The following is a 138,873-nucleotide window of genomic DNA, read 5'->3' on the forward strand; positions in this document are numbered from 1 at the left end:
TGGATCCTTATCCAAATGGGCCCAGAACTTTATTCCAAAGGTCTATTTATAACAATGCCAAAGGGTGGAGCGAAAGACCTCCCCCTTACTAGCTACAGTCAAGTGTAGACCCTTCCAAACACCTGGCATTCAGACCCGTGGTCCAATCAACCTCTCCATGCAGACCTGCTGGGTACAGCCACTAGGAAACCTAGTGGGCTATAACAATTAGGTGTTCTTGTAAAAAAAAATGTTAAAATAAAACTTCTGATATTGAAGCACCTCTAAAATAAAAGGGCTTATTGAGCTGCTTGATACTAGCTACCAAAAGAACCAGCTCCTGGGACAAATTTTTACAACTCACTGTAGTCAGAATAGATAGATATTGGGAAAGGTCTATGGAGATAGGAATGGTGGAGCAACTTGTCCAAAAAAAAGGGGGTGGGGAGAGAAATTTCCTTTACTTCTACTTTACACTAAGTACAAAACTTCAGGGGCTATATGTAGCTCCATTGGCAGAGTGCTTGCCTAGCTTGCAGAAAGCCCTGGGTTCCATCCACAGTATTGCAGAACAGGTATCGTGGTGGAGGCCAGAGGACCAGGCCTCCTGTAACTGTATCCTCAGTTTGATGCCAGCCTGATATACATGGGACCCCCGTTTCAAAAATATTTTATTTATTTATTTATTTATTTATTTGTTTGTTTGTTTGTTTATTTATTTGGTTTTTCAAGACAGGGTTTCTCTGTGTAGTTTTGGTGCCTGTCCTGGATCTCACTCTGTAGACCAGGCTGGCCTCGAACTCACAGAGATCTGCCTGGCTCTGCCTTCCGAGTACTGGGATTAAAGGCATGGACCACTACCGGCTGGCTTTATTTTATTTTTTTTTTTAAGATTTATTTATTTTATGTATATGTGAGCACTCTACATGCATGTACATTTCTACACCAGAAAAGGGCATCGGATCCCATTATAGATGGTTGTGAGCCACCATGTGGTTGCTGGGAATTGAACTCAAGACCTCTGGAAGAACAGCCAGTGCTCTTAACCTCTGAGCTATCTCTCCAGCCCCCTCAAAAATATTTTTAAGTAAATTTTAGAAAACAGTGGCGAACTAGACACAAAGGCACCTGAACGTTAGCCTGGAACTCCCTGGATATCCCAGCAGGCCTTATGTAACTCTCTCATCCCCTTGCCTCCGCCTCCTGAATGCCGGAGTGATAGGCATAGGCTAGCCTGGACTACAGAATGAATTCCAGGCCAATCTGGGATACCTAGTAAGTCTATGCCCATGATCCCCAAAGAAACAAAGGAAATATGAAGGGGGTTGGGAATAAAGAGGAAGAAAGAAAAATGGGCAAAAGGTATTTAGAAGCACCCAAGAGAGAATATTCAAATCAGCAATAAATATGGAAAAGGTGATCAGCTTCATTAATCAGGGATATGCAAATTAAAACCAAAATTAACTCTGCCCAAGAAACCAGATGCAGGAGAGGACACGTTGTCTGATTCCATTTATAGAAACTTCTAGTGACAGAAAGCAAATCAGTGGCCGTCTGGGGGTGGAGATGAGTGAGACTGGCAGAGGATTGGGAGCGCCTTCTGGGGTGATACAAATGCTCAATATCTTAGGGTAAGGATTTTATAATTTGTCAATAGTCCTTACCAGGTACAATGAAAGTGAGTGTATTCATGGGTATGTATTCTATATTTTAATAAATAAACTTAATTTTGGGACAGATTCAGTCCTTATCTAGGGACTGAGGCAGGAAGATTCCTAGAGCCCCAGAGTCTATGGCAGTCTGGGTGCTATAGTGAGATTCTGTCACCAAAATTAGAAGAAAAGAGGAGTTGGGGTGGAGCTCAGGTGGTAGAGTGTTTGCTCATCATGCTCAAGCCTTAGGTTTGATCCACAAAGGTCTCCAGAACTGCAGAGTACATGCTTGTGTCTACTCAAGAGGTAGGTAGAAGCAGAGAAGTTTAAGGTAATCCTTGGCTAAGAGGAAGCTTAAGGCCATCCTGGGCTACATGAGACTCTGTGGAATAGAAGAAGGGAGGGAAGGGGGAAAGTTTTTAAAGACTAATAAGATATCACTACATTTTCATCAGAATTGCTAAAAGTAGGGCTGGTGAGATGGAATATATATATATATATCCAAAAATATACCTAACATATGTATGTTTTTACCAAAAATATCTACAAAATAACTCATAGCAACAGATTTTTTTTTTGAGACAGTCTTACACTGTAGCTCAGCTGGCCTTGAACTTCCACTGTCCTTTTGCCTCAGCTTTCTGAAGGCTGCAATCACAGATGTATGCCATTGTGACCAGCAAGACGAATCTTAAAGACATTGTTCTAATTAGTTTTTCTATTGCTACGATAAAAAACATTCTGATCAAAAGCAACTTGAGAAGAATTTTATTAGGCTTACACTTCCATGTCACAGTTCATCGCTGAGGGATATTAGGACAGGAACTCAAGCAAGAACCTGGAGGCAGGAAGTGAAGCAGAGGCCATGGAGAAACACCGCTTACCAGCTTGCTCCACATGGCTTGCTCAGTCTGCTTTCTTACACAACTCAACAATACCTGCTCAAGGTTGGCACCTCCCAACAGTAGGCTAAGCCCTTCTCCATCAATCAGCAATCAATAAAATGCCCCACAGACGTGCCCATAGGCCAATTTGATGGAGGCAATTACCCAGCTGAGGGTCCCTTTCCCAAACTGGTAACCAAGAATAACCATCACAATTTAGAAGATGAGTGACTAAAAATTATACGTATTTTGATTCTATTTGACTAAGGTGCCAAAAAGTCAAAACTAATTACAGTATTAGAAGCCAGGATAGAGATTACCTAGTTGGGGGTGAGAGAGACTGACAATCAGCAGGGCTTGTGATTTGTATTTCTCTTAGATTTCTTACAAGTCTAAGAAAATGAGTATTTTAACTACGATACTATGTTAACTAAGTTACTATGTTTTGATAGCATTTCATTTTGAGCTTTTTCTTAGAGCATAAGCTATATCTTAACCAAGTGCCTAGCTGACAGTCACCTTTGACAACTCTGTAACTGATGGCCGAATGGGCAGTTCTACCTCAGACATATAATACTTGATGAGGTCTTAACCCTGTCTCTCCAAAAACTGATAACTGGAGATAGACAGTGCACAAATCTCCCGAGACTGACAATTCCAGAGATTTTTGGACTGACATCTGAGATACTCAGCACTGTGAAAGTGGAGGCAGATGAGTCAGGAGTTCAAGGCCAACCTTGGCTACACCACACTTTTTTTTTTTTTTTTTTTCCCCGAGACAGGGTTTCTCTGTGTAGCTTTGCGCCTTTCCTGGATCTCACTCTCTAGACCAGGCTGGCCTCGAACTCACAAAGATCTGCCTGCCTCTGCCTCCCGAGTGCTGGGATTAAAGGGGTGCGCCACCACCGCCCGGCATACACCACACTTTTTAAAGATTTTTTTTAATTATATGTATATGTGTGTTCTGCAAATGAGTATGTACATGGGCGAATGCAGGTATCATTGGAGTCCAGAAAAGTGCATTGGATCCCTTTGGAGCTAGAGTTACAGGATGTTATAAACCAAACTACATGGGTGCTGGGAACTGAACTCAGGTTCTTTGCAAGGACAGTATGCCCTCTTAACTGCTGAGCCATGACTCCAGCCTGGATACAAGCTTGAAGCCAGTCTGGGATACATAAGACCATGTCTCAAAAAACAAACAAAAAAAAAAGTTTGTTTTACACAAGAATTACAACTGTGAGACCGAGAAAGTGATATGCAAGCTGAGCATTAGGACCATGTTTAGGTGTTAGCTGAGTGATGGTGCATGCCTGTAAACCCTGCATTCAGGAGGCTGAAGCAGGAAGACAGAAAGTTGAAGGCTACCATCTGGGCCATATAGTGGGTTTCAAGCTAACCTAGACTATAGAGTGAGGATAGAGAGAAAAAAAATATACACACGCACAGAGAGATTGTTAGTGATATAAATAGCCTTGCGGTTATTTTCCTTAAAGAAAAAGAAAAATACTGATCTGTTAGAAACAAATAATTATGTACTCACAAATGAAATAATGGCTGATATTTGCTTTAAAATAATTCCGTAGAACAAACAAAATGAACAATAGCAACAAAACGTAAGTAAAATAATTCCCCGGACAGGGGAGAACTGAGCAGGAGACTGGCATATGTTGATTAATGATGGAAGCAGGCAATAGAACATTGAAGGGAGATTATTCTAATTATCTACATTTTTGCAAACATTTGAAATGTCTTTTTTTTTTTTTTAAGGGTGTAGTCCAGGCTGGTCTCAAACTCGTGGTCCTCCTGCCTTATCCTCTGTCGTTTGCCTACTGGCAAGAGCTGGAAAATCCTTTTAAAGAAAAAAAGAATAAGGTAGTTTTCAAACACTTTCCTCAATAAAATAGGATGATGATAGACCGCGCTATATTCGCCGGGACGTCTAGAGGCGCAGTGGAAGACAAGTGCCCTGGAAACGCTGTTTGAATACTTGCAGCTTTTGCCATTCAGGCAGCCAGCACCAAGTGGGGCCTCGGTTGGTTCTTTTCTCTCTCCCCTGCTTCTTTTCAGAGTGGTTCCCGCCGCCCCCCCTCTGGTAGCCGCAATGGTTTAGCCCGGCTTCCCCCGGGGAAACCCCTTGGGCGGAGCGCGGCCCCCGCCATGAGACCACTTGGATCCCTCCGCGTCAGGGGTGGGCCGGGGAACCTGTGGGCCGGGCACAAACCTGGGCTCTGATTGGCCGTGGCCGGAGTAAACATCCGGAGAGGTGGGGCGGGGCCGGAAGTGGAAGAAGAAGGCGGCGGCTGAGGCGGTTCAGGAGGTTTTTAGAGCCGGAGTCCGATCCTCAGGTGCCATGGGCCCGGTGAAGGAGCCCTGAGGGGACGCGAGGTTGGGCATGGCGGGCGCTCGGGCCGCCGCCGCCGCTTCGGCGGGGTCCACCTCCTCTTCGGGCAACCCGCCGCCTCAGGAGCCGGGGCTTGGGGAGCTGCTGGAGGAATTCTCCCGGACTCAGTACCGGGCCAAGGACGGCGGCGGGACGAGCGGCTCTAAGGTGAGCCCCAGAGGTGCAGCGACCTGGAACTGGTCCCGGGCCCGAGTTACTGAGGGGAGACTGCGGTCAGGGATGGGAGGAGAGCGGGAAGGGGACCTCCCTGGGGGGAGGTACAGGGGAGAGACTCATCCAGGATGTGGACTCGGAGAGTAAGGGTCCGGCCTAACACCTAAGAGGAGGACCAGGGCTCTTTTTTTTTGGGGGGGGGGTTTTGCTTTAGACAAGGGGTTTGGAGGTCAAGGGTCGGACCTGCGGGCCAGGTGCAAAGGTTAGACAGTATGAAATACTGCTACCCTTCATGAGCCTAGGAGGGGTTGCCAACAGTTAAAAACAAAAAAACCTCTAAAATCAAAGGAAAAATGGGGAAGAGATTCCTCTAGACCAGAGATCAGAGTAGGAGCCTGGAGTAGTGGGGCATTATGGAGCCCGGAGAGCAGCTGAGTGCGTCGCCTCCTTATAAGGTGCCAGCATGATTTAGGCCCTTCTCTTTCCTTTCCTGTAGAGCAAGAAAACAACCCACACTCCCTTTCTGTTCCTTTTATCAGAAAGAAGTCTCTGTCGTCCCCCCATCCCCGGAATTTCCCTTTGTTCTAATTACCAGGTGTTGAAAGCTTCTGGTCTGACTGAGGCATACTCACCTCAGCACACTGGTAGACCCTACCCCTTCTCATTCCATTGTGCCCGCTTTAGCATTTCCTTTACTCATTGGGGTTTGTCTATCCTGGACCATAAACTGGTTTGGCTCCAGAGGTTCTCTAGGGGCTGGGACATGCTGTAGGTGGCATCTTCTATTAGTCTCGGAGGTAACCTAGGAAAGACCAGTAATGATGGGGTATTATCACTCCAGATAACCAAGTACCTTTCAGATTATAATTGGCATCATTTGGGGTACGACTTAAGCACAAAGATTTCTTGGTCCTAGATTCTCTTAAATCACCACTTCTGGGGGTTAGATACTAGAATTTGTAATGTGTGTTTGTTCAGATAGGTCTTAAGTTTGTTATGTATCCAAAACCAAGTTGTGCACTCCTGATCCTCCTGTCTCCACTTCCTGAGTGTTGGGTTACAGGTGTGCACCTTTTTGTTTGGTTTATGTGATGCTGGAGATTGAACACAGGTTTTTATGCATGGCAGACAAGCACTCTACCAGCTGAGATACATCACTAATCTTGTCTGTTTTGAGACATGGTTTTTCTCTGTGGCCCTGGCTTGGCCTCAAACCATTATGTATCCCAGGATGGCTTGTAACTAATGATCCTCCTGCCTTGGCCTCCCAAGTACTGCTTACAGGTGTGAGCCATCACACCTGACTTCAAGGAGACGCTTTTGAGTGGTTTCAAGAGGTACATAATTTTGACGGATCCCACCTCCCTCTTAACGTCTCTGAAGATTAGAGTTTTACAAGTTAAACCTTAAGTTTCACACAGCTGGTCCTAATAGTGCTTCAGACCTCATGGTGTCTTGCAAAGTTGTTGTGTTACAGGTTGTAAGCTTTTCTTCTAGTGGGCTTTTCTCTGAACTGTGAACAAAAGGAGTAATTTTAGAGGGAGCCTTGCCTTCAGTTTTATAAGCAGATGGTATGGAAGGAGGCAGCTGTCTGCAGCTTTTATTTTGCTGACTAGAGCTGCTTTATTTTTGTAGGAGTTGTTGAGACATGGTCTTGATATATATATATATATATATATATATATATATATATATATATATATATATATATAAAATCATAGACTGGCTTTGAATTCAGCATCCTCCTGCCTCAGCATCCCATGTACTAGGATTACAAGTGTGCCCCACCATGCCTGGCTGACAAGAGCTTGCAATATTAGCTTGGGGCTGTAGAACAGGAAAGCGAAAGCATCTAGTGTCAAACAGATTCTCTTAATGTTATTATAGTAACCTAAAGCAAGAGTTATTGTTGCTTTGTTTTTTGAGACAAAGTCTCACTATGTAGCCCAGCTTGGCCTTGAATTCTTAACCCTCCTGCTTCAGCCTTCCAAGTGCTGGTATAACAGGCATGTGCCACTACATCTAAAAAGAATTCTTACATCTTATGAATGGTAGACTCTCTCCAGTGTTGACTACACACTGTGTGTGTGTGTGTGTGTGTGTGTGTGTGTGTGTGTGTGTGTGCCTACCCGTGTATGTTTTGTTGCTATTTAAGACAGGGTTTCTTTGTGTAGCTTTGGCTGTCTTGGGACTCGTTGTGTAGACCAGGCTGGCCTTGAACTCAGAGATCCGTCTGCCTCTACGTCCCAAGTGCTGGGGTTAAAGGCGTGTGCCACCACCGCCAGGCTGACTACACACAGTCTTACATGCTCTGTGGATTAATGTGGATGATGGGTTTAGGTACCTTTCTGAAGCATACAACATGAGTTAATATAGTAGGGTCTATGGCCCAGCATCATGTTTCTTCCCAACTTGTCACTTCCAGTGGCCTCTTTGTATCATGGGCCATTTAATTCTCATGACCTCAGAACCCAAGAATCTTCTTTATGCTCAAGTCTCCTTCTCTGTGCAGGTTGAACGCATTGAGAAGAGGTGTTTGGAGCTATTTGGCCGAGACTACTGTTTCAGCGTGATTCCAAATGTGAATGGTGATATCTGCGGCCACTACCCCCGCCACATCGTATTCCTGGAGTATGAGAGTTCTGAGAAAGAGAAAGACACGTGAGCATCCTGAGACCATAGTGTGCATGTCTGTTAGACCAGGGTCAGGAAACTGGGCAGGGCTTGCTCGCTTTCCCAGGTGGTATTGAGTTACTGGCATCTTTATTTACTTACGAGTTTGAGTTTTATTGGCAGGGTAGTGCAGCATAGCATGAGAAGTGAAGAGTCAAAGCCCTGGATTTCTTTTACTCCTGTTTGACTTTATGACCTGAGACAACTGACATAATACTTCACTTCTCTGAAACAACCTCAGTGCCATCTTTGTCTTTAGTAGGTATGGTTAGAAGGAATGATGACATATCAAGGTAGACTATTTTATTGATAAAGGGTATCACGTAGCCTGAATTGGCCATGAGCTTATTGTGTAGCCAAAGAAATAATCTTTAACTTCTGATCCTCCACCACCTAACTGCTGGCATTATAGGCTTATGCCACCATGCCCAGCTTTCAAAAACGGCTTACGAGTGTTTGCCATGTGTCTCTCTTAACAACCTAAGGTCTAAGTCACACTGCTTGAGTTAACATCCTGATTGTCCATTTTCTGACTGTGTAACTAACCCTAGGCAAGTTATTCATCCTTTGTCCTTAGTTTTTCATTGGTAATTCTCAGCTTCATCATAATTAAGGCTTGCAAGGACTAATTAAAATCCTAGAAAAGTGGCTAGTGCAGTCCCTGATGATAAATGGTGCTAATACAAACCTGATGTGTTTGTTGTAAGAGTTAAAAATGAAAAGGTCTTACACAGATTTGAATGCTTTACGTAGAGTAACAGTTCACAGCAGAGGAGACTTGAAGCACCTGATAACAGGACTCTCTCATTAGGTAATCAATAAAGGGTAGTGGTTCTGTGGCACAGTAGTGAGACTCCATGCTTGCTTCTAGTTTTCCACCTCAGTTCCCTGCTTGCTGTTTATCTTAAGGAAGTTCCAAGAGCTGCTATGTCATCTTGGCCCTTTGATGTGTAGGCTCCTGTTGCTCAAAGCAAAGCCATTTGTCTAAGACCTTGGGAGAAGCATGGACTGTAGGGATCCAGAGCCAGTGGGTCAAAAAATCACAACATACCAAGATGCCTAAGTAATTTGTGTGTGTGGTAAGTGTTCAGAAGTGCTACTGTAGGCAAGCTGGGGGGTGGTTAATCCTCCCTGCTGTGTGTTTGAGAGGACTTCATGATGGAGAGCCTGTGCAGCAGGGTTTGGGAGGATGAGTTGTGTTTCCCCAAAGTTCTTAAGGACAACTTCTGAATAGGCCTTTCCTTTCTTTCCCTGCATTTTCCTTCCTCTTTCCTTGCCCTTCCTTCCCTTCACCCCTTTCTCCCTTCCTTCTCTCGCCTTTCCTGTTTTGTTTGCTTTGAGACAGGTTTCACGTTGTAGTCCTAGCTGCTCTTTATCTCAGCCCTCTGCCTCAGCCTCCCAAGTGTTGGGATTACAGGTGTGAGCCTCCATGCTTCACTCGTTGTAGCATCTTGATCGTCACCAAGGAGAGGGGACTTTTGGGACATGCGAGGATGTTAGTGCTTTTCATCAATAACACCTGCACACAAATGAAGAGTACAGATTCTAGGATCCCCTCTTGGGCCTTCTAGATCAGTTTCCACATTCTGCATTCTCAGAGCTCCCTAGATGCCTTATTATTCTGTAGCCAGGATGTGGGGAGAGATGGTTTACAAGCAGAGGAGTTTTACAATGAAGCCTTTGGCTGGGCGGTGGTGGCGCACGCGTTTAATCCCAGCAGAGGCAGGCAGATCTCTGTGAGTTTGAGGCCAGCCTGTTCTACAGAGCGAGATCCAGGACAGGCTCCAAAGCTACATAGAGAAACCTGGTGGTGGTGGTGGTGGTGGGGGGGCTTTGTTTTCCTCCCATGGGAAGGGGTGTCTAGGAGTTCCCATCTCTTGATGCCCTTGAAAAATTACTCTCATATGAAGACCCCAGAACTGGTATCTCATTCTCCCTGGGCATCTCTAGGTCTGAAGAGCTGTGCTTTTTTACAGTGCCTTTCATAGTTCTTTCCTTCCTAACTTCTAAGGGTCGGGAAACTTAGCCTCTTATAGTCCTTTAAGCTGGTCAGTAAGTCTGCATCTGTCTCTCACATGCCCTCTCTGTCTCTTTACTATCAACATTGTCATCTATATAACCAAGACTGGCCTGGAACTCACAAACCTTCCATCGCCCTAATAGTAGAGTAGAAGTACCCACCACCATGCCTTGCCCGAATTTCTGTTGTGAACAGCTCTCTCTTTCTCTTCTGCCCTTTCCTACTCCTGTCAGTGCTGTCTGGCACTTCACCTCTGTCCTCTCGTAGCATTCAGATGTTAAGCTTAGCTCAACACTTCAGCTTTGTGAGTGAGCCACCAAGGAATCTTTTTACTGCAGGATCTGATTCACTATCTCAGAGGTGGGACAGGATTCAGCATTCTCTAATAAGCTCTCAGGTATGGTTGGTTGGTTGTTCTGAAAGAGACATGTTCAGTGCTTATTTGTTCTAGCATTAAAGAGAAGAATCTCCAGGGGCTGATAGGGGTGAATTGTTAGTACTTGTTTTTAGCATAGATGAAGCCCCATGAGTTCAATCCCTAGCACTATGTAAACTGGCCATTGTGGTGCATGCTTGTAATCCCGGGGCTTTGGAGGTGGAGGCAAGGGTAATCAGAAGTTTAAGGTCAAGGGTCAGGACTGGTGAGACGGTTCACTGGGTAAAGGGTCTTGCTGCTAAGCCTGAGGACCTGAGTCTTATTCCCAGAACCTACATGGTAGCAGGAGAGAACTGACTCCATCGTTCTTGGCTACAAGGTAAGTCTGAAAGAAGCCTTGACTATATGAGATCCTGTCTTGAGGGGGTAAGAGGGATGATATTTCTTGATTGCCTACTGATTGTAATGTGTTAGGATTTCACACACCGGCTTATTTAAGTCCTGGAATCATCTATGAAAAATACAGTATCCCATTCTACAGAGGAAAAAGTTGAAGCACAGAGAGGTGATTTCCCTTTACCCAAGAGCCACTCAGTAAGCAGAATGATTCCCCTCTGTCCACCTGTCTACTCTTTCTTTACTGCCACCTTGTCAATGAGGTCTCACTTTCCAGGAAAAAAACACCTAGAAGTGTTACTGGTATTTGGTTTTGGTACTGTGTGTGTTTGGGGGGGGGGGGGGGCCTAAGATCAAACCCAGGGCCTTGAACAATTTTTTAAATTGTGTTCGTGGGAATATGCACGGACATGCAGGTGCCAGTGAAGGCCAGAGACATTCAGGCCCTGCCAGAGCTGGAGTTTCCATGTGGTTGGGAATTAGGATGGATGTTGGGAACTGAACTTAGGTCCTCTGGAAGGGCAGTACATGCTTAGTCATGGATCCATCTTTGCAGCCCCCTTTTTTCTTTTTGAGATGGGATCTTGGCTAAGCTGTTCAGGCTGATCTTGATCTCAGAATCCTGTTACATAGTTGGAATTACAAGCATACGTTCAAGTGCCTGTTTTAGAGTTTGTCGTTACTTTTCATTTCTTGCATGGGCAGTACATTATATTGAAGTGACTTTCCGTTGACAGTGACTATTTGTTGAAGGGAAGAGTTGGAATATAATTGGATAGCAAGAAATATGACTATATGCTTCTTAAGTACTAATGTGACACTAAAGAGACTGAGTTAAGCGTGGTATAACTAGATTCAGGAAGTGGCTTGGTCTAGTTAATGAACTGTGGGGCGTTTACCCAACCACCCCCACAGTTCCCCAGAGTTTTCTTGAGTGGGAGCAGCAGGAAATATTAGATAGAAGGATTTATTGCGGAGAATATCGCGGAGATAAACAGATAGAAAATAAAGGATAGCCTCGAGAGGGCCTGGAACCTATTCCAACGGGCCCCGACTGTCTCTGCCCCAGGGTATTTATAGAGATGACAAGGGGTGGAGCAAAAGACCTCCTCCCCCAGCACAGCCAAGTGCAGACCATCCCAGACACCTGCACTCAGGCCCGTGGTCTAATCATCCTCTATGAGGACCTGCTGGGTAAAGCCACGAAAGCCACGAGGAACTCGAGAACGGGCTCCCACAATGAACCTCCCCAATTTTGCTCACCCTTTGTCCAGGAAGGCCAGAGGGTTTTTTCTGAATGTCTGCTGAGCTGCCTCTGTATGGTGGACCCCAAGAATCCAGTAGGTGAAGTCCCATTTGTGAAATCCTCATCCTCCAGCTTGGTGGGTGTTTTAAGCAATGGCAGTCTACAAAGAGCCTGAGTTCTTCAGGGAAAGTATAGGTGAGGTAGCAGGGAGTAGTGGGTAAAACTGGACTCCAGCTGGGATTACTGGTTCACTGTGGAGGCTGAGACAGGACTGCTTTGAGTTCCAGACCAGCTTGGGGCAGTGTGAGATGGCTGAGCAGATAAAAGAGCACTTCTTGTACAGTCCTGACAACCTGAATTCAATCCTTTGAACCCATGTCCAAAAGCCGGATGTGGGGACTTAATGTCTGTAATCCTAGAGCTCCTACAGCAAGATAGGAAGTGAAGACAGTTGACCCAAACTCCGTTCTGTAGCATAGCAGCAGAGATAACAAGACCCTTCCTTAAGAACAAGGGTTAGGCCGGGCGGTGGTGGCGCACGCCTTTAATCCCAGCACTCGGGAGGCAGAGCCAGGCGGATCTCTGTGAGTTCGAGGCCAGCCTGGGCTACCAAGTGAGTTCCAGGAAAGGCGCAAAACTACACAGAGAAACCCTGCCTCGAAAAACCGGAAAAAAAAAAAAAAGAACAAGGGTTAGGAAAGAACCACCTCCTCCAAATTATCCTCTGACCTCCACGCACCATGTGTGCCTGCATGTTCATACTCATTCTTCCTCTTCCTCCTCCTTTCCTCCCTCTAGCCCCCACAAATAAACAGTCCTTTACAAGGATTAAACACACACAACAGCAATTTAAAAAAAACAAAAAACAAAACAAAACAAAACAGAAAATACCGTTACCACATCAGTTCTGACAAGAAGTGTTCCTAACCCTGTACAGCATTCCTAAACTAGGCTGGTGTTCTCCCATAAACCCAGTCTTCCTGCCTCAGCCTCGAGTAATAACGATTGTGGTCATGTATTACCACATCATGCTTTGAAAATAGTTTTGTGAACAAATGATATTCATGAAGACTAAAAACCAGTTAAATAAACACCAATTAAATAATACCAAAGGAAGGGGCTAGAGATTTAGCTCAGAGATAGGCCCTGGGTTCAATCTCCAACAGCAAATAAATAGCAAAGGAAATTTCATCACGTGATTGTAGACCTAAGTGTGTAAGCATACAGTGTTCATTCAGGTATGGTCATATGCCAGACACTTAATTCACTGGCACGTGATAGTGAGATAGAAACAGGAACTAGTGAGAAAGCAGAAACGGAACTGGTTCTTTGACTAGCAGCCAGGCAGCTAGCCATGATTTAGCCTAATAGGAAATAAATGTCCTTATACTTAGAACTCAGAATCCAGGCATAATCCCAGTCCTTGGTAGCTTGAGGCCAGCCTGGGGTACATAGTGAGACTCTGTCTTGCTAGCAGCAACAAAGCAATCAGCTCAGAGCCCTGAGTTCAGCGGTAAATGCTAGTGCTGTCTCTGTGGTGGTGTGTGTGTGTGTGTGTGTGTGTTGGAGGGGTGTTTTTATGAGACCGAGTCTCAAACTATTTAGCACAGGCTGGCCTAGAACTCTTCCTTCAGCCTTCTGTGTTGGCCTCTGGGATAATTTGCTGAATGCAAGAACTTAACCTGAGAGAATCAGATGGAAGGTTTTTGTATATTTGGATTTTGAGACAGAATGTTACATAGCCCAGGTTGGCCTTGAATTGTATATAGAGTCAAGATGACCTTGAATTCCTGACCTTCCTTCCTCTACCTCCTAAGTACTAGGGTTACAAGTGTATACTACCAAATCCAGTTCTGATTTTCTGACCAAAAAAAAAAAAGTGTGAGTGTAGTATATGGGTGTGGTGTAGGTACAAGTGGGGGTGGTGGGGCGCATGTACCTGTGCCCAAGCATGAAGGCCAGAGAACACTGTGTGTTTTCTATCGCATTCTGCCTTATTCCTTTGAAGAAAGGTCTCTCCCTGAAGGAAAGTTCTCATTTTCCAGCTAGGCTGGTAGCCAGCAAGCCCTATCAATCCCCCTGCCCTGCCCCCAATAATACTGGTGTTACAGTGGCACATAAGATCATGCCCAGCTTGTTAGGGTGTGAGAATCCAAGCTTAAGCCCTCAAAGCTGTGCTGTAAGTGCTTTTAACCACTAGACAGTCTCTCCACCAATCTGCTTTTCTGTTTGTTTTTTGAGATAGGGTCTGATAATTTATCCCAGGCTGGCTGTAAACTCAGTGTGGATAAGGCTGACTTTGAACTCCTGGTTCACCTGCCTCTGTTTCCCTTATTCTGGGATTAGGTCCAGAGGGGCCTGCTGGGATCTAGCTGAGAGGTCCGTGCAGCAGCGAGTGCTAACAAGGCTGAGAGAAGGGTGTGGTGACCAGGTAGGTGGGAGGCCGGGCACTGCAGCCGAGCTGTGTGCTCTCCTTGATAGTCCTAGAATTTTGTGATGCACTTGTCTTGGACTAAGTGCCTTTACATATCATAGAGAAACTGAGTCAGGGAGAGCAGCAGCACCCAGCTTCTCAGCTGCAGGATTTGCTGGTGAGTCGGTGCCATCCTGTCTGTGGGTACTTGGTTGAAAAAGGCACCCTAGCTGCATTAACAAAATTTGTATCCTAAATCTGACGTCCCAGAAAGATATACCATGGGGGTGTTAGTCTTCTTAAACCTCTTTGGTTCTTTCGTTTTTCCACAGAGCAAATGTTGATTAAATGGAAGTGAGAAGACCAGTAAGAGGGAGAGGGGCTCCATAGGTGTGCTGCACTCCACCCCGTCGGTTTGTTTCTCACGATCACTAAACTAGCTTTTGTTGGAAGACACATTTCTCCTCCCCCACCTTTAGGTTCTGGGAATTGAAGCTAGGGCCTCACACATGGTGGGCAAATGCCATACCACAAAGCTGTATTTTTACATTTTATTAACTGCTGTGTGTGTGTGTGATGTGGGAGGTGGAGCATTCATGTACAGGTCACAGGCAAGCTTTTAGGGGCCAGTTCTCTCCTCCCTGTGTATATGGGGTCTTTGGATTGGACTCAGGTAGTCAGGCTCACGTGGCAAGAACTTTTACCTGCAGAACCATCTCACTAGCCCCTGTCATTTGAAGACTGACTGTTACTAAATTTTGGAGGCTGACCTTGACCTCACTGAAGCTCAGAACTTGGATTTGTGATCAATCCCCCAGCTTTGCCCACCCCTCCCCCGAAACTCCCCATGAAGTAACTGAAATCTCAAGTGTGTGCTTCTAGGCCTGGCATATGACTTTGTAAGATATATTTTAATATATTCTTAGAAATTTTCATAGATGTATACAATGTATTTTAATTGCCCTGCTTCTCCCCATCTCCAACTCTTCCAGACCATGTCCCTATCCCACCTCCCAACCTCATTGCCTTTTGAAAATTGTTTTGACTTTGGGCTGGAGAGATGGCTCAGAGGTTAAGAGCACTGGCTGCTCTTCCAGAGGTCCTGATTTCAATTCCCAGCAACCATATGGTGGTTCACAACCATCTATAATGAGGTCTGGTGCCCTCTTCTGGCGTACAGGCAAACATGCAGACAGAACGCTGTAAAATAAATGTTAAGAAAAAATAAACAACTTCCTGTAAAATAAATAAATAAATAAATAAATAAATAAAGGAACAGAGTTGATTATGTGTGTATATATATATAAAAAATTGTCTTGGGGGCTGGAGAGATGGCTTAGCGGTTAAGAGCACTGGCTGCTTTTCCACAGGTCCTGAGTTCAATTCCCAGCAACCACATGGTGGCTCACAACCATCTGTAATGAGATCTGGCACCCTCTTCTGGCCTGTAGGTACACATGCAGACAGAAAACTGTATACCTAATAAATAAATAAATCTTTAAAAAAAATGGTTTTGACTTCAATTTCCGATGCTTCCACTGGATAGTAATTACAGTCTCGAGCCATGGTTTAGGGGCAGGAGCCTTTATACATTTTCCTACAAATTGAGTAGTAGGAGAGCCAGGCATAGCGTTGCATACCTTTAACTCCTGCACTTGGGAAGTGGAGGTGGGAGGAGGCTCAGGAGTTGGAGGCCAGCCTGGACTATGAGACCCTGTCTCCCATGGAAGTCAGCTAGGTGGTGTTTTGTTTTGTTTTTCGGTTTTTGTTTTGTTTTGTTTGTGTGCATGTGTTTTGTGCTTTCTTTTTTGTTGTTTGTTTTGAAATAGCCTCCCTACATAGGTCATGTAGGTCCCTATATTGGCCTCTTAACTTGCTGTGTGGTCCAGCCTGGCCTCAAGCTTACAATCTTCCTGCTTCCTCCTGAGAGCTAGAAATATAGTTAAGTGCCACCATAGCCCAGTTTGTTTTCAAAACAGCTATGCTTGATTTTTTGGTGTTACTTTTTTTTTTTTTTTTTTTTTCCTGTTTGGGGAGGAGTTGAGACAGGGTTTCTGTATTACCCTGGCTGCCCTGTAACTCCCCCTGTAGACCAAGCTAGCCTCAAACTCAGAGCTCCACCTGCCTCTGCCTCCCAAGTGCTGAGATTAAAGGCATGTGCCACCACCCGGCAGGCTTGTTTTATTTGTTTGTTTGTTTAAAAGACAGGGGCTTTGTTGACCTTGAACTCAAACTATGTAGATCAGGCTGTCTTTGAACTTGTGGCCATCTTCTTGCCCTTGCCTCCTGAATGCTGAGATGTATATGACCAGCCTCAGACTATACTTGTATTATCTGCATTCCTATTAGAGTTACTTAAAAAGGAACCACAGGACTGGAGAGATGGCTCAGTGGTTAAGAGTACTGGCTGCTTGTCCAGAGGTCCTGAGTTCAATTCCTAGCAACCACATTGGTTGCTCACAACCATCTGTAATGAGATCTGGTGCCCTCTTCTGGCCTGCAGGCATACTTGCAGGCAGAATACTATATGCATAATATATAAATCTAAAGAAAATCTTCAAAAAAAAAAAAAAAAGGAACCACAGATCCATGAGTGTCACTAATCTACCCTTCTTGAAACACTGTTCAAGTCCATGTGCTCTGAGGAGCTGTGTAGTAACAGGAGGATCATCTGAAGGATCAGCATGTGGAGGGGACTGAGCTTTCTGTAAGGCTGGCCCAAAAGCCCAAAGAAGGAAGACCTTTGCCTTCCTTCCAAGTGGTCACTCTATAGCTCTGTCCCGCCTCTTGTTTCTCTTGGTGTGTGATGTATGTATGTGAATGTTTGTATGTGCATGGAAGTGTCTGTGGAGGCAAAGGTCTTTCCATTTCACATACCACCTTATATTTTGAGGCAGGGTCTCTCACTAAGCCTGACACTTACCAGGTAGCCTGGTTGGCTAGTGAGCTCCTGTGCACTCACTCAGACACCAGTGCTGTTTCTTTTTTTAGGAGCTGTTGTAGCTTACTGGAGCTCATTTCTTTTTGTTGTGGGTTTTTCTTATTAATTTATTTTTATTTATGTGTATTGGTGTTTTGCCTGCATATGTCTGTATGAGGGTGTCAAGTCCCTTGGAATTGAAGTTACAGTTGTGAGCTGCCATGTGGGTGCTGGGAATTAAACCCAAGTCCTCTGGAAGAGCAATCAGTGTTTTTAACTGCTAGCCATCTCCAGCCCCCATTTGTTTGGTTTTGATTGGAGGCTTTTTGTGTGTGCTTTTGCTGGGGAAGGAAGGGGTTTGTGTTTTGAGGCAATATCTTTTGTGGCTCAGACTGGCCTGAACTCTCTACGTAGCCCTGGCTAGCTTTTGAACTTAAAGCAGTTCTCCTGCCTCAGCCCTGTGCATGACTTTATTGTTTCATTGAAAAGACTCTCTGAAATCAGGGTGACTTGGGTTTTTTTTTTTTTTTTTTTTTTTAAGATTTATTTATTTATTACGTATACAGCATGTTTGCCTGCAGGCCAGAAGAGGGCATCATTACAGATGGTTGTGAGCCACCATGTGGTTGCTGGGAATTGAACTCAGGACCTCTGGAAGAGCAGTCAGTGCTCTTAACCTCTGAGCCATCTCTCCAGCCCATGACTTGGATTTTAATACTTATAATTAACAGATATTTTTTCCCTGAAAAACTCAATATATCAGCGATATGAAATTTAGAAATAATAAATCATTTGCTAAATTTTCAATGACTAAAACTTGGCATGGTGAGGCATGTCTATGATCACAGCACTTGGGAGGCTGAGCTAAGAGGCTTGCTACAAATTCAAGGCTAGCTTAGGCTACATAGTTTAAGGCTAGCCTGGGCTACAGTGAATTAAAGGTCTGCCTCAGCTATGTAGTAAGAACTTGTCTCAAAAACAGAATTCCAGAGTCTTAGACATGTGTAGGTGTCCTTTGCATCTTAGTGAACAGACACCTGTGTGAGCGCCCATCCAGAAGCCCAGCTAACCCGCCTCTTCTGCCTGTGTGTTAGGTTCCAGAGCACTGTGCAGGTGAGCAAGCTGCAAGACCTCATCCACCGCAGCAAGATGGCCAGGTGCAGAGGACGGTTTGTCTGCCCAGTGATCCTGTTCAAAGGCAAGGTAAGGCCCACCCACAGCCTCAGTTGCTGTCTCCTGTCCTTGGGGCACTGACTTCATGTAAAATGAGAGCCTTTTTATTCTCTAACAGCCAAAGGCAGGAGAGTTGGTTGTTGGACACTTGGCACTGTGGAAAACAGGCCAGAGAAATAGACCACGTCTGACTGAAAGAGGATTTTCAGATAGGGAAGGGATGTAGCACCAGAGCCTCTCTACTCCATGCTATAGAGCTAGACTGTCAGGTCAGATCCAGGCACTTACTGCCTGCATGTGACTTCAGTATTCTACAAGCCTACATCATTGGTTTACAGAGTACATTAAATCAGATAATACTCTACTGTTTGTTCCTTCTTTCAGTCATGTGATTAGCCATCCTGTAAAGCAGACAAAAGTCCCGATCCTTGCAGTTGATATGCTCAGCAGGACTATTAGGGTAGTTTCATAATGTGATCTCATTTTACCTGTCTTACTGTCTTTTGGTTCAGAGTGGCTAAGTACTTGATCAGGTTTACACAGCAAGAGAACTAGGATTTGAAGCAGGCATGGCGGTGCACACTTGTAATCCCAATACTTGGAAGGGAGAGGCAGGAGAATGAAGGAGTTCAGGGTCAGCCTGGGCTCCATAAGCCCTGTGTCTTACACAGAAGAATTAGAAGTACATTCATCCTGCCCTCTGATGTGGACTTAAGAATGCATCAGTGTGGGGGCGTTGACATAATTTCAGCTCTGAGCTGAAGCAAAGACCTGGTTGGAGCTTTGTCATTTGGGAAATACCAAGCAACTCCTGATGCTCTCGTTCTTTTTTTTTTTTTTTTGGTTTTTTTTTTGTTTTGTTTTGTTTTTTCGAGACAGGGTTTCTCTGTGTAGCTTTGCGCCTTTCCTGGAACTCACTTGGTAGCCCAGGCTGGCCTCGAACTCACAGAGATCCGCCTGCCTCTGCCTCCCGAGTGCTGGGATTAAAGGCGTGCACCACCACCGCCCGGCTTCTCTCTCGTTCTTAAAGACCGGGTTTTGCTCAGTAGCCCAGGCTCTCCTTAAACTGGTAGCATTCCTTCTGCCTCACCCTCCCTGATTTCTGGGGTACTCTTTAAGCTTCCATCAGAGCTCATCCCCTGCCTCCTCCCCAGGACCATTTTTAGCTTCATGACTAATGAATGTGGCAGGTTGAAATTTAACAGGTAAGACTTTTCAGACCTATCAATGGATTGTGAAACACTAACAAGTAAATTCCCTCTACTTGTCAGGTCTATGAAGCAAGGAGGAAGAAAACTAAAAGCAATCCTCTACCTCAGCCTCCTAAGTGTTGAGACTACAGGCCTGAGCCACCAAGTTTGGCATTTATTTAATGTCTATGAATGTGTGGCCTCTGTGTGCACACAAGTGCTTGGAAGCTAGAGGTCACCATTCTCTCGATCCCTTTTCACCTGCTTTTTTGAGTCGATCTCTCTCATAAACTGGAGTCCCCGTTCATGGTGCTTCCTAGCCAGTCAGCTCTAGCCATGTGCTATCTTCACCTCCTAGCTCTAGGATGTACGCTGCCACACCTGGCTTTTTCTGTGAGTGCTGGGGATCCCCACTCGAGTTCTCACAGTTGCACAACAAGCGCTTTCCCAGCTGCTTTTACTTTGAGACAAGATCTCACTTTGTAGCCCAGACTGGCCTTAACCCCCATCCTCCAGTATCCAACTCCAAAGATGGAGATTCCCAAAGATTTCAAGTGTATGCTACCATACCCAACAGCTGACAGTTTAATCTGATTTTTGGATGTTGTTAAACCCAGAAAGTGTTAGGTAGCCCCCATCATAGTTCATTCTGCTTAGATCAGCAGGAAATTCAGCCCTAGCCCTTATCCATGGGCTTCTGGGACAGAGTCTACAAGCAAGGACTGACATAAAGATGCTACCCTGAAGCAGTAGTGGTCCACTGGCAGGGTCCTGGGAGACTGTAAGGTATTGCTTGGAGCTCAGACACAGGGGAAAGCAGATAATGCAAACAGGCCACATCTCCAGGAACGCACCCAGCTTGTCTCCAGGTGATAACCCAGCTGCTTATGTTTTGCATGCTCTCTCCCCCAGCAAGAGCCAGACAGTTGACCTAGTGGTTCCCATCTGCACCCATTTCATGCAGCAGCCAACTATTTACTTCTGTTACCTTATAGGAAGATGAGGACCCTACAGTAGACAGTATTTTGTAATCTTTCAGAAACCCACTTTATCCTGCCAGATTGTGTCACACATTCAGAAAGTAACTTTAATTGCTCTGTCATCTTACATCTTCCCTTTTCTCTTAATGCAGTGGGGCAGTTCTCCCAGCCTTCAGTCAGACTAGATTGGCTTGCTTCCATGTCACTAAACATCTCCCATCCCCACAAAACACTACTGGATTTCAACACACTATTTAAAGCAGTCTTAAAATTAAATAATGAAGGTCATAGGCCAGCAGGATGGCTCAGTGGGTAAAGGTGCCCGCTGTAGAAGCCTGGCAGCAACCTGAGTTTGGTCTTCGAACTCTCACCAAGGTGGGTGGAGAGAACTAACTGAACAAAGTTGTCCTCTGATACACACTGTGCGTGAGTGCCCACAAACACACACATCCTGCAGATGTGCACATACAGTCTTGTTAAAGAAAGGTACTGTTGCTTGGGCTTTAAAATTCCAGTTCTAAAGTGATCCCTTTTGTGATGAAGAAAGTACAAGAATATTTAAGCAAGGGGGTGGGGATTTAGTTTAGTGGCAGAGCACTATCCTAGCATATTCAAGGTCCTGGCTTCATCTCTCATAGCCCTTTTAATAGCTATTATATTTTCTTGATAATTTGGAGGTTTGTTTGGTTTTTTGAGACTGGGTCTCTATGTAGTCCCACCTGTCTTCGAACTTGCTATGTAGACCAGGCTGACTTTGAACTCAGATCCGCCTGCCTGGGTCTCTATGTAGTCCCACCTGTCTTCAAACTTGCTATGTAGACCAGGCTGACTTTGAACTCAGATCCGCCTGCCTGTACCTCCTAAGTGTTGGGATTAAAGGCGTGCACCACCTCACTGAACATTTTTTTTTTTTAAATTGAGATAGTCTCATGAACCCCAGGCAGGCCTCAGACCCACTATGTGCTGGCCTTGAATTTCTGATGCCTCTGCTCTTAAGTGCTGAGATTATAGCCACATATCATCAAAACGGTTTCAATGATTTCTTCTTAAAAATTAAGATCACAAGTATTTCTCTTCTAATTTCTTCCCTCAGTATAAAAGTTGCCCTCTGATAAAAAGTTCCAAATTAATAAGTAATAGGCTGTTGGAGGTATGTGAGCTTGGGCCAATTCCTAATCTGACCCTTACTGTATGGCTGTTCACATCCCTTAACCTCCCTGGGCCAGTTTTCTTTCTTCATCCATGAAATAGAGTGGTCATCCCTGCTGCCTGCCATGCTTGCCTTATGGCCTTATGAGAGTTCAGTGAGAAGATGGTGTCACTTGTCAGTACTATGCCCAGTACCTGATATTTATGTACATCCACTAAGTCTTACTCATCATTGAAAGTAACACTGGTACCTGGAGTTTAGGAGAGAGACAGACTCCTTTGGTAGAGTCTGTAGGCTAATAAGCTCTAGGCATCCTTCAGACTGACTGTGGTGATCTGAAGACCACTAGGCATTCCTTAAGCTCTGCATGCTTCAGAAACCATCTGACCCAAAAATGCTATTTGTCTCCCAGCACATTTGCAGGTCGGCCACACTGGCTGGATGGGGAGAGCTGTATGGACGCTCTGGATACAACTATTTTTTCTCAGGTGACTATTGAACAGCCTTTTGTGGGTCTAAGAGTGGAAACCTAGTGGGAGGGACTAGTCCTGCTACAGCCACAGTGGTGTGAGGAGGTGTGATGAAGCAGGGCAGAGATAAGGGCACTCCACTCAGCAGAAACCAGGGATTCACTTCAGAGATAGAGCAGACTGCTGCTACACAGATGGGCATGTGATTCTGATGGAGACATGAGGGCTGAACCTGGGGTAGGGGCAGGTTGGTGCTACCTGCACTTGGCCCTGCAAGGAAGGAAGCTGATGAGAACACCTCTGGGTAGAGCCCATGCTACCAGCCTCAGTGCTGACAGACTGGTTTCTCTGGCAGGGGGAACAGATGATACCTGGGCAGATGTGGATGATGTCACGGAGGAGGACTGTGTTCTTCGGTTAGTGCGGTCACTATGGGTAGGAGTTTGGGTTGGGATGGGTGTTTGGTTGGTGGCAGCTATGCTTTTCTGGCAGTGGGTACTCATCTCTGGTCTGGATAAGTGGATTGGCTCTTTGCCCCTGTCTTCCAACGATATATCCTCAAAATAGCACTGTTGAAGTCCACCCAGTAGCTTCAGCAAAACACTGTTGGATACCTGAGCAGTTGACAGCCAGGATCACAACACATGATGACCTCAGGGTTCTTGTGCTGCAAGTCTAAAGTCAGCCCTACGTGTCTCTTTGTTTAGAGCCCTCTACGGTGGCAGTATGCAGCTGGTCTGCTAAGTATGAACCTTCCAGGTGTGCTGTGTGACAGGGTTGGGATAAAGTCCTCATGTAGCCACTGTATCCCACAATTGCATTGAGTCACACACACTCTTCTTTTTTCCTTCTTTGGTGGGTGTGTTTGGGGGTGGGGGCAGCATTTGAGATGGTTTCATAAAATCACAATGGCTGGCTTTGTTTTTTGGCGTTTTGAGACAAGGTCTTGTGTAGTCCAACATGGCTTTGAACGTCTGTGTAGCCAAGGATGACCTTGAATTCTTGGTCCTGTCACCATTTCCCAAGCTCTAGGATTATAGACATGCAGCACTGAACTGAATTCCTTTAAAAGGAAAAAATGGGCTGGTTCACACTCTACCCCTTTCAAATGGTTTTTAATGAACAAGCCTACAAATCTCCTTTGTGTGGTTGCTACCACATGGAAAGTCTTTAGCTGGTATCCAGCATCTCTGGAATGCACATGAGCCCTCTAGTAAGATCAGCAGCTCAAATTGTGGCTCAGGTACTTTGCTATGCCCAAGTCCTGCAATTGGCATGGAAAGCACTAGCTCTGGCTTATGCTCAAAAATGTTTGGCTTCCCTTGAGGTCAGGTGACTTCTGCCTTGGCCAGGTCATCTACAGCATACAGTTCTCAGGGAGGCAACTGACTGCTGGCAGTGACCAAGAAGCAGGCATTAAAAACACATTGCAGTGACTGTTTACTCTTTCTGCTGGGCCATATCTGCATGGCTGAACAGAAAGTAGCCTCAGAATTTTAAGGCTTTGTTTGTTTGTTTGTAATATTCCTCCTTGCTTTAAAGGCCTAATAAGTAGAAGGAATTTACTTTCCTAGTATTTTACAATAAGTTGGTCAAATAACCCTAAAAAGTCTTTATCTGTTGAAGAATTTCAGTCTGTTATATTTGTAAGGCATATGGCTAAAAATGGTCCTAAATGGAAGGAAAAGAGAGAGGTTGAGATGAACTCTTAATGGAAGCTTAAAGAGCCTGAGCCACCAGCCCGATGCCTTTTAGAACTGAGATTATCTTGAGTCTTCTGGCTTAATGTCAAGCAGTGCAGAAAGCCCTTTCCCACTCTGGCTGCAAATTGCTCTTCTTTGAAACATGTCCCAAGATAGGGATAATCTCTTAGAAAGTCACCTTCCCTACCCCTCCCTCTGACTTCTGGAGAATCGAACACAGGTTTTCATCCATACTTCCTAAAATAGCTCCCTACCCCATATGCTCTGAGTCAACATGGATCTCAACCCCTTTCTCTGACTATTTATTTCAGAAGTGGTGACACACACCTTTTTGATAAGGTGAGAGGCTATGATATCAGGCTGCTTCGATACCTATCAGTCAAGTACATCTGTGACCTGATGGTGGAGAACAAGAAGGTGAAGTTTGGCATGAAGTGAGTACAGGACATCTGGCAGGAAGCAGGCTCAGGCTGAGTGTCCACAATGTGCAGGGCTGGCCCACAGTGCATGGCCGTTCTGGCATGGTGGGCTGGTGTGAGGGCTGTCTGTGTGCAGCCTCTCACTGCATTTTGAAACAGTCCTGATGTGCCTTCATACACACGTATGTGCTAGTGCTCATGGAGGCCAAAGATTTACATCAGATACGTTCCCCAGTCATTCTCCTGACTTTTCAAGACAGTCTTTCACTAAGCCTGAGGCTGACCAGTTCAGCTGGCCTTGTTGGCTAGAAAGCCAACGGATCTCCTATCTCTGCTTTCACAGCACTGTGATTACAGGTGTTTGCAGCCAGTTACAGCTTTTTCCATAGATGCTGGGGATCTGAACTCCAGTCCTCATGCAGGCGTAGCAAGTACTTTCCCAGCTAAGCCATCTTCCTGGCCTCGGTTATTTTTTGTATTTTTTTAGGGGGGGGTGTTATTTTGCTTTTTGTTTGTTATTTTACTTTATTTTGCTCTTTATATTTTTGAGATAGTGTCTTGAAATATGCCCCAAGCTGGCCTTGAACTCACTATGTAGCCTACACTGGCCCTAAATTTGTGAGGATCCTCCAGGCTCTGCCTCCCAAATCCTGGGATGACAAGTGTGCAACTACTCTGCTACATGTTCCCATGTTTAGGAGTGGCCTTTGGAGGTAGAGAAGTCCTTCCTACTGTCCGACTGTCCCACCCTCAGGACCAAGAGTGGATGTGCCTCATGCCTCCATGGAGCTGATGATATGGAAGTTATCCTCCAACCCTGGGTACTGGCTGAGGCCTGCTGCTTTGTTAGAGTGAAAAAGACCTCTTATTTGAGTTGTTGAAGTGGGCACAGGGAAGAGTTCTTCATTGGTTGCTGCTGAGGGTGTCATTCCTAAGTCTGAAGGACAGCTTTTTAGCAGAAAGTTCATTGTAAGAAATTGTAACACTCATTTGGGAAACTGTCTTTGTGTGTGTGTGTACTGGAGTGCCGTAACACAGTGTGTCCCTGTCTTGTAGTGTAACCTCCTCTGAGAAAGTGGACAAAGCCCAGCGCTATGCAGACTTCACTCTCCTCTCTGTCCCATATCCAGGTAGGAGGCCAGGGTCAAACCTTCTGTGCCTAGGTGTCCTGGGAGCTGTTTGGGAGGACTGTATCAGGCGTCATTGGACACTGGGGCCCCAGGTCACAGCAGTCATACTTGAGGATCAGGTAGGATCGTTTCTCCAGGGAGTGGTAGTCAGGGGTGGGACCTGGTCTTGGTATTCATAAGCCAAAACCTCAAGAAAGTTACTTCTGTGAGCTTCAGGTTCCCTCAGGTATCATTTAGGACTTGGAAAAGTTTGTCATAAAGGACTAGATCTTGCATATCCATATGGCCTATGCACGTAAGAGGAAATGACATGTTCATACACAGCCATCATTCATGCTGCTTTGGCCCATATGGTGTGTATCTTCTCGTGTGTGTCAAGAGCTATTTGTGGATATCACCCCAGACAATGCCATTAGTGGGGCAGAAAAGCAAAACGTGCTCTGTCATCAGTAATTGTATAGTGACCTCCCAATATTGCAGGACACTTTGGTATCCACAGAGCCACTTTGCATCTCTGCCACACAGTCATCTGTCTGTGGCCAGGCTGTGTTCTCACACTGGAAACTGGAGCTGTGTAGTACTCTAGTTCCCCACCATCCCTGCCTGGTCACTGAACATCAGTGCCAGGCTTTGTCAGTCACAGCAAGGAGTGTCCTCCCTCCTTGAAAACTCTCCCACCTCTCACTGACTTCTTTCAGTTTGGGCTTGGACTTGACTTCCTAGTCTAAGCACCACATAGCCAAGAGCAAGAGCAGGCTACAATAGCCTCTTGCCGGGCGGTGGTGGCGCATGCCTTTAATCCCAGCACTAGGGAGGCAGAGCCAGGCGGATCTCTGTGAGTTCAAGGCCAGCCTGGGCTACCAAGTGAGTTCCAGGAAAGGCGCAAAGCTACACAGAGAAACCCTGTCTCCAAAAAAAAAAAAAAATACAATAGCCTCTCATAGAACTGCAAGTTCAGCTAGCTCCTTATGAGAGATGTCTTCATCAGACAAGCTGATGATCCACTCTTGATCTGGCATCCTCCGTGTCCTCCATGCAGTCTCATGACACTCTCTTCTGCTAGCTTTGTGTTTGGTGCCCTGGAGGACTAGGAGCCCTGGAACCAGCCCCTCAACTTTTCTGAGCATCATTTTCATCCTTCATAACATAGGAATGAATAATGACACTTGTTTCAGAATAAAGTGAGAGACCCTGCCCTAATAGACTGTAAATTACAGTTCTAATGAGGAGTTGTGGGAAGAAAAGCTCTGGAAACCTTCTCTTAAAACCTTGCCTAAGCCGGGCGGTGGTGGCGCATGCCTTTAATCCCAACACTCGGGAGGCAGAGCCAGGCGGATCTCTGTGAGTTCGAGGCCAGCCTGGTCTACAAAGTGAGTTCTAGGAAAGGCACAAAACTACACAGAGAAACCCTGTCTCGAGAAAAAAAAAAACAAAAACCCTTGCCTAAGAGCAACTTTGGGCTAATGTAGGTTACAAAGATGCCACTGGGCTTGACAATGCTGTATCCACACACTGTGGCAAAGGTTTCTTGTTCTGGAAGCATCCATTCCTCACTTGATGCCCTTGTGTTCTGTGCTAGAGCCATCAGTGGCTCTGCAGATGCTTCAGACCTAGTATCCTCCTCCCAGGAGAGGCCACTAGGGAGCCACAGCCTCAGCTACTCCATGTGATATGATGTGCTCTTTGAGGAGCAGGCATCCATATGCTTGTTTATATCTGAGTTCCAAAAGGGCATAGCTAGGAAAAGTGGTCATGCTACAAGTGTTAGTACCATTGCTTCATTCCAATAGCAGTGGTGCAGGGTCTCTTTGTAGTTTGGCAACTTACCACAGATTCCTCAAATATTAACATCCTTGTTAACCTGTCATTGGGCCACAGTCCATGTGGCTTAGGGCTGAAGATACTTAGTGTGATGTCTCCCTGTAATAGCAAAATCAAGGGCATAGTCTCATTAACCAGAATAAGAATTAAGTAAATGATGGTACTTCCATCCATAGAGCAATATATTCCATAGTAGAATAGTGCTCAATACAGTGAGCAGGAGCACATGGTGCAAATAGCTATAATCCTAGCACTTGGGAGGCAGAGGCCGAGTCACTATATATTCAAGGTCAAGCCTGATCTATGTTGTCCCCTCCAGGCCAGCCAGAGCTACCTGGTAAGACCCCGTTTTAACAGAAGGTAAGGAGTAGGGTACAGAATTAATTTAGTTGACAATCCCAGTTGTGTTAAGGAAAAGGTACTTACCAAAACTGAGCAGGAAAGATGGCATAAAATGAGATTAGTCTGAAATTTTCCCCAAAATTTTTATGTACTTCATCTGATGATTTTATGAGTTGGGAGGAGGATGCAAATGACAATCTAAAATAAAGAGCCAGACACAGCCGTAAGGGGTAAGGGGACAGAAGCACTTTTTATTTTATTTATTTATTTTTATTATTATTATTTTTTTTTTTTTGGTTTTTCGAGACAGGGTTTCTCCATGTAGTTTTGCGCCTTTCCTGGATCTCGCTCTGTAGACCAGGCTGGCCTCGAACTCACAAAGATCTGCCTGGCTCTGCCTCCCGAGTGCTGGGATTAAAGGCATGCGCCACCACTGCCCGGCCCAGAAGCACTTTTTAACATGCTTGTATTCTTGAGTTTTTCTTCATGTGTATATCAGTTTACAAGTTGCTGTTATTGAAAGTCATACCTTTTATGGAAAAAGGCAGTGTTGGATCAGTGATGACCACTGATGTGATAGATGATTCATGAATCATGACTACAGTTCTTGGAGTCTGAGGTCCACACCAAGAAAAAGAAGTCATGACCTTTCAGGACAGTCACTTGAGTCCTGTGAGGACTTCAGGGCTCATACAGGGCCTAACGATAGTATCAGTTTAACTTGTCCTAGAGATGGGCAGTGCTCCCCACTCTTCTTCAGAGTGTGAGAATAGATGGGGCCGAACTCTACCTTTTCTACCCACACAAGACGACTGTTTCCTTTAGAGAGAAGTGTCACTGTGCCCTGCTTTTGTCCTTACTATGTTGCCTGCTAGAGGGTTCAGAAGTTTGTTGTAGTAATGACGTCAGGCACGGCCCTGGGTACCAAGTCTGTTTTAATTTTGTCAGTTCTCACAAAAACAGTATATGCGTCATAGACTTCTTCATAACTCAGCCTGGGGCGTTTGGAGTTGATCTAGCAAGTCAGGATTTGGGAAACCAGAACACTTCATTGGTTCCCTAAGAGATAATTGATGTCTCATCTTAGCCCAAACTCATAAGCTCAAGGCCCTGCCTGATAGTTACAGCTGTTTTTGTTGTTGTTGTTTTTGTTTTTTTTCCTTGGTGAGGCGCCCTAAAATAGGCTCAAGTATCATGGCTGAAGATTATCTCCTGACTTCTCAATCAGTGATGAGCCTTGGGGGATTAATATGAAATGAAAGCCAAGGTGGGCACATGGCATGGGTCCCCACTTTCCTCTCCACAAAGACCTCTTTTGCTCTGAGGCAAGCCTATAAAGGTTGTTGTAGAGTTCCCTGAGTATTCAGCCTCTGGTCTCACAGAGAATCAAGGGCCCTCACTGGACTTGGTGTACCAAAGCCATGTGCCTGCTAAAGTCTGCACGTGCATTCGCTGAGGAACTCAAAGAAGCTCTTCCCTCCCCGTGTGCTTTCCCTGCCCTGTGACTTGTTGCCACAGGAGCCCACTCAGCAAAGTGGGTGTGTTCACCCCACAAAGGCAGGCCATAGCCCAGGGGCAAGCCTCATCTCTGACCAAGGCAGCTGGCTGCTGCTGCAGAACAAGAGGATGACTAAGTCTGGCATGGTGGTGCACTTAGGAGGTAGAGGCAGGTATGGATCTCTGTGAATTCAAGGCCAGGATGGTCTGCATAGCCAGTTCCAGGACAGCTAGAGCTATATAGACCCTGCTCAAACAAAAACAAAAAGCATGTTGACTAAGTCAAGTTCCTGTCACAAGAGCAGTATGGTGTCAGATTTGTATTGCCATTTGAATGTCACAGGTACCTGAGCAGCTGTGCAACTGACCATACTGTTTCATATGTATCGCTTTGTATAAGCCTAAAACAGCCATCCCACAAGTAGGAAAACCAGGGCTTAATGACGTTCACCAACTTATTCCCAGTCCCAGGTGTAGGTAAAAACTGTACTTTGAGGGGTTGGAGATTTAGCTTCAGTGGTAGAGTGCTTGCCTAGCAAGCACAAGGCCCTGGGTTCGGTCCTCAGCTCTGGGGAAAAACAAAAAAAAACCCTGTACTTTGAAGTTGGGCCTGCTTCCAAAGCCTCTTCTCTGCACAGTTCCTCCCTCTGTTGCCGAGGCCTCATCTGTAGACTTTCTGAGGGAGTTTGAATGATGGAGAAAGTACTCTTTTCCTGCTGGGTTGGCAGTAGTGATGTTCACTGAGTACTTGTTAGCTTGTAGACGCTGTCTGTGTCTCTGGATAAGGATATGCAGTCCTCTCTGAAACCTGTAGTTGGGGATTACTACCCCTATTCTTAAAGAAGATGCCTCAACTTCTGTAAGAAAGTGGATTCCTGCTGTAAGCACGGCCTTGATCTGCTGGGATTGATACTAGAAACTTGTAAAGGGACTTGCAGTGAGGGAGGTGTAACTAGTGACCAGGGAGCATAGATAGTGGGAGAACAGTTAGGGCCTTGTATAGCTGAAAATAGAGTGATGCCAGGAGCTTGCTCTGGCTCTGGATCTCACCCTTTCAGTCAGCCTCAGCCTGCCCAGGGCCACCAATGTGGAAAGCTTGGTGAGCTTGTGGCTCCCACAGTCTCCCACACCTAGGGCCAAAGGTGGCTGGCCAGGGAGCTGGTGACCAGGACAGGAAATGCCATAATTTTGCCTCCTTTTCCAGGCTGTGAATTCTTCAAGGAATATAAGGACCGGGATTACATGGCTGAAGGGCTCATATTTAACTGGAAGCAGGTATGAGTACCAATATTCAACAATATTCAACCATGTTTCTTTGTAACAAGAGACCACAAAGAGCTTGTCATCTTTTCAGGGAAAATACACCCTTTTCTTTGTTCTTGCCTGGATTAGTCTCGCTATTTCTTTCTCTTCCTCTGCTGCTTGCATATGTGTGTTAATTTCTCACTGCACACCTTTTCATGGCAACCTTTCCATAAAGGAAAGTCTTCAAAGCCAGTTAGGGAAGGACCTTCCTTTCTTCTACTCCGTGTGAAGACTGGAAGTAGCGCCATTTCCTAAAGCAACAGATCATGCACAGGGAGCCTCCAGAGGCTGAGTTGTAGTTGTAATTTTCTTGGGTCTCTCCCAACTCCCCCGCCTCCAGTCCAGACAAATCTCTCACCCGTGGTCCCACAACCGCTCAGACCCAAGTAAACACACAGAGGCTTGTATTATTCATAAACTGTATGGCCTATGGCAGGCCTCTTGCTAGCTAGCTAGCTCTTATATCTTAAATTAACTCATTTCTATTAATCTATGTGTTCTCACATGTTCCATGGCTTATGGGTCTGCTAGCATGTTGCTCCTTGGGTGGCAGGCTGGCATCTCTGCAGACTCTGCCTTTCTCTTTCCTGTCTCTCTCCTTGCATTTTCCGCCTGCCTCTAAGCTGCCTTGCCATAGGCCAAAGCAGCTTATTTATTAACCAATGGGAACAACATATATTCACAGCATACAAAAAGATACCCCACAGCACTGAGTATTGCTTGCTCTTGCAGCTTCAAATACTTCAATGTTTGACAGATAAACTTCAGCTTTAGTGACCTGGTCACTTTGCTTTTTAAGCTATCAATTCCAGAGTACCCCAGGCATCTGGCCCAGAGAAGGCGAGTGCTGTGGAGGTCTGTCCTACCTGTGGTGGATACAGCTTCAGGGCTGGGACCTATTGTTGCCACAACTACATCTGCTGGCCAATTATGTCTGTGTCATTTTGTTCTCAGGACTACGTTGATGCCCCATTGAACATCCCTGACTTCCTGACTCACTCTCTGAACATTGACTGGAGCCAGTATCAGGTGAGAGCCTGATCATGCAGGCAGCATGAGGGGATGTGTGACCAAGGGACCATGTTGCCCATCCTTTGAGACCTTGGGCAAATGTTACAGTATTCTGACATCCCACAGCCCAGACAAAGAGGAACTGCTTGTCTATTGAACTCTCTCTCTCTCTTTTTTTTTTTTTTTTTTGTGTGTGTGTGTGTGTGTGTGTGTGTGTGTGTGTGTGTGTGTGTGTGTTTAAACAAGGTCTCACTGTATAGCCCAAGTTAACCTAGAACTCATTATGTAGACTATCAGACCAAGCTTAAATTCACAGAGATCCGAATGAGTGCTGGGATTAAAGGTGTACACCATCATGTACGGCTTTCCTTATTTACTCTAGACTGAGAGAGTCAAAGTCTTCCAAATGTAACTCAATGATTTGTGTCCACCAGGGGGATCTGTTTCCAGGGGACCTCACAAAGTCTGCTCTTCAACATCTGGGCTTAGCAGCTTTTCATTTTTCTTTTTATGGAAGTGCAGAGCTGCCTGACCTCGTTTGACTGCAGAAACCTTTAAGATAGAGCTGGCTCTCCACACTGTGTAACCCTCACAAGCTGACAGCTGCTGGGAGTCGCCCTTGCTGCTTGCCTCAGACAGGACAAGTAGCTCTTCTGCCACCTTCCCCATTTCCTGTTCTGTTTGCCTGCCTGCCCCCTTCTCAGCTCCCTCCTGTCTGGCTGACAGCTTGTCCTTCAGGATTTGGCTCTGTGTCCACTTCAGGAAGACGTTCCTAATTTGCCTCCTCTCCCCATCCCTGATGACTGGATGCCTGCATCTACCTTCCCATTAACCCCCTGGGTGTATCTATTGTGGAATTTTCCACTGAGCTGTAGTTAGTGGTTTAGAGATCTGCTTCTGTGAGCTCCATGAGAACAGAGGACCCACAGCTTGTGTATCTCCTCCACACTCCCCTGCACAGGAAGCCAGGTGTTGGGATACATGCCTGTCATCCCTTTCTCAGGAGGATCATTGCAAGTTTGAGGCCAGCCTAGGCTACTTAGCAGACCCTATTTCAAAACCCACCCATCCTATACCCTGAAAAAAAAAGAAAAAGAGAGATGGGAACAGCTAAGCCAGTGATTATGAAAAACATCCTGCCTCCCTACCATTTTCATTTGCGCCCTGGATTGAACAACTCCCACACAGCCTTAACGTTTCCTTTTCTCAGACCAGGCCTGCCTTGTAGGCAACTGGAGGCCCCACTCTCATATGTGATACCACGGAAGTTTGTGAAGACAAGGACTGGATTTGTCTTATGTCAATTCTCTTCTTGCTATGTGGATTCCAGGGAACTGAACTCAGGTCATCAGGCTTGATGGCCAATGCCTCTACCCACCATGCCATCTTGCCAGCATGGGTAATAGCCTTGATCACAGCTTAGATGCCCAGGCCACTGTCTGGGTACATGCAGGAGGGAAATGTCAGGTATTCCCCTACACAGGTGTTTCTAGAAGAGGATCATTAGAGAGGGAAAGCAGGCTGGTGCTCTTCACTGTGATCTGAAGAGTAGGTTTAGGGAGTCCTGTGTTCTGGCTGTGGTTTCACAGGTTAAATAATCAAGGGGAGCCTGCATGCTCCTCAGTTTGTGTACAGAACTCTCAGGCGGCCTCTACCCTACGCTGCCCTCCTGTTCTCTCTAGAGCCACTTGTTTTCCTTAGGCAGGTGGCAATTGGATCTGATGAAGTACTCACCTAATCAGGGCGACAAGAGGGGGCTGTGGTGCTGGTCCTGCTAAGGCTGTCTCCTCTGGGGAGGAAGGAAGAGCTCTGCTGAGTAGCTGGAGATGCTGCAGTTGGGCTCCTTGGCTTTGAGCAGACCTTCCCTTTCCTTGAAAGGGGTTGGCAGCCTATCTCAGGTCTAATTAGGATCCCCGAGTTGTAAGTGTTCTTGGAGAAGGCATACTGGAGTGCCTTGATGGCAGTGAGAAGCAGACTGCTAGTTAGCTGACTTCAGAGCACGGACACTGATGTGATTCCAGGCATGCTGGTGGCAGGGTGGGTGTGTCAAAGGAATGCTTCTTCACGTCGTCTTCGGCGCCAGGGGTGCACTTGGCCCTCTGTGTGTGTTAACTTTGGGGTCCTGGACTCCCTTATACTGTACCTCATTGGTGATCAACTGTTGTTCATTCCACTTTGCTCTGCTCCTAGAGGCTTTTTCATGGAGTGCATGGGATGAGCATCAGGGGTGGACCTAGGTTTTTAGCACACAGCCAGGCCCGCTCACATTCAGTAGTCTCACGTTTTTGTTTCTTACTCTCCTGTAAATCCTAAGAGTCTGGCGCCAGACCCACCCCTCAGCTCAGCTGTGTGGTTTTGGGCCTTCCTAGTGCAGCCCTCTCCATGGATAACTAGGCCCAACCCTGGGGACAAGCTGTCTCTTCCTGATCAAAGTCTCCTTTAGATCTGCAGTGCTTGGCGCTCTGCAGAGCTGCTATCTTCACTAGCAAGCCTGACCTGAGGCTTCCTGTTACATGGCTCCTGTCCTCACTGCAGAATCTCGGCTCAGGAAATCTCTTGGCAATAGTGTGTCTGACACATTGAGCCAGCTGTGTAGAGAGACCCTCATGCTCCTGTTGGTAATGGCTTTATTAGCACAATGCTGCAGCAGGTCTCTGGAGCTGCTGAAAGTGGGTCAGAACTCTCTGGGGGTATAGGAGGGTCAGGTAAATGAGTCTGCTTTAAATTCCTGGGAAAACCACTGCAATTACAGGTGCCGTGTTCCCCTCCCCCCGGGAAGTGCTCTCTCGTTGGCATGCGCCACCCTCCCTGCACAGCCCAGACGCTGATAGGCAGTTGTGTCCTAAGAGAGCAGAGGCTGTCCCTAGCCAGGGAAAAAGGCTCTACAGAACTGGGTCAGGCCCCTCCATGGAATTCAGATTGGGAGTGGGCTGCTCTAGAGTGCCTGGTCTAGTCCTCTCACCTGGCTAGAACAGATGCTAGAATAAATGGCAGCATTTATGTATTTCCTGACTCCCACCTAATGAACCTCTTATTTTTTAAAAAAAAGGTATCTGCTGAATACACTGTGTGTGTGTGTGTACGCACACACAATCTATCAAAAGACGGTATGAAGCCTGGAGGTGGTGGTACATATGTATAATCCCACCGCTTGGGAGCAGAAGCAGAAAGATAGTGAGTTTCAGCCCAACTTAGGCTAATAGAGGGAAACTAACACTAAGACGGAAAGGGGCAGCCCAGTGGTAAAGGTGGTTGCTGCCAAGCTTGACAACTCAAGTTTGATCCCCTGAATCCATGCAGACTGGCCCCTAAAGTTCTCCTCTGATCTTTCACACACGAGCCGTGGCAGGAGTGCAACTTGTTCTTGTTTTTAATGTGTATGGGTGTTTAGCTAGCATGCAGTGAGGAGCAGTAAAGGTGAATGAAACGATGATTAAGAAGGTTAGTGTTTGTGTTGGTTTCCGTCATGTGGTGGCAGATGAAAGAATGACTTGTAGATGGCTGTTAGGAAACAGTATCTACACTGGACCCTGGACCTAGAAGCCACTGGCAGGTGGCTTCTTGAGAGCACCTGCTGGAGACTTTTCTTCCTCGCTCTCCAGCACACTGAGTAAAGGAGGGTGGCTGATGGATGCAAGAGCTCTTGGAGCCGAGGAATGAATATCTCAGGTTATTTGGGGTTTGAGGCCTTTAGCTTAAGACCAAGAGCCTTGTATACTTGCTGCTCCAAAATCATGCTTTGGCTCCATTTGTTAGTTTGAGATAGGGTCTCATATACCAGGCTGGTATAGCTGAACTTGGCCTTGAATTCCTGATCCTCCTGCCTAGGCCTCCTAAGGGCTGGGATTACAAAGGGTATACTATCACACCTGGCAGCATTTTTGTTAGATTTTTGGTGCCAAGATGGAACCTGGCATTTCTTAAATGCAAAAGCATGTGCTCTACCACTGACCTACACCTCAGCTGGCATTTGTATTTGTTTTGGGATTTTTTGAGACTCAGTGTGTAGCCAAGACTGGCCTGAAACCATGTTTCTCTTGCCTCTAAGTCCTAGTTAATATTTATTTCTCCACCTCTTTCTCTGTTTTACCCAACAGAGTTGGGACCTGGTGCAACAAACACAAAACTACCTGAAACTGCTGCTTTTCATTGTTAATAGTGATGGTGAGTCCTAGGGTCCCAAGCCAGTGATGCCCTGGTCAGGAATGTGGAATTATTTCTCGGAGAATCCCTTGAACCAAAGAGACTTTTCAGGCTGGATTCCTTCCCAGGTGTATGCCGAGAACTTTAGTCAAGGCTAGTGAGATGTCTGTGTGGGGAAAAAGCCCTTGCTGCACGAGCTTGATAAATTGGGTGTGATGCCCAGAACCATGGTGGAAGAAGAGAACCAGTTTCCACAAGTTATCTGATCTTGACCTGTGCACACAAACACAGTTATAAGAAATAGATTAAAAACAGAACTAGAGATGTTAGAAACCAAGATAGGTGCTCCCACCCAGCCATACCTAGGATGAGATTGGGAATAACCTTGGACAGGTCCCTGGGGAGGAGGAACACTAAGCTGGCCTGGAAGCCTCATCTGCACCAGGCTGAAGGCCTTTTCATCAACCCCTGTCTGGTTCTCTCATTTGGTGTTCCTGTTCTGTAACAGATGACAGCGGGCTGCTGGTACACTGTATCTCAGGCTGGGATCGGACCCCTCTCTTCATCTCTCTTCTACGCCTTTCCTTATGGGCTGTGAGTATGAATGGCCTGGGGTCAGGGAATATGCAGAGACCATATTAGGTTCTGCCCTCTGGGGTCTTAATTATTGTCTCCAAGATGCAGAGAAGCTGTGGGGTGAGGACACACTCAGCAGGTGTCATGTTTAACCTTGTTCTTGGTCAGCGAGAGTGGTCACCCAGTCTATGATGTGGTTTGCTCTGGGCCAAGGTGGTCTGTACTAGGAAGGCAGCTTTCTGATCTTGCCACTCTTGGTCTCTCCCAGGATGGGCTAATCCACACCTCCCTGAAGCCTGCAGAGATCCTCTACCTGACTGTGGCCTATGACTGGTTCCTCTTTGGGTAAGTTTTCAAGGAACACCAGCCTTTGAGGTATATGTGCATGGTGTGGGCTTTTTTTTTTTTTTTTTTTTTTTTTTTTTTTTTTTTTTTAATTATTATATGTCCGGGAACAGAGATAAGAAAACAGTTGGCTCCCTTTGGAAAAGATCAAAGAAGTTGGCAGGCTTCACCTGCTGCATTAGAGCCAAAGACTTGGTCTGTCTCTGGAGCACAAGCCTCCCTCAGCCCTGGGTGGTTATACCCTTTGACTCCTCACTCTTCTTTTTCAGGCACATGTTGGTAGATCGACTCAGCAAAGGAGAGGAGGTAGGTCCCCTCATAGACCTCTACCACACCTTAAGACAGAGGACATTCATTCTGGTTGCCATGCTGGAGAGGCAGTTTCTTCTCCACCCAGGATACTTGGATGAGGTCACCATCTTCTTCCCTCAAGCGGGGGTGGGGGTGGGAGAGCAAGAGCACAGAGCCCCCTGTGTGAACCTCAGGCTCTCCTTTTCCACAGAAAAAGCTGTGGTCACAGCTGCTGTGATCTTTTCAGGCTAATTTTCTCCCTTTCTGCATTTGCTTTGGAACCATTGTACAAGGTGCTTTCCATGACACAGTGTTGCTGCCTTCGATCCTGCCGCACCCAGAATCCCTTCCTTTCTCCAAGGTGTTCTGTACACTCGAGGTCCTGCCCACTTCTGTTTGTAGGCTGCCTCTGGGTCCATTTTGTTCTTCCTCTTCAGTGTAGTCAAATTCCTCTGCCAGCTTTGCATTGCTTTCTCCATTCTCCCTGCCTCTCTACATCTTTGCCTGCTTGTCATGGTTTCCCCAGCCTCAGCTCTAAAGTTGGGCTTGAGTATGTCCCTACTTGTCCTGCTTATTGCCGAGGTGACCTTGAGCAGCATGCTTAACCTTGAGTCTCCTGGTGCCTCACTCAGAGATAGATGCCTATCACAACAGTGTTGGCTCTGTCTCCCCTCATTCCCTAACCTCCAGAAGCATCCTCCTTCTCTCCCTCCCGCTCCCGAGCTTGCTTCCTTCTTGGGCATCTTATCTCTAGCTTTCTTTTGTTGCTCCTGCCCAGCTGCTCATCCCCCTTCCAAATCTCTTCTGAGCACTTACGAGTCTGCAGGGCTGCAGAGCTCATAAGCCTATTCCTTGGAGGCCCTGTGAACTCTGCCAGAGGCAGAGCCTTTGGCATTGAAATCTGGGTGGAAGGCCTCTTTGTAGGCTCTTGTTTAGAGATTTTGCTGGTGCTTCAGGACATTCTGTCCTCCACTCCATCTCCCCTCCTCCCTGAGAGCAGGCCAGATGCTCCCTTCAGAGAATCAGGGCAAAGATGAAGCTGAGCTGCCTGGGCTGGGTCCCACCATTCAGTTACTCAGCGTATGCAAAGATCTTTGGGACTGGAGGGCTAGTTTTTACCTCCCCAGACTAGACACTTCTGTAAAACAAGCTAAAAACAGCTAGTGTGTGCCTCTTTACCCTGTCTTCTGTCTTTGAGGTTCCCAGCATATATTAGCACATTAAAGGCTGAAGAGTCTGATGGAACACCTGTGTCATTTTATATAATGCAGCATTTCATACTGACCAGATCTGAGCAACCCTCTGCCTTTTTTTGAGGGACTCTTACAGGGCCCTTTGGGAATGTATAGGTGTTTCCCTAAGTATCTCATGGGTTGCACCCTTGGGGATCTCTGGTGTGATGTATAGCCTGGTGTGTTGTATAGGCTAAATAGGCCAAAGCCTCTGGACTAGGGCACTGGCTGGGATTTACTCAGGGGGATGGGGCTGCTGCTAGTCAGAACCTCCTGCCTGTACCACCTCACGGCAAAGACCTGAGCCTCACAGTACCTGATGAGCACAGCAGGCTCTGAGCCAGACCATGGCTGCCCTACACAAGTTCTGATCTCCATGGAATGCCTTTCCTCTTCTGTCCTGCCTTAATCACTAATCCCCTTGCCCAAGATCCTCTCCCTCCCAGCTGTCCTTCCCGTTCAGTGGCTCTCCCTGGGCTCTTAGATGAAAGTGGGGAGCTGCTGTCCCCTCATCTTTAAAGATGAAGAACATCCGTATTGAGCTGAAGATGTGAAAGCTCTACATTGGACCTCTGTGTCCTCAAGAAAGAAGCACATTCCTTCCTTCCTTACCCCAGTGCAGCCCACAGGCACCTACCCAACCCTGCTGAGCCTCTTTCACCCACATCAGTCATAATCCGAGAAGATCCAGCAGGGTCCCCAAGGCGGTCACTCTCCAAAAGAGGAATTAACCAGAGCAGCCAGCATCCCACTTGTGAATGTTCTGCTGTCTCCATCTTTGTACTGGGGAAGGCTAGCTCCTCACTGTGTTCTGCTTTTTCTCACTCCTTTAGATTTTCTTCTTTTGCTTCAATTTTTTGAAGCATATCACCTCCGAAGAGTTCTGCCTAAAGACCCAGAGGTAAGTGGAGGCCAAAGGCACTCAAGGGGTACTCCTCCACAGTAAGGCATTTATCCCAGCCCTGTACACTAGAGCAAGTGTCCATGCTGAGGCCCTAAGTGACAAGGGAATGAATGGTTTGATGAAGAAGAGCTGGGATGCTGTAGGAAGAAACAAGCCTATGGACAGGATTTCCCACTCCTCACAGCCTTGAGCTGATGCTCATCGTCCTTGGGCGCTATAGAAGTTCAAATGTGGATGTGGCTCAGTAGTAGAGTGCCTGCCTACCATGCTCCAGACCCCACTTTCAATCTTTGGTACCATAAAAAAGAAAAACTCGCCGGGCAGTGGTGGCGCACGCCTTTAATCCCAGCACTCGGGAGGCAGAGGCAGGCGGATCTCTGTGAGTTCGAGGCCAGCCTGGGCTACCAAGTGAGTTCCAGGAAAGGCGCAAAGCTACACAGAGAAACCCTGTCTCGGGGGAAAAAAAAAAAACTCAGAATATGACCCCATAGAAACTGAATCATACTCTGCTGGGCATCATGGTGCACACCTTTACCCCCAGCATCTGGCAGGCAGATCCGAGTTCCAAGCTAGCCTGATCATCTGTACAGTGAAGCAGCAATCTGCTTCCAACCTGAGAAAGTCTTGTATGTCTGGCAGTTGCCCTAGGACTCCAGTGAGAACTTGGGTCCTAAGAGTTGACTTGTCTTCCTCCCCAAACTTGGCACTTGTTGGGCCATAATTGAGTCCCAAGTGGCCACGATGGTGAGGAAAAGCAGGCTGTGTTCACCTTAGTCTAGTGCATGTGACAGGCAAAGCCAAGCTGGTAGATCCTGGAAGTAGGCCTGGTACTTGGCAGGCTCTGTAGGTGGGACCTGTTCCATGAGGCGCCAGTAGTTGGAACTGTCCTGAAGGCTAGGCAAAGTCAAGAGGAGGTGACAGAAAAAACTCCAGCTACAGCTCAAATTTCCTGCTTGGGGTTGTCATTCTAGGAGGAAGAGTTTGCCAACTCGGGATGCAGGCTTCACTCTGGAAGATATCTGCATGTTGAGTGAGTGCTGGCCCCTAACAGGCTTTCCTGCTTCACCATAGCTGAGTATAGACCACATGGGGACCTGTTCTAGAAGCTTATTCATCCAGCCGTGTGGTGTGGAAAAGGCGGGAGACTGGTAGTGGGGAAGGTAACATGCTGACTTTCTGGCTGCTTCCAGGACGCAGAGACCGAGGCAGCACCACCAGCCTAGGCAGCGACTTCTCCCTGGTCTTGGAGAACTCACCAGGAGCCGTGGGGAGCTTCACCTATGAGGCTGTGGAACTTGTTCCGGCAGGAGCACCAACTCAGGCAGCTTGGTGAGGGGCCAGACTGAGACAGAGTAAACTCACAGCTGTGGCCCAAGGCCACCAGCCCTAGGGAGCCAGGCTGTAGCCCCAGGAACAAAGGGGGCTCTGACAGAAGGCTTGAGAGCATAGCTTCATCCCCTGCTGTCTGTACTGGGCCTCAGAGCCCAGCCATCTGGTTGGTGAGGGGCACTGCATGGTGGCCCAGGAGCACAAAGGGCTGGTGCTCCCAGTGGGACCAAGAAGCAGCAGTGAGATATGGGGGAGGGAAGAGTGCCCTGTACAGTGTGCCAGCAGGTGGGGGCCAGCTTCGAGAAAGGAGACAAAAGGTGGGGGGTACATACGATGGTCAGGAACCTGCTTTGAGGGTCCTCCCATTGAGAATGTGGCAGATCTGAGGCCTTAATGCCTTCCTCCCTAGACACATGGCAGTTTGTATAGCTCTTGGAAGGGAGGGAATGGTGGGGCAGTTAGTGCACATGAAGAACAATTTTCTAGCATCCTCTCTGAGACTAATGGACCAGTGCATTTAGAATGCCTTAGTGTCTCTGTTAAAGTCCCAGCCCTTGTTGCCTGTGGCCTTGAACCTGGAAGAGAACCAAGTGTTTGTGCCTCCTGTGTATGACATTTTCCCCATAGACAAAGTGGCTCCGAGGCCCAGCTGACAGCCTTGCTCTTCTGCCACAGGAGGAAGAGTCACTCATCCTCCCCACAGAGTATGCTCTGGAACCGGCCACAGCCCTCTGAGGACCGCCTACCTTCCCACCATGGGCTGGCTGAAGCCAAGTCTTCCAGCTCTTCATCCTCAAACCATTCTGACAACTTTTTCAGGATGGGCAGCAGTCCTCTTGAGGTCCCCAAACCCAGGTGAGGAACCCCAAGGTATAAGGAGCCTGCTGGGGAATGTGGCTGGCCTTCTTCCATTAGCAAGGTTAGAAGTGAGGGTCTAACATTTAAGCTTTCTGTATCTTTAGGCTGGGATTCCTTGGTATGTGCCTGATGGGTAGCTCCTTAGGAGCTGAAAGAAATGGATAGCTTAGCAGGCCCACTCTCTGAAGGATTGATTGCTGTTGGGGTACAGAGCCTTCACTGGTTTGTAAAAACTTTTGGAATTGTTTCCTGGAGCTCTGTGCAGTACATGGGTACACAGATGATGTAATGGTTGTTATGTGACTGACAGAGTCAGGACTGCCTCCATGAGTCACCTTTGGAAGATCCCAGCCCTATAGACCGCCCATTGTTATTCAAAATGGGTCTGGACACTCTGGGTTCATTATGTCTCTCACATTCCATGTCCACATTGATGGAGAAGCTAAAACAGATAAGGAGCTAGCCTAGACGTGTGGCTGTGGAAAACCACAGCCACAATCTACACCTGAAAAAGCATCAACTCAGCTAGGACAGATGTGCCCATGATGAGGCCAGCACTCTGCCTCCTGGGTAAAGTTAAAACTGAGTGTGCACCAGGGCTGATGAATGAGGGGTAGTCTGGCAATTGGGGAAAGCACTTCCCAGATGATGGTTCTACTTTTTCCATCTCACATTCCAAGAAAAGACTGTGTGCTTGATTGCTTTCCTGACTAAATCCTGGAGAACATGTAGCCCTTCTGAAGACAGCAGAGCAGTGTGGGGATTAGCAGAACGGGCTCTGGAGTCCCACTTAGACTTGAGCCCAGCTTTACCGTGTAATGTCCTTGTTACTCTGTGACTTGGTAGCAGGCCTGTTAAGAGGCAAACTTGCTAAAACTTCTGGTACCCTCCTTTACTCTCTGGACAAGAGGAGACAGTGGAGAAAGAGGAGCCAAAGCATCCTCCTCAGGGAGGCAGAGCAAATGAGTGGTGGGCAAGCATGTGGCCAGAGCACTCCCATGTGCACTACCTCCAGGAGAGTCCTTCACCTCAATGTCATCTGCAAGTGTGAGGGTCTGTTTAGCCCAGAGGAGACTTGGTGGGTGTGACTAAACAGAGCCGGGACCAGGCAGGCAGCCCACATTGCCTGTGCCTCTTCACATCCTGCATGTGGGGCTGGCATGGATGTCTGTGGCTGTGACCCCTCCTCTGCACTTGCCTGTCCTCAGGGCTACTCTGGTGGTGTTGTGGCACTGTGAGACTCTTGCTGTCTGGGCTGAGGTTCTTGTTCATGGCCTAACCTCCTTTTCTGTGTAGCACTGTTGGTTAACTGGGCAGGAAACCAGAAGGCTCTACTTACCACCTAGGCCTTGCCCCAACTGTAGACACTCCCATGCTGACTGTCACTTTTCCTCACAACCTTTTTTATTATCTCCTGCTGCTTCCCCGGCCAGTTGTCATAGTTTCCTTCAATCTTATGGATGGTTTCTGTTGTTACTGTTTTGGTTTTTAACCTTCTTTGAGTGACTCAGACTTCTTTAGTTGGTCCAAGATGGCCATAAAGGTCCTTTCTCTAGGAGATGAGTATTGGAGTATCCACAAAGCCCTACACCCTGAGGCCAGGCCCAGGCTAGCATGGACCCAAATGGGGATTGGGTAGACAGTGTGTGGGGTAACTGCTGTGAACAGTGTCTTCTGAGAGCACCTGCCCAGAGCCAAGCCCAGCTAGCCAGGCAACACAGTTCTGAATCAGATGTCTGCTGCCAGAGGTTTTGAAAGACTACACTATTCTGATTTGGAGCATTCTAATTATGTATTTCCATTAACATTAAAATTAATTTAGTCTCTTTTATCTTAAAGTGCCTGAGGGATCCTGTCATTAGCTGCTCTGCCTCTTAGGTAACAGTAGCCAATCAGGTCTTCGGTGCTCCAGGCAGATCTGTGTGGAAAGCAGCCCTTTAGGAAAGTTATCCATGACTGCCAAAGTCACTGCTGATGTGTTCTGGGTTTCATGTGCTCCACATTCTCTAACCCTGCCTCTCTTAAAGCAGGACCCCCGTGAGAGGAATCTCAGGCTTTGCTCTAAGTGGGGAGGAAAGCTCTGTGGAGTGTTGATTCTTACCAGGCTGTGATGCCACATTTCTCATCGGGAAGACCGTGACTTTTTGGCTTTTTTCACTGCCGCTGTATAATTAGCCACAGGACTCTTAAGTGTACATGGTCTACTTCAGCCTTACCTAGGAAGTCACCTATTCCACCTTGGCCTGGCCTTAATCTTTGCTCTCGTGTCCCATTAGGAGTGAGGGGTCGGGTTCTGGCACAGTGTTGTCTATGACTGAGGAGGATGGTGCCACCACTGAGCCCAGCTTGATGCCAGGCTGCCTGAAGAGCAGATGAACTTGGCTGAGAGACACCCAACAGTCTGGTTGAATAGCTAAGTAGCGACACAGGAACTAACCTCTGCTGCCCAGTTAGCTGCTCCCCCGGGCACTGCCACCTGCTCACTGTAAAGCTGTGAACTCTGTCCCAGACGGCCTTACACAGCAGAGAAGTCTGATTGCTCTCTGCTGTACCTAGATTACTGTCCTGCTCCAGAGCTGACGTGACTGCTGATATACCTAAGGCAGTCCCAGCTTGAGACCTGAAGGAAAAAACTTGGAGGCCCCAAGACTTCTCCTTGGGCTGATGTAGGAATGCAGGAGGCCTTGCTGGGCTGTCATGCACACATGTAAAAAGTCAAAGGCCAGGCTGCTGAGAGCCCCCTCCCAGATACTTGGGCAGAGGCCGTGGGGCCATCCTTGAGATGCATCCCTGGTTGCCTTAATGATTGGCGTCAAGGGAATAAGTCTGGATCCAGTGACACATAGTCTCCCTCAAAGTCTAAGACTTGGCTCAGATATTCCCTTCATGTCACTTGTCATCTGATGAATGGCTTTCCTTTTTCTAATCTGTAACCAGGAACTCCAGACAGGTAACTGTACTTTCAGACATTCTATGACAACATGGTTATTGAGATGCTTTCAAAATGCAAGGTAACAGGAAGTACATCAGGTAGCCTTCAGGTATAGTCTCACAGGGTCCCAAACCTATATCCCTGTGGTTCCTTTTCCGAGTTGCCTTGCTCCTCAGGCCATCTTTCTCCATCTTGCCGAAGTAGCTCTTGACAGCTCCTGAGACTCCCCTTTGCTCTTTCTTACACAGAAGGCTCTCATGAAGGCCTCTTCTTCCAATCACACTTCTAAGAGCTCTATGCTGTACTCTCATGGAAGTCATGTGCCCATTCATGAGCAAGCCCTTCCCACATTGAGAAGGAAAATCAGCCAGTGGTGGTGATACACACCTTTAATCCCAGCACTTGGGGAGCAGAGGCCGATAGAACTCTGTCTAAAATCAGCCTAGTGTATATAGTGAATTCCAGGCTAGCCAGGGCTACATGGTGAGCCCGTCTTTTGGATTTCCCCTCTCTTCCCCCAAGCGCCCCCCCCCCCCAATATTTTCTGTGTAACAGCCCTGGAACTCACTTTGTAGACCAGGCTGGACTCAAACTCGGAGATCCCGCCTGCCTCTGCCTCCCAAATGCTGGGATTTAAGGTGTACACCAGCATCACCTGGCATCTTTTGGTTTGTTTTTAAGGAAAATTGGCTAGAATGGACTTGGGCCAGACCTGATTTTATTCACAGCTTTGGCCTTCCCAGCTGTGCGACTTGGAGGTGGAATGGAGAGGGAAATCACTTCCCTCTCTCCGAGCTCAGTTTTCAGCCCATTCTTAAGTAGGACTAGTGATCCTGAGTCCTGAAAATAAGGGTGAAATGGTGTACTAAAGTAAGGTATCTGTCATACCTGGCGTGCCGGATATTTTTTCTTCCTACAAATGTTCAGAAAGCGCAGCTGTTTTTAGGAACTGTTCTTAGCAATCGTTTATCTGCCAGCCATGTCAGAGCACGGGGAAGCTACTAAAGGCCAAGCCTGGTACCCCTCTCAGACCTAGTCTTGCCTGGATTCAGCCAGCACTCCTTGTATCTGTTTTCTTGTGTCTCAGTACAGAAAGTAGTAGCTAGAAGCTCCCTGGCTATAACTGTCCTCAGCTAGGTGTCTGCCAGGAGATAGGGAGACTGGGAGCCACTGAGGAAGAGGGCCTGGGCTGGGGCTAGCTAAGGGAGTAGAGTATTACCAGAAGCCACCATCCTGTACAGAGGCTTAGGTCTTCCAGGCCCCAGGCCTAGGACAAAGCTCCACAGCTCCACTTTGAGGGCTGCTTGGCTATGTTCTTTCCGGTACTTGAGCAGGCAAGCAGAGGAGACAAAACTCAGACTTCTTTCTTCACAGCTTTGTTGACCCTTGTGTAGGAGCTTAGGGCACTGGGCTGCAGCCTTTCTAATGCTGGTGAGGGTAACCCAAATGCTGAGCTGACTAAGGCTCTCCTTCCTTCTCATAAGCAGGAATAGGTCCCTCCAGGAGGACACTTACCTTTTGTCTCTAGCTGTCCCTCTAGCCTACTCTAATCCAAGTATTTTTGAGTGTCTCTCAATGCAAGAGCTGAATGGTCATTTTACATAACCTATTATTTGACTTAAACGTCAGGTTAGGAAGATCTCATGTTTCATTCTTGAAAAATGTCAGTGTCTCTCAGGCGTGGCTGCTCAATGAAAGCTGTTTTCTGTTCATAGGAGGGGATGCCCTCTTGCTGGCCCTGCTGCCTCATTCACCTGACAGCTACTCTGGTCTGGTGTTGCCTCTGGGAAGCAAAGGGAACTGACTACCCCAGAGGACCAGAGTGCTTAAGGGGAACTAGGCAGAAACACGTCTACTGTCTGTGATTACCTGGGCTAACCTACTCCAGGGAATGGGTTTGGGGCTTGAGAAACTTCATGGCATAGAATGCCTATTTCCAACTTTTCTCTGCTGTTTCTCCATAAGCTGCTAAAAGTAGAAAAGAGTCTACTCTTCAGATGGGCTATGGAGACTGAGGAGCCAGGCTGTGCCTCTGGAGGATTTGTACTGACTGATGGCCCAGCACAGTCAGAAGAACACCCAGGGTGGGCTTCTCTTGAGAGGCTAGCTGTGATTGACAGGTCTGACGTTTATCTAGAAACCAAGATGCCTGGCCTCATACACCCTTGGGATTCTATCAGGTAGTAGACCACGTCCTGTTCTCATCCCTGAAGACCTCCCACTTTGCCTAGGGTCACCACAATGATGAATGTGGCGAGGCCCAGTGTTGGCAGGGCATTCTAGTTCACAGCAGCTTTTAATGTGGAAAGCCATCTGTTTTCCTTTCTCTCAAGGTGCTGGGCTTCTAGAAGTTCAGAACAAATCTGTAGTCAAACCTGAGTTTAAAAAACTTCTCATAGGGTTGATGAGATGGCTCACCCAGTAAAGGCACTTGGTGCCAAGCCTAATAATCTAAGTTCAGTCCCAAGGACCCACATGTCTTCTGACGTCCACAGTGGCATGCATGCATACACAAACACGCATAAATGTGATATAAAAATGAAACTCTTGTTTCTGGGTATGGGGGCTTATGACTGTCATCCTAGCACTTGGGAAGCTGAGGCAGGATTGCTATGAATTTAAAGCCAATTTGGACTACATAGTTGGTTGCAGGCCTGTTTGAAACAGATCACCAGAGCTGTGCATAGGTCACGGGTAATTGACAGTAAGATTGGCGAAACAAGTGTGTGTGTGGGGGGTGTGTGTGCTATCACTTCAGGATCCACTGATGCCAGCAGCCAAGTGGGTAGGGTAAGGTATTTTTCACCTGCTTCCTGACCCCACCACTTGTTCCTGCATCCTTGAGAGAGCCTTCCTGCTGTTCTTGAGTTAAATAATAAAGGTCAATCCTAGTACTTGGGAGGCTAAGGCAGGAGGACTGCTCAAGTTTAAGGGCAGCCTGGGCTATGTAGTAAGTTCCAGGCTTGATGCCAGAGACTGACTTGCAGGCTCTCAGCCGCCCACAGGTCCGCTGCTGTCCAGGACAGAGGAGAGAGCTTAGCTGTTGAGGAGGGAGGAGGTGGCAGCACAGCCTCCCTCCCCAGCTCCCAAATCTCCCTCTGTCAGAAGAGGTCTGATGAAGCTGTCAGTTTGCAGCCTGCTTTGATTCATCCCTCCCCTCTGGGCACAGCCATGAGTTTGCTCTGTGGTGCTCTTGAATACAAACTCTGGCTCCTGGAAGGAGCTGCAGAGGATAGGAGACCTCAGGGCTCTATCTGTTCACTCTTCATCTAGGTCACCACCGTCCAGTTTCCAAAAGGCTTGTTCTCCCCTCCCTCCCTCCCTCCCTCCCTCCCTCCCTCCCTTCTGATAAGATCTCGGTGGCCCTGGGTTCCATGCTGCACAGATGCATGTCACAAAGAGGGTGACTGCTCTTGGGGCCGGCTTCAACCTAATCTCCTGTCACTTAACTGCATCAGCCACCAGGAAAGGCACATGGGCCACAGGCTTTGGGTCTGGTTCATCTCTTGTTGCCCTGCTTTGCTCTTGGTCTTTGGCTTCAGTATCTACACAAAGCACTGTCCTCACAGCCCAGCACAGCTTATAGTCTTCTTTCTCAGTCACTCCTTACCCAGCTTTGTTTGCTCTTTTGGAGAAAGTAGTTGGCTTTCAGCTGCTCCATCAGAACCTGTGGCTGTGGCACAGGGCCATTGTGTTGCCCACCCTTCCCCAGAGCACCCCTGTCAGGCATGTGACTGACTGCATCATCTCCCCTCTCTCTCCTCTCTGCCCCAGATCAGTGGACCATTCCCTGCCCGGATCCTCTCTCTCCACAGACTTTGGCAGCTGGCAGATGGTAACGGGCTGTGGCAGTATTCAGGAACGGGCTGTCCTGCACACAGACTCCTCTCTCCCTTTCAGCTTCCCGGATGAGCTCCCTAACAGTTGTCTGTAAGTGTCTTGCTTGAGAAGGCAGGATACTCCCCTGCCCATGTCAAAAGCTGGAGAGCAATCAGGAGTGCTGGTCAGGAGTGAGGCAGAGGCTGACCAGAGGGAGCAGCTTGGGGTCTCGGCCCCTCCCCAGGATGTGAAGGATGCCTGTGGCAGCTCAGGAAGTGCAGTAGGCTTCATGTTCACTCTTCTTCGTTCCAAAAACCCATCCACAGATGTGTTGGGTGTACTCTGAGGGAAAGCTAGCTGGACTATAGCTATAGAGGATTCTATTTATGTATGAGGCTTTGTCCAACACGAGAACCCTTTGAAAACAGAACAGTCGGGTAGGAAGCTAGGTGTATGTTGAAGACCAGAGCAAAATGGCACTGGGTTAGCCTGGCTCTGAAATCCAAGCAGAGCCAAGAGTTACTTTCTACCCCCACGCTTGCACTTTTGCCTCAGGACAAAAATCAGGACTGGATGGCACTGCTAGATCACATGCCTCATCCTCTGGGGAGGCTACATGTCCCCGTGCCATCTTTGGTGGCTGGTAGATGGTCAGGCAAGAGAGAACCTCTAGTGCCCTGAGGAGTGAGGCCTGCTCCTCAGATGTAGCTACACAACAGGCCCTTCAGTAAGTCTTCCTTCTCACCACTACTGGTGACAGTTCACAACATCCACCCAGTTCACAACACCCAACCCTTTGCTGTCTGAATGGAGACAAGTTATTCTGGAAATAAGGAAAGAAGAGGGTCCATCTGAAGTCAGGCAGGGGCTAGACAGACACTGGGATACCTGGATAATACGCTCAGGTCCTAGCCCTGAAACTGGGAGGTCACCATAGGGTTTCCAAATCCATTGTTTAGTCCAGCCTCCCTGGCCGCCAGGCCCCAGTACACAAAGCTAGATCTTAGATTATTTAATATGTTTTTGAGGCAGGATGTCTGGCCCAGGTTGGCCTAGTATAGTAGTAGCCAAAGGTCACCTTGAACTTCTGATCATCCAGCTTTTATTTACCTCCTGAATGTTGAGATTACAAGCATGTGCCCCCCAAGCCTGGTTTATGTGGTGGTCCTAGGGATGGAACTCAGTTTCATCCATGCCATGCAAGCATTCTACCAAACAAGCTACATCCTGAGCCCGTTTTTGGAGGATAAAATAAGAATCCTTAGGTGTTTCTATAAAGAAGTCGTCTTCTGGGCTGGAGAGATGGCTCAATGGTTAAGAGCACTGGATGTTCTTCCAGAGGTCCTGAGTTCAATTCCCAGCAACCACATGGTGGCTCACAACCATCTATAATGAGTTCTGATGTCCTCTTCTGGTATGCAGGCAAAACACTGTATGCATAATAAATAAAATCTTTAAAAAAAAAAAGTCATCTTCTGCCAGACTGGTGAAAGAATCCTCTGGAGACAATGTGGACCACCCCCTGCCCTGCTTGTCAGCATCCTTCACCTCAGAAACAGGCTGTCCCAGCCCCAGATCATCCTGCCCAGAACCAACAAAGTTCATGCTGTCTCTGAGCTGCTAGCCAGACCCCTGATCTGGGAAGTTCTCGAAGGACAAAAGATTCTGTGATCTCAGAGCCTCCAAAATTGAGTTGGAGTCTCTCTATTCCTTGTGAAGACACCCTTGGACTTGGTTAGGAGGAAGCCGTCTAAATCCTAGTCGCTTTGTTCCCCGTCTGTGTCCTGCAGTCTCGGCCTTGACGTTCCCAAGCGTAGTGCTAGCCTGCTCTTGAGAGAGACTGTTCATTGCTGTACCAGCTCCATTGCCCATTTGTGTCCTGCAAACATCAGTAGCCTGTCTTAGCTGACTTTCTTGTCTCTAAACAGATTGGTCTTGTCCCTTTGCTGCCTGAAGGAGGGCAGCAAATATGTAGGCCCCCACATAATCCTTATTCCTTGTATTATATGGATACAGAGACATCCTTTTCTTCACTGAAGCCAAAAAGAAGCTGAGATATGCGCATGACCTCCCACCTGAGAAAAGCCTGATTAGAAAGGTTCAAGGACACGTCTCCCCACAGTGCCGGCAGAGACCTCAGGGTTGCTCCTGGTTTACAGGGATTGGCATCACCTCATTTTCCTTGTGCTGCTGTGGGATTGGTTTGACTTCGCTTTGTCCCCTGGTGCTTCTCTCTGCCTCTCACCAACAACTCCCACCAGCCTGTTTCCCTAGGGATTTGTCTGTCCTCCCCGTTGGCCTTAAGACTGTCCTCTGTTCTCAGACTTCGGACTCCCTAGGACCTGGCCTTACTAGGAAGGGGCACATTGCTGTCGCCTCTGACAGTCTTAGAAGAATTCTCCAAGGATGGCTTTCAGAGGGCACAGAGTGCGGACGAGTTAGTCCCTGCTAGTCTTCGTGCCATGGTGGATGGGCTGTGGAGACTCATCTAGGTCTGTGGCCTTTGAAGAGGCTCTCCAGCCAACCCTCTAGCCAAGTGTCTGCATATACCTGACCTTGAGTCCAGAGGATGGGTGCCAGATGATTGCCAAGCCTCTGCTGTTGCAGACCTAGGACGTCAGACAACCCCATGTGGAATCCACACATGGATAAACCTGAGTTGTGTGTGCTTATTTCCCCCTTTGACCTCTAATTCCAGACAGTGGAGTGAGGTTTTTGGTCTGCCATGATCAGTGCCCTAAAAGGAAGGAGAAAAGTCGGCACAACATCTTCCCAGCTGTTTACCTGGGAGGCTGCAGGACTGCGGTGCAGCTGGAGCCCAGGCTTTGCACTGGGAGATTCTGGTCTCTTCGGGGCAGCTGGGTTTCCTAGGGCCAAAGCTCTTTACAGCCATGGGTGTGTGGTCCTAGCCACAAGAAGGCTATAGCCTGCTAGCAGCTGAGCCCTACTGCTGTATCTTGGAAGTCTCCTTACAGGCAGGCACACGGCTTGTGCCACAGCTTGTTCTTAGAGGGAAAGAGAGCCAACGGGTGTTGAAGCAGATCTGCCACTGCTTAGCCCCTCCTTCCCCCCTTCCCCGTCATCACCAGGAGTGGTGTTTGCCCAGCAGAGAAGTTGTTCTGCACTGGAAGAACAGACTGAGAGCTGCAACTTAATTGCTGTGTAAGGGAATATGGAGTCTGTGCCACCAGCTAGATGCTGACTTTGTGCAGTTGGAAGTTTGAGGCTAGGCCATGTGGAGTGAGGGTATGGGATCCTGTCCTACAGTAATAAATTCATCTCTCTCTCTCCTTCCCTGCAGACTTACAGCCCTGAGTGACCGGGAGACGCGGCTGCAGGAGGTGCGCTCTACCTTCTTGGCTGCATACAGCAGCACAGTGGGGCTTCGGGCAGTAACCCCCAGCCCCTCTGGTGCCATCGGGGGCCTGCTAGAACAGTTCGCCCGTGGTGTTGGGCTCCGGGGCACAAGCACCAGCGCCTTGTGAAGTGGACAGCACAGCTGTTTCCTGCTCCTGTCTCAGTTGAGCCCTCAGTGGAATCAAGCCATGCCTGGCAAAGGGGCACTTGGAGAGCAGGGGGACGTCTCACACCCTCCTTCTCTAATCACGCACATGGCAGCCCCAAACCTGAGCAGGCCTGAGGATGGGATTTCTAGCTCCCAGCCTCCTGGCTGGTGACCACTCTGTCACTGCCTCCCACCAACCCTGGTCTTTGGATTCCTGTCCATTCCCAGAACTGCGTGGGGTTTTCCTAGGGCCTAGGGGAGGCCATAATGTTATAAAAGACCCCATTCTGCAGTTTTTGTTTGCTGGGAAGGAGAGTCACCCGCACTGAAAATGAGGCAGTCTCACACCAATCACAAAATAAAATCAAGGTCTTTTTGAATGGCTCTTCTCTGGCATCTCTTCTAGTTGTGACAGTCATAGAGCTGCTCAGAACCTTATGAAGGGTTTGAGACTTTGGGGAGTTGCGATTCAGAGAATGCTATACCTGGGTTTGCCTTTCTGTGCTAAGGAAAGAAACCAAGGCCTTGTGTATGATAGACCAAATTCCCAGCCCCCATCGGTCAATTCAAGCCATAAAGGGTGGCATGTGAATTTGTAAGACCGAGGTGGGAGTGGGGGTCAACAGGCCTAGGTGGGCTTGGTGACAGCTGCTATTCATCTGTGCAGGTTCTGGGGCTCCTCACTGGCTCAGGGTGTGGACTTGCATCTTTAGCAGGTTCTGAAGCAACAACGTCGTGGGATGGAAGATCTGAATTAATAGTAGAGGGACAGGCTTCTGGGCTGTGGAGGCAGCAGTGGCCATACATGGGAGGGAATCTGCTTTATGAGTGTCAAGTTTCAAAGGCATCAAGGGTTTCATAGAGTTCACCATTCTCTGATCCCCTCACACCTGTGCTGGGGCTAGAAACCAGGGCTTTGCATACAGTAGACAAGTGCTGCACAATAAACTATGTCCCCAGAGTCCTTATCTGACAGGCCATCATCAGTGTCAATACCCAGAGGTCACTAAGCCTGTTTAAAATACCCCAGTAGCTGCTATTAGGGCCTTAACCACTAATATTGAGTAACTTGTTCAAGGTCACACAGTTATTAAGGGTAAAATGTAGCTTCCTGTCCAGAGGCAAAGGTGGCCCAGGAAGAGGAAAGGAAGAGATGGTGAGAGCCCCTTAGGGATCGGAGTCTACCAACTCCCACCCCAAATGTTTCAGAACCATGGATAGTGCTGAGGTTTTCAGTGCCCCGGTGGTGGCTCCAGAGGAAGTGTAGGTCAGAGTTGGGGTCTGGATGAGGTTCCCAACCAGCTCCAGGCTGCTCCAATGGGGCGGGGGCCGCCCGCAGGGCCGGGCGGGGCTGTGCTGCCATCTGGAGCCGCTGCTGCCAGCGGCCACTGTCAGGGCGCGAGCAGCGGAGCGCACACAGGGCTGGAGAGCACCGCTGCCTTGGCACATGGGCCGGCCTCGCCGCCGCCCCTAGCTCAGGCGGCCGGGGTCTTGCAGCCCCCCATCGCCCACCGCGGCTTTGGCCACTGGACTAGCCATGTCTCTCAGCGGAGCCTCGGAGCGCAGCGTCCCGGCCACCAAGATTGAAATTACTGTGTCGTGCCGGTGAGCGGGCCGCGCTAGGGAGGGTTTAAGTACTGGCAATGGGCTGCGGGGCTCGGGGCGGGCAGGGGGCTAGACCACAGAGGGGACCACCAGAAGCAGGGACAAGAGAACCGAGGCTGAAGGCGGGAGTCATTATCACTGGCAGGAATGGGGGGGGTGTCTCCCTGGGCAGCCCCACCCTATAAAAGCGGGCTCAAGCCTACCAATTCAAAAGGTGGGCTGCAGGGATTCCTTAAGAGCTGGGCCACAAGGGGCCAAAGTTCTGGGACGAGCCGCCTCCTTGGTCCTTGGAGACAGTGTGAGCACATATGGAGCCAATTGGCAGAGATTTCTGGTACCGTCCCGAATGCGGAGTGTGGACCCCAACACTCACTGGGAATAGTAATAGGGAGGGAGTACGATTTGAATCCCATGTCTCTTCCGGGTGCCCAGTTTAGGACTGTTAAGGTAGTGGGCTGCAGAATGAGCTAGCCCTCTGTCCATCTGTTGGTTGCTTTTCTCTAGGAATCTGCTAGACCTGGACACCTTCTCCAAGTCGGACCCCAGTAAGCGGCTCCAGGGCCTGGAGGAAGAACCCGGGGTGTAGGAGCGGGTGGGGCGGTGAGGGGTGCGGGCCGACCTGACGAGCTCCCCTCCCCTGCCCTCACCCGCAGTGGTGGTGCTTCACACGCAGAGCCGGGCCAGCCAGGAGTGGCGGGAGGTGAGTCCCAGAGCCCCAGCCCAGCTCAGGGCCGCTCCCGGGAACCTCCAGCCCGGCTGCCCGCGCTCATCCTCCGTCCCCCCGCCCAGTTCGGACGAACGGAGGTGATTGACAACACACTGAACCCAGACTTCGTGCGCAAATTCGTCCTCGACTATTTTTTTGAAGAAAAGCAAAATCTCCGCTTCGATGTGTGAGGCTCCTAGAATCCTGTCTTGGTCTACCGCCCCTCCTCCCCAACCTGGATCAGCCCGGAATTCTGCCTGGCCCCGCCCCCCCAGGCCTTACCTTCCTACCTGGCTCCTCCCCCAGGCCCAGGACCCTCTCCAAAGGGCATCCCTCCGGTCTTAACCCCACCCCCACCTCCAGGTTGGCTCCGCCTTAGGCAGGATCCGTCCAGTTCCTCCCCGAGCCTGGCCCTATGCACAACCCTGCCATCTAATTTAACTCCACCTTGGCCTCGGGCCCCCTCCCCCACCAAGCCTCCACCTTGGCTTCACCCCAGGCATGACCCAGACATACGTCCCAAACTAGACCCAGGTTGAATGGGGGTCTACTGCCCCGTTCTCCACCTATAATTTTAACTAAGACTGACCCTCTTCCAGACTTCCTCCCACCCAGCCCCACCCCACACCGGTTCCACTCTTTTCCCAGGTACAACGTCGACTCCAAAGCCAACATCTCCAAACCGGTAAGCCAGCAGCGGCTGGCAGGTTGCCTGGGCACAGAGAGAGGCTAACCTGTCGAAGGACTTGCCCCGAACACTCCCCACCTGCCCACCAGCCCTTCTTAGGTTCTGGCCCCTCTGGCCCCCCACCAGCCCCCACCCTAGCTCCTCCCTTGGTCTGCTCCAGCCTTATTCACTGTGGTTCTTCCTTCTCTGCCTACCTCCTGGGACCTGCAGAAGGTGAGGATGCTGTGGGCTGCACCGGGAAGAATTTGGTTGGGAGATCATCAAGAAGCAGAGAACACGTGGGGCTGTGGCTCTGGCAATGGACCTCTGTCACCTGCACTTTGGAGTTATCTTGGTCAAGAGCAGCAGCAGCAGCACCGGGTGGGCCTGGGGCTCAGTGCCCTTCCCCGTCTGGCTGACTCCCTGTCTTGGCACAGGATTTCCTGGGACAAGCGTTCCTGGCCCTAGGAGAGGTGATTGGAGGCCAGGGCAGCCGTGTGGAACGACCTCTTACGTGAGCTGAAGGGGAAAGGGTCCAGGGGAGGGAGGGTCTCTCTGAGCTCCCCCTCCCGGCAAGGCTGCTGGCAGAGTATCTGTAGGGCCTGCAGAGACTGACCCAATAGGAGCTTTGCCTAGCTCCCTTACTCCTGCAGAAAGTCTGATCTCTGCACAAGTCTATCTCAGGCTGGACCTGTCTCCTCTTCCTTCTTTTTCCAAGTCTGATTCAATCTTTAAGGCTTTCTCCCAAGCCCCACTCCACCGGGAAGCTTCCTGGAATAAGGTCAAATCCTCAGGTCTTGCCACTATACCCACTCACTAGACGGTGCATTAGCCACATCCCAATGTCTTGCCGGGGTTGAGGACCCCTCGATTCACCTGTTCAACCACTGTACTGGACATGCATCTGTCACCCACTGTTTAATGGGCTAAAATTACAAGTGAGCCAAGCTAGTTGGAGGGAGGAGGTGGAAATGAGTGCAAAACAAACAGTAGAAATAGTAAATGATATACGGAGGGAGGAGTCAGAGAAAGGGATGCAGAAGAGCAGGTGGGAGAGAGGTTTGCAGTCGTTTGGTCAACTGGAAGGCTAGTCATCCTGCAGCACTACCGGAAGGTGAAGAGTGAGCTTTGCAAACAGAGGAAACAACTCTAATCAACCCACATCACAGCAAAGCAGTGTGGGCAGAGCCAAGAGAGGGGCAGGGCAGGAGGCAGAGATTAGGAGTTCCCAGTGAGGGCCTTGTAGCTTTCACTCTGAGATGGGAGTCCCTACGGTTCTGAGCATGGAGGGTGCCACGATCTGACTATGGTGACCACTGGGTTAAGAATAAACCCTGGCTCAAAAAAAAAAAGAAAATAACAAAAAGAATAAGCCCCGTGTGGACAAAGACATTAGCAGATGGCAATCAGAAAGCAGTCATTGTAATCCAGGGAGGAAGTATCAGTGGATAGGGAGCTGGTCACATTCCGGATGTACTCTGAAGGGGAAGCCAACAGATCCTAACCCCATTAAACACAGATGGTAAAGGAAAGAGGCAACTGAAAAGAGGCCAGGGCCTTCATCCCGCCTGAGCAGCAGGAAAGATGAAACTGTGCTACCAACTGAAATGATATGTTTTTGGGTTTTGGTTTTATACTGAGCATGCTGCCAGGCATGGTGGCCCACCCCTGTAATCCCAGCACACAGGATGCTGAGGCAGGCAGGTTGCCACAAGTCAGAGACCTGCCTAGGTAACAGAGTGAGCTGCAGGCCAGCCTGTGCTACAGAGTGAAACCTTGTCAGAAAGAGACAGAGGCCGAGAGAAAATACGAGCCAGTTTGGAGGGAGGGATTCAGCATGGATTCATGTGTTCTATTAGATTCCAAGTTTAAGATCAGATTCCCCCACCCTCACATTGCAAGGGGGAAAACATTTTCTTTTGAAGAAAGGTACAGGAGTGTAACTCGGTGGTAGACTGTATCCTTAGTATATACATGGCCCTGGGTTTGATCCCAACACCATAAAACGAAGGAAGAGGAGGAAGGAGAGGAGAGGGGACCAGCCACCCCTAATGCAGCTGCAGCTCACCTCAAATGAAATGAGAATTGGAACTTACCATTATATCACTGATGGCTCTGACAGGAAGAGGTACAGGCTAGAGAGGTTTAGGAGAAGGTGGGAAGGGGACATAGGAGCCTGGGAAATTTCAAGGAGTTTTTGCTGCAAAGGAAGGAAAGGAGACATGTATGTGGCAGACCTGGGGTCAGGAATAGGTTTCCAGGGCTGGTGACATGGCTCAGCAGATAAAAGCGTTTGCCACCGTGCCTGATGACCTACATGATAGAAGGAGAAAACCAAATCCCACAAGTCACACACACACACACATACATACACACACACACACACACACACACACAAAATGTAAAATGATACTCACCTAGTAATCCCAGCACTTGGGAAGCTGAGGCAGGTTTTGGAGTTCAAGGTCAGAGTGGGCTACATCATGAGAACCTTTCAAGAGAAAAGAAGAGACTTATAATATTTAAAATTATGTTTTTAAATTAGCATACAGAGTAATGGGTTTCCTGGTGGCATCTTTGTATCAATATGTAAGTTTATAATTTTCTAACATGAGAAAAATCATACCACATTTGATGTAATTTGATGTGACTGAGCCAGTAGAGACTGAGATGCTGATGGAATACACGGAAGGGGAAACCAGGCAGGTATGGTAACTCAGGCCTACAATCCTAGCACTCAAAACAGGACTGCCGTGAGTTTGAGGCCATCCTGGGCTACATCGTGAGTTCCAAGCAATCCTTAGCTATAAAGAATCTCAAAGAAAAAGAAGGGGGAGCATTTCTGGTGTGATGTCCTTGTGCAGACAAGACCGAGAGCGGATAGTAGCTAGCAGAGGGGTAAAGAGTCACGTGACAGCCCATTTATAGCCACTGTAGGAAGGCTCAGCCATGTGGGTGAAGATGCTGGCGGCAGGGTAGCATGGCGGTGGGTGGACCATCTCTTCTGGTTGCTTCAGTTCTGTCAGCAAGTGGGAAACCAGGTCACTGGCTGGGAGAGGATGGGAGGAGACTCTGATGCTTTGAGGAGAGAGGAGCGACTGTCTGTGTAGCAGAACTGGAGAGAGAGGCCATGAGTGCTCCGTAGGGTTACTGGGCAGTGGTCAGGAAGAACCTGAGGTTTGCGGCCATGTGTTTGAAATGGAGACTGGTCAGCTAGATTGTGTGGCCATGCTGTATGTGTGTGCAGGAAGGGTTAGGTAGAGTTGGGCTTAGGCAGGGCTGAGGGTCTGCAAATGAGTATAGTAAAGTGAGTAGTGCTGGAGAGGGGTCAGGAAAGGAGACTGCAGTTCACCCTGGGTGAAGAGGGCACGGGGAACACGGAGAGTGGGAGGCAATGGGTCAACAGCTGGATGCTTCACTGTGCTGGCAACAGCCCCATCGCAGTATGCACCCTCCTGTTGGCTTACAGGGTCAGGATTTGAAGGAACTAAAAAAGGTAGCTGGGAGGTGGTGGCACACACCTTTAATTCCAGCATTCAGGAGGCAGAGACAGGTGGATTGTTGAGTTTGAGGCTAGCCTGATCTACAGAGTGATTTCCAGGATGGCCAGGGAAACCCTGTCTCAAAAAACCAAAAAAAAAAAAAAAAGGGGGGGGCTGAAAAAGCATTTCTTTTACTTATTTATTATTTTTAATTTGTTGTTGTTGTTGTTGTTGTTGTTGTTGTTTGAGACAGGGTTTCAAGGTTTCTCTGTGTAGCCCTGCTGTCCTGCAACTCACTCTGTAGACCAGGCTGGCCTTAAACTCAGAGATCCACCTGACTCTGCCTCCCAGTGCTGGGATTAAAGTCATACACTGCCATGCCCAGCTGAAACAGTTCATTTTATTTTATTTTGATTTGTTTGTTTGTTTCCCTAGTAATCCAGGCTGACCTTGAACTTTCTATGTACAGGAGCCTGGCCTTAATCTCTTATCTTTCTGCCTCAGCCTCCCAAATGCTAAGATTGCAGGCATGCATCACCACATTATTTTTTTTTATGAGACAAGGTTTTTGGGTTTTTTTTTTTGGTCTGTTTGTTTTTTGTTTTTATTTCATGTGCATTGGTATGAGGGTGTCAGATCCCCTGGAACTGGAATCATAGAGAGTTGTGAGCTGCCATGTGGGTGCTGGGAATTGAACCTGGGTCCTCTGCTGAGTCATCTCTCAAGCCTTGAGATGAGGTTTTTATGTAGCTCTGGCTGGCCTAAAATTTGCTTTGTAGGCCAAGTTGGCCTCAAACCCCTAAGATCCCGCTGCTGGCTTCCTGACTACTGGTCCTATAGGTGTGGCCTACCATGCCCCGCTAGGCTTTCTCACTTTAAAGATGGGGGGAAGTCACATAGCAAGTTAGAGCCAGGACTCGAACCCAGGACTCTCCTTTTTCATTTGTAAGGGGGCAGATGCATATGTGCCACAGCACACATGTAGAGGTCAGAGGATGACTTGAGGGAGTTGTTGAGTCCCTCCTTCCACCAGGTATGTCCTTCCCATCTTCAAAAGGCAAAGCAAGGTTTTGCCTCTTGGTGTAAACAGAAATTCCTCTCTCATTCAGAACCGTCCATCACACTCCACTTGTCTATAGTGTCTGGCAGGCCACTCCCCCAGAAGCTCCCTGAGGGTCGAGCCTGGCAGATTTGCAGAGCCTGCTTGGCCTGGCACAGGCCACCAGGGCCATTTGAAGAATGCACCCTTCACATGTACAAGGCTTACAGGTCATGTGCCTTCCAGGCACACGCGTTCAGATCCCTTCACAGATGCTCGCCATTCTCATTTCATAGAGAGAAATAATACCCTAAAGGAGGAGTAACTTGCCAGGGTCAAGCAGCTTGAAAACAATAGAATCCACCCTGAGTCCACTGCATGCCTTTGTCACACTGCGTTAATGTGACACCCCCAGGCTAGTTTGCACCTTCCTACCAGTGCACCACCCAAGTCAAAGCAGGCCTTTTCCCACCAGAAGCCACTCAGAATAGAAGTAGGGCACACTTAGGGGATTGTCAGCAAATGGAACACTGAGTCCCCTGGCCCACACAAACCCAGAGGGATCACCCAACTCTGCCGTTTCCCCCCCACATCTCTCTAAGGGCCCTTTTCTGCTTCCAGGGGTGTGCCAGGCAAGAAGTGTGGGACCATACTGCTGACTGCTGAGGAGCTCAGCAACTGTCGGGTCAGTGAGGGCCACACGCTAGACCACAAACTCCTTCATTCCCAGACTCCCCCACTGGACCCGCTGAAGGCTCTGGACTAGTTGGGTCTCACCAGCCCCACTCTCGATCCTTAGGACATTGCCACTATGCAGCTGTGTGCAAACAAGCTGGACAAAAAGGACTTCTTTGGGAAGTCAGACCCTTTCCTTGTGTTCTACCGGAGCAATGAGGACGGCACGTGAGTCACTCCCAGACAGCACTGAGGCCAGGATGTGGTCCGTGCTCAATGAGCGGGGGATCGGGGAAACCTCTGTAAGGAGTGGTCTCAGTGCCACTCCAAGCCACTTCCCAGTTTCCTGCCTCCCTCCAGGTTCACCATCTGCCACAAGACAGAGGTTGTGAAAAACACACTGAACCCAGTGTGGCAACCCTTCAGCATCCCTGTGCGGGCACTGTGCAACGGGGACTATGACAGGTCTGGCTCAACATCAGCTGCTCTTTCAGGGGACCAGGACGTGAGTGAGGCTCCCTCTGAAAAAGATGAGGTTCCTGAACCCCAGAATGAGGAATAGTAGATGAAAGAGCAGGCGAACAGTGAGTGAGCAGACACAAGAATAGATGGTCAGATGGGCGGGCAAACTGGGGATGGTTGAGTGAGCGTGGAGAAACTGATGTAAGCATAGAAAATGAGACTGGTAGGTATGTCAGCAGATGGAGAGAAGATGGATAATTCACAAATGGAGATGTGATAGATGAGGATGTAAGAGTTGATGAATGGCGGGAGAGAGGCAGATACAGGAATGAAAAACCAAGTAGACTAGAAAAGGACAGGTAGAATGACAAGTGGATTGATGGGTGAATCAGGTGATGGATGTGTGTAAAGTAGGTGGCTGACCCAAAGGAACTCCTGAGGGGGTGGGTGGAGTGGGAGGACTGAAGGGCACCTGAGTGGATGGTTGTGTAAATGAATGGACGGAAGTTAATATGGTTGGTATTTAATTGAGTAGGTGAACAGATAGATGGGTGCTTGTATGTAGTAGAGTTAGTGAATGATGGGCTGTATAGTTTGATAGGTGAATAAAAGGATTGGTTAATAGGGAATTGTATTGGGATATATAGATATAGATATAGATAGATATAGATGATATAGATATAGATATAGATATAGATATATATGAGTAAACGGATGGCTACACAGATAGTTTGATGGGATAAACTTAACAGATATATGAGATAGGGGACAAAGTATTTGGATTCAGGTGTGGTGACACACGTTTGTAATCTCAGGACTCAGGAGGTTGAGGCAAAAGGAACTTGAGTTTAAGGCCAGCCTGGGCTCTATAGCAAGACCTTTGAAGGAAAAAAGGAAGTTCCAAAAGAAGGAAGGGAGGGTAGGTCAAGGTCTTTGGAAACAGAATATCTGGGTTTAAATATCAGCTCAGTCACTCACAAGCTACAAAATCTTAGCCAAGTTGCTTAGATGTCAGGGGTGGGGAGTAGGGGATGGTATATAGTAACTTTCTTATACAAAAGCACGAGCAATAGTACTTATAGGGAATATTTGTTACATTAAATGAGACAGTCTAAAAGTGCTAAGAACACTGTCTGGAATAAAGTGAGATTCAAATGGCAAGTGTGTGTGTGTGTGTGTGTGTGTGTGTGTGTGTGTGTGTGTGTTTCCTATAACAACAGTAGTAACAGGTAAGGTAGGTGCATGAGCTGAATGAAAGGGTGGACATAGAAATGAGCAATGACAGAAGAACATATAGATGGATGGGGGAGTGGCTGGGGTGCCCTCGGGTTTGGCATGTACACACAGCCCATGTTTGGATTTATCATGTGCATTTCAGAACAGTGAAGATTGACGTGTATGACTGGGACCGGGACGGAAGGTAGATGAATGAGCTCTTTGTCCTGTGCTCACTGGAGCAGTTCCTAGACCATGTGGTACATTCACTAGAACCTCCAAGCAGCTCTGGGAGCCAGAGGGTGATGACAGACACACAGCTCATCTGCTAGATAGCTCTCTAGTCCACTGTCTTCTGCCTCCTCCTTCCCCATCTGGCCCCAGCCCTACTGCCCTGTAGCCCAAGTCAGGAAGCTTAGACAGTAAAAGCTCTAAGATTCTGCTCTGGCTCTACACCATTACCCACCCATGGCCTCATTGCAGCCATGACTTCATTGGCGAGTTCACAACCAGCTACCGGGAGCTGAGCAAGGCCCAGAATCAGTTCACAGTGTATGAGGTGAGGCCATGGCCCTGCCACTTTGCCAGGCACTCTGTCCTTGGCAGCTGGGTGTAACCATCACTGTGACCATCCTCTACTTAGGTACTTAACCCTCGGAAGAAATGCAAGAAGAAGAAATATACCAACTCGGGGACCGTAAGTATTCTGGACTCTGGCCTCCCCAGACCCTTGTGTGTCTATCAGTGGTGACAGGCATGAGAAGTGGGGGTAGGACAAGGCAGTGGGCACAGGTTATCTAGGACAGTGACGCTGAGGAGAAGGTGACATCGTTGGACTTTTTCTTTGTTTTTGTTCTTTCTCACCCAGGAAAATTTCCTGTTGTTACACTTCTGCAGAATTAAAAAAAAATACCCTAAGTTGCATTTCCAACTTTAAAATGCTTTTGGAAATCCCAGGATGCACCTGACAGCTTCTCTCCTTATTCTTACAGAGACTGAGCAGGGTGGGAGAAGGTGGGAAGGAGCGGAAACATGCATGTCCCATCATGCACTTTTCTCCAAAGCTCCACTCGGTTCTCCTCCTCTGCCACCCCAGCTGTGCTTGCAAAAGTGCCAGAGCTGCCTCTTGTGTGTGTCCCCAGGTGACGCTCCTTTCCTTCTCGGTGGACTCGGAATTCACTTTTGTTGATTACATCAAGGGAGGGTGAGTCATGGGCCAAGCCAGCAATGAGTTTTCTCACCTGGGAATGGTCAGGGCCCAGTGAACTTCGCTTCTCTGAATTTCACTTTTCTCCTATGTAAAACAGATATTTTAGTTATTATCTCAGGACCACAGTGTGACATTAAACTACACACAATACCCTAGTCATGAGAATAATCACTTAATTCTGCTGCCAAAGTGTGACCCATGGGCCAGCAACAGAATCAGTACTTGGTACTTTGGTTCCACCCAGACTGCCTGGATTACGATCTGCAGTTTAACATGAGTCTATGTCTGGGAAATACTGATGTCATAGGTATTGGTCCCTCACTAATCAACCCATCTATTTCTCCACTAGGACACAACTGAACTTCACGGTAGCTATTGACTTCACTGCTTCCAACGGTGAGACATGGGTGAGGTTGAGGGAGTGGGCAGAGTCGAAGGGATTCTTTAAAGATTGGCCTAGATTCCTACCTGGGAGAAGACTTTAACTACCCAAGCAATCTACGCTTAGGTAAAGCCAAGCCAGGATGGCACTTGGACAGGAGTCATGAAGGGAAAGTGCTGACTGCAAAGGTAGACAGAGGACACAGGCATATGATGGGGATCCAGTCAGATAAGGTGGAAAGGCCAGATTGCTCAATTGGCCAGTGAGGAGGAGATGGACAAGGTGGGAGAAAATGGGGTTATCAGGAGAGGATAAATGGATTGGTGGGTGGGTACTTACAGGGATAAATTAATAGGTAGTAAATGATGAATCAATAAACAAATAATGGATAAATCATGGGAGAAGGATGGGTGAATGAATGCACTAAGGGGCATGTAGGTATGTATGTGTATGACTGTACAGGCACATAGCTGTTTTAAGTTGAGGAAGCAACAGGTAGGTACATTAGCTAGGAGAATCAGGCAGGGGAGTGGATCCATATGAAAAGAGAATGGAATGGACAGGGATGGCTGAATAGATGGGATATTATAAAGATAACAAGGAAGAGAAATGGCAGGTAATCAGGGGGCTGGCTGCATGGATAGACAGGCAGACAAGATGATACCAAAGTAGATGGATAGAAATGAATAAGTAGGTTGAAAACTGCATTTGCCACCTGGCAGATGGGTTGGAGGATGTGTGGGCAGACAGGTGACCATGTAACACAATGAATAAGACATAGAGAAGCAAGGGAGAGTTTCAAGAAGGTATGTGAACAGATGGGTGAGGGAGTCCAGGGTAGAGGTGGGTAAATGGACTGGGGGGTGGATGCATGCAAGGAGAAGCAGGTGACTCTGAGGTCTGCGCTCCTGTGTCTCCCCAGGGAACCCCCTACAGCCCACCTCGCTGCACTACATGAGTCCCTACCAGCTCAGCGCCTACGCCATGGCCCTCAAGGCAGTGGGAGAGATCATTCAGGACTACGACAGTGACAAGCTCTTCCCGGCCTATGGCTTTGGGGCCAAGCTGCCCCCAGAGGGGCGGATCTCTCACCAGTTCCCCCTGGTACAGTATGGGCCAGAGCCTACACTCAGTGCCCCTCAGTTGATGGATCACTTCTGCTAATGTTTTGTGAAGGGCAAGAAGAGCCAAGAAGGAGCTGTGAGACAGTGACCCACAGGGAGGCAGGCTGTTTGGAGAAGAGCGTGAAAGGGTCTAAGGGTGGGAGTGAGCTGGGATCAGAGCACTCCTGGGTGTCCGCTGTGTGGGCTTAGCGTGGCTGCACCTCCTTTTTTGGCAGAACAACAATGATGAGGACCCCAACTGTGCAGGCATTGAGGGCGTGCTGGAGAGTTACTTCCAGAGTCTGCGCACGGTGCAGCTCTATGGGCCCACCTACTTTGCTCCTGTCATCAACCAGGTGGCCAGGTAAGGGGACTGGGCGGCAGTGAGAGGGCAAATGACTGGACCCAGACACAGGCAGACCTACTCTGAATGAACTTGGACTTTGGAGAGAAGGGGAAATGTTCAGTGTACCTGTGATAAGTGTTCAGTGTACAGTGCTCCAGGATCAGGTATCAAGATGGTACTCTGCCTGTGCTTAGAAAGAGTGTCAAGAAACATCAGCTGTTGCCTGGGAGCCATATCCCAGGCCACAAGGTGGCTTTGATGGCCTTGACTTTGCCTAAGAGAGAGAAGAGTCTGTGGAACAATGGTGAAGGCACCAGCTTTGCTACTAGACATGGGTGTGGGCCTGGCACTAACAAGGTGACCTTAAGTAACTAGCTTTTGTTTTTATTTTTATTTTCTTTTCTAAAAAAAGGGTTACATGTAAGCCAGGCTATCCTGGAACTTGCTATGTTGGCAAGGCTGCCCTTGAAATCCCGATCCTCCTGCCTCCACCTCCTAAGTGCTGGAATTACAGGTGTGACACTACCATGCCAGCTAGCTTAGCCTCTATCTTAGTCACTGTTCTATTGCTGTGAAGAGACACTGTGGCCAAGGAAACGCTTATAAAAGAAAGCATTTGATTGAGGGCTTGCTTACAGTTTCAGAGGTCGTCCATTATCATCATGGCAGGGAGCATGGCAGTGTGCAGGTGGACATGGTACTGGAAAAGTAGCTGAGAACTCTACATCCTAATCCTTAGACACAGCGACATGCTTGTCCTGGCCTGGGCTCTTAAAGCCTCTAAGCCCATCCCCAGTGACACACTTCCTACAACAAGGCCACACCTCCTAATCCTTCAAATCCTTCTCAAATAGAGCCACTCCCTGATGACTAAACATTCAAATATATAAGCCTATGGGGGCCATTCTTATTCAAACCACCACAGACTCTTTTTTGTTTGTTTTTGTTTTGGGGGGAGAGTTGTTGTTGTTGTTTTGAGACAGGGTCTCAGTATGTGGTCCTGGCTGTCCTGAAACTCACTCTGTAGACCAGACTGGCCTGGAACTCACAGAGATCCTCCTGCCTCTGCCTTCTGAGTGCCGGGATTAAAAGGATGTGCCACCACTGCCTGGCTCTCTTCCTTCTTTTTGTCTGTCTGTGTTTGAGACAAGATCTCACTATGTAGCCAAGGCTGATCTCTATCCCCATATACAGTCCCAGTGATCCACCTGCTTCAGCCTTCCAAGTGCTGCCAGAACAGGCATGCGACACCATGCCCAGTGATATTAACTTACTTGCAGAATTATTGTGAGGCTAGGTAGCAAAAAAAAAAAAAATACTAGATAGTGATTTCAGAGGTAACAGCATAGAATCTGATCCATAGAAGGTACACCAAAGGTGATAGGTTGAAAACTATGCAAAATTTCAGAATCAACATGAGCAACGAAAACCCAGCTTCACCAGCCAGTGGTGTTGCACACCTTTAATCCCAGAACTCCAGAGGCAGAGGCAGGGGAATCTGAGTTTGAAGTCAGCTTGGTCCACATAGTGAATTCCAGGCTAGCTAGGACTACATAGTGAAACCTTCTCTCAAAACAACGAACAAAGGAAAAATAAAAGATGGAACATGTTACAATCAGATCACATATAATATATATATATTGGTTTTTTGAGACAGGGTTTCTCTGTGTAGCTTTGCGCCTTTTCCTGGATCTTGCTCTGTAGACCAGGCTGGCCTCGAACTCACAAAGATCCACCTGCCTCTGCCTCCCGAATGCTGGGATTAAAGGCGTGCGCCACCACCGCCCGGCCACATACAATATTTAACAAACAATTTTTGTCACTAATTTTGAAATCTGATCATTTTTGTTATTGTTATTAAACAGACTTCTTAGAGATTATCTTGGGCAACTACACTGATTCATTCACTCATTTATTTAGTAAACATTCATTTAAGGGTAATTCTATCAAAAGTGCAGACTCTGGAGTAGAGTTAATACATTAGTTTTCTCTCTCTCTCTCTCTCTCTTTCTCTCTCTCTCTCTCTCTCTCTCTCTCTCTCTCTCTCTCTCTCTCACTCTCTCTCAGACAGAATCTCATGTATCCCAGGCTGGCCTTCAACTCACTGTAGCCAAAGATAATATAGACCTTCTGATCCCCCTGCCTCTGCTTCTCTACCTTCCCAGTGTTGGAATTACAGATGTGGGCCACTATACTCAATTTATGTGGTGCTGGGGATCAAACCCCCGGCCGAGTGTGTCCTAGGCAAGCTACCAACTGAACTATTCGCCCCAGTACATTGGTCATACAGTGTCATATGCTGGCTTTGTGGCTTTGGTTAATTCTCTTACCACTCTGTAAAATGAGAATGGGAATGTTAAGAATATTTACTTTGCAGGGTTGTTATGAGGACTCGTTAGCATACGTCAAGCACTCACAAGAGGGCTTGCCCTTGGTAAGTGCTGTAACAGTAGTTATTACCGTTCCCATTATTATCATCATCACTATTCAAAGGGCAGCTGCTGTGTGCTCAGTTCTCTGCTGGGGCACTGGGGACTCACAGATGAATCGGATTTAGTCCTTGCCCTCGGGAGCTCCCGCCTTGGTGCAGGAGACAGAAATATAAATAAATCATTACTTCTGTAGGCCAAAGCTCCCCAGAAATTTCTAGCAAGTTGCCTGGTGGCAAAAGTAAGACACTGCATTCCCTGGAGGTGTTAGGGGGAGATGGAGGGCACAGCTGAAAGCAGTCAGACTGTGAGGGACTTTGAAGTCTAGTGTTTCATCTTACGAACGCACGCAAACTTTCTATTCTTCCCCCATTGTGTCTGGCTTTGCTCTAATTATGTTTTTAAAAAAGGAGTGCACTTCATCCCCTGCTTCATCCGCACCCAGGACAATTCATCCTTGGGTCCCCCTCGGTACCCTCAGGGTATGAGGCACCTCTTGGGGAAGCAGAACACCCATCTCAATGACAGGCTGCATCCTACACGGTAGGAGGACAGGTCACCAGGGAGGGCTGCTCAGCTGGGACTACAGGACGAGCCAGCCTTCATCAGGAGCGGCGCGAGTAGGCCTGGCAGTGCTGACAGCACATGAGAGGGCACAGAGGCACCGAGCGGGCGGCAAGTTTGGGAGATGTTGGGTGCCTAGATGTACCAGGGTCAGGTGAGGCACCTCGAGCAGTGTGCAGGAGCAGGCCAGGGCAGACATGGAGGGACACCGGCTTCTTTGCCCCTGGGGACTCTGCTCAGTGTTTCTGAACTTTGGTTTCCTCGTTTTAAAAATAGGATAAGCTGGGTGAGGCATGTGATGGTCTGAGCCTTTAGAGGCAGGTGGATCTCTGTGAGTTCAAGGACAGTCTGGTCTACAAATTGAGTTTCAGGCCAGATGGGGTTACCTGGTGGGCCCCCTGTCTCACACAACAATACAAAAAAACAAACAAAAAATATATACAGCAAGCAAAATCCTTCCTGAGTGCATGCTCAGCACCAAGCTCTGTGAGCACACAAAGCAGGTTACAGTGACTATCTGTGAAATGAGCTAGTGATAAAGGATAGAGTAGGCCAGGCCTCTGATGAGAATGGGTCAGAATGCAGGAGTGCACAGGGCTTCCTCACCCACTCCCACTCTGGACCTCAGCACACCATGCCGAACCATCTAACTCTTTGCTGTCACCACGCCTTTCTCAATCTTCTGAGACCAGAGTAAGCTACCAGCACTAAGAAAATACCCTACAGGGATAGAAGTGGACTACAATTATGCTTGCCAATGTATTCACCAGAGAGGGAGCCCTTAAAGGTAACTAGAGTGACTAATGAATGCGATTTTTCATTTGGTTCAACTCAGTTGATTTAAATCTTCACATTCACATGTGGCTAGGGCCAATGTACTGGGCAGCACAGATCAGCTGTTTCCAGTCCACTGAGGATGTGAGGTGAGGTTGGGAGGCCAGGTAAAGTAAGTGGGTAGACCAAGGGATGTCTGAAGTCCTTTTCTGGGGGAAAACTTCTGACTCCAAACATTGACGATGAGAGGAAAGGGATCCACTTGGTGGATCATTACTGTGATCCAGCCCCTGAGAGGTGGAAGCAGGCAGGCGGGTCAGTCAGTGTCTGCTTCAGCTACAAAGAGTGAGACCCTATCTGAAAATCATAGAGAGAATGGAGAGATGGCAGGCAAGGGCAGTCAGGTCTGCCAAAGAGTGTGGGATCCAGAAGCCCATATGGTGGCTGCTACTCATGTGGTGGATACAGAAGCAGGGTCTGAAATGTGGCCATGGACTCTCTGGTGGCCACTGCATACAGATCTTGGTCTTTCATGTAGGGCTGCAGCCAAGATCTCGGATGGTTCCCAGTACTACGTTCTGCTCATTATCACTGATGGCGTCATCTCCGACATGACACAGACCAAAGAGGCCATTGTCAGTGTGAGTGTGAGGAGGAAGGCCTGGCGGGGGTGGGGTGGGGGAGGCGGGTCACTGTCCATACAGTGAAGGGGCTGAGATGTTTATTCTGTGTGTATCCTAACAGCTTCACCTGCCAGTTTCAGAGATGCCTACTGGCTGGGGCACAAACAACACTCGCTTTTGACTCTCTAGGTCCCTGCATGATGCCACATGAACCCACTAAGGAAACCTGAACTTAAGGAATGCTAGTCTTTTTTTTTTTTTTTTAAGACAGAGTTTCTCTGTGAAACAGTCCTAGCTGTCCTGGAACTTGCTTTGTAGACCAGCCTGGCCTCAAACTCACAGAGATCCACCTGCCTCTGCCTCCCAAGTGCTGGGATTAAAGGTGCGCACCACTACTGCCTGGCAAGAACTGCTAGTCTTTTATAATCAGCAGGGAGCATGCCTGCCATTTGTCCCAAGGGGAAGCCCCTTTTATTTTTTATTTCTTTTCAATTTTATTATTGTTTTGTTTTGTGACAGGGTCTTACTAAATAGACTAGACCCCCATATAGCCTACACTGGCCTGAATCTTCCTGCCTCAGCTTCCCAAGTACTGGGGCTATAGGTGTGAGCCACCATGCCTTGCTATTTTTGTTTGTCGGTTCATCGGATTTAGAGGGGATTTTGGTTTTGTTGTTGTTGTTTGTTTGTTTGTTTGTCAAGGTCTAACTATGTAGCTCTAGCTGGCCTGGAACTAGCGATATAGACCAGGCTGCATTGAAATCACCTTGATCCTCCTGCCTCTGTCTCCTGAGTCTTGGAGAATAGGCATGGTGCACTGTGCCTAATATGGCTATTTTGCTTTCATTAGGGTTTCTTTGTTTTTTTGTTTGTTTTTGTTTTTCTTTTGAAGATGGGGTCTTACACTGTAGCTCAGACTGGCCTAGAATTCATTATTTATTCATTATTTAATCCATGCTAGTCTGGAACTTGTGGTGGCCCCCCTGCCTCATGAGTATTAAGATCATAGATGAATGTCACCATGTCTGGCAGGAAAACCTTTTTTAAATGATACTGGAAATATTCAAGGTCAGCCTGAGCTACAGAGTGAGACTTTTGTCTCAAACAAACAAACAAACAAACAAGATAATGGATATAAATCAACTGGCTGTATGTTCCACCAGAAGGCACCTGTTATACATTCAGAGATAGTCTGGAACAAAAAGTAGCAGTATCTCTGCTCACAGGAGCATGTGACACACACTGACACCCCAGTCACTGCCCTGTTACAGCTCCTTACTCAGTCATTCCTCTCCCCACAGGCCTCCTCACTGCCCATGTCTATCATTATTGTTGGTGTCGGACCCGCCATGTTTGAGGGTGAGTAGGATGGTGTGTGTCTGTGAGTGGGACTAGGAACTGGAGAGAACAGGAGGGATCTAGGCACTCAGGCCCTCCTCACAGACAAGACAGACTGGCACCTTGGTGAAGTCAAACATGTTTCCTCTCTATAACCATGGCTGATGAAGTTAACACTTTCCTCTGCCTTCCCAGAAGGGGGTATGCAGGAAGGAAGGCATAGTAAGGATAATAGTAGCAATTCCACACCACTGTGGAATGCAAGCATCAGGTCTCCTCATGAGGACCCTGAAGGACTCTAATGGGGGAGGGACAGAATGTGTTGGAGTTGGAGAGACCCATCCAATGATGCCTGCCTGTCTATTCTGCAGCAATGGAAGAACTGGACGGTGATGATGTACGTGTGTCCTCCAGGGGACGCTATGCGGAGCGGGACATCGTTCAGGTAGCCCTGAGAGTAGTGAAAGCCAAGAGTTAGAGTAAGGGGAAGGAAAAGCTTCCTAGGAGCCACTCTCCTTACCCCTTCCTAGTCATTACCTTTCTCCCCTCAGTCTTTCAAACCTTCCTCATTCACAGAGCAAGTTCCTTTTTTGTTTTTTTGTTTTTTGTTGTTGTTTTACTTGTGAGACAAGATATTGTTAGGTAGCACAGGCTGGTCTGGAACTCCTGATCCTCCTTCCTCGGCCTCCAAAGTGCTGGATTTACAGTACTGCAACACCACACCAGGCTTTGAACAGTTCTATTGGGGGGATTAAGCAGGTTGTACAGTATAGGAGGGCTGTTAGGGTCCTCGAGTCATCTGATAAAAGGCCACCATTCACGTATGCAATCAACAAGAGCGTTTATTTACTGTACCAGCCTATGCAGGTCATTCACCTGTACAAAATGGCAACGACCCTGAGAGAAGTATGCAGGCTCCTTTTAAACACAGCTAAGGGAGTTTCAGGGACCGCGAGGTCATCTTAAACGTAATTGGCTAAGCAAGCATCAGTTACATTAGTGTTTAATTGGCTGAGGTTTTATCTTTGGGCATATTTGTACAAGCTTGGGCAAATCCAGATGTGACCCAGAAGTGGGGCTGTAGGACTGGTCCTTGAGATATTGTGGGGCTGACTGTAGTCCTTGTGTTCTCTCCCTTGGCCCTGAATGTAATTTGTTGATAAATGGCCCTTTGTTGGGAGAGACACCTATTTGCCCCTCTCAGAGAACTGAAACCTAAATTCAGTTGTAAAAACAGGAGAGTTTAACCTCTTAAGGGCCAAGTCCCTGCCCTCTAGTGGAGATGACCAGTATTACACTGTTGACAGCCAACCACAGTCAGGGAAGGCTTGTGATATTGCTATCAGTCGAAACCTGAGGAAGGTATCGGTTTTACAGGCAGAGAAGGAGCATGTAAGACCTGCCAGAGGCTCAGGCCAGGCTGGCAAGAGTGTCTGCCATGGTGAATATCTGAGGTTTGACGGTCAGAATGCATTCTCAGTTATTTATCCACCCATGTATTTATTGTTTTCTTTTTTTTAGACAGAACCTCACTATATAAGGAACTTCCTATGTAGCCGTGGCGAGCCTAGAGTTCATGGCAATCCTACTGCTTCAGCCTCCTAAGTGTTAAGATTATAGCTGTGTACCACCATGCCCAGCTCAGACTACATTGTAAAAGGACTTCTCTGGCTGCTGCCCTGTGGTGTGCTGTGGCAGGGCCATGGAAAAGCCAGGAATCCATTAGCAAGCATCAAGGATGACTGGGGACTGGTGGAGACAGAACAGTGGTCATGATCAGAAGCAGCCAATTCAAAAGATGTTACATGGCTGGAAGGCAGTTCCATTGGTAGAGGACTTGTCTAGTGTGCATGAGGCCTGGGTTTGATCTCCAGCACTGCCTAAACCCAGCATGTGCCTGCAATCCCAGCACTCTGGAGGTGGAGGCAGAAGGATAAGAAGTCCAAGGTCAGGCCAGTGAGGTGGGTTAAATGTACTTGCTGGGAAAGCCTGATGACGTGAGTTAGATTCCTGGGATCCCCTGTTAGGAGAGAACCCTCTCTAAACGTTGTCCTCTGACCTCCACATGTGCACTGTGGCACACTCATGCCTGCATTCACACATGCACATTGAATACATACAGGAATAATAACAATAATAAATAATTTTTTCAAAGTTCAAGGCCATTTTGCTATACAGTGAGTTCAAGGCCAGTGCGGGGCCTATATGAGACCCTGTCTGAAAAAAAGAAAAAAATGTATTAGAGCTGTGCATGGAGGTGTGTGTGTGTGTGTATATATATATATATATATATATATATATATATATATATATATATATATATATGCATGCGCGCGCACGCCTGTAATTCCTGTATTCAGAGGCTAAGGTAGGAGGACCGAGAGTCCCGGTCCAGCGTAGGCTATCTCAAAAGAATAACAAAACAAAATAAGATACCTAAGAACAAGCTACAAGACTTGATGACTTGTCAAGACAGTGATAAGGAATTGAGTGGCAACTTCAAGGATGAGTCTCAGTTTTCTAGTGAGAGATGTCCCACTGACTGGGTAGGGAGAAGCTAGAGGATGGGAGAGAGCAAGAAGATCTGATATTCAGTTGGTAACACTGGGCTTGGGGGATCTGTGACAAGCAAATGAAGAAGTGTTAGCAACTAAATATGTGGTTCTGGGCCAGGGTTAGGCACAGTGGCCACAGCCCTAGCTAGTTAGGAGGCTCACAGCACAGTGAGAGCCCGTCTTGAAATAAAACAATAAGATAAGAAGCTGAGGCTAGAGGTAAATATGGGGCTCTAGGGGGTACTTTTCTTCCTCCTTTTCACTTCTCCCTCCTTTTACCAACCTTCTTTCCCGGGCAAACTGCTCCTTCCCTTTCAATCCCAACAACTTCACCTCTCTCCCCATTTCCCACACACTCTTTCCTAGCACTCAGGAGGCAAAGGCAGGTGGATCTCTCTGAAGGCCAGCATAGTCTACATAATAAGTAGCTAGAACTACTCTATGATAGCCAGGGCTACATAGAGAGACCCTGGAGGGGAGGGAATGGGTTCAGAGCACAGGATGACCCAAAGGAACGGGAGTTGAGGTGGAGTACAGCTTCCAGAAAAGGAGAAGAAAAGAGTGTGGTGTCAGGAGTGGGATTTGGGCTGCAGATGTGATTCAATGGTAGAGAGCTTGCCTTGCATACACAAGATCCTGGATTCAATCCCCAGCACCCCACACAAAGAAGTGGGATGTATTCAGAAAGATGACATTCAAGTGTAATAAGGCTAAAGAGATAGTCGGCAAGATGAAGACTGGAAATTACTACCCACTGCACAGACTCAGGACTGCTGACGACATTAGCAAGAGCAATTTCAGTGCTGTGTGAGCCAAGTTAAAGTGAGTTGAGGGTGAACAGAAAGTGGGGGCAGAGGCAGGGAGTGGGTGGGAAAAAACATGTAGAAAACAGTTCAATATTAAGGGAGAAGAATAGTGATACTTGGAAGAGATGTTAGAGATCAAAGATGAAACCCGAGTGCCACCCACTCCCTCGGCCAGAGCCTTCAACTCCTTTCTTGTCTGTCCCAGTTTGTCCCATTCCGAGATTATGTTGACCGATCGGGGAACCAGGTGCTGAGCATGGCACGGCTGGCCAAGGACGTGCTAGCTGAGATCCCCGAGCAGCTGCTGTCCTACATGCGCACCAGGGACATCCAGCCTCGGCCTCCACCCCCCGCCAACCCCAGCACAACCTCAGCCCCAGACCAGCCCTGAGGACTCCCCATATCCAATGCTTAGCAGTCTGCTTACCTGCCCACCCACTGGAAGCTAAAGGCACCTGGAGTTCTGGACCTCACCAGAAGAGCCAGCTAGGTTGATCAGTGCTGGCTGGCAAGCTCTTTGCCCCCTGACTACAGAGAGGCCTGGCATGATCACCAATTACCTGCTTCATGCCAATAATAAAGCTGATCTTATCCCATCTCTGTGTCATGGGTGTTGGAAAGGGAGACTAGGGGACCCAGAGCCTGAGGACTCACCTGGAGGGGAGGGAGCAGGGACAGCTTCAGCTAGGTTAGTGTCCATCCTAACACACTGATCCAGTCACTTCTATATAAAATTTCAAATAGCTTTTAAAAACTTGTGTGTGTGCTTCTACATTTTTTCCCCTCAGGAGACCCATAGCTTTCATCAAATTCTCAAAGGGGTTCCTCACCCCAAAAGAGCTGGCTTTAAGACAACTGTGCATCCTAGTGGTACAAGCCTGTAATCACAAGTTCAAGGCCAGTGTAGGCAATTTATTCATCCCTTGTCTTAAAAAAAAAATTAAAGAAAAAAAAAGATGATGGTGCACATCTTTAGTCCTGGCACTCAGGAGGCAGAGGCAGGCAGATAATCTGAGTTTGAGGCCAGCCTGGTCTACAGAGCAAGTTCCAGGACAGCCAGAGCTACACAGAGAAACCTTGTCTCAAAAGAAAAAGGAAAAAAGCTGTCGGGGTGATAAAGCTCAGTGTAGATCCTTGGCCTTGTATGTGCAAAGTCCTCAGTTCGATGGGGGAAAATCTATATGAACTCTTCTATTCATTTATTTTGGGTGTTTTGTTTAGATAGTCTTGCTTTGTAGCCCAGTCTGACCTGGAACTCATAGCAGTCCAGGCAATCCTACCACAGTCCTCTTGAATGCTGAGATTACTGGCTTATTTTGAATTTTCTGGATGAGTACAGTAGCTAGTATTTTCTTTGCAAATACGAGTCTTATACACTAGACACTGTTAGGCGATTTACAGACCTCATCCGTTTTAATCCTTACCATGACCCCGGGTCATTTAATAACGGGGAACCGAGACTCAGCTAAACTAAGCCATTTCTTTCATAGAAATCCCGGTTTTACTCCAGACTCCACGATTTAAACAATAAACAAGTTCCCGGAGTGCCGGTTTTATTGACATTTGTTGAGGGAGGGGATGTGATGTATGAAAACGTACGCTTTAGGGTGCTGAATACCAAGTCTTCATAAAGATAAAACCAAAGTTTTCAGGGACTCTATCACCTTGGAAGACTTTCAGACTCTTCAACGACAAAATTGCTAACACTGCTTAACAATGATGACCCCTGACGTCCAAGTTCTCTGAAACCCCCACGAACTGACAGTAGAATTTTCGAGCTCCAGGTTTACAAATAAGGAACCCGAAGAAGAATTCAGCAACTTTCCCACGTTCACACTAAAAGTGTCAGTCATAGTCAATGGGCTGTGTGTTTTGACACCGTTTTGCTGATTGGAAAATCAGTAACCCGAAACCATGTTGTCTAACGCTGCCAACCTAAAATCCTCCGCTTCACCGTAATGCGCCGGGAACCTCCCCAAACTCAGCTCCCTCGTCGGGGCCACGCCTTTCCTCGGCGGGGTCGCCTTTCCGTCCCACACTACGCCTGCAGCCCCGCCCCTTGCTTCCCTAAGCCCCGCCCTTTCCCGGCAGCTTTGCGGGGGTCCTTTCCCCGGTTGTAGCTTTCTCCGGGATTCAGCTCCACCTTCCAAGCTCACCCAAAGCTCCGCCCCCTCTCTCTCGGGACCCTCAGGCCCACTCTTCCGGCCGCCCTCCGAGCGTCTAGGCGCCGCTTCCCGAGGGCTCCGCCTCCCAGCCACAGGCCCCGCCCCCGCCGGCCTATTCTTCCCGGTCGCCCCGCCCCTGCCCGTCACGGCGGGCCCCTGCGGCTTCAGCGGCGTCCCTCGGGCTCCGAGCCCTGCCCCCGGCTCCGCCTCTCCCTGCACTCCCGCCCCGTCCCGCCCCGTCGCCTTCCTCAGAGACCAAGGCCAGGTCCCTACCGCAGCCAGCAGGAGGGAGGGAGCAGGAGGCGGCGGCAGAGGGGGAGGGGAGAAGGGCGGGCTCCTCACGCCCAGCCTCGCGCTGCCTGTCCGTGGTCGCAGATTCGCCACAAACGGCCCGAGGACCCCTGCTCCCTACGCTGTGACTTCAGTCTCCTGAAACTCCCCCTCGAACATGGAGGCACACCCTGGACCTATGCGGTGTCCAGATGTCTTTTCCAGGTCCGTGGGATGGTCGTTCGCGCTTCAGCGGACAGGCGGGGAATCGTGGCGAAAGTGCGTCTATGCAGCGCCACGGGGCCACGTTTACCCTGGCGGACGCCGTCGCCGTCTCTGCTGCTGCCGCCGCCGCTGCCACAGCCTTTGCCGCCACGGTCTCTCTGCCGCTGTTCCTGTGCCGCCTCCGGGAGCCCCCTTATTGTCCGGACGGCACCGAGTTCCCAGGCCAGAAGACCCCAGAGCTCGGGAAACGCGAGGGTGCTTGCGGAATTGCGACACTGGGGCGCCGGCGGGACCGGGAGCGGCAGGGGTCAGCGCGGGAAGCCGGGCCGGAGCGTGCGGGGCAGGAGCCGGGGTGGCCCGCTCCGCGTCCCGGAGTTCGGGTTCCCCCTTCCTGGCCCGTCTTTCCCCGCCGGCTTCCCCACGCGGGGTCGGAGCCCCGGCGGGCGCCCCCGGCGATGAGCCCGGACTGGAGGTGGCCGGTGAGTACCGGCCGGGGCCGGGCGGCAGTACCCGCGGAGAAGGGGCCACCCTGGCGGGGCGCGCTGGGCGCCTCCTGGGCCCGGGCGGGGAGAACTGACAGGCCATTGGTTCGCGGCGACAGTGTGTGTCCTGTGGGGCTGCCTGGGCCAGCGGCAGGAGGGAAGCCCTGTCTGACTTGGTACTCTTCGATGAAAAGGAAGCGGCGCAGCATCCGGGAGACCGGGCTCCGGCAGCACGGCCTGGTCCCACCCCCTACCCCCTACCTACTTCCTCCAGCTCCTGGAGTTCCCAGGAGTAGCTTCCTCCAGACCTCTGGGCCCCGGAGCTTTCAGAGCTAAGTTCTGGTCACACCTTTGTGCTTCTGACACCAGGTCCCTGGGGGCACTGTGCCAGTTCGGGAACCAGGCCAGCAAAGCCAGAGCGGCAGCGCTCACCAGGGACCCGGCTTGGAAAGAGTTGAGCTTGTTTGTGCCTATAATTGGTTTAGTGTTTAAAGGCACCGCAGCAGGTAGGAAATAGAAGTGAGTTGGAGTTGACTTGGAAGTCAGAGGCTGTCGACAGAGGGACTAGAGCTGCCCACTCTCATGGTTAAGCCTCAGGAGGAGGAGGCTGAGAGTCAGTATTTTTCAGGGTGGTCAGGCAGGCCTTGCATTGGTGGTCCCAAGGATCCTGGTTCAACTCATTCTGAGAGAAATTGGGCAGTAACCGACTAAGCTGGGCTCTCTGGGGTTTGGTGCTATCTGCTGTCTCTACTCGCCCAGGAACAGGAGGGGGGTTAGCCCTTGAGAACCCTGGAACATAATAATGCACGACTCTGTAAATGAGGAAATCAGTGCAGTCTGTGCCTTTTTCCCTGGGTAAATGACCATTTTCACGTGGTCTCTCCCTGTATCTCCCCACCCAGTTCCAGGGCTAGGCTGAGGATCCCCATAAAGACCTTAGCAGTGCACTGATTATGCCGTGGTTTTTGTTGGAATCTAGGACTCAGTCGTTGGCCACTCACTCAGGCTTACACATAGGCAACTTATATCCTTAATCTGATCTTCCTCCACTCCCAAACTGGTGGTCTTCTCACTCAGTTATTCATTCAACAGGCTTTTCATTTATTTGCCAAGGCTTGAAAGGCCAGTGCTTGCTAATACCTGGGGATTTAGAAGTAGCTAGGTCTGGTGTCTACTAGGAGAAGACAGAACTAGAAAATGCCACACTGGAGGAGAGACTAGAATGCTGTGGAAACAGTTTTTCCACAGGGAGTCAAAGAAGCCATAATGAAAGTGTCGATTGAACTAGGTTTTGAAGACTGGATTTGTAGGAGCCCACCAACATTCCTAATGGAGAGAGAGCGCCTTTGTGCCTTGAGAGGGTGTTACATTCAGGGAATGGTAGGCTGCTGTGTGTGTAGACAACTCTAACTTCTAAGGAGACTCTAGGAAGGAATCCCTTGACTGTTACCCTAGAAGCTGGGGAGCAACGGGCAGCTTTAGTCACGTCATTGATGTGATCACTCTTGTCACTTTATGTGAGACTCGGCTGAAAGAATTGAGACATAGGCAGGATGACCGAGTAATAGGTCTTGAGGACCTGTGCCAAGACTTGGTAGAGGAGCTGGCACTTGGAGATGCTCTAAAGAGAGGCTGGCCAGGACATGCCGACATGTGAGAAGGAAGCCTGGAGAAAGTGGGCTATGGTGCAGGGACTGGAAGCTCTCATCAGGCCTGTGCTAACTGATCTGTGTATTCTAGATGTGACAGCATGGGGGTGGACTTTGACGTGAAGACCTTCTGCCACAACTTGCGGGCAACTAAGCCACCATATGAATGCCCTGTGGAGACCTGCCGCAAGGTTTACAAGAGTTACAGTGGTATTGAGTACCACCTGTACCACTATGACCACGACAGCCCACCACCCCCACAGCAGACCCCACTGCGCAAGCACAAAAAAAAAGGGCGCCAGTCACGACCAGCCAATAAGCAGTCACCCAGCCCCTCTGAGGTCTCACAGTCACCAGGCCGAGAGGTGATGAGTTATGCTCAGGCCCAGCGCATGGTAGAGGTGGACCTGCACGGCCGTGTCCACCGCATCAGCATCTTTGACAACCTAGATGTGGTATCAGAGGATGAGGAGGCCCCTGAGGAGGCCCCAGAGAACAGCAGCAACAAGGAGAACTCGGAGACACCCGCGGCTACACCTAAGTCAGGCAAGCATAAGAACAAGGAGAAACGCAAGGACTCCAACCACCACCACCACAGCGCTCCTGCCAGTGCTGCTCCCAAACTGCCTGAGGTGGTGTATCGGGAGCTGGAGCAAGACACCCCGGATGCACCGCCCCGGCCCACTTCCTACTACCGGTAAGGCGGCCACCACCTCCTACCTCTAGAAAACTAGTCCACACCAAGAGAGGTGACAGCCTGATAGGAAACAGCACTAGCCCTGCCCAGGGGGTGTGAACTGTCCCTTAGCGCTATGGCACATGCCGTGTCCTGTGTCTCGTGCTGTGAAGCCATCTCTCCCGGCCCTTTTTTTTTTTAATTGTTTAATTAAGGTTTGGTTTTGGTTTTTTTTTTTTTTTTTTGCGGGGGTTAGACAGGATTTATCTGTGTAACACTCATGGCTGTCCTGGAACTTAACTATGTAGACCAGGCTGGCCTTGAACCAACAGATCCAACTGCCTCTGCCTCCCAAGTGCTGGGATTAAAGGCCTGTGCCACCACTGCCTGGCTTGTTTTTGTTTTGTTGTGGTTTGATGGTTTTGAGACAGTCTCACTGTTTCTCTGACTGGCCTGGAACTCACTGTGTAGCCCAGGCTAACCTTGAACTGACAAGCAAGCTACCTACTTCTTGCCTTCTGAATGTTCTGTGACACTGCAATCAGCTATAGCCACCTCTTTGTGAGTCATTAGTCTCATTTCAGAAAGTGCCAGGCTTGTCAAAAGTCATTTGCTAGGAATCTCTGAGCTGAGGTTGAGACCCAGGTCCCCCGAGCGTCAAAGCCACACTGTTCCCCTGCACCCAACATCCCAGCTCTGATTTCTGACCCTTTCTACCTTTTCAATGCATGGCCATGGCCTGGTGTTCTAGAAGCCTCATCTGCAGAGCAGGTGCAGTGTTCCTCCCTAGGGCAGAAGACATTGGCTCCAGAAGGCCAGTGTCTAATTGGCCTAAGACTAAATAAGTCAGTGATGTAATTTCCCTACTGTTCTGTTACTGTAACCTGTCCTTTAACAGCTTTGTAAGCAGTATTTCCATTGCTGACATAGTACCTTTCTGGATCTTTTATTTATTTATTTTTTTTTCTTTGTATTCCATTCCTTCTAAGAGCTAGTCATAGTGGCTCCTATTGAAGTTGCAGACATTCTTAATTTAAAAAAAAAAATCTTTTTTACATTTATTTGTGTGTCTGCACATGCGCTTGCATCCTAGCACCTGCGGCAGCTGGAGGCCTACTTGTCGGGTCAGTTCTGTCTACCATGCAGGTCCAGGTCCCAGGGTAGGATGTAGCTCATCGGGTTGGTAGCAAGCCCCTTTACCTACCCACTTAACTGGCTGGCTGGCCCTGAAGCCACAGACATAATAAAGCTAATTTCTTTAACATGAGAACAAAAAGATGTATGGTGGATGGGAAATGTGGAGGTGAACTATATGTAGAGATCTCAGCCACAGGATGTTATCAAAACCAAGTGTAAAAGGGCCTTGGAGTCCTGGCCCGCAAAGCCCGGAGAGCGGTTTGTTCACTTGTCTTTACTGTACAGGCTCTGTGTGGAAAGCAGCTTTTGTCAAAGATGCAGTCCACTTGATAGTACAGCGACTCCTGGGAACACAGTGACACAGTATGGATAGTACTTTCCTCGCCTTTCATCTGTTGTCAGCCCAGGTCCCCCTCTGGCTTTCTGCTCTTTCTTTTCTCTTAGGATTTATTACCACGCTTCTTCACCCCCAAACAGGCCCCTCTTTGAGCCTTCCTCTCCTCCAGTGGCTCTTGGCCTGCATCATCTGTCTCAGGCCGTCCAGCCCAGCTTACTCAGCTCCCTCTTCCTCCCCCACAGTCACTGTTCTCCTGGGATCAGCTCTTTTCTCCAGAGGGGCAGTTTTCAGCTGGTGTGCTACAGTCAGTTGGGGGTTATGTTGTTGTAATTATCATAGCTAGCAAAATCCCCCGTGTTTTGGGAATGATTTACTTTTGTAAAAACTTGAGGAGGTCTGAGGTTATCACTCTAATAACACCATTTTCTCTTGCTCAAATTCCAGTTCACTTTTTGAGGGGGAGGGAGGAGGTGGTGTGTCAGCTAGTATGCCAGAAATTGTACATGACACACAGCCCACCTATCTGTGCCACAGTCTGTAATCCGGGAGCCTGTGGGAGTGTGTTATGTGCCATCACATACTGTCATATGTCATGGCAGAGGAACAGGCAAGACCTTCTGTTTAAGAGAACTAGTGCCAGCCCTAGGACCATCCAGCTGCTGCACATCAGCTCTGATGATACCCTTATTATCGGAGCACAGGTTGAGCTCACCTTGGGAAAGAGGGTAAGGGCTAAGGAAGAAGCTGCCTCCTACACATATTTTATCTCTCCTCCCTGCCACCCCCAAATGCCTTTCAATTGAACAACACTGAGGACCTATTTCTGTACAGTGAATCAGACATGATCTCGGTCTCTGTCTAGAGAAGGAGTTAGGCACAAACAGCTATTATTCAAGGCACAGTGGGTTAGGGCTATACAAAAGCTAATAATAAAGTTGACATATATTGAATACTTATTCCATGCGAAGCACTATTCTAAGTGTTTCCCTTTATTAACTCATTTCATGTGCACAACAGCAATATTAGCATTGCTACTCTATTGATAAGGAAACCAAGGCCCAGAGAACTTAAGAGCTGAAGGTCATAACTGTCATGCAGAGACCAGGCAAATGGCCCCAGAGCTTCTGTGCACCTAGCCTGCTTCGAGATCCATTTTCCATGTGTAGAGAGGAAGTATCATTCTGCTAGAACATGCTGTGTACCACATGATTTAGCCACCCCACTACCCTTAAATACTGGGTCTCGTGTATCCTAGGCTGGCCTCCAACTCACAGTGTAGTAGCTTTGAACTCTTGATTCTTCCGCCTCTATCTCTTGAGTGCTAGGATTTACAGTTCTGTCATCTCACCTGGTTTTATGGGGTGCCGGGGACTGAACCAGCACTTTATGCCTGCTAGGCAAGCACTCTCCCAACTGAGTATATCACCAGCTCCTTAGCCATTCACTTTTGTAATGCTCTTCAAAGTTATCGTTTACTGAATATAGCCCTCATTGTTTTATCAGGAAGGCTTTGATACAGGGCAGAGCAGTGCTGTCCTGAACATGCAGAGTGGCAAAGTTTAAAATCAGGTGTGTTAAAAGCCAAACTCCTGTTCTTCTCTTGTTCTCTAGAGTTGACAGTGCTATAGTCTAGGTGGGCTAAGGCAGGACAAGGTGGGTGCTTGCTGTGTCACAGCCACCTGGAGCAGCCCTCTGCTCTAGGTCTGCTGGCTCAGAGAGTGCCAAAGTGGATCTGGAAAGGCTGGGGCCAGAGACTGGATGCCAGCTCTGTCCTTCCCTGGTGATACGACCTCTCTGTGATAGGTCACTAACAGTTTTTCTCAAAGCTTCACTTTCTTCATCACAAATGCAGATGATAAGAACACTGATCTGCTAGCTGTAATGAGAACAGATATAACTTGGCCTGGTGCCTGGCCCATAGTAAATGCCCAGTCAGTCGTAGCCATTATTATCTTTCAGGGCTATCCAGAGAATAAACACAGTATGTAGCATTTGAGAGACCCCTAGCACCTTCTGAAAGAACCACCATGCTATCTTTGGTGTTTGTCAGCTTTGCTAAAGCAGGCCTGTATTCATTTGCCAATGCTGTCCAAGGAACTGCCTGTACAGTCTGGCTGTACAGTCCCCCATATTCCCATGATGGGCCCTCACTGTTCCAACATTGCCCCTTTTAGGCATCTAGCTGAGCCTCTATACTTCAAGGAAGACAGCATCATATGACAGCCACAACATGAGGACTAGAGAGATAGGCCAGTGTTTATGACCAAGCTGTAGGGCACTCTTACAAGTAAGTTAACTTCCCCCACTTTTAAGCTTCCTTTTCTGCAAGACAGAAATGATTCTGTTATCTATGAATGTAGGGTTAAGGTAGGGCTAGAACAAGACATGTGTATATGGGCAGAGGCTGGGTGCTTGGAGGCAAGCACAATGCTTTGTCTGGAGGGAAAAGATAACAGCCATGTGATGCCAAACTACCTGTGTACACTTCAGGTACATCGAGAAGTCTGCAGAGGAGCTGGATGAGGAAGTAGAGTATGACATGGATGAGGAGGACTACATCTGGCTAGATATCATGAATGAGCGACGGAAGACCGAGGGTGTGAGTCCTATCCCACAGGAGATCTTTGAGTACCTAATGGACCGGTTGGAGAAGGAGTCCTACTTTGAGAGTCACAATAAAGGTGACCCCAATGCACTAGTGGATGAAGATGCCGTGTGCTGTATCTGCAATGATGGCGAGTGCCAGAACAGCAATGTCATCCTCTTCTGTGACATGTGCAACTTGGCTGTGCACCAAGAGTGCTACGGTGTCCCCTATATCCCTGAGGGCCAGTGGCTGTGCCGCCGTTGCCTGCAGTCACCTTCTCGTGCAGTGGACTGTGCTCTGTGCCCCAATAAGGGTGGTGCCTTTAAGCAGACAGATGATGGCCGCTGGGCCCACGTGGTGTGTGCCTTGTGGATCCCTGAGGTCTGCTTTGCCAACACAGTCTTCCTAGAACCTATTGACAGCATTGAGCACATCCCACCAGCCCGCTGGAAGCTCACCTGCTACATTTGCAAACAGCGGGGTTCTGGGGCCTGCATCCAGTGCCACAAGGCCAACTGCTACACAGCCTTCCATGTGACATGTGCCCAGCAGGCTGGCCTTTACATGAAGATGGAACCTGTGCGGGAGACAGGTGCTAATGGCACCTCCTTTAGTGTCCGCAAGACAGCCTACTGTGACATCCACACACCCCCAGGTTCTGCTCGCCGCCTGCCTGCCCTATCCCACAGTGAGGGGGAGGAGGAGGAGGATGAAGAAGAAGATGAGGGTAAGAGCTGGAGCTCAGAGAAGGTCAAGAAGGCCAAGGCCAAGTCCCGGATTAAGATGAAGAAAGCCCGGAAGATCTTGGCAGAGAAGCGGGCAGCAGCACCTGTGGTGTCTGTGCCCTGCATTCCGCCACACAGGTACATATGCAGCCGTGGGCAGGGAGGGGAGGGGAGAAGCCCTCAGAGGGACTGTGGGGCCTAAGTAGAGTGGCCGGCTTGCCTTCCTGTCAGAGCTGTGTGGGAGTGAAAAGGTACATTTAAAGAGGTGATCTTAGGTAACATTAGGAGGCAGAAACTCTGAACTTTATCTGGCAGACGAAGCATGTATTTAAGCTGCCCTTCTTTTTGATGGTGTGGTTTGTTAAGATGAAAGAGCCACCGAAGAAAAATGGTCTTCCCATGAAAAAAGTCAATGAAAAGTGGGGAGGAGAAGGCTCAGGAAGTTGTGGAGGGACTGGGATGCAGCTCCGTTGTCAAATGTGCTTAGTATCCATAGGGATCTGGGTTCAGTCCCCAGCACAGGAAAGAAAAAGTGCATGACATGTTTAACTTGATCATGCACCAGGAATCAGAAATGCTAGTGTCCTCTCTGTTCCTGAGGGCCACCTTCCCATACTGTAGACTGCCCTGTGGAGTGCTGCTCAGTCAGGCTGTGACTGTCAGTTGTTTTCAGCTGCCTTGTGTTGTCTGCTTGACCTCACTATAGGTTTCTCTCCTTGTAATTTATCTTCACTTGATCGTAGCAAAAAGGCCAACAAGGGATGGGGTATGTTGTCTTCTCCACAGTCTCAGTCCAAGAGGTCAGAGTCTAACTGTGCCCTGGGCTGCTGTGGCTTAACAGACTTAGAAGCAGACTGATGCTGTTCTGCTTAGTGCTGAAAGCTGGGTTTCCTCTGCTGTGTTGGGCCACTCAAGGCACTGTTGATTATGCCTTAAGCCCAGAATTCCAAGCTGCTCCTTCTCCTCCTCTTCCTCTTTCTTCTTTTCTTTTTGAGATAGAATCTCTTGTAATAGGCTGGGTTTGAATTCCATATAGAGCCAACAATTACCTCAAGCTTCTGGATCCTTTTGCCTCCACCTTTGGAGTGCTGGGATTACAGGTGTGAGCTACTACTATTCCTGGTTTTCCAGACCTTTTTGATAAGTGTAATAGCCCCCACTGTCCTCATTCAGGAACTCTTACTGGCAGTCAGGACCTAGCAGGTTTTTTCTTTGTTCCCTGGTTCCCAGACTCAGTAAGATCACCAACCGCCTGACCATCCAGAGAAAGAGCCAGTTCATGCAGAGGCTACACAGCTACTGGACTCTGAAACGACAGTCACGGAATGGGGTCCCACTACTCCGGCGTCTGCAGACACACCTTCAGTCTCAGAGGAACTGTGATCAAGTCGGGGTACCGTGTCCAAATCCCTGTGGGCTGTGGAAACTAGGACCAAAAGGGCAAGGACCAAAATTTGTAGTGATAGCCTCCAGCATCAAAGAGCTTAAGATTTTTCCACCTTTAAATTAGCCCCCAAAGCAGGCTCAGCATGAAATCTCTATATTACCAGGTTGGTGGAAAGGCATCGTTCCTGTGTGTTCATTAATTCAACAAACATACCTAGCATTATCTTGGTGCTAGACCCTGGTAACACATAGATGGAGGTGCTACTGATAAATTACTGGGCTTCCTCCTTGGACTTGCCCTATCCTTGGCCTAGGTTTCCTGCACTCCTCTTCTGGACTCTCCTCTGGCTCTCTCACCATCTGATACCCCTTTTACCTCTACAGAGAGATTCTGAAGATAAGAACTGGGCCCTCAAAGAACAGCTCAAGTCCTGGCAGCGGCTCCGGCATGACCTAGAGCGAGCTCGGCTGCTGGTGGAGTTGATACGCAAGCGAGAGAAACTCAAAAGGGAGACGGTGAGTGCTCCTGGGCCGGCCCTGGTCCTCAAAGCAGAGCACTGCTCTGGAGGAGGGAGAGTGTATGGCCCTGGATGGGAAGCACCAAGGTCCATACTAGCATTGAGTGTCCTAGCACTATGTGCTTTTAGGCCTGTGGGAAGCTGCGGATCAAAGGAGACTGCACAGAATCCTTCCCTCTGATCCAGGCAGCTTAGGCCAGGAGTTCAAGGAAGGGGAACCAAAGTAGATAGAGACAGCTTTCTTTCATGGGGTCTGGGTGAGAAAAGCATGTTCCTAAGCCAGCAGGGACCATCTCCTTTGACCTCTGCTGAGAGACTAGCCAGGGCCTGGCTGATCCAGCCTTTTTGTGTGCCAGATCAAGATCCAGCAGATTGCCATGGAAATGCAGCTGACCCCTTTTCTCATCCTCCTCCGAAAAACCTTGGAGCAGCTCCAAGAGAAGGACACAGGCAACATCTTCAGCGAGCCGGTCCCTCTGTCTGAGGTAACCGAATTGGACGAAGTAAGAATCCCTTCCCCTCGCTCCAACTTCTTTCTCTTCTTCTCCCAGTTGGACCCCTGCTGCAGGTCTGGCCCAGGGACTAGGTGGGGACCGTCAAGGGTTCGGTGGCTCTGGGGCAGGACGAACTAGAGCTACATGTATCACCTGGACCCTTGTCTTGTCCTATCACACCCCAAGAACTCAGAATGGGAAGCCATCTGCACTCCTTCCCCAGAGTCTGCCAGATGAGTAATCACAGGCAGGAAGACATTCTCAGGGTGCTCAACCCTGGAATGGAAATGTTGGAAGGCTCAGAATCTAAAGAGCCAGCTCTGAAGCCCTAGGTTCACTTTTCTCTCTGAAAGGTATAAAATGAGACATCTGAGGCAGCAGCCTTACCACAAGCCTTATGATGAGCAAAAATAACAGTAAGAATACAAGGTGGTACAACTTTTAGAGAAATCTCACGCCCCCCCTTTTTTTTTCCTCCATTAAAGCTGCCCATGGTTCCAGGACATAGATTTGCCTGCATTTCCATCACAGTTTTTCAGGAGAGGAAAATAAGGCCCAGAGAGGTTAAGAGACTACCAAGGTCACACAGCTTGTAACTAGTAAAGTCAGGACTAGAACTTCCCTTGTACTACATGCCTGCCTCTTTACTGTGGTGGGAGGCGGTTGCTAGATGCATTTCTTGCGGGGGCTGTTAAGAGTAGAGTTTGGGGGAATAAGAACAGATTTCCACTTAGACACTTACCCTGCTTTCCCAGGTACCTGACTACCTAGACCACATCAAAAAGCCTATGGACTTTTTCACCATGAAGCAGAACTTGGAGGCTTATCGCTACTTGAACTTTGATGATTTTGAGGAGGACTTCAATCTCATTGTCAGCAACTGCCTAAAGTATAATGCCAAGGACACCATCTTCTACAGGGCAGCGGTTCGACTCCGTGAGCAGGGTGGTGCTGTGCTCCGTCAGGCCCGGCGCCAGGCAGAAAAAATGGGCATTGACTTTGAGACGGGCATGCATATCCCTCACAACCTAGCCGGAGATGAGGCCCCACACCATACTGAAGATGGTGGGTGATGAGTCATCTGCATGCGTAGAGGCCAATGCCAGAGATGGACAGCTTTCCAAAAGTCCCTCCCTGGGAACAGGCAGTACAGGCAGCTGGGCTGAGCAGCAGCAGGCTATCCCCAGGAATGTTCCCAAGAAGCCAGACTTGGTGACCGGATAGCTGGGCCACCATTCTACATACTAGGTTGCCATTTTGGAGAAGCCAATGGGAAGAGTGGGTTCCTGCTGCCTGCCCAGGTTCAAGGGGCCCAATGGGCTACCCTGAGCCTGACCTTTCTTCCCCCCAACTCTCCCTGGCAGCAGAGGAAGAGCGGCTGGTCCTGCTGGAGAACCAGAAACACCTGCCAGTAGAAGAGCAGCTGAAGTTGTTGCTGGAGCGGCTGGACGAAGTCAACGCCAGCAAGCAGAGTGTGGGCCGTTCCCGGCGTGCAAAAATGATCAAGAAAGAGATGACGGCATTGCGGCGGAAGCTCGCTCACCAGCGGGAGACTGGCCGGGATGGGCCTGAGCGTCATGGCCCCTCCAGCAGGGGCAGTCTGACACCCCACCCAGCAGCCTGTGACAAGGACGGACAGACAGACAGTGCTGCAGAAGAGAGCAGCAGCCAGGAGACAAGCAAAGGTCTGAACCCCATAGCAAGACGGACCCCAAAGCAAGTCAGACTTTGGCTCTGCAGTACATACACAGCCCTGCTGTCCCCTAGCCAGAGGTCCTTCCTACACAACTAGCTGCTGTACTTTCTCCTTTGTTCTCCAGTCAGGGGCCTCTTAGCTGCCTCTCTAGCTGTTGGTATGAGTCATTCTGAATCCCCAGCCCCCAAGCCCCCCAATTCCAGACAGAGTAATAATCGTATATTCCTAGGGTGTGACCCTGGACATCTACCCTTCCTCCTCACGTCAGGCCCATCACCAACTCTCCTTCTCTCTTTCTCTGCTCCAGGCCTGGGTCCCAACATGTCCTCAACCCCCGCACATGAGGTGGGCAGGAGAACCTCAGTTCTGTTCTCCAAAAAGAACCCGAAGACAGCTGGACCGCCCAAGAGGCCGGGCCGGCCCCCCAAAAACCGGGAGAGCCAGATGACCCCCAGCCACGGAGGCAGTCCTGTGGGGCCCCCCCAGCTCCCCATCATGGGGTCCCTGCGTCAGCGCAAGCGGGGTAGGAGCCCCCGGCCCAGTTCGAGCTCAGACAGCGACAGTGATAAGTCCACAGAAGACCCCCCAATGGGTGAGCCTCCTCATCACCCAGCCCCTGCCCCAAGAGAGTGAGCCGAGCTGCCATTCTTCCCAGTGTACTTGGAGCTCTCCCTTTATTTCTCTATAGAAGACAGCTAGAAGGGCCCTGAGGAGTCCTTTCATTCCATCCCCTCACCCTTCATTTGTGAAAACCGAGACCCAAAGATCCTGACCCAGCCAGGTTCCCATACAAGCCCTCCTCCCTCGTACCACTTTCCCTCTTCTCTTCTTCCCTTCCTTGGGGAACTTCCTGCCTTTTCAGTCCTTTGTGTCTCTAGGCCGGGGAAGGGGAAGGTCAGTGCAGAGCTTGGCCCACTGCGGTACAACTGCTCAGAGCTATCTCTGCTGGCCAAGGCTGGAGGAACTTTTCAGCCCAGAAAGAGAACCCAGACTCACTCCACCTTACCCCATGTTGGCTCTGCTCTCCATCTTTCTGACCAGTTGGTTCCTTCCCTCCTCCTTTCCCCTCCAAGACTTACCAGCCAATGGCTTCAGCAGTGGGAACCAGCCAGTGAAGAAGAGTTTCTTGGTGTACCGTAATGACTGCAACCTTCCCCGGAGCAGCTCAGACTCCGAGTCCAGCAGCAGCAGCAGCAGTAGTGCCGCCTCAGACCGGACCAGGTACTGACTAGCCCTGCAGATGGGAGGCAGCCATTTCAGTCCAGAGGAAGGAGTTCACATCCAAGTGTCCTAGAAAATAAATGGGATGGATCAGTCACCCTAACAGAACAGAGGACACTGTCTTAGGTTAAACTGATGCTTTAGAGAAATGCAAACTGGTGCCTTATAGCTGGGGTTTGGCCTTCAGACATACTTTATTTTGGCCACAAAGATGTTTCTAATAACTGAATACAGGGACTGGAGAGATGGCTCAGCAGTTAAGAGAACTGGCTGTTCTTCCAGAGGACCCTGGTCTAATTCCCAGCACCCACACAGTGTAGCTCCAGTTCCAGGGGGATCTGATACCCTCTTCTGGCTTCCACAGGCACTGTATACACATGGTACACAGACATACATGAAGGCAAAATACCCATGCAGATAAATAGAAAGTGGGGGGGGGGAGAATAGGATTAAATTTATTTAAAAGCAAAAAACTGAGTCCACATAAAATTCTCAGTCTCTGTATTCTCTTTAAAAATCAGAGGATCAAGCTGTGTGGTGGTGGTTCACACATTTAATCCCAGCACTCAGGAGCAGAGGCAGGGGGATCTCTGTGAGTTTAAGGCCAGCCTAGTCTACAGAGTGAGTTCTAGGACAACCATGGCTACACAGAGAAACCCTGTCTCAAAAAAGCAGGGGGGAAAAAAAAAACAGATCAGCTGGGTGTAGTTGCTCACACCTCTAACCTCAGCTCTTAGGATGATGAAGTAGGATTTCTGCAAGTTCCAGGCCAGCCATGGCTACATATGTAGCAAGACCCTGTCTCAAGGAATGGGGAATGGGGATGTAGCTCCTTGGTGGAACACTTATCTAGCTTGTGTGAGGCCTAGGATCAATCTCAAGTACTTCAGAACAATAAATTATAATAGAGGATCTGGCAGCTCTGGTTGGTGTTGCTTATAGACAGTCATGTGTTCTGCTCAGGGACTGATGGAGCGCTACGTTAGTCTGATTACTAGCCTGATCCCTAAGAGTGCATAAGTTGCAAACTTCATACAGCCTCTGCTTTTCAAAAGTCTAGACTTGGGGGCTTAACAAGGAGAGGACCCCTGCCATGAAATTCCCCATTCCCCTCTGACTTGCATTCTGATTGGCTTCCTACAGCACAACACCTTCAAAACAAGGCCGGGGCAAGCCCTCCTTCTCTCGGGGCACATTCCCAGAGGACAGCAGTGAAGATACCTCAGGCACTGAGAATGAGGCCTACTCCGTGGGCACTGGCCGCGGCGTGGGCCACAGCAGTAAGTACCCTCACCCAAAGTCAGGGGTGCTGGGAACCCAATTTCAAGGCCTTGCCAGCTCCCCAGCTGCTGATCCGCCCCCTCTCTCCCATTCCTGTGAAGTGGTAAGAAAAAGTCTGGGTCGAGGAGCTGGCTGGCTGTCAGAGGACGAGGACTCCCCATTGGACGCTCTGGACCTTGTGTGGGCCAAATGCCGAGGTTATCCATCATATCCAGCTCTGGTAAGCCTATGGTTTCTCTTGTCCGTACCTCTTGCTTTCTAGCCCTAGGACTGGGATTCCTCAGTGTAGCCTTGCTCCTTTCCTTGCCAAGCTACAGAGTATGGGGCTCCTTAGCAAGTGGACTGATAGAGAGATGTAGCTTGAGTACCCCAGAGAGATCCCAGTCAGTTTCCCACCTCTCCCTATCTCTTCTCTTGCCCCCTAGGTTCTGAAATAATACAGCAAGGTCAACACTACAGTCCCAGTAACATATTCTTCAGTTATAGTCTTCAAATTGTTAGATGTGCTAGCTTTGGGGAGGAAGTGACCTAAACCAAACTGAGCTTATATTATACCCTCAGATCATTGATCCAAAGATGCCCCGAGAAGGTATGTTCCACCATGGGGTTCCCATCCCTGTACCACCACTGGAGGTTCTAAAACTTGGGGAACAGATGACACAGGAAGCCCGAGAGCATCTCTACCTCGTTCTCTTCTTTGACAACAAACGAACCTGGTAAGGAAAGAGGGGTGCATTTGGTGTGACTTAAAGCCACAGATATAAATACAGCCATCTGTGATGTGGGGGCAGACTGCCAAGAGACACAGTAACAGATTAGGTTATTACAAAGTGTTGGGGGGGGGGCACACTTAGAATAGCTCTAAGCAAAAGGGTGTGTTTGTCCTGAGTCTGATGGGCTGAGTGGCCATTAGCTGGAAAACAGCTGGAACTAGAAACCAAAGGACCATCAGCGACTGGCAAATTTAGGGTGGCTCCCTGCCCACACTCAGATGGCTTCTAGACTTATTGTTCCCACTTCTTCCTCTATAGTAACAAGATGGGGGAAAAGCAAGCATAGACCATTTTGGCTTTACACTCAGGAGGCAGCACTTGGAAAGACAGAGGCAGGCAGATCTCTGAGTTTGAGGCCAGCCTGGTCTATAGAGTGAGTTTCAGGACAGCCAGAGCTACACAAGAAAACATGTCTCAAAAAAAAAAAAATTAGTTTTAAATCCCTCTTGTCAAATTTTTGTTAATTGCCTGCAGATGATAATCTGTATAGTCTCACTGAAACAGCTGGGACAAGATACCTATTTGAGGTTTTTTTCACCCATAAAATACCTTGTGGTTAATGCTGTAGAATTAATATGTCTTCCCAGTGAAAAATCACTCCTCACACCTAAGAAATTAATAAATGAAAGTTTAATAATAGCATGCAACTGGTTCTGGCTAATGCACAAAAGAGAACCAGCCTCAAATGGAACATTTTACCAGCTTCTATAGGCCTTAGGCTTATACAGTCCACATACACTCTCATCCTTAAATCTCTTCCAGGTCATGGCCCCAGGTTACACTTTCAGAAATTTACAGAGAGACAGGACTGCAAGTCTAGCCACTTGAGCAGATGGGAGATTTATACAGCAAAGAATTTGCCATAATTATTTAAGTACACCAGTGTTATTCTTTTCTGAATAGATGTGACCCAGGGTCATCTTGCCCACTTGGCAGAATTATGCTTTTCCTGATAAGAGGTTCCCTAATGGCAGACCAGAATGCCCTTAACAATGGCTGCCTCTTGCACTGCCACCTTAAGATGCCCTTAGGGGAACGTCTGTGCCATGCAGATGGGCCCAATGGCTGCTTTTCCATCAGCATTGCCTCCTTTTGTTCTGGGAATGGAGATTAAGTGGAGGTCAATCTTGGTGAACAAACATTAGCAGAAACATTTTCTCAACAACCTTCGACTGCCATAATGGTACAAAAGTTTCTTTCCTGCGGTTTCTAAAATGCCTGATTAGTCCACTACTCACCTTCCAGACATGTTGGAGACAAAACTCCTTCATCTAACTTCTACTTTGTGTAACTTAATATTTCCTAAGCAAGTCTTTTAGTAAATCCTTTAGAGCATCAATTGTATTACTTTAGGTTTCTCTTGTATCAGTTATTCCCCCTAGTATTAACTGAGAGTTATTCTCCTACTATAACTGTTGGCTGGGCTATTCTCAGTATACTACACCGTCCCTTGAGAGCAGGGTTGCTGAGAATCAGGCATTTCTAAATTTCCACACATGGAGTGTGGAAGGGCTGGTACTTGTTCACCCTGAAATCCATGCCTCATCTCATCTTTACCTTGTCTGACAGGCAGTGGCTGCCCAGGACTAAACTCGTTCCTCTGGGTGTGAACCAGGATCTAGACAAAGAGAAGATGCTGGAGGGCCGCAAGTCCAACATCCGCAAGTCAGTGCAGATTGCCTACCACAGGGCTCTGCAGCACCGCAGCAAGGTGCAGGGTGAGCAGAGCAGCGAGACCAGCGATAGTGACTGATGCTGTCGGAGCCCAGCTACAGTGCTCTGCGACTTCTCTCCTTCCCTTTGCTCACTGTCCTGGAGTGGTGCCGCCCTCTGCACTGATTCATTCCTGGTCTTGGGGCCAGTCTCAGGGGAAGTTGGGTAGGGGAGGTCCCTCCTGCCCTAAGTGCAGCTGGACTGTACAAAACACTCCAAGGGCTCATGGCCACTCAGTGCAAGGAGAGGAGAGGTTCCACAGGTCAAGAAGAGCTCTAGACCTCATGGCGTTGTAGGGCAGGGTGGTGGGCCATACCACCAACCCTACCTGCTTCTGCCAGGGGAATCCATAACTGCCTAGAGGCCTGAGGCCCTTGCAGGTGGTAAGGTAAGCCAGCATTATCCCAGCCTAGCAGTGGGATTGATGTCTGTCTAGCCTGGAAGAGGGGCACTAGGTGACCCCTCCCCTGCTGTTGTAAATACTGTAATTATTGGAGAATTTAAATTATTCTCATTTGTAACTGCGTTTCCGGGTCGCGCCAGAGTCATTTGGTACTAAAAAAGAGAAAAAGAAAAAAAAAAAAAAAGAATGGAGCTTGTCTCTACTCCTCTTCTTTTTCCCATAGAATCCCCTACCTTTCAAACTGGTTTGTATTTATTTCAAAGGAAGAAAATATATTGATTCTTAGAAAATAAAGTCTACTTAGAATTCTTTTTTTCTTGCCTTCTACCAGGGCAAAAGGATTCAGAGGGAGAGATCTGTGCCTCATGGATGGGACATACTGTGCCCAAGGGTTTGTTGACATAATGTGCATGCTAGTCATAAGACAACACATCAGCAAGCTGGGTATGGTGGCACAGTCCTGTAATCCCTGGACTTGAGGTGCTGAGGCAGGAGGATTGCCGTGAGTTCAAGGTCAGGCAGAAAGCTCCCATTTCCCATGCACTGAATGTCAAGCACTGCCCTAAGTACCTGTAAATACATAAATGGTTTCTAATCCCTGCAGTCCTATGGGGTGGGCTAACTAATATTCGGTCAGCTACCTGCACATTGACAGGCCATAGTAAGTACCTTTAGTTAGTCCACTGTTGTGTAATCCTCACAGTAACTATGGGGTGGGTTCACAGCAGGTTAGTTATCTCATGCTGAAGTTTAGAAAAATGAATTAACTTGCCAAAGTTCCTACAACTGAGAAGTTGCAGCTAGGAATTAAACTCAGGTCCATTAGTCTGGAAGGCTGGCTCTTCAGCTAGCATGCTAAAACCAGATGGGGATTCCACTGCTGATTTCCTTTGTGGATTCCAAATGCTTCAAGTCCTTTGTTAGGACCATAGCCTAAGCGTTTCCAGCACTACAGGTGGGACCATAATTGGAAACAGTAGGGTTGTACAAGACTGAAACACTTGATGGAGGGAATGCCTTCTAAGTGCCAAGCACCTGTAAGGTGACATGCCTATAGATGAGGTGACCAAAGTAAAATACAGCTGCCTGAGGCCTTGCAGCTGCTTGGGATGAACTGAGACAAAAGACCCCATTCGTTTGATGTTGATGGTTCATGTGCTCCAGCAGGTGTGCTGTGCCTTGCTGTACATAGGCTAACACAAAGATGAATCAGCAGCTGACTTTACCCTTGAATTTGTAGTCCAAAAATTTAGATACAACCCCTAAAATCTCTATGCTAAGTGGAAAATGTCCTAGTGTGTCGGACTAATATCTCAAGTTCATGTCTCCTAGCCCTCAGCATTTTTTAGTATCTTCGAGAAAACTGTAAGTGATATACTCATTTTTGGGTTAAGGTGGCTGGTGCTGGTAATTAAATTGGTCCGTTAGGCTGTCTGGGGGCCACATATTGGTACTTGGACTCGGTGAACCCCAAAGAAAGCCCATACACAAGCCCTATTCCACGCGGCGTGTGGGCAGACGATTGGGTATACCGAAGGAACATGCCCAGATGGAAGGGGGTAGCTGCGACCGCAGGATGGGCCGAGACTGGACTCTGAAGCCTGGGAGGAAGGCCGAGATGGCGCATTCAGGGCCGCACGGCGGGAGGTGGAGGGGACAGCGCTGGCTGACAAGAGGATTCTCTGGGATTCACTCACAATGCCTCAAAAGAGGCTCGGTGGAGAAAGGATGAGGTCCTTTCGGTTTGTTTCTTGAGGCAGGATCTCGCCATGTAGCCCAGCCTACTTCAGCCTCGAACGTGCGGCCATCCTCCCGCCTCTGCCTACCGGGTGCTGGGCCGCTGTGAGTGTACCACCGCGCCCTGCACGGATGTGGCTCCAGAGCGGGCCCGCCCAAGCAGTCGCAGGCCCTGAGATCACACCGAACGCCCTGAGATGGCAGAGTCCGGCCGCGTGCGGCCAATCGCCAGCAGCGAGGCCGGCAAGCCAACCGCTAAGGCGCCTCAGACAGGCCCGCCCACTCCGCCGCACCCGAGTTCTCATTGGCGCCTCTCACTTTCTCCTCGGATTGGCTACCTCTAGGATCAAATAAGCAGGGGCTAGGATCTACTTCCGGTGACAGTCAGCTGGGACCCGGAAGAACCCCACTGGCGCGGCTTTCCAAAACTCTTCCCCCGCTGCTCATGAGATGGAGGCATGCGCCGGGAGCTCTGGGGGCGGGGCCACATCAGAAGGAAGAGGCGGGGCTTGCTCCACAGCAAAGCTGAGCCGGCCGGGGAGGACTTTGGTTCCCGGCAGGAGGCTGGCCCACAAGGAGAGGGAGAATCGAATTAAACCGGGACCGGCCTTACACCAGAGCTAGAGTGTCTAGGACCCAAGGTGCTACACCCCGAGGGGACGTGGTCCCTTGCGAGCGAGGCCTTTAGGGCTGAGGTAGGTCGGTTCTGAGTGGACTGGGTCGTGATGTGCAGGAGACTGCCATCTGAATGTTATTCGTCTCTTGTCCGCCTGGCAGCATGAGGCATCGCACCCTAACCTCCAGCCCGGCCCTCTGGGCCTCTATACCGTGTCCACGCTCCGAACTGCGTCTAGACCTGGTTTTAGCTTCTGGACAGTCCTTCCGGTGAGTGTCTGCGCTTGGGAGGACCCTTCCCTGGGACGCTGACCCCCTCAGAGCTGCCCACCAGAAATGCAAAAAAAAAGTGATGGGAGTAAGAATGTTGGGAGTGATGGATGAGAGTGCACTCTGGAGTATGAGCACTGGCGGTGAGCCTGTTACCTCCTTTATGAAGTAGATGTACTGAGCGTGCGGGGCTGTGAGGACCATGCAGTAAGAATCAGTGGGAAAGCTGAGGGATGTAGCTCAGTGATTAGAGCCCTTGCACAGGACTCTAGGTTCAATCCCCAGTGCCTTTTTTTTTTTTTTTTTTTTTTTTTTAGATGAAAAACACACTACTTTTGCTTTATAACAAATAAGTCGGCTTTGGGGTGGGACATTTGTAAGACAGGAAGGACCTTACAGAGCAGAAAATGGATAACTGAGTTCTGGTGCTCAGGTGGAGGGAGCAAAGCCCTGAACACTGGAGTGGCGTGCTGGCAGATCAAGTATGGACACTGACTCAGACCGAGGAGCGGCTCTATTGTACTGTGTACCGAGAAGACAAGAGCCAGGTGGGCAAGCCCACCCTAGAGGAGCTGGACGCCCTACACAAGTACTTTCAGCTGGATGTCAGCCTGGCTCAGCTGTATAGCCAATGGGCTTCTGTAGATTCCCACTTCCAAAAAGTGGCTCAGAAATTCCAAGGTGAGGACAAGGGGCAGGGATGGTGGCTTTTGTACATTGGTTAAGTTACAGCTCTGTGACTCAGTTTACCTTCTGTAAAATGGAGATAGCGGGCCAGTGAGATGGCTCAGCAGATAAAGGCGCTTGCCATGCAAGCCTGATGGCCTTATGTTTAGTGCCCAGAACCCATAGTGGAAGGGGAACCAACTACCAAAAGTTGACCTCTAACCTCCACTCAGGAGCCATGGCGCTCATTATGCCCGCACTCACATATCCATGATAATAACAAATAAATAAAATTTACTTATTAAAGTGATTGGAAACAAGGTGAGGTGGTCCTTCAGGTTCCTGCTTTGCAGAGGAAACTGCCAGACATTCTACAGGACACAGGGGAAAGTGACTGAGAGACTCTAGATCTGTAGGCTGAAGATGGATGCCCCAACAATGCAGAGGAACTTTGGATGACTGTCCAGGCAGCCAGCTGTCTCTGTCATTCTACATTTTTGGAAGTTGCTTAAAATGTACTTCCTGTTTTCTTAGGTAATATTATATCCTTCTGGGGTCTTTAATGTAGTTAAAGACTAGATATAATTTTCCTTGGTTATGATAAAAGATAAATTAGATATGAAACTTTAGACTCACAAATATAGGATAGATGACAAAATGTTTAATTTTGCCAAATACAAATAGACTAGATATTGTAACTAATTCTTGCTTGATAACTATTTGTTATATACAATTTTACTATATTAAAGCTAAAACCTTCGGCCGGGCAGTGGTGGCGCACGCCTTTAATCCCAGCAATCGGGAGGCAGAGCCAGGCGGATCTCTGTGAGTTCGAGGCCAGCCTGGACTTCCAAGTGAGTTCCAGGAAAGGCGCAAAGCTACACAGAGAAACCCTGTCTCGAAAAACCAAAAAAAAAAAAAAAAAAAAAAAAGCTAAAACCTTCAAAAAAAATAAAGTGATTGGACAAGTACTTAGTACATTGCTGTTGTTATTATATTAGTTTTTTTTTTGTTTTGTTTTGTTTTTTTCAAGACAGGGTTTCTCTGTGTAGCTTTGCACCTTTCCTGGAACTCACTTGGTAGACCAGACTGGCCTCGAACTCACAGAGATCCACCTGCCTCTGCCTCCCGAGTGCTGGGATTAAAGGTGTGCGCCACCACCGCCCGGCTGTTATTATATTAGTGATGATGATGATGATCACCACAGTTAAATAAAGATGTGGGGCCTAATCCTGGCTATGTGTCCTGGAGCAGGTGACATCATTCATTCTGTCATTATATTCAAAAATGCATTTGCTCTTTGGGGCTATAGGAAGGAAAAAAATGGACACAGAGCCCTGCTCTTATGGTGATTGCATTGTGGATTTTTTTCTCAGTGGAATGGCATGGCCACTCAGATCTCACAGGATGCCATGAGACAGCAGAGATCTAGCACTGATTTCGCTCCCTCATTCTCCTGGGGCCTCTAAATGTAGTATCTGATGTGGAGGGATTCGAGGAAGCCAATCCTAAAACAGGTGTGTCTGCTCCCCTGCCCTGCTGACTTGTAGGTGTGAGACTGCTGAGACAAGACCCCACAGAAAGCCTTTTCTCCTTCATCTGTTCCTCCAACAACAACATTGCTCGAATCACTAGCATGGTAGAACGGCTGTGCCAGGCCTTTGGACCTCAACTCATTCAGCTTGATGATGTCACTTATCATGGCTTCCCCAGCCTTCAGGCCCTGGCTGGTGAGTAGGTGGGTCCCCTTCAGCATTTGGATAGGAAGACTTTTTCAGTTCTCTCCAAGCTACCAGCTCCTATCCCAAAACTTCCCACCGTCCCAAACACTGTCTCCATCCAGAACCGCCATACTTTGTCTGATCAGTCCCAGTTCCAACTCATCCTCAGATCTCATCCCTGAACTGTCAGCACTAGTTGGCTATTTGCCAGTATATTCAGTAGTAGCTCATTAGAGAAACATCTGTACACAGTGTTCAGTAGTTTAGGGTTACAGGCATATGATCTGAGACATACTGTCTAGATCTGAATCCTAGCTCTGACACTTGAAAATGTTATTTAGCACGTGTGTGCTTCAGTCTTGAATCTGTGAAATGGAATATAATATTACATATTCTGTCAGAATCGTGAGGCTTGAATAAAGGGAGATACATCCTGCATCCAGCAGTGTTTGGCACACAGGAAATACATGGAAAACTTAAGCTGCTGTCACTATGGTGAACCCAACTCACTTGTCCTGTAAGGCAAGTACATTGCTTAGCAGATATGAAGACTTAGCTAGGTGAAGTGCTTAGGGACTAAATAGCAAGGTGCCTGCCTCGGGTACTCTCTCAAACGGGGTGGGGTTTTGGTGCTAAGAAGGGTCTTAAGTCTCTGCTCTTGACTTAACAATTGTAAGTCTTTGCCAGGAGGTGGTGGCACATGGCTTCAGTCCCAGAACTTGGGAGGCAGAGGTAGGTGGATCTCTGAGTTTGAGGCCAAACTGGTCTACAGAGTGAGTTCTAGATAACCAGGGCTACACAGAGAATTCCTGTCTCAGAAAATAATAATCGTAATCATAAGTCTTCAAGGAATGCATTCACTCTCTAAGCTTGGCTAAACTTATTTATAGGATGGAAATATCAGTTTCTATTTAGAAGGGGTTGGGAGTGAATAAACTGGTGGTGAGGCATTGAAAAGGAATGAGTTTAAGAACGTAAGCACTGCTGTCTCCACCTGAGTGAGAGATCTTATCTCCATCGTGCCCTTTCTTTGTGTTGGAGAGGTGGGGAATCAGTGGGTGAGTAAGTAGGTAGTGTTTACATGTATGTGTGCATGTGTATGAATGCATGTGTTCCTGGAAGTCAGAGATCAGTGTCGGGTATTTTCCTCAGTTGCTCTTAGTTGTTTCGTTTTGATTAAAAAAAAAGTTTATGTTGTATGTATGAGTGTTTTGCCTACATGTATACATGTGTGTACAGTGTGGACGTGCTGGTGCCCACAGAGGTCAGTATAAAGTGTCAGGTCCCCTAGAACTGGAGCTACTGGTGGTTGTGAAGCATCATGTAGATGCTAAGAACTGAAGCTGGGTCCTCTATAAGGGCACCAAGTGCTCTTAACTGCCGAGCCATCTCTCCAGCCCACTTCACCCCTTCTAAGCCCTTACGTCCTCTCTCTGTAAAATGTGCAGCATAGCGATGCTGTCATTAGGATCCTTAAGTAAGCATAATGTAGTTTGCCATCAGTGTGTGACACACAGCTCTTGCTGTTGTTATCATTTCTTTATAAATTATTTTGTGAGTGTGTGTGAGTGCAAGTGCACGTACACACATGAGATCAGAAAACAGCTTTGCAGAAGTCAGTTGGTTCTTTTGAGGCAAGTCTCTAGTTTCTGTCATTGAGCTGCATGCATATCCAAGCTGGCTGGCCTGTGAGCTTCCAACAGATTCTCCTGTCTCTGCCTCCCATCTCACCTTAAGAGTGCTGGGATCACAGATGTGAACCTCTCCGTCTGCCTTTGTATGTGGACCCTGAGGATTGGACTCAAGTCATCAGGCTTATGCAAAAGTGCATTTGCCTGCCGGGCCATCTACCGATCTGCGTCAGGTTTTTAGGCCATGGATGTGAGCGCTTCTTGAATAAAGCTAAAGAACTCAGGTGGGGGGTCCTCCAGAGTAGGAGGCCTCAGCTCCTGCTTCAGAGCCCAACACAGGGGACGCACCAAGAACATTTATGGGGACAGAGCTCAGGTCTTAACTGTTTCCTTTTCACATCCTACTGTCCACTGGCTCCTAGAGACAGTAAATAAGGAAGGGGTACCTAGAGAAGCATTGAGGTGGGGTACATTATACACTAGCCTGGGACAGGAACAAAGCAAGGATACCTGACCCCTCCTTTCCTCTCTATCCCCACAGGTCCAGAGGTAGAGGCTCACCTCAGAAAGCTGGGCCTGGGGTACCGGGCCCGCTATGTATGTGCCAGCGCCAAAGCCATCCTGGAAGAGCAAGGTGGGCCAGCTTGGCTGCAGCAGCTTCGAGCAGCCCCTTATGAAGACACCCACAAAGCCCTCTGCACCCTGCCCGGGGTGGGCACCAAGGTGAGACCGCAGAGAAGTAGGACATGCCCTCTTAACCATACTGAGAGGAGGAGAGGTAGAAACAAGGCAGACCCGAGTGTCCAGGGGAGCCCGACTCTTGGAGGAAGCACAGGAAGGACAAAGGAGTAGCAAATGTTTTATTAGAAACAGAAGCAGAGAGTATAAAAGAGGCTGCACCTGAGCCGGGCGGCGGTGCCGCACACCTTTAATCCCAGCACTCGGGAGGCAGAACCAGGTGGATCTCTGTGAGTTCGAGGCAAGCCTGGGCTACAGAGTGAGTTCCAGGACAGGGTCCAAAGCTACACAGAGAAAAACCAAAAAAAAAAAAGAGGGGGTTGCACTTTGGATAAATTCTTAGAAAGGTCCTTTGTGTTGGTGCTTTTATGTACATTACTGTATGTATGCAGAAATTTCTGGAGGGAAGAACAGGCAAGTTAATACTGGTTACTTTTGGGAAGACAAATGGAAAGATGTTTCTGTTTTTCATTTTTTCTTTTCTTGAAATTACATGTGCTTACAGAATGTTTTGTTGATGTCAATAGATTTATCTAGAAGACAATTGGAATTTATAACTTGTCTTTACTCTTTATACTCCTCTCTTGCTTAAAATGAATTTTCAGGAACTAGATGGATGGTCCAGAGGTTAAGAGCACTTGCTGCTCTTCCAGAGGACCCAAGTTGGATTCCCAGCACCCATGTCAGGTGGCTTTCAATAACTACCTCTCACTCCAGTCCTAGGGGATCTGATACCCTCTTCTGGTTTCCATGGTCACCTGAACACACATGGCATACACACACACAAATAAAAATAAAAACAAATCTTTTTTTGGGTTTTTTGTTTGTTTGTTTGTTTGTTTGTTTGTTTGTTTGTTTGTTTTGAGACAGGGTTTCTCTGTAGTTTTGTGCCTTTCCTGGAACTCACTTTGTAGACCAGGCTGGCCTCGAACTCACAGAGATCTGCCTGGCTCTGCCTCCCGAGTGCTGGGATTAAAGGCGTGCGCCACCACCGCCCGGCAAAAAACAAATCTTTTAAAAATAAAATAAAATGAATTTTTGGTACTGGCCACGAAGCCTGACAACCTTAGTTCAATCCCTGAGATCCACGTGGTGGAAGGAGAAACTATTCCCATAGTTGGCCTCTGACCTCCCTTGGACTCCTGCCCCATGAATAGATAACTATGTACAATTTTTAAATTTTAAATGGATTCACTTAACTTTGAAATTAAAACAAAATTCTGTGTGTGTGTATTTTGCCTGTATGTATGTTTGTATACCACTTGCATGTATGGCTCAAGGAGGCCAGAAGAGGATGTCCGATCTCCTGGAGTCACAGATGGTTGTGAGCCACCACGTGGGTGTTAAGAATTGAAGTCGGGTCTTCTGAAAGAGCAACCAGTGTTCTTAACTGCTGAACCATCTCTTCAACCCCACTGACTTAAAGAATTTTTAATGGAGCCAGGCAGTGGTGGCGTGTGCCTTTAGTCCCAGCACTCGGGAGACAGAGGCAGACAGATCTCTGAGTTCAAGGCCAGCCTGGTCTACAGAGTGAGTCCCAGGACAGCCAGGGCTACACAGAGAAACCCTGTCTCAACAACAACAACAAAAAAGAAATTAATGGGCTGGCATTAAATCTTGGCACTGCCTAATTTCTGCTGTATGATTTGGGCCAAGGCACCCTTCAAAGCCCCCAGTTTTCTTTTTTGTTTGTTTGTTTGTTTGTTTGAGACAGGGTTTCTCCATATAGCCCGGGTTGTCCTGGAACTCCCTCTGTAGACCAGGTTGGAGAGATCCCCCTGCCTTTGCCTCCTGAGTGCTGGGATTAAAAGTGTGCGCACCCCCACCCCCACCCCCCACCCCACCCCACCGGCTGAGCCTGTTTTCTTGTCTCTAAAGAGAGTATGGTCATACCTTCTCCCCAGGTTATATGTTCACTTAGGAACACATCTTCTTGAAGCTGTTTTTAGAAGTAATGGGTAGTTACTGCCTATTGACTGAAAATGCAGAACAGTGCTACCTTAGTGGAAAGAGGAAGCAGATGGCTTTGGATATGGGCCAGATCCTGCCATTTCTCCACAACAGTTCACTCTTTGTCAAAGGTGGCTGACTGCATCTGCTTAATGGCGCTTGACAAACCCCAGGCTGTGCCTGTGGACGTCCACGTATGGCAGATCGCCCAGCGTGACTATGGCTGGCACCCTAACACATCCCAGGCTAAGGGCCCGAACCCCCTGGCCAACAAGGAACTGGGTGAGGAGAGTGTGTGATGCTGGGGCATTGGGCTGAGGTTGGAGAATCTCTGCATTCTTGATCATCTCTCCCGCACTCCCCATCTGAGGATGGAGGGCATGTGGGTCAGTTAATGTAGCCTCCTCGCTTCTAACTTAGGAAACTTCTTCCGGAATCTGTGGGGACCTTATGCTGGCTGGGCCCAAGCAGTAAGTAAACCTGGCTCAGACCCTAAAGGACTTCTCCCTCAGCCCTGCTTGACCCCTGGACTCTTCAACCACCTGTTTGCGTGACTCCCACTCCCACCCCCTCCCCAAGTATTCTCCATTGACCCCAGCCCTGACCTCACATCCCTCCTCCCCATAGAGACTCATTATGTGTCCCTTCCCATAGGTGCTGTTCAGTGCTGATCTGCGCCAATCGAACCAGGCTGGGAAGCCACCAGCAAAGCGCAGGAAGGTCTCTAAGAGGCCAGAAGGCTAGGTAGGACCCAGGAGACCAAAGATGTCATTGGTACCTTTCCTTTGCGCCCCACTTGTCTTCTCTATCCCCACCGTCTCGTGTCAAGAAGGCCCCCACTCCTACCTCAGTCGGTTTTTACAGAAGGGGTGAGGGAGCTGCTTGAGAATACAGAGCCGTCTTGTTTTATCTTCCCTTTATTACAAGAAAGAACAATAAAATAGAAACATTTGTATGGAAAATGCAGTGAAGAGTGAGAGGGAAGGGGTGAGGAGGGATGGGGTAAGAAACTCCCCAGTTCTGGGGTGAGAGGAAGCGGGCTGCCCCCAACCCCTCCCATGAAAGAAACCCTGACTTCCTTGTTCAGTCCATGGCCCTAGAGCTTGGGGGTGGTGCGGGGGGCAGTTCCGAGCCTGGCTCCACACAGCAGTCTCGGCAGCAACAGCCAGCTGCTGGCCCTGTGTAGAGAGAAGAGCAGAGTTGGCCGTGGAGCAGGCGCCAGCTCCAGCCTTACGTTTCCTCACGGACACCTATCCCCTGCCACATGACCCCGGTTCTTACCCCCGGCTGTCGGCGTCAGCAGCTCCCCGTGGCCAGCTGTCTGCCCCTGCCCGTCCTGGCTGGTGCCCAGCTGCAGCCTCCTCATGTGCCGAACCACAGCCGTGGCATTGAAAGCTTGCTGTCGAGAGAGGAGGGGGACTGCTGAAAACGTGCCTGGAGGGCTAGGGGTCGGCAGCAGGAGTCTGGCAGGGACTGCTATCGTCATTCACACCTTACTCAGTGACTCCCTAAATCCTCCCCAGAAAACTAAGGCTTTACTAAGTTATATTCAGTCCTACATACAAGCACATGTATGAAATGTGTACAAAGGAATTCATATTCCTCTAACAAACACTTATGTGTCAAGCACAGCTCTGAGTACATTGTATGGTTATTCATTTAATCCTCACACAATTCTGTCATGCAGCACTTTTGTGTTGTTTCTCTTTTTAGATGGTCTTGCTATGTATCCTCGCCTCAGCCTCCAAAGTGCTGGGATTACAGGCGTATGTATGCTACACACCAGACCAACGAGCCCTGTTTGTTTGTTTGTTTGTTTGTTTGTTTGTTTGTTTGTGACAGGGTCTCACTATGTAGCACTGGCTGTCCTGGAACTCACAGCGATCTGCCTGCCTCAGACTCCCAAGTGCTGAGATTAAAGGTGTTTGCTACTGTACCTGGCTCTGGAAAGCAATATTAACAGCTTTAATTTGTTTCTTTTTTTTCTTTCTTTCTTTTTTTTTTTTTTTTTTGGTTTTTCGAGACAGGGTTTCTCTGTGCGCCTTTCCTGGAACTCACTTTGTAGACCAGGCTGGCCTCGAATTCACAGAGATCTGCCTGCCTCTGCCTCCCGAGTGCTGGGATTAAAGGCGTGCGCCACCACCGCCCGGCTCTTTCATTTTTTTTAAAGATGGGTTCTCATGTAGCCCAGGCTATCCTCCAATTCTACCTCTATCTCCTGAGTCCTGGGATTATAGCATGTGCCACCACCATGTCCAGTTTTATGTGATACTAATGATCCAACTAGGGTTTCATGCATGCTAGGCAATCACTCTGCCAACTGAGCTGTATACTCACCCACCCCTCCTTTTTGAGGCAAGGTTTCATGTTAGCCCAGGCGGGCTGACTGGGCTGACCTTGAATTCCCAATCCTCCTGCCTCACCCTCCCCAAGTGCTGGAATAGTGTTAATTTCAAAGGAGAAAACTGAAGTGCAGAAAGGTTAAGTGGTTTTCATACTTGTTTCTCTCATTTTATATTCAACTTACTCACCTAGATGTCCTACGTGTCTCTCAAGTTGACCATGTACAAAACTAAACCCTCTCAAGACATGTTTCTGCCGTTAGGATCATTATCGTGGTTATGGTACCACTGTCCACATTGCCCCTACCAGAAGATTGGGCCAGCCCTTAACATCTCACTCCCTCAGTGTGCCTTCCATCTTTGTTTTCCTGTGAGTCTGCCTCCTGCCTTCAACCATCCTGTGTTCTTGTTGCTTCTGAGTCAAGCCCCGATATCTGCTACTTCTCTGACATACCCTATTGGGCCTCCCAGGCTTCCCCCCCCCCCCTTGCCTTCTCTGCATCCTGAAAGCAGATCCTTTCTTCAGGACCAGTTCCTGCTCTCAGTCTTTCTGAGATCATCCTCTACAACAGGTGGGTGCTTGACTGTAGCATCCGGGGATCTCAGTGGCCTTTACCAGCTTCTGCAGCCTGGCTCTGACCCTTAGTTCCCTTAGTTCCCTTAGTTCCTCCAGCCCCTCTAGTCCAGCAGGCTAACACTTGGCCACACTCTCTTACCCTGGCCTCTTTGCACCCCTGTTCGTCTGCCTCAAGCATATCCTCTATGCCTGGTTAATTACTAGTGAACCAACAGATCTATGGCCACCTTTCTGACCCTTCTTGGGTCCCATGGGCTGCATCATTAAATCCTGCAGAGTAGACTGTCCCTCCAGAGATGGGGCTCAGAGACCCTCTGTGGACTTTAGAGGTCAAGTGGCCTTTGTTCAGTGAACATAGGAGATTCTTTAGAAAACGTCCCTGGGCAGGTCCTGCATGCACCTGGTACTGGGTGCTGTGCAAGTTGAGTCTGGGGAGGACCAAGGATTAGGAGTGTATGCTGACCTTCCACTTGCTCTTGGCAAAGTTCTTCTTGATCTGCTCGCTCACTGACTGGTGAATATTCTTATCCAGAGCTGTATCTCCTGCAATCCTAGGATGGGGGTATATGCAGTTTGTCTGTGAGGCTGGAGGCAGACCTGGGTTCCCCAAGTCCCACCCTAACATGTCGTTTGGAGTGGGAGCTCTCACCATGGGTGCTGCAAGGCCTGCTCACAGGTGAACCTCTTCTCCGGGTCTTTCTCCATCAAGTGCCGTATGAAATCTTTGGCTGAAGCCCCAAGACAAAAGCAAAAGCATGATCATGCCTGTGGACACCCCCAAAACAGTGCTCACTCCCTCAGATCTCACCCGGCAACAAGACAGTAAGGCCTAGTCTGCTTATGCACCACCCCACACACCCCAGCCTTCTAGTTCCCTCCTTCTTGAGAACATATTTACAGAAGAATCCACTCAGTGCACTCACACTAGTGTGTAAACCACTGTGCAGCCATCATAAGCTAGTCCCTAACTGGGACATGAAATGGGAGGTGGAAATACTTAATGCTGTTTAAGCCTCAGGGAAGTCAGCCTTAGGGGAGGTATTTTTGTAAGTACTGGGTTTGAAGACTAAATGCATGCCTACAGATCTGTCAGATTAGAGGCCCAGCAGAGGGAACCTAAGGTGCAGACAGTGGAGACACCTAAGCAGATGAAGGCCCCTGAGCCCAGACAAGAAGGCAAAAGGCACAAATACCGGAGTCAGAGATGTCGTCCCAGTAAGGAGAGTCAAACTCATACTCGGCCTTCAAAATCTGTTCAAAGAGTTTGGCATCGTTTTCATCGTAGAAGGGCGGGTAGCCACAGAGCCTGGGCAGAGGAGAAACCACCCAGCTTTACATGTACTCACTGGCTTGGAGATGGCGCATTAGGGCAGTGCCAAGAGCCATATGGAACCTGCAGGAAGTTCTCTTCCTTGCCTTGCTCACTTCCATCTGGCAGTCTGGCCTTCTGTCCTTTGAACCTACTGTCCTAAACACCTCTGTGTTTGACATTCTACCCACACCTAAATTGTCTGGATCCTTTACATCATTCAAAAGCCAATCAGATGTTACCTCCACAGAGAGCCCTTGCCTATCTGAAATGACATCTCTCCCTACTCTGCTTGATTTTTCTTTGCTGATTTTTACCAGGTGACACTGTTTTATAGATTTGTTTGCTCATTGATTCTATGGGTCAACTCTTAAAGGGCAGTCACTTGGTTTGGTTTGGTTTCTGCTAAATCCTCAGTGTTTCCCACAGTATTGGAAACATGGCATCTCTTGAATGAAGCCTGTTAGGTTGTTTTGTTTGTTTGTGTGTTTGTATATTGGTATTTGCCTGCATATAAGTCTATTCACCATGCGTATGTATCCACAGAGACAAAAGAAGGCACCAGATCCTCTGGAACTGGAGTTACAGATGGTTGTGAGCCACCGTGTGGGGAATTGAACCTGGGTCCTCTGGAAAAGCAGCAAGTGCTCTTAACCACTGAGCTGTCTCTCCATCCCCCTGCCTGTTAGTATTTAGCTGGTAGATAGAACTGTATAGAAAGAGGGATAAAGCAGGGAAGGCAACTCTAGTCACGGGCCACCCTGACCATGCCCCCACTTACAGGATATAGGCAATGACCCCTATGGACCAGCAGTCCACGGCCTTGCTGTAGGGCTTCTGGGCCAGGACCTCAGGGGCTGTGGAGGGAAAGGGACATGGTGACAAATGTCTGTCCTGCAGCTCCTGGCTCCTTCCTCATCCCAAGCCCCAACCTAGGGCCCTCCGCACCCACGTATCCTGGAGTCCCACAGGCTGTGGAGAGCACACTGCCTGGGTCCTCCATCTTGGAGAGGCCAAAGTCGGAGATCATGATTTTGGAGTCTTCATCCAGGCTGTAGTACAGCAGGTTCTCTGGCTTGGAAGGTAGGAAAGAGGAGAAGGGGCGTCAGAGGTAGCCAGAGGCTAGCAGCCCTGTCTACCCCTCCAAAATCCATTGTGTCTAGCTAGCTAAATCCATCAGAAGCTAGCTAGGGGGCACAGTTTTGCACGCCTGCTGCCCCAACACCCACCCGGGAGGTGAAAGCAGAAGGATCAAGAGTTCAGTGTGCCTTCAGCTAATGCTGAGTGCAAAGGCAGCCTGACATAGAACAAGTGGCAGACGCCTGAATCCTGGCTAACCCAGGTCAGGAGAATGCAAAGTCCAAGGCTTGCCTTGACAACAGTCAGTTCAAGGTCAGCCTGGGCAGTTTAGAACCTGCCTCCATATCAAAAGTGAAAAGAAGAAAGGGTCATGGAATATGTGTAAGGAGAAGGCAGAAGGGAGACTAACTGAGGAAGGAAGGGGAGGAGGAGGACATGGGAGAGGAAAGTCCAGTGACACCTGTGTATGAAGATACCATGATGAAACCCACTGCTTTGTGTGCTCACCTAAAACTGGTAACCAAGGAAAAGCAATGGGATAGATGAAAGAGGCTTTTAAGGGGGAGGGACAGTTGGCATGTAGGTAGAACGCTTGCCTAGCATCATACCTAAGGCCCTAGGCAAAAAAGCAGTGCCACAAAAACAAAAACAAAGCCGAAGGAAATTCTCTAGAAGGCCACAGGTTTTAAAAAGGATTGCAGGAAAGATTTTCCTAGACCTCAGAAACCTCACAGAAATCCCCAGTACCACAAAAATTTTACTTTTTTGCCTCCTATACTGGACCTTAGTAAGTGCCTAACTGATTTTAACCATACCACGTAACCAGCCTGACCAGTCTGAACAAGCCCACTTTACAGATGAGGAAACTAATGCCTTTAGAGGCAGTGATTGACCCAACAGCCAGTTAGGGCATGGCTAGACTTCAGTCTGTTGTGTCCCAGAGCCCCTCCATTCTGGACTGGAGGGTATTTTTTTTCTTCTCTTTTCTTTCTTTGGTTGTTTTTTTTTTTTTTCTTTTGAGACAAATTTTCTCTGTGTAGCCCTGGCCGTCCTGGAACTCATTCTGTAGACCAGGCTGGCTTCAAACTCAGATCTGCCTGCCTCTGCCTCCCAAGTGCTAGGATTAAAGGCGTGGGCCACCACACTTGGCTTGGACTGAAGTGTATAGAGCTTCTCTGAAGCTCTGCTCTCCCATGTGTTCTCTACAAAGAGCAAGTAGGATGTTCCATTATCAGAAAAGTACATGTATGTTAAAATAACAGCCCAGCCCACTTATTTTGTCCTGTCTAATCTGGAATAAGAGGACCTGGTTTAGTGGGTCACAAGAAGTTCGTTTTGCAAATGGGAAGCTGAGGCTCCAGTCCGAGGGGCTGAGAGATGCCCAAGGACAGACAAGGCAGGATTGTCAGGGTGTCCTCCCCCCCCCCCCCCATGCTCCCTTCCCCTGTGCACTATTTACTAGGTCCCTCTATTCTCACCTTGAGATCCCGGTGCACAATGCCCAGGTCATGAAGGTACTTGACAGCATCCAGCACCTGGAAGATGAGGCGGCTGGCATCCCGTTCTGTGTAGAATCCTTTCTCCACAATGCGGTCAAATAGCTCCCCACCTGAAACCCTGCAGCAAGGGACAGGAAAGTCTGGCCCAGAGAGTAGAGCAGCAGGGAGAGGAGTAAGGATAGGCAGACAGGCCACTCACAGCTGCATGATGAGGTAGAGGTGGCCCCCACTCTCATAGATGTCATCCAGGGCTACAATGTTGGGGTGCTTAATCCTAGAAGGAAAAATGAGGTGGTTCAGAGCTTAGGATGGCTCGCCCACTCCCCATCACCTGCATCCAGGGCAGGACACCAAGGTTCTGGAACCCACTGGGAAAAAACTGATGCTGGAGGGTAAGAATGGAAGAGCCAGTGCTGGGCTCTGGTGTCAAACAGATCTGGCCCAGATGCTGCCTCTGCTTAGACACATCTGGATCTAGATCCTGATTCTGCCCAGACAGACCCACACCCAGATCCTGCCTCTGCCACATGCTGCTTGGGAGCTAATATTTTCACTTTGCAACTCTGATGGGAATGTGACTTATAAGTTTCCCGTGTTAACAACCTTGCCAGCCTCCCCTACCCAGAGGTCACCTCCTCAAGTATAGAGAAGGTCTGATTCAGATCTATTCTAGCACCAGGTACAGAGCAGTTGCTTGTAATAGTTGTTGAATGGAATGTCACCTCTCTGAGCCTGAGTGTCTTCATCTATAAAAGACAAGTAACAGGCCTTCAAAACGTCACATGAAGATCACGTGACATAAGGCACCCACCTGCATACAGTCACTACCCCACAAATGAACCAATGATGATTGGTCTTGGTGGGGAGGAAGACCTGGCTGTCCCACAGACTTGCTGTGTGACTTTGGGCAATTCTCTCGCCCTTGCTGACCTCACTATCCCACCCACCCCAATAAGGGAAATGAAATGACCATCTCCTCTGTCCAGATAGGAAATGGTAGCAAATGCTTGCTATAAGCTTTGCAGGTTTCCTGTCAGCATGAACATACCAGTTGGTTGCTAATTTAGTCAGGAGGTCAGCAAATAGTCTGCTTTACTGTATGAGAGAAGCTTAGGTGGGGAGAGAGCTCTGTGGGTAGTTGATCTTGTGGCCCCATGAACAGATTCACCCAATAAAAACAAGCCCTAGGGGGCTGGAGAGATGGCTCAGAAGTTAAGAGCACTGGCTGCTCTTTCAGAGGTCCTGAGTTCAATTCCCAGCAACCACATGGTGGCTCACAACCATCAATAATGAGATCTGGTGCCCTCTTCTGGCCTGCAGGCATATGTGTGGACAGTACACTGTATACATAATAAATAAATAAATCTTAAAAAAAAAAAAAAAGCCCTAGCATCTCAGTTTCATCTGGGAGGTTAGCTCTGTGCCAGTCACTCCCTGCCAGAGGTCCCTGTGAGGAGCAGAAGTCAAAGGATTTCTAAAACAGGAACAAAAGGGGTGGTCAATGCAGGACCCACACACTTGTGCAAGACGGCGATCTCGTTCTCCATGCTGCCCTCTTTGCCCTCCAGGGCCTTCTTGGCAATGCATTTGATGGCCACCAGCTTCTGAGTCCTCTTGTCCTCTGCCAGGATTACCTCTGAGAAGGCACCCCTGTGAGATAGAGGTTTGCAAGGTGAGGAGCTAGAATCCCGGCTTCCCTTGCTCTCTCCTCTACAGGTCTGTAGCCTACATGACCACCTATGTTATTCAGCACTCAGCTACCCCGTGGCTCCAGACCTGGTCAGTTGGATGGTCGGTCCCTGCTCAATAACTGGTCAAATACATGCCAGTTTCCTGGCATTGTGAATGAGGTACTCTCCTAGTAAGCTGGTGGGATGTAAACCTGGAGTAGATGACAGGTATCTTTGTCAGTGCTTGGGGAGACCCTGTTTCACACTGAAGCCAACCAGAGGAAGCCAGGCTGGGGAAATAGACAATTTTCTGATAACATGTGAGCCAACTGGGCCTGAACTCTACCCCTGTGATATTTAATTATGTGTGTGATTGATTGATTCTTTTTCTGTTAAAAGTCAATTTGAATTGTGGGTAATTTAATGCCCTTTAGAACCTCAGAATCAGACCATTACCTGAGAATGTTTTGAAATGCAGAATCTCAGGTCTTACCCACCCCAGACTTCCTAAATCAAATGCTGCATTTTAACTAGGTCCATGGGTGATCTGTATGTTCAGTGAGTTTAAGAGGCAGTGGTTTATCCCAGACTCAGCAACAAATACGTCCATTCATACTGGCACTCACTGATCAAGGAGGATTTGCTAGGGTATTATTTCTATATCTATTTGCTTTCCCTGGGAGAATAAGAAGTCCTAAGTCAAACTCATCCCTCATGGTAGCATTCTGGTAATTGAGGACAACTAGTGACTGATCACAACATTGGTCTTCATTCTTGGCTCTCCAGTTTGACCCCACACTATGGCTAGTCTTTTTTTTTTTTTTTTTCAGATTTATTTACTTTGTGTATGAGGGTTTTGCCTACATGTATGTCTATACCACATGTATACCTGGTGCCCCATAAGGGTCAGAAGAGGGCATCAGAGCCCCTGGATCTGGAGTTACAGATGCTTGTGAGCCACCATCAGCTCTGAGAACTGAACCTAGTCTTCTGCAAGAGCAGCTAGTGCTCTTAACTGCTGAGCCATCTCTCCAGCACCTGTGGCCAATCTTAAACGCCTTCCTCTGTCCTGAGAAACGACCTCTTGCCTCCTTAGCCTATTTCAAGGTTTTGCATTCTCTGCCCCTTTCCATCTCTGGCTGCTTCAACTCCTCCCAGCCCTATGAGCTCCAGCAGACTCTGCCTCCTTCTAGGCAGCCTGGCCTCTGAGCCTTTGCATGCACTGTTCCCCCTGCCTTGAATTACCTTCCTTCTTTCTGACAAGCACAAGCCTGTCCATCTTATCTGTCAGCCTCCAGATCTCATGTCTCCTTCAGGAAGTGTTCTCCAGCCAGAAGAGACTACTTGGCTTCTACAGCCTCAGTAAGATCAAAATATACATCTTCCTGTCATTTTGTGTCTGTCTGTCTGTCTCTCTGTCTCTCTAAGACCACCTTGTAAAGGGAAGAAACCTGGTTTGAGTTAAATTTGGATTTTCACTATCAAGAACAGCCATGCCCAGCCTCAGTTTCCAAACCTAAGTCAGAAGAGCTGCTCTTGGCAGCAAGGTAGATAAACGACCCTTTCATTCTCCTGTACTCTTCTCTTCAAAAGGAATCTTGGCTGTACAAGAGAGGCCCCATCTTACCCACTGTTAGCCAAAAACAAAAAGCTGGACTAGTCTGCACCATTTCCTACCAACTACAGCCCTGGTCTGTAGGAAAAGGGAAGTGCTGGTCAACTGACCAGAGGAAGCACCACCCCAGACTCAGCCTCTCCAGCCATCCGGCCTAAGAGTGAAGCCCTGCCGGGCGGCGGTGGCACACACCTTTAATCCCAGCACTCAGGAGGCAGAGACAGGCGGATCTCTGTGAGTTTGAGGCCAGCCTGGTCTACAGAGTGAGATCCAGGAAAGGCACAAAGCTACACAGAGAAACCCTGTCTCGAAACCCCCCACCCCCCCATCCCACCCCACCCCCCCCACCCCCACAAAAAAGTGAAGCCCTTCCTAATTCTGTCCCCGGCTCAGACATTGCTCTCCCACTCCACCCCCACCCTGAGACTCACGTGCCCAGAACATCTCGGAAGTCATAGATATCCCTAATGTCTTCTGCCTGCTTCCACCTGGGGCCTTCCACTGCCCCTGGCATGGCCCACTGCCCTCCAGCCACAGCCAGGGCTCCTGGAAGGGAAACGGAGGGAGAGATTCAGAGGGCTAGCCTCCCTGAGAATCTATGGCATGTCCCATTACTATTCAGCCATCACGAGTTCATTCATCCCTTGATCTGCTCATTGACGCAGTTGTTCAGCCTTCACTAGTCATTTGTTCATTCAACATTTGTTCCAAAATTCTTATGCCTAGAGAAACAATCATTCCCACTGGCAGCAAACTTCTCAGTGTTCGTGCATTCCTTCACTTCTTCATTCTCTGTTTTGCCCCAGTCTTTCTCTGAATCCTAACACCCAAGGAAACCCTCCCCTCGAGGGAGATAGCAGATAAAACCACAGAGCAGCTAGAAGCAGCACCCTGGAGGAACCCTCTGCCCAGAAGCAGTGATGCCCCAGTCTCATCCTAGGAAAGGCTGGGGTGTCTCCTCTCCCTCCTCCTTGCCACCCTAGCCTCTTGGAAATCAGGTTTCCGGCAGCCTGGGCTTCCAGCAATATCTCAGCCACGTTTTTAAATAGCTCTTTCTCACTGTTACCAAGGCAACATCAGCCACAGCTGGAACTCCCCAGGCTAGCCCTCCTGACTCCTGTCTGTGTCCCAGCAGCCTGAAAACTGGTCCCACCCATCCCCTCCTGGGCTGACCTTCTGTATCTTGGACCTTTCCCTAGACTTCTCTGTCTCATCCTACAAGAGAGGGTGGGTTCTCTCCCCATGTATCAGTGGAAACTAGGAAGCTGAGGTTGGAGATGGATAGGGTGAGTCCAAAGTTGCCCAAGAGACACCCAGCCATGGTCCCAGCTAAGCTTGCTGAGGGCAAAGGCTGTCTTCTGTTGGTTCAGTAGAAAACTAAACTGGGGATTATTCAGAAAACAAACTCTCGACATCCCAGAATCACAGAGGGTGTGGCCAAATAGAGCCCCCCATACCCCCATAGTTCTGGGAAGATGCCCTCCTTCTGTTTCCTCTGGGAAAGACGAAGGGAAGGCACCCTGGCCAGAACTGTCCACTCCTTGAATGGGACCTCGTTCCCCAAGCGTTGGCCAGCCAGCCATCCCAGGACCAAAGGCTTCTAGGAAAAGAGCCAATGATGAATTCAAGAAGTAAAGTGGACTCACCTGAGGCCAACACTAATGACTCTCAGTTCCACACGCTGCAGCAGACACTGTACATCAGGACTTACATGAATCCTGAGCCCAAACACCTGCCTTCTAGACCCAGCACACTACACACCATGACGCCCGACTATATGCATACACCCAGACATCAACATACGTGTTCATATATACGGTCCCCAGGCACCCTCATGCTCTCACATACCTGTTCGTCCAAACGCCCCTCACCCAGACCCCTTACACTCCAATACTGATTCCATGTACACATGAACAAGGTGGCATCCATTCCCACATACCAGACTTGGCAACTTCAATCCTATCTACACCCTCCAGCCCCTCTGCCCAGTGCCCTACACAGCAAACCAAGCCTTAACTCTCTACCTAACTCTAAACATCTTTAGATCAGAACCAAACCTCCCCCAATTCTGACTTAACCACCTACTCTGCAAGCCAGACATCAGTGTGTGTGTGTGTGTGTGTGTGTGTGTGTGTATCCTTGAACACCATTTATGCAACAAAACATGAATTCCCAGACACCCTTACACAACTGAAGCACATGCCTGCTTCAGGGAACCCCTCACGTACCCTCCCCCATCACCACTTCCAAATGCCTACGCCCTTCCAGTCCGGCCTAGCGCTCGGACATAAGCGCACACAGCCCCCCTCCCCACCCTGTTCTGACACCCAGGCAGTATCCCTGGAGGTCACCTAGCACCTGATGGGACTGGGACGGAGGTGGGAGAGAAAGGCCCAACCTTATTCAGTCCAGGATCCAGGCGCCCCTCCCACCCTCGGGCTTCAGTACCCTGTGGCTGGGGCTCCCAGCGGCACAGAGCAGGGCAGACCCCAGATGTACCTGCGGCTGCCCCGCGTCGGGGCTGGCTGCGAGGGCCGAGGTGGCTGGTGCGGAGCTCCCGCCGCGTCTGTGCCTGGTCAACCGGCCTGCTCAGTCGCTGGCGCTTGGCTGGGGCTCGGCTCTCTCCGCCCGCCTGCGGCTCTGATGTCAATGGAGGAGGAGCCTGAGGCAGAGGACTGGGAGTCGAGGGGACGCGCTCTCGGACTGGAGAAGGGCCCCAGTGATTCTACTACAGCCCTTGCAAAATGCTTCCTTGCCCTTTGTCTTCAGCAGGACTCTTGTCAGCGCAGACAAGTGAGGGCCAGAGATGTCTTGAAATCAGCAGTTGGTCAGTGGCAGATGGTATTCGAACCGACATTTATGAGATGCCAGAGGCTGGCCAGTTTGAGCCTGGAGTTGCTTTCAGAACAGTTCTGGGACCTCCCTTAGGGTTCTTAGGCTTCTATCCCCTCTCCCCACCCTGTAGTGGTAAAAGGGAGCTGGGCCCTTGGAAAGTTCAGAAGACTAGTAAGGGACTGGTAAAATGAAGATCCGCAATATCCCATTTGATAGGCAGGTAAACTGAAGCTCCAAGTCAGTGGAAACAGAGCTAAGGCTCTGATTCTCGCACACTTGCAGGTACTGCTCAAAGGGACTAGGGAAGAGAGGTGGGAAGGGGGAGGTGGAGTTAAATCTGGATCCTTAAGGAAGCAGGCCAAAGAGGACCACAGTGCCATGTGACAGACCCGTGGCTGGGAGCCAGGATGGGGAGGGTGGAGCAAATCTGCTCCTGGGGCTACAGGCTCCAGGCCAAGGGACCTGACCCGGCTTGGTTTAAGCAAGGCTCTTTGGAAATAAATTGAGGCCAAGCTAGAAGGGGAAGCAGCTGGCAGGAATTAGAGGTGGGTCTGCCCTGGAGCCAGGCAAAGGAGGCGCTGGCTCCCAACCTGACCTACCTAGAACAGCCCTCACTCCTGGGCTCAACCTTTCTTTCTCCCAGTTTGGCCGTGGTCCTCTGTCCTGGAGCAGTCAAGCCTGGGAAGATTGCTAGAAGGGTTTTGGAGTCTGACCACCCTTACCACGCTCTACCTTTTGGAGCCTCAGTTTCTTCTCTGAGATATGGGATTATTGACGACTGACTCGGATTCTCGAAAGCTCTGAGTCATGGGTGTGCAGTACATAGGGCACTGTAGTTCAAAACAAGCTGGGTATGATGGCTCACACAATCTTAGCACTTCAGAGGCAGAGATAGGTGTGTGTCAGATGTTCTAAGCAAGCTGTCGAGATTTTCCTACAAGGCAGGAAGGAAGGAAGGGAGGGAGGGAGGAAGGAAGGAAGGAAGGAAGGAAGGAAGGAAGGACAGAAGGACAAAAGAAGAGGATGTGGAGATGGCTCAGTGAGTAAGCTGCTCAGACACACGACCCAAGTTCAAATCCCCAGAACCTATGTAAAAAGCTGGAGGTGGTTGTGTGCTCCTATAATCCCAGAACTGGGGGAAACATGCTGGAGCATGCTACCAGCCTAGCTCCAGGTTCAGGGGGCAACTGTGTCAAGGAAGTGAGGCAGGAGGTGATGGATCAAGACACTTGCCATCCTCCTCTGGCATTTCATGGACTTGCACACTCACATACACAAATACACACACAAAACAATGAGAACAAGATTCAGTACAAACCAGGGCTTGAAGAAAAGACCTGATTTGACCAGGGCCAGGGACTAAGGGGTATTTTCTTCCCTTACATCTCGGTATTTCAGATTCCTAACCCACTTCTGACTCAGACCCAAACCTGTATTCTCAACACCCATCCAACATACTATTGAGCTAGAGAGTAGAGTTAGTACACTTTTGTGTTTATGACAACACTACTGGTTGATGATAAGGTGTCCCACTGAGGACTGGTATAACTTTTTTTAAGATTTATTTACTTTTTTTTGCCGGGCGGTGGTGGTGCACGCCTTTAATCCCAGCACTTGGGAGGCAGAGGCAGGCGGATCTCTGTGAGTTCGAGGCCATCCTGGTCTACAGAGTGAGTTCCAGGAAAGGCACAAAGCTACACAGAGAAACCCTGTCTTGAAAAACCAAAAAAAAAAAAAAAAAAAATTATTTACTTTTTTATTCATGTCTATGTGTGTGAGCTTGCCAGTGTATATGTGTACCACATTCATGCAGGAGCCCTTGGAAGCCAGAAGAGGGCATCTGATCATCTGGAACAGGAATTACAAGTGGCAGTGAGCCACCATGTGGGTATTTACTTATTTTTATAGATTTTATTTTATGTGTTTTTATTTTATGCGTATGAGTGTTTTGCCTGTATGTAAGTGCACCATGTGTGTGCAGTGCCCTTGGAGGCCAGAAGAGGCCATCATATATCTTGAAACTGTAGTTGCAGTGGATTATTAGCCTCTGTGTGGGTGCTGGGAACTGAACCTGAGTCCTCTGCAAGAGCAGCAAGTGCTCTTAACCTCCAGCCCTGCTATTTATTTTGTTGAGGCAGAGTTTCATATAGCCCAGGTTGACCTCAAATTTGCTATGCAGTCTGAGGATGACCTCCTGACCTTCTGCTTCTACCTCCTTAGTGCTACATTCACAGCCTTGAACCTGATGTACCATAGCTGGTACAGATCAAAGCACAGCCACCAAGTACCAGGGACTCAGAGACTGGAACTAGAGATGCTGAGCTCATGGAGTGCCTTCTCTCCTCTCCTGTCTTGATTTCTCTTCCCATGTTGACCTCATTTCCAGTACAGAATAATATTCTTACCTAACAGTGAAGGGCTCTTGAGTCCCTGAATCTCTCTGAGTAATTGAGTGACGTAACTACCCTTGGCCTCCAGAATGTTGTCAGGGGAATAAGGCACCATATTGGACAAATATTTTGTGGTGGGTAGCCAGCCACACACAGGAGAGAAGTACCTGGCCCAAAGGAAATGGGAGTACTGGGCAGGCAGGAACAAGAAATCCACTTCAGTCTTGTTCTTGTTAGTCACAGATAACCAGGGTAACTTTTTTTGGTACCTATTCTTCCAGTGTTTTGGATACACAGAATAAGCTTAACTCCTGCATCTTCCAGTGAGCAGTCAAATATATGCAGAAAAAAAGGAGATATGATAATATTTTCTTCCTCTTTCCAAAACCTGGGAAAATAGATTAGTCTTTCTTTCTTCTTTCTCATTCAATTATTTTCTTCCCTTTCTTCTTCCTTCTCTCCCCCTCCCCACCCCACCTTGATCCTCTGCTCCTTTCCTGGAGTTGGAGTCTAAGGCCTTGTACATATTAGACAAATGCTGTACCATGGAGATACAACCCCAGTTCTCCCATCAATTCTTTAACTCAATGGAGAAAAGAAAAGAAGGGCAAGGTCATTTATAAAAATAAAAAAACTTCCACCTGGCTGAGGTGGTGCACACCTTTAATCCCAGCAGGAGGTGTAGGCAGGTGGATTTCTGTGAGTTTGAGGCCAGCCTGGTCTACAAAGCAAGTTCCAGGATGCCCAGGGCTACACAAGGAAACTCTGTCTTGAAAAATCAAAAATAAATAAACTTTTTTCACTTTTGTTGTTGGGGGGAAAGTGTAGTTTACCCTACTCCAAATCATGGTTAACAGTGAAAAACAAAGTTCAGGGGCTGGAGAGATGGCTCAGCGGTTAAGAGCACTGACTACTTTTCCAGAGGTCATGAGTTCAATTCCCAGCAACCACATGGTGGCTTACAACCATCTATAATGAGATCTGGTGCCATCTTCTGGCATGCAAGAACATATGCAGACAGAAAATTGTATACATAATAAATAAATTTAAAAAAAAAAAGAAAAAAAAAGAAAAACAAACTTCAGACTAGAGAAATACTTCCCAAGACATAGCGGTTCATACCTGTAATCCTAGCATTTGGGTAGCTAAAACAGGAGAATTGCCACAAGTTGCAGACTAGCCTGTGCTACAAAATGAGACCTAGTCTCAAAAAAAAAAGACAATGGTTTAATATTTTTATTATACAAACAACACATAAAGATCATACCAACAACCTAATAATCATCAAGGATGTAGATGAGATGGATAAGCCTAGGGCATTTTCTGCCTCACTAGTAAGAAAAAGATACAGCAAAAAGGAAGGGCCATCTAATAGCCTTTCACAGCAGAACTTTAAGTATCATAGTGTGTGTGTGTGTGTGTGTGTGTGTGTGTGTGTGTGTGTGCGCCTGTGGAGGCCAGATGTAAACCATGGGTGTTTTCTCTATCACTCTCTACTTTAATTTTTGAGACAGGCTCTCTAACTGAGCCCAGAGCTCACCAATTGACTAGACAGGCTTGCCAGCAAGCTTCAGCAGCCATGAACTACTGAGCACAGCCTTTTACGCAGGTATTAGGGATCCAGACTCAGGGCCTCATGCTTATGCAGCAGGCACTTTGCTAAGTGAGCCATCCCTCAGCCCCAAGGAATATTTTTATGACAACAAAATTATTAGGTATAGCCGGGCGGTGGTGGCGCACGCCTTTAATCCCAGCACTCGGGAGGCAGAGCCAGGCGGATCTCTGTGAGTTCGAGGCCAGCCTGGGCTACCAAGTGAGTTCCAGGAAAAGGCGCAAAGCTACACAGAGAAACCCTATCTCGAAAAGCCAAAAAAAAAAAAAAAAAAAAAAAAAAAAAAAAATTATTAGGTATAGTTGCTGGGTGGAATAGTTCACAGCTTGTAATTGGTGGCACTATGGCCTATTTATAGAAGGAATACGTTCTTTTGAGGTTAAGCAGGTATGTTGTATGGTAACTTCAAAGTAACATGCAAACCACAAATTTATTCACAGCAGAGTAGAAAAGAACACCACAGATGTTAAGGATAGTTTTTAAAAGTTCTCTCTCTTCGTTTTGTTTATATGTCTGTATTCCCCAGTCTTTTTTTGTTGAGTAACACTAGCTTTTTTGTTTTGTTTTGTTTTGGTTTTTTTTAGACAAGGTTTCTCTGTTATGCTTCTGGAACCTGTCCTGCAATTCAATCTGTAGACCAGGCTAGCCTGAAACTCAGAGATTCACAGCGATTAAAGGTGTGTACAACTGTCTGGCATTATTATTATTATTATTATTATTATTATTATTATTATTATTATTATATTAATTATGGTGTGTATGTGTGGGTTTGTGTGTAGTTGAAGGGGTGCAGCCTGAGTGTGGAGGAGACTTTCCATGAGATCTGGGGATCTATATCATGCCTTCAGGCTTGTATAACAAGCACTTTTACCCACTGAGTGTAGTGGGTAGCTGTTCTAGCTATGACCTTGAAGCACCTTCCCTAGTGAGGCAGCAGGTAACCGTTACACCTGCCTATTACCTTGAAGTACATGCCCCTGGGGCGTGGCCAATGGGGGCGGGGCTTAAGACCTGGGATGAACAATAGAGGCACTCTCTTTGCTCCCTTGTGGTTTTGGATGATGGAGACAGACCAGGCAAAAGAACAGCGTGGGACTGTGCCTCAGCCTTCCAGGACCCTGCAATGATTCCTCTGTTCTGTATAGTGAGTTTTCTTTCTCTAATAAATTCCTTTGTCCTTTAAGCAGACTCTGTGGATTGCTAGCAATATCAGGACCCATTAACTGAGTCCCCCCCCTCACCCCCCCCCCCACTTTTTTCTTCTGATTTTTGAAACAGGCTTTCACTCTGTAGCCCAGTCTATTCTGGAATATCTAGAATTCACTATTGAGCCCAGGGTGGCTTTAGCTTGGGCTACTCTCAGTGTATCAGGAACAGCCTGTCTGAGGGAACCAAAGGTCCCTTCAGAGTTTCCGGTCTCAGCAGAGCTCAGCAGGCCCCTGGCCAGCACAGGCCTCCTCTATGCCTTCTTTCTGACCTCCAGCCTCATGCCTGATTTCATTATGTACTCATGCAAGAGGACCCGGAGACAGATGTCCACCATGTGCCTTTACAGGTTGGACCCCGCTTACCAAACTGACTTGGCGCTCCTATCTGATGTGGCCCTTCCCCTTTCTGAACCCCAGGTTCCTCATCGTAGACAAAGGAGAGCCTTTGCTTGCTGTTGTCTTAGGGTGGCTTCCCCCCACTTTGTTCTCACTCTCCCTGATGCTCTTCCCCAGGCTTAAATTTATTTATTTATTTATGTGTATGCATGTGTGTGTGAGTGTATGTGTTCCCACCACATGTTAACAGGAGCCCACAGATGTCAGAAGAGGGTGTTGGCTCCCCTGGAACTGTAGTTACAGGTAGTTGTGAGCCTCCTGATGTAAGTGCTAGGAACCAAACCTGGGTCCTCTGCGAGAACAGCAAGCATTCCTAACTGGGGAGCCATCTCTCCAGCCCCTCTACATGTTTGGAAGGAAGCTTCTTCCTTTTTTTTTTTTTTTTTTTAATGACTTAGATTTCATCATTGGAAGCAAACTAAATAGGAAGTTTACAATGGAGAGGAGATGCATGGCAGGACTTTTTGTAAACTAGGACAGACTGGGGGCTGCTCCATAGCCCGACCCTTTGCAAACAAAGCTGTCCATCCACAGTGTTCCTGGACCTCTGGCTCAGGAAAGGGGAGAGGGCTGGGTCTGTGCGGTCACCTTGCTCACAGCCCACTCCTAGTCAGCATCTGGAGTACTGCTTTGAGGCTGTGGTCATCACACTTCTTCTTGTGGCCAGAGACAATGTCATCAACCCGCAGAAGTGGAGTCTCCACTGCTGTTTTGTACGTTTGTAGCTTCACAGACAACGGCTCCCAACTACCCAGCTCTCTCATGTCCACTGAGGTACCAATCTCACCATTCACAACCCAGATCTCACAACTCTCCTGTGCTTGCTTGGCCCAAAAGGAGGTAAGTAGACCAAAGATGCTGGCCCCCTGGTTCTGGTTCAAGGTACAAGACTGACCTCTAAAGCCTGGGCCACAGCTCTATATGGCCATTGTTCCACACCAGTCATGGCCTTAGATTTTCCTGTCAAGGCATGGGCCACAGCCATCTCTGCCACCAGGCACCAGCTAAGGGTCCAGGAGAACGTTTCGGCACACTTGTGTGGCATTCTGTAGGTTGGGTTCTACTTCCGAGAGCATCTCCTGGACGGTTCCTCTAAGAATGGTGCACGCCTTTGGGTCTTCGTACTCAGGGATGAATGTGAAGTGCTTATCTCCAATCTTCTTGATTTCCAATAGGCCTGCCCCTGTCCCAACATCTTCTCTTAGTTCCTCTGGTCGGCTGACTATCCATGCCCCACAGGCTCTAGCAATGTGGTTATTGTCTGTCTTCCAAACTCTGTGAATGGCTATGACATTGGCCCGCATGAGGTAGTGCTGAGCTAAATCTGAGATGCCCTTTTCTATGATGACCATATCAGGCTTCAGCAGGATAATATCCTCACACAGTTGCTGGATGTACTCTTCTTCCATTTGCAGGATTTGGGTGAAGTCCTCCTCCTGTGTAATCTCAATGTTCATCTGGCTTTCTCCTTCCTCATACTCCAGAGAAGAATCCAGTAGCACAATTTGATGGTTCCTGATATAGTGGTGCATTCATGGATGGGTCACATCCTTGTTAATCATGACTCCATGTAAGACACACGAGTCTTCAATGATGCTACCAGGGATCTTTCCAACCCTTGCATACTTCTTGACATCAATTTCCTTTTGGCCATTGTCTTCAAACTGTACAGTCTTGACAGCATCGAGGGCAATATTGCACACCAAAGAGGACCACTGACTGATGACTTTTGTCGTAGTAGAGCTATTGATGACGTTCAGCATCATATCACAGTTTGTTGACATCAATAGGGGTACTGATTTTCTTCAGAGTGCTGATCACATCATCCAGTGCCATGTGGTAAGTAAGCACTGATCGCCACTGTTGGGTAAATCTGAGTACTCTGGGAAGTGCTCAGCCACAGACAGCATTTCTCCAGCAAGAATAATTACTGATGTGGTCCCATCTCCAACCCCTTTATCCTGGGTCCTGCTAATTTCAATCATGGCCTTGACTCTTGGATGCTAGAATTGACTCTCTTGAAGAATGGCATTGCCATCGTTGGTCATCATGATGCCTCCCATCAGGTCCAAGCATCTTAATCATAGATTTAGGTTCCAAACATGTCTGGATTATGTCTGCTTTTATCTTAGCAGCACTGATATTTCTGGATTTTCTTCTCTATTCATGCTTTGCTTTCTGACTGAGCATGAGCACTGGATGGTGGCCCATCATGGCAGGGGAACTTCTTCTTCCTTTTGAGACTCAGATAAGCAGCTTTGGATGTATTTTACCACTTTCTTTCTGATGTTCTCTCTTTCCCGTCTTGGGGCCTAATCATAGCCCTGAGGCTTGTCTTAGTCACTGTTCTATTGCTGAGAAGAGACACTGTGACCAAGGCAATTCCGATAAAGGAAAGCATTTAATTGGGGGCTTTCTTAGATTTTCAGAGGTCCATTATCATCATGGTGGGAGCATGGTGGCCTGTGGGAGGGTGCTGAAGCAGTAACTGAGAGCTTCACCCTGATCCATAGGCAAAGAGAGATGCTGGGATTGGCATGGGCTCTTGAAACCTCAAAGCCAAGCCCCAGTGACACACTTCCTCCAAAAGGGCCACACCTCCTAATTCTTCTATTCATTCTCAAATAATGCCCCTCTCTGATGACTAAGCATTCAAATATATGAGCCTATGGGTGTCATTCTTATTCAAACCACCTCAAGGCTCTTTCTCTCAATAAACCTTATTTATTTATTTATTTATTTATTTATTTATTTATTTATTTATTTATTTTTGTTTTTTGGTTTTTGAGACAGGTTTTCTCTGTGTTGTTTTGGTGCCTGTCCTGGATCTGGCTCTGTAGCCCAGGTTGGCCCCGAACTCACAGAGATCCACCTGGCTCTGCCTCCTGAGTGCTGGGATTAAAGGCGTAGGCCACCACCAGCTGGCATAAACCTTTTTTCTGAAGGGAATTCTGAGTCAGTTGTCTTTCCAGGACCAACTGCACGCACTTTATTATTTCTTCCCTGTGGTGATATTTTACAGGTTTTAGGTTGTTGGATCCTTTAATAATGCTGGCCACTTGCAGGAGGGGAAGCTGGAATATGGTGAAGTTGAAGCAGCAAAATAAAAGCTTTAATTTAAATTTATTTATCTGTGTGTGTGCATGTGCACAAGTGTGCACAAGTGTGCACAAATTCCACTATTGCTGCGGGCCGCAGGAATATATTATAAGAACTCAGCTGGTTATGGCAAAGTCACTACCTGGAGGGATCAGGGAATTCCTCCAGAGGAAGCCAAATCCCAAGGAGTTTTTGGTGTTACTTGGCTTGTTATATATCAGCTGTATTCTGTTATGAAAATCATGTGTGCCTTCATAGTTTTCCCAATTGACTTTTCCCCAAGAAGGGCTAATAATGTGGACTGATCACTCTCTGGACATACACATTCCAGGTATTTGGAGAACAGCCTCAGGAAAGGCTTTCTCTGGAATCAGATATCTCCCTTGGCCACTTTCAAGGACAAGCAGTAATAACAGTCCACATGCAAGTCTCCTGATTTAAGGTAAATTCCACAAGGAGACACCACCTAGGTCAGGTGGACGTTAAGTAATAGCTTTACACAATTCAGCTCGGACCCTCCTTTCTTACAGCCTTACTAACTTTATAGACCGCTAACTTCTAGGAATATTTAGATAACCTTCTGCGCTGACAGCTAAGCTCAGCCCAAACCCAGTTCAAGCCTCCCTATAATTATCATCATTGGCAGCATCCGGCCAGGTCCATCCCCAGATGGAGGAAAGTACCTTATCAAAGATACCTCCGTACTTTCTAGAACAGACTTAAGCATCCAGGCTACCCATTTGAGAAGGCCTGGCGGATATGCCAATTAAGCTTTACTTCCTCCTTTCCCAAACCTTACCTCTGGTTCCAGATCTCCCTTTAACTATCACCAGAGGCATCTAGCTGTACACAGGTTGCCTAGCGACTGAGCACACTTTCTGCCACCCTGCAGAAAAAACGGCAGATAGCTTGGACAGATAGGAGCCACAGGAAAAAAGAAGACAGTTTTATTTTCTCCCATTGACCTAGCAACTTACAGATTCTTAACATTTTCTACTAATCACGTTTAAGACTATAGTTGAGCACATAAGATTCCCTCTTCTTAGATATTACCCAAATTTAGCCTTTAGTTAATTCATTTCCCCATTGGTCACTTCCCTTTGGGGTTGCAAATGATAATTAATTGTTATTGTCTCTCAATGTGATTCTTATCACCCCTCCGTTTGACCCTGGAAGCCTGGCTTTATATACCAGGACTTCCAGGGCACGGAGAGATGGAGAAGAGAAAAGAGAATGGAAGAACTAGACGGGTAAGAACTTGAGAGGAACAAACTGAGATGGGGAAGAACTAGATTGAAGGGCTAGAGAGTACCAGAGGAACGAGATGGAAGATGAGGAAGAGCCAGATGGGGAAGTACTAGCTGGGTAAGAACAAGATGAAAAGGACCTAGACGAGGCAGTTAAGACAAGAGAATTAAGATAGAACTTAGAGGAAGCAGTAGATAAATATAGAGGGAAATCAGCCAAGAAAGGAGCTAGACATGAGAACAGAACTGAAGCTGGGTATAAAGGATGCTATGCCAGAGGAATTAAAGCAAGTGGACTATAGAGCTCGGTGTGCTGAGATTCTGTTTCCTGAAAATAGACCTCGCCGTTCATAGTTCTCTCTCCTGAGCCCCTGGGATGTATAATATTAAGGCTGGTCCCTCTAATATTATACAAGACACTATAATGCATTTGTGGGGAGGTCAACTGGGAGAGTCAGTTCTCTTCTGCCACCATGTGGGTCCGAAGGATCAAACTCAGGCTGTCAGATTTGGTGGCAAGCTCCTTTACCCACTGAACTCTTTCACTGCCCCCATTTAGGTTTGTGACGGGCAAATGACCTTGTTTGGGCAAAGTATGGCACTCCCAGCGGTCCTTCATGAAGCGCCTTCCCGGAGTTATGTTTTAATGCTATGCTGAACTTTATCAAAGGGCACAGTGAGAGGGGCTGGGGGGGCTGGGGAGATGGCTCAGTGAGAAGAACACTTCTGCTGTCGCTGGGTTCCCAGCACTCACGTAGGGGGCTCAAAACTGCTGTAACTTTAGTTCGTGGCAGGGGTGGGGGTGGGGATCAGATACTCTCTTCTGGTCGCCTCAGGCACCTGTACGCAGGCAGTCCATATAAACTCACGCAGGGTGCACATACACATACATAAATAAATCTTTTTGTTGTTGTTGTTTTTGTTTTTGTTTTTCGAGACAGGGTTTCTCTGTGTAGTTTTGCGCCTTTCCTGGATCTTGCTCTGTAGACCAGGCTGGCCTCGAACTCACAAAGATCCGCCTGCCTCTGCCTCCCGAGTGCCACCACCACCACCACCCGGCTTTTTTTTATTATTATTATTTTATTTTATTTTATTTTATTTTTATTTTTTTCCAGAGCTGAGGACGAAACCCAAGGCCTTGCGCTTGCTAGGCAGGTGCTCTACCACTGAGCTAAATCCCTAACCCCATGAAATTTTTAAAAGAAATATTTTTTGTCCAAAATAAACCATTTTAAGACACATTTACAGTAAAACAAAGCCACAGGAGAAAAACAAAACAAAACAAAAGGCAAGTGACTTAGTGTTCTACTGCTGAGAAAAGACACCATAAGAAAGCATTTAATTGGGAGCTTGCTCACAATGTCAAAGGTTTAGTCCATTATCATCATGACAGGAGCATGCAGACCTAGTGAGAACTAGGCATGCCTACTCATTTATTTTATCTTATTAATTTTTTATCCTTTGTTTATTAATTGTTGACACAGGGCCTCTTCATGTTTGGTTTGGTTTGTTTTGACAGGGTTTCTCTGTGTAATAGCTCTGGCTGTCCTAGAACTTGCTCTGTAGACCAGGCTGGCCTTGAACTCACAGAGATCCTCCTGCCTCTGAATACAAGGTGCTGAGATTAAAGGCATGAGCCACGACCACCCTGCTGAGACAGAATTTCTTTAGGCAGCCCTGGTGGATACCATGGAACTTGCTGTGTAGACAGGGTCTCACTTGGTACCTGTGACTGGCCTGAAACTCTCTCTGTAGACTAGGCTGGCCTCACTCACAGAGATATGCCTGTCTCTGCTTTTCCAGAGGTGGGTATCAAGAATCTTTAAGACAGGTGGGGTGGGGGGAGGAGGCTGTGGATGTGGCTCAGTTTGTACAGTGTTGCCTGTACAGCCTTGGGTTCAATTCCCAGTCCAAGAAACTGGATGTGATGATACTGAGTATGCAACCCCAGCATTCAGTAGAGAGAGTCAGCAGGATAAACTCAGGGCCATCCTCAGCTATTGAATTTGAAGGTATGTTATCTAAGAGAGAGAGGAAGCAGAGGCGGGGGGGGGGGGGGGGATAATCTCCCCTGAAATCCTGGTTCCATTTTATGTCAGGGGTGCAGAGAGCATTTCAAAGCTTCATTCCGGTTTCTATACAAGAAATGATCCGAGTTTTTGTAGCCAACTGGAAGCTAACTATTCCTCTTCCGTCAAACATTCTGAGCCAGTTTCATTTTCATCCTTGTGTTGGCCTCTAAGATGATCAGAGCAAACTTTCCTAACTAATGAGAGCAACCCCATTAAACCTAGTGGGCTCACCTTTATCTTTCTTTATATGCTATTGTAACTCCTTCTGAGGAGATGCAAGGGAGGGAGGAAGGAAGGATGGAAGGAAGGAGGAAAGAAGGAAGGATGGAAGGGAGGAGGAAGGGAGGGAGGAGGGAAGGGAGGAGGAAAGAAGGAAGGATGGAAGGAAGGAGGAAGGGAGGGAGGAGGGAAGGATGGAAGGAAGGGAGGAAGGATGGACAGATGGAATGAAGGGAGTGAGGGTAGGAAGAAAGTGAGGAAAGAAGGAAGAATGGAAGGAAGGGGGAAGAAGGAAGGAGGGAAGGAAGGGAGGGAGTGAAGGGTGGAAGAGGGGAGGGAGGAAGGAGAGGGAGGAGGGAGGAGGGAGGAAGGAGAGGGAGGAGGGAGGAAGGAGAGGGAGGAGGGAGGAAGGACAGGCTCCTACAGATTGCTTGGCACAGCCCTTCCCTTGCTCGGGTTTGGTTTCTTTAACAGTAATTGTGAGTTAAATGGAGTGTGTAACATCTGGCTGAAAGCATCCCCAGGCTGGGATGATGACTATAAGGTAAGAAAGACCCTGTCTGCCTCTTGTCCTGTGGTTCCTCTGTTGCTATGGTATTATCTTTACCGTGTTTCATCATCCCAGGGAGAAGAGGAACATAGAGAGCATAGACCTTAGAACTCATGGCCTCATTACACAGATCTCTCAACCCATAGCTTACTGGCTAAAGCTTAGTCACATGATCACACCTAACTTCAAGAGAAGTTGCAGTCTTCAGTCCAGAGTATCAGGGCACCTGTGTATGTGAAGGGGAGTGAGGAGAGGGACGGGGAGATTAGATGACAGATTTGGGAGGTATCCGTCACTCTTTTTTGTTTGTGTTTTTCCTTTTTGGAGGGTAGGGTGGGGTGCTAAGAATAGCACCCAGAGTAAGTGTTCTATCACCAACCTACACCCCAGCCCATCAACTTCTGTTTTGTACTTTGTGTTCCCATCAGCCTGACTTCACTCACCTTCTGTAATCAATCTAGCTAGCCCCTGCTCTGCTGTGTCAGAATGCTAATATGGCACTGCCCTGCTCCCAAATCTCCCCCAGGTCCCTACTACAAGCACAAATACCCCTCAAACATTACTGTGCACCAGGAATCCCCCCAGGGGTATTTATTTATTATTAATTTGCTTTGGGGTTTTGTTTTGTTTTTGAGGCAGGGCTTCATATAGCCTAGGCTGGCTTCAAACTTGCCCTGTATCCAAAGATAACTTTGAACTCCTCATCCTTTTGTCTCAGATCCCTGAGTTCCGGGATTATAGACAATGCACCATCACACCTGGTTTTATTTGTTTATATGCATTTATTTGTGTTTGTGTGGGATGTGTGCACTTATGCATGTGGAAAGGAGAGCTGAGATCAACATGGGTCTTTCCCTGATGAACTAACCTCCTTTTTTTTTTTTCCCCCTGAGACAGGGTCTCACTGTGTAGCCCAGGCTGTCCAGGAACTCACTAGTAGACCAGGCTGGCCTTGAATTTACGAAGATCTGCCTGCCTCTGCCTCCTGAGTGCTGGGATTAAAGGTGTGTGCCACCATGACCCATGACCAGTTTACCTGCTTTTTTTTTTTTTTTTTTTTTTTTTTTAAGGCACAGCCTGCTGGGACCTTAGGACCTCTGTGAACTGACTGATTTTCTTTCCACATTCTTTTCTTCCTGTTTCCATGGCCTTGCGAGCTTCTTCTTCCAGTAATGGATCCTGGCCTTCTCCAGGTTGGCTGTCACTGCCTGGTACTCCAGCCAACCTCATGAGCCATATGCTCTGGGTAAGAAAACTTTCTGGTAGGCATCAGCCACACAGTTTCGAGGCTGGCAAGGCATGATCCACTTTTTCTTGTCCTAGGGTGGAGGGATCCCACCGAACACCTAGAGGGGCTGACCTGGCTTGGTCTTGTGGGGAAGCATGCCACACACAGTGACCCTTCGGCAGCTCAGGCACAGAACATGCCAGGGGCTTCAGGCATGGTTGGTGTTCATCTGACTTTGGAGAAAGGCCAGGCTCTTTAACTTATCTCTGTAGAAATTGCCGGAAATGTTGACGCGGGCACAGTGTGTGACCACCACTTTCCAGCCCAGCAGAACCTGCTTGGCCACAATGGCTGCCAGGCAGCCCAGAAGACAGCCTCGGGCTACCCTGCACTAGAATCCCTCTGCCTCTGGGCGCTGGGTGGTGGTGGCTGCAGAGCCAACCTTTAATCTCAGCACTGGGGGAGGGGAGGATGGATGAGAGTGGGGAAGAGGGTGAGTGGGTGATGGCGGTGGGTGTAGAGGCAGGTGGATCTCTGTGAGTTTGAGGCAAGTTCCAGGACAGCCAGGGCTATACCCAGAAACCCTATCTTGAAAAATCAAAGAACAACAACAACAACTTTTTAAATTAAAAATCAGAATTCCTCCACCATCTTATTTTGTCCCTGTGAGTATATGCAGGCGCCCACAGGAACCAGAAGTCAGGGGATGCCTGGGAGCTGGAGTTACAGCCTTTGTGGTCCCCTGACCTAAGTGCTGAATTCTGAATTGTCCTCTCATCATTGAGCAACAAGTGCTCTTCACTCCTGAGCCACATGTCCAGCTCCGATCTTGATTTATTTGCTTGTTCAACTAGGAGCTCTCACTGATCCTGAAGCCCATCGACGCAGTGAGGCTGGCTGGCCAACTTCAAGTGGCCTCTACACCCCTCTCCAAGGCTGAGGTTACAGCAGCAAGACACTTTTTATACGGGTTTTGAGGAATCTGAACTCAGATTCCTGTGCCTGTGTGGTAGGCCCTTGACCAGTTTTTTTGAGATAGGATTTCACACTGTAGCTCAAACTGACATGGAACTCACTGTATTGCCCAGGCTGGTCCCGACCTCGTGGCATTCCTCCTGCCTTAGCCTCCCAGGAACTAGGTTTACAGATGTGAACTGCCACGTCCAGTCTGTCTGTCTGTCTGTCTGTCTGCTTATCTGTCTGATTTTATAGGTAAGGCTATCCTATTTTGTTCAGGCTGCTCCAAACTCCTGAGTTCAAGTGGTTCTCAAGTTTCAGCCTTCTTAGTAGCTGGGACTACAGACTTCCACCACCTAACCTGCCTTGGAGGACATCTTAAAACAGAGATAGAGTCACTATCTCAAAACCAAACAAAATAGAAACTGAGATAATTGGGCCCCAGCCTCAGTTTCCAGTTCTGTAGGTCTGTGGGTCTGGGCCTGAGAGTTTTTCCTTTTTCTCAAATTCCCAGGTGATGCTGAGGCACACACATCCAGAGATCACACTTCATTATTATTTTTTATTTTTATTTTATGTGTATGATTATTTGGCTTGTATGTATGTCTGCATACCACATGCATGCAAGTGCCCACAGAGGCCAGAAGAGGGCATCGAGTGCCCCCTGGAACTGCAGTTACAGTTGGTTGTACTAGGAATAGAACCTGGGTCCCCTGTTCAGGGCTCTTAACCACTGAGCCATCTTTGCAGTCCCTAGGGACTACTTTGAAAACATTCGCCTGGAGTATAAAGCCTGCACTGGTTTCCAGCCTCTCCCAGCCTGCTGCTAGCCTGCTTTGCAGTTTCACCCACCCCTCCCCTTCCCTGCACACACCCAGGGCTCCAGTGGAGCTGGAGTTCTCACCTCTCTCAGCAGGCCAGCTGATCACACCTCTGCGTCTTGTTGTCTGTCCGGGATGCCATCTTCTGCTGAACAACTTCCGGCCTGAGCCTCCCTGAAGCCCCTCTTGGCCCTCTGAGCTGTCACTGAGTCAGTCTCCGCCCCAAGGTCCCTGGCAGCTTGCTCACGCTCTTCTGTGCCTGCTCTTATCGCCTGCGCTACCACTGCCTGTCCGTCACCTCCCCGTCACGGGAGCCTCCATAAACAGCTGTGGAGTAAGGGAGCAAAAGTGTGCTGGAGGAGGTGGAGCAGGTCGATGGAGTCAGTGGTACCCAGACGGAGTACGTCCTACCACAGGCCATTTGGGCCTGCTTCTCTCTGTTGAGCCTGGAGCCCTAGGCCAGGAGGGGACTTCACCTGCTGACCAAAGTTCTCTGACATTCCTCCATGGCATCTTCAACGGTTCTTTCAGGAGCTGAAAGTCTGGGGACCTGCTGTTGTACAAGCTTACCCCTCTGTGCTCACAGAGGCAGCTGGAACTCTGGAAAATACTCTTGAGTGGCAGATGCACCCCTTCTAGGGCCAAGGAAGATGCAGTAGACTTTTGCCCAATTAGTCACACAGTGTTGGGGTGGTCTCAGGTAAAAATTGGTCAGTGGCTGGAATGTATTCCTCCTCTTCCTAGGGATCCCAGTTCCCTCCAAATCCCACAAAGGAGGCCTGATTTGTAATGTTAGAGATGTAGCTCAGGCCAAGTGTGTTTAGAGTAAGGCTGGAGATGTAGCTCAGGTAGAGTGTGTTTAGAGGTAAGGTTGGAGATGTAGCTCAGGTAGAGTGTGTTTAGAGTAAGGCTGGAGATGTAGCTTAGGTCGAGTGTGTTTAGAGTAAGGTTGGAGATGTAGCTCAGGTAGAGTGTGTTTAGAGTAAGGTTGGAGATGTAGCTCAGGTAGAGTGTGTTTAGAGGTAAGGTTGGAGATGTAGCTCAGGCCGAGTGTGTTTAGAGGTAAGGTTGGAGATGTAGCTCAGGTCGAGTGTGTTTAGAGTAAGGCTGGAGATGTAGCTCAGGTCGAGTGTGTTTAGAGTAAGGCTGGAGATGTAGCTCAGGTTGAGTCCTTGCCTATCATGCATAAGCCCTGAGCTCCATCGCCAGCACAGCATAAACGGCCATGGTGGTGCACGTCTGTCATTCCAGCACATGGTCATCCCAAGAGTGAGTTTGAGACCAGACGGGGATCCATAACACTCTGCCTTAAAAGAAAATAAAAATGGGCTGGAGAGATGGCTCGGCAGTTAGGAGCACTTGCTATTCTTCCAGAGAACATGAGTTCAGCTCCCAGCATCCATGTCAGGCCACTCTCGACCCCTGTAACTTTAGCTCCATAAGATCCAATGCCCAATTCTGGCACTAAATTCATGTGCACAGACACATATTTACATGTAATTAAAAATTTTAAATATAAAAAAACAACAAAAGAGGTGCCTGCGGGTGGTGCTTCCTGGAAATAGTGACTGCCTGTACCGAGGCTGAGACACTCTGCATGGCATCACATCTCTGTGAGCCTCAGTGTCCTCTGCAGCCCAGCACCACTTCCCTTAGAGGAGGCAGTGTGCAAGGAACAGTGTCTTATACAGAGGGCCCAGCCTCCTTGATAGGAAATAGTGAACTCTCACAGCTGCTCCTTGAGAGGGAAGGAACTGGGTCCTGTCAGTCCACGAGCTGCTGCCTTCTATGTACAGCGACTACCTTCCTCCTCTCACGAGTCTACCCACTGTGGGGGCCTTGGATCTCACCTCCTCCACAAAACTCTGTCTGTTCCTGGAACTCTCTACCCGTGCCACCTACCATACTTATGGACAGGCCTAATGAATATGGAATGAGTGGTTAGCATAGGGGTTTGTAAGCAAGGCTGCCGTGTTTGGCTGCACAAAATGGGCTCTGCCCAGCCAAGGGAAGGGAATGCTATTCACACAGGGGTCCCACTGAATTACATAACCAAGAAGCACTGCTTCTAAGTCATGTGGCCAACCACTTGGACCAAGCAAGGTGTGTAACATCCTAAGGCTCCATTTTCTCGTCTGGGAAGAATGGGATATTGTTGGTACCCTACCGTATGCTCCAAAGAGGTTAAATCAGCAGCTGGTACAGAGTGCTTCATTTCATTATTATTGTTAGAGTTACTGTCTTTGTTTCATGTGTGGGTGTTTGTTTGTTTGTTTTTCTCTCTGAGAAGATAGGAACAGTCTAGGGACAATGAGTCGTTACTTGTCCCTGCACCTAGCAGCAGGCCAAGAGCCTGATGTCACTCCCTCAGGCCCTTCCTCCATCTTTCTGTTTGTCCAAATATACTCTTATTAGTCATGCCTTTCTTATTTACAGATGACAAAACTTCAAAACAACCTAGCTGAAGCTAACGGAAGCCTTTCTAGGCTGACATGACTAGTAGTCTATGTCGGGGAGGTCATGGTGTGGCTCCAGGTGTGGCTGCAGGTGTGGCTCGAGCCAGGACTATCTGCTTCTCTGCTTCCTGTACTGCTGCTGAGCCGGCCTCATTCTCAGGGGATTCTCCCACGTTGCAGGAAAACAGGTCCCCGGGTGACCTGGTTTCCTTTGCTCTCTCTCCTTCCCTTCTCTCCTCCTCTATTCTCTTCCTTTTCTTTCCTTTCCCTTGCGACAGACAGGGCCTCATGTGGCCGATGCTATCCTCAGATATGATATCCAGCCAAGGATGACCCTGGAGTCTTGATTTGGCTTCCACCCTGGGTGCTGGGATTACGGCTGCACCATCATGCTCAACTCCAATTGTTTTGTTTTTGCAATAAGGTCTCAAGTAAGTCAAGCTGCCCTTAAACTCCTGACTTTCTTTTCTTTTCTTTTCTTTTTTTTTTTTTTTAAAGATTTATTTATTTATTATGTATACAGCATGTATGACTGCAGGCCAGAAGAGGGTGCCAGATCTCATTACAGATGGTTGTGAGCCACCATGTGGTTGCTGGGATTGAACTCAGGTCCTCTGGAAGAACAGTCAGGGCTCTTAACCCCTGAGCTATCTCTCCAGCCCGAACTCCTGACTTTCTTGCCTCTACTTCCCAAGGGCTAGGAATGTAGGCTTATACAACCATGCCAGACCCCAAAGAGCAATTTTAAGGAAGGCCTGAGTGATCCAGGTTGAGTCAAGTGGTCATTTTCTGGACCAATCATGATTGGTCAAGCTGAGGTAACACGTCCACCCTATTTTGACAGTGATATTCCCACAACAGAAAGAGAGATGCTATTCTACCTTTGTTTGTTTGTTGGTTGGTTGGTTTTTTACGAGACAGGGTTTCTCTGTGTTGTTTTGGAGCCTGTCCTGGATCTTGCTCTGTAGACCAGGCTGACCTCGAACACACAGAGCTCCACCTGGCTCTGCCTCCCAAGTGCTGGGATTAAAGGCGTGTGCTGCTGCTGCTGCTGCTGCTGCTGCTGCTGCCACTGCCGCCGCCACCACCCTCCACTCCCCCACCCTCACTCTACTTTTTTTTTTTTTTAGTATTTGTCTTTTTTTTTTAATGTGAAAACATTTTATGTATAACTGCAGGAGAAATAATACACAGCTTGAACATAAAAACAGGTTATAATTCAAAAGTCCAGAGTTATATGAAATTGGAAAATATTTTCTCTGTAGAAAAGTAAAAATGATAACATTTCCCAATAAGCCCTTTTAAGCCAAATAATAGCTGAATGATACATATAAATATTGGTTAGATTCTGGGATACAGAAGAAACCTATCTTCATCTGTTCAGAGAGCTATGTTTTACTTAAGTTGTGTAAGTGAGATTCCTATTCATCTTCCCCTTCACTGTTTGATTTACAGCAGACATTTTTCTATAGGCTAATCCATAATCTAAAAAGATTTTAGCCTTCCCTCCTGAAAGTACGGCCAGCATTTTCTTTTATCAGCTTGATACGGTATATATTCTTTTTTAAAAAATATTTATTTATTATGTTGTTTGTTTATTATGTTTACAGTGTTCTGTCTGCATGCATTCCTTCATACCGGAAGAGGGCACCAGATCTCATTACAGATGGTTGTGAGCCACCATGTGGTTGCTGGGAATTGAGCTCAGGACCTCTGAAGAACAGTCAGTGCTCTTAACCTCTGAGCCATCTCTCCAGCCTTTGATACGGTATATATTCTTATCCTAATAGTGAAATGTTTCACTAAAGCTTGCCTAAAGATTGGGCAAAACCAAAGCTTATTATAAGCCACAGTCATCCTAGGGTCCCCCCTGCTAGGTAGCCTCCCTGGATCTGTGGGTTGCAGTCTGATTGTCCTTTGCTTTATATCTAGAATCCACTTATGAGTGAGTACATACCATGTTTGTCCTTCTGAGCCTGGGTTACCTCACTCAGGATGGTATTTTCTAGTTCCATCCATTAGCCTGAAATTTTCATGATGTCATTGTTTTTCTCTGCTGAGTAGTACTCCACTGTGTATATGTACCACATTTTCTTAATTCATTCTTCAGTTGACAGGCATCTAGGTTGTTTCGAGGTTCTGGCTATTACGAATAATGCTGCTATGAACATAGTTGAGCATGTATCTTTGTGGTATGATTGAGCATTCCTTGGGTATATGCCCAAGAGTGGTGTAGCTGGGTCTCGAGGTAGATCAATTCCCAATTTTCTGAGAAACCACCATACTGATTTCCACAGTGGTTGTACAAGTTCGTACTCCCACCGGTTGGTGGAGGAGTGTTCCCCTTGCTCCACATCCTCTCCAACATTGACTGTCATCAGTGTTTTGTTTTTTTTTTTTTTTTAAAGATTTACTTATTTATTTACTATGTATACAATGCTCCGCCTGCATGCCAGAAGAGGGCGCCAGATCTCATTACAGATGGTTGTGAGCCACCATGTGGTTGCTGGGAATTGAACTCAGGACCCCTGGAAGAACAGCCAGTGCTCTTAACCGCTGAGCCATCTCTCCAGCCCGTCATCAGTGTTTTTGATCTTAGCCATTCTGACAGGTGTAAGATGGTATCTCAGAGTCGTTTTGATTTGCATTTCTCTGATGACTAGGATGTTGAGCATTTCCTTAAATGTCTTTCAGCCATTTCAGATTCTTCTTTTGAGAATTTTGTTTAGCTCTGTAACCCATTTTTTAATTGGATTGCTCAGTATTTTGATGTCTAGTTTCTTGAGTTCTTTATATACTTTGGAGATCAGTCCTCTGTCAGATGTGGGGTTGGTGAAGATCTTTTCCCATTCTGTAGGCTGTCGTTTTGTCTTATTGACCGTGTCTCTTGCCCTACAAATCTACCTTTTTTTTTTTTTTTTTTTTTGGTTTTTCGAGACAGGGTCTCTCTGTGTAGCTTTGCACCTTTCCTGGAACTCACTTGGTAGCCCAGGCTGGCCTCGAACTCACAGAGATCCGTCTGGCTCTGCCTCCCGAGTGCTGGGATTAAAGGCGTACGCCACCACCACCCAGCTACTTTGTTTTTTAAAGACAGAATCTCACTATAGCCCAATCAAGGCTTGAACCTGCAGCCCTCCTACCTCAGCCTTCTGAGTGATGGGATTACAGGCTCTTGCCACTACAAACAGTTCACCTTTCTCTGTGGCCCAGTTCATAGGTCATTTCCTCAGGAAACTGTCTCCTCTCCTTTCCCATAGCAAATTGCCAACACCCTCCGGCTCTAACCCTAGCCTGGGAGAACACATAGGGAAAGAGCACTCTGTGTGCATTTCTTGGGCAGGCTCCCAGCCCAGGCTATGGCACAATGTTGGTAGCCCACCCTGTGTTTGCTTTGTTATCTGCCCAGATCCGATGGGTTCTGCCCTCACTGTGGGTAGAACTTTGTGGGGCTGCATGGTTGGAACTCTGACTAGGCCAGGCATCACCATGGCTCACTGTAATCCCAGCAGATGAGGCAGAAGCAAAAGGATTGCCACAAGTTTAGAGCCAGCCAGGTCTGTCTCCAAACAAAACCAAAACCAAAACCAAACAAAAACTAAAACGAGATCCCAGTAGACAGTGGTTCTCACCCTTCCTAATGCTGTGACCCTTTAATTCAGTCTCCTGTTGTCATGACCCCCAACCATAATGTAAGTATCAGTGTTTTCCGAGGGATCGCAACCCACAGGTTGAGAACTACTACAGTAGTTAACCTAACCCTAGAGGCTGCGTCAGAAATAGGTATGATATTGAGAGCCGCTGGTAGCAAAGGAGTATGGGAGGATACAGTAGGTGACAACTAGTGTTCAGAAGGTCAACCTATCAGAACCAAGGGTTCTGTTGGAGGAAACCATATACGCAAGGCATTATGGAATTACTGCCTTTTGAATGAATTGGCTGTCTCTTGTTGTAAACTTCTCGTGCAATAACAGCTATGATTCTCCTCATTTACTGTGCATTTCCATACGTGTACATACTTGTCCCTGAGAGTTTACTTTATAGTTTTTACTAACTAGTTGTTAATGAATAGAGATGTGTGTGTGTGTGTGTGTGTGTGTGTGTGTGTATATATATATATATATATATATATATATATATATATATATATATATATATATGCTAAAGGGCAGAACAAAGGGGGAACAAAGATGAGAAGGAAGATGGAAAGAACTAGATAGAATAATGAGAGAACAGCAGAAGGGACAGAGAGGAGCCAAGCATGAGAACAGAAAAGATGTGTAGACAGAATTGACTTATAAGAATAAAGTGAATGGGGGTTGGGGATTTAGCTCAGTGGTAGAACTAGCAAGCACAAGGCCCTAGGTTCGGTCCTCAGCTCTGAAAAATAAATAAATAAAATAAATAAAAAAATAAAAAAATAAATAAATAAATAAATAAATGAAGTGAATGGACTAAAGAGCTCGGTGTGCTTAGATTCATTCAATATCCCTAAGTTTAGATCCTCAGCTGGTTGTTAGATTCTTCCACGGACCCTGGAGAAAACAAACAGGGGCTGGACGACCTCTCGTTTTCATTAGTATGAGAGCCCAGTTTGGGCTTAGATAAGACACAGAGACATCTGGGACAAGGCTTGCTATTTTGGGGGGAGGCCATGGCCTGCTGGCTTTAGGTTCTCTTCAGTAACAGACACAAACGGACCATCTGGCTGCTCCTCCTGTCACCCACAGCTGAGGAGATATCTTGGTGATAGCCGGCACTCTGGAAACACCAAGGACCAGGTCCTTGGTAGCTGGCAGTCCTGCCCTAGGAATCCCAGGACCCACCCTCCTGCCACCAGCACCTTCAGAAAAAAGTGCTCAGAAACCAATGTCATAGGTGAGTGGCCACAAGCTGAGAGCCACCAAGCATGCTTTCCTGAACCTTTTCACCTAGCCAAGCCCTTCCCACACCACAAATAATACTCAAAAATTGTAGGTCCTTTTGTAATTTTTTTAGAAAACAAAACAAAACACAGCAGTCATTTATTCTTAAGTTTGTACTTTACAAAACCCCAAGGAAGAAGTCCTTGCGGGAAAGGTGTCGAGGAGATTCTAAGAAGGAAAGGGGACAGCCAGGAACAAGCCTGCTCAGCTGAGGCACCAGGCAGATGCTAGGTCCAGGCCAGCGCAGTAAGGCCTTGCATGCTGGCTGCACACAGCTCAGCTGAGTGGCCTGAGAGTACTTCAGCCCTGAGACTGTTGCCATTTGATGGGCAGCCCCCGGCCAAGGCTTCCAAGTGGGCCTCTGCCAGGCCAGGGAGGTGGCCAGCAGCAGGTGAGGCTAGCCATCTAGGAGCTTCAGGATGCTCTCCCGTTCCTTCAGGGTCTTCCAGGCCTGGTCCTTTTCCTTCTTCGTGGGGGTGCG

At 48.2% G+C, this 138,873-nt stretch overlaps 6 protein-coding genes, 1 long non-coding RNA gene, 1 other non-coding gene and 2 pseudogenes across 24 annotated transcripts in view; 5 read left to right on the forward strand and 5 right to left on the reverse strand.

The window, feature by feature from the left end:
- The first annotated feature begins 4,793 nt into the window (after positions 1 to 4,793).
- On the forward strand, positions 4,794 to 51,621 carry Mtmr14 (myotubularin related protein 14). 4 transcript variants are annotated; one of them, XM_059258343.1, is made up of 19 exons: positions 4,794 to 5,066; positions 7,585 to 7,733; positions 18,211 to 18,319; positions 22,022 to 22,097; positions 22,435 to 22,495; positions 24,094 to 24,216; positions 25,258 to 25,331; positions 30,196 to 30,266; positions 31,251 to 31,325; positions 35,405 to 35,471; positions 35,959 to 36,044; positions 36,295 to 36,371; positions 36,641 to 36,677; positions 38,728 to 38,795; positions 39,770 to 39,828; positions 39,989 to 40,127; positions 40,803 to 40,982; positions 47,692 to 47,847; positions 51,038 to 51,621. In XM_059258343.1, exons 1-19 carry the CDS (start codon positions 4,911 to 4,913, stop codon positions 51,219 to 51,221), a joined length of 1,947 nt encoding a protein of 648 aa, XP_059114326.1. In that variant the 5' UTR covers positions 4,794 to 4,910; the 3' UTR covers positions 51,222 to 51,621. The 4 variants fall into 4 exon arrangements, with proteins under 4 accessions (XP_059114326.1, XP_059114328.1, XP_059114327.1 ...); XM_059258345.1 differs by having other exon boundaries at positions 47,733 to 47,847; positions 51,038 to 51,150; XM_059258344.1 differs by lacking the exon at positions 47,692 to 47,847.
- Positions 28,046 to 28,119, forward strand: LOC131907542 (small nucleolar RNA SNORD113/SNORD114 family). Its single transcript, XR_009378446.1, has one exon. It is a non-coding gene; the product is annotated as a small nucleolar RNA SNORD113/SNORD114 family (small nucleolar RNA).
- A 121-nt stretch (positions 51,622 to 51,742) lies between the features above and the next one.
- Positions 51,743 to 94,987, reverse strand: LOC131907275 (uncharacterized). Its single transcript, XR_009378354.1, has 6 exons — positions 94,658 to 94,987; positions 88,649 to 88,859; positions 62,334 to 62,386; positions 56,316 to 56,419; positions 54,411 to 54,683; positions 51,743 to 53,408 (listed from the first exon to the last, which is right to left on the reverse strand). It is a non-coding gene; the product is annotated as an uncharacterized LOC131907275 (long non-coding RNA).
- On the forward strand, positions 52,647 to 73,810 carry Cpne9 (copine family member 9). The gene is made up of 21 exons (XM_059258353.1): positions 52,647 to 52,846; positions 53,351 to 53,391; positions 53,500 to 53,546; positions 53,636 to 53,739; positions 54,201 to 54,237; positions 54,451 to 54,453; positions 54,657 to 54,733; positions 59,362 to 59,425; positions 59,540 to 59,643; positions 59,776 to 59,880; positions 61,256 to 61,297; positions 61,576 to 61,651; positions 61,736 to 61,789; positions 62,235 to 62,296; positions 62,652 to 62,698; positions 63,607 to 63,788; positions 64,024 to 64,151; positions 68,439 to 68,541; positions 69,825 to 69,882; positions 70,233 to 70,306; positions 73,428 to 73,810. Exons 1-21 carry the CDS (start codon positions 52,779 to 52,781, stop codon positions 73,611 to 73,613), a joined length of 1,662 nt encoding a protein of 553 aa, XP_059114336.1. The 5' UTR covers positions 52,647 to 52,778; the 3' UTR covers positions 73,614 to 73,810.
- Positions 75,769 to 93,254, forward strand: Brpf1 (bromodomain and PHD finger containing 1). 8 transcript variants are annotated; one of them, XM_059258338.1, is made up of 14 exons: positions 75,773 to 76,361; positions 78,105 to 78,710; positions 82,654 to 83,613; positions 84,706 to 84,868; positions 85,246 to 85,377; positions 85,736 to 85,882; positions 86,629 to 86,938; positions 87,241 to 87,558; positions 87,877 to 88,161; positions 88,643 to 88,790; positions 89,934 to 90,070; positions 90,173 to 90,291; positions 90,633 to 90,787; positions 92,414 to 93,254. In XM_059258338.1, the coding sequence occupies exons 2-14, from the start codon at positions 78,115 to 78,117 to the stop codon at positions 92,595 to 92,597; spliced, it is 3,654 nt and encodes a 1,217-aa protein (XP_059114321.1). In that variant the 5' UTR covers positions 75,773 to 76,361; positions 78,105 to 78,114; the 3' UTR covers positions 92,598 to 93,254. The 8 variants fall into 8 exon arrangements, with proteins under 8 accessions (XP_059114317.1, XP_059114324.1, XP_059114321.1 ...); XM_059258336.1 differs by having other exon boundaries at positions 75,775 to 76,361; positions 87,238 to 87,558; XM_059258340.1 differs by having other exon boundaries at positions 75,776 to 76,361; positions 85,736 to 85,864.
- A 103-nt stretch (positions 94,988 to 95,090) lies between the features above and the next one.
- On the forward strand, positions 95,091 to 104,085 carry Ogg1 (8-oxoguanine DNA glycosylase). Of its 4 annotated transcripts, none has more exons than XM_059258350.1 (7): positions 95,091 to 95,582; positions 96,016 to 96,263; positions 97,799 to 97,978; positions 100,142 to 100,323; positions 102,420 to 102,570; positions 102,709 to 102,762; positions 102,918 to 103,036. In XM_059258350.1, exons 1-7 carry the CDS (start codon positions 95,446 to 95,448, stop codon positions 103,034 to 103,036), a joined length of 1,071 nt encoding a protein of 356 aa, XP_059114333.1. In that variant the 5' UTR covers positions 95,091 to 95,445. The 4 variants fall into 4 exon arrangements, with proteins under 4 accessions (XP_059114333.1, XP_059114334.1, XP_059114332.1 ...); XM_059258349.1 differs by having other exon boundaries at positions 95,095 to 95,582; positions 102,709 to 102,758; positions 102,943 to 104,074; XM_059258352.1 differs by lacking the exon at positions 95,091 to 95,582 and having other exon boundaries at positions 96,067 to 96,130; positions 102,709 to 102,758; positions 102,943 to 104,085.
- Camk1 (calcium/calmodulin dependent protein kinase I) lies at positions 103,190 to 115,007 on the reverse strand. The gene is made up of 12 exons (XM_059258348.1): positions 114,880 to 115,007; positions 112,812 to 112,926; positions 110,614 to 110,745; positions 109,295 to 109,369; positions 109,075 to 109,213; positions 107,465 to 107,591; positions 107,298 to 107,373; positions 106,401 to 106,513; positions 105,857 to 105,935; positions 105,671 to 105,758; positions 103,570 to 103,687; positions 103,190 to 103,466 (listed from the first exon to the last, which is right to left on the reverse strand). Exons 2-12 carry the CDS (start codon positions 112,892 to 112,894, stop codon positions 103,372 to 103,374), a joined length of 1,125 nt encoding a protein of 374 aa, XP_059114331.1. The 5' UTR covers positions 112,895 to 112,926; positions 114,880 to 115,007; the 3' UTR covers positions 103,190 to 103,371.
- Positions 115,008 to 121,414: 6,407 nt separating this feature from the next.
- Positions 121,415 to 123,035, reverse strand: LOC131906472 (T-complex protein 1 subunit gamma-like; annotated as a pseudogene).
- Positions 123,036 to 129,096: 6,061 nt separating this feature from the next.
- Positions 129,097 to 131,156, reverse strand: LOC131906473 (large ribosomal subunit protein uL13-like; annotated as a pseudogene).
- A 7,282-nt stretch (positions 131,157 to 138,438) lies between these two features.
- Tada3 (transcriptional adaptor 3) overlaps positions 138,439 to 138,873 on the reverse strand; it is a 26,738-nt gene continuing 26,303 nt past the window's right edge. For all 4 annotated transcript variants that reach the window (XM_059258363.1, XM_059258365.1, XM_059258366.1 and 1 more), the window contains one exon: positions 138,439 to 138,873. This exon is cut by the window's right edge and continues 109 nt beyond it. In XM_059258363.1, coding sequence (XP_059114346.1) covers positions 138,790 to 138,873 — 84 coding nt within the window. In that variant the 3' untranslated portion in view covers positions 138,439 to 138,789.

Source organism: Peromyscus eremicus, chromosome 3 (assembly GCF_949786415.1).
Source record: "Peromyscus eremicus chromosome 3, PerEre_H2_v1, whole genome shotgun sequence".
NCBI classification, from domain to species: Eukaryota; Metazoa; Chordata; class Mammalia; order Rodentia; family Cricetidae; genus Peromyscus; species Peromyscus eremicus.

Coding starts and splice junctions, on each gene's coding strand:
- Mtmr14 (XM_059258343.1), top strand. CDS start 4,911: ATGGCGGGCGCTCGGGCCGCCGCCGCCGCTTCGGCGGGGTCCACCTCC. Junction 38,796..39,769: donor TTCTGCCTAAAGACCCAGAG/GTAAGTGGAGGC, acceptor TTGTCATTCTAG/GAGGAAGAGTTTGCCAACTC. Junction 47,848..51,037: donor GAGCTCCCTAACAGTTGTCT/GTAAGTGTCTTG, acceptor CCTTCCCTGCAG/ACTTACAGCCCTGAGTGACC.
- Cpne9 (XM_059258353.1), top strand. CDS start 52,779: ATGTCTCTCAGCGGAGCCTCGGAGCGCAGCGTCCCGGCCACCAAGATT. Junction 53,740..54,200: donor CAAAATCTCCGCTTCGATGT/GTGAGGCTCCTA, acceptor CTCTTTTCCCAG/GTACAACGTCGACTCCAAAG. Junction 61,790..62,234: donor AATATACCAACTCGGGGACC/GTAAGTATTCTG, acceptor GTGTGTCCCCAG/GTGACGCTCCTTTCCTTCTC.
- Brpf1 (XM_059258334.1), top strand. CDS start 78,115: ATGGGGGTGGACTTTGACGTGAAGACCTTCTGCCACAACTTGCGGGCA. Junction 85,378..85,735: donor AGAAACTCAAAAGGGAGACG/GTGAGTGCTCCT, acceptor TTTGTGTGCCAG/ATCAAGATCCAGCAGATTGC. Junction 86,939..87,237: donor CCCACACCATACTGAAGATG/GTGGGTGATGAG, acceptor TCTCCCTGGCAG/CAGAGGAAGAGCGGCTGGTC.
- Ogg1 (XM_059258350.1), top strand. CDS start 95,446: ATGTTATTCGTCTCTTGTCCGCCTGGCAGCATGAGGCATCGCACCCTA. Junction 95,583..96,015: donor GCTTCTGGACAGTCCTTCCG/GTGAGTGTCTGC, acceptor TCTGGTGCTCAG/GTGGAGGGAGCAAAGCCCTG. Junction 96,264..97,798: donor AGTGGCTCAGAAATTCCAAG/GTGAGGACAAGG, acceptor GCTGACTTGTAG/GTGTGAGACTGCTGAGACAA.
- Camk1 (XM_059258348.1), bottom strand. CDS start 112,894: ATGCCAGGGGCAGTGGAAGGCCCCAGGTGGAAGCAGGCAGAAGACATT. Junction 109,370..110,613: donor GAGATCGCCGTCTTGCACAA/GTGTGTGGGTCC, acceptor TTTTCCTTCTAG/GATTAAGCACCCCAACATTG. Junction 105,759..105,856: donor CAGGCCTTGCAGCACCCATG/GTGAGAGCTCCC, acceptor CCCCCATCCTAG/GATTGCAGGAGATACAGCTC.